The sequence below is a fragment of the Schistocerca americana genome, chromosome 1, assembly GCF_021461395.2.
Source record: "Schistocerca americana isolate TAMUIC-IGC-003095 chromosome 1, iqSchAmer2.1, whole genome shotgun sequence".
Lineage (NCBI taxonomy): Eukaryota > Metazoa > Arthropoda > Insecta > Orthoptera > Acrididae > Schistocerca > Schistocerca americana.
The window spans coordinates 1,065,361,106-1,065,505,284 of NC_060119.1; the positions used below are offsets into that span (position 1 = coordinate 1,065,361,106).

Genomic DNA, 144,179 nt, shown 5'->3' on the forward strand with positions numbered 1-144,179 from the left:
CGCTTGTTGCTATGGGAAGTGACGCGACTTCAGAGAAAAACATCTTATCCCTCCGTGAAAACGTAAAAAGGCCAGTAATTGGCGGCTTCTTTTTTTTTCAGAGATGCAGGTTTCTTAACTCCTGCGCTAGTAAGACATGAGTTTGTGCTGTCGTGTAGGAGAGGAGATTTAGCGCCTCTAAAGGCCTCTGATAGGCTCAAGACGGTGAAGCCGGTGTCGTTCGTGCACTTTGCAGGAAAACGGAATTTTTTACCTGGAGACGTGCGAGGCACTCGGGTTCTGAACTTCGGTCGGAATGAAACTTTTGGTCGAAGCTCTGGCATGTGTGGTTGATACTTGGGACCTATCCTAAGACTGACTTCACTTGCGAGTTGTTTAGACTGGGGAGTTTGTGGTGAAGTTCTTACTGTACCAACAGTGTGACTACAGATGTCTCGGGCTACTCGTTTGCTGGGGCCACACTTATTCGTTTATGGTTTACCAGTCTTGACGTTTGGCATCCTTGTGCGCTCTGTCGTGTAAGTGAGCCAGATTGGTCCTTGGTACGACCAGCGAACGGGTGTGTCACACACTGAAATTTACCATGATTTCAGGGCTCCGGTAGAGAGTAAATTGCGATCCGTCTGCCTAATCTGCAGATCGTGAGACTTTGCATTTCTTTTGTGGCCGCGATCGATTCACAGGTGCCGCCTTACGCCTTGCCTTATCTAGACAGCTGCAAGCTATAGCGCTGCACGAAGCAAACAGTGTAAAGTACCGCAGTTCCGGCCTTGTCAGGATATGCAAATCCCAATCACCACTTGCTCTCATCAGCACCTATCGAAACTTCTATAAATCATTGTCCCAAGTCTGCTCAGCGTCAGAACAATTCAGATTGCGTTATACACATTTTTAGGGCCAGAGTAGTTGACTCACTTTTGCCACCCAGGATCCTTGTCCATTGTGGTCTTAAACCACCTTTTAGTTGTTTACGACATTCTATCAGAATTTGAAACTTCCTGGCAGATTAAAACTGTGTGCCCGACCGAGACTCGAACTCGGGACCTTTGCCTTTAACGGGCAATTGCTCTACCAACTGAGCTACCGAAGCACGACTCACGCCCGCTACTCACAGCTTAACTTCTGCCAGTACCTCGTCTCCTACCTTCCAAGCTTTACAGGAGCTCTCCTGCGAACCTTGCACAACAAGCACTCCTGAAAGAAAGGATATTGCGGAGACATGGGTTAGCCACAGACTGGGGGATGTTTCCAGAATGAGATTTTCACTCTGCAGCGGAGTGTGCGCTGATATGAACCTTCCTGGCAGATTAAAACTGTGTGCCCGACCGAGACTCGAACTCGGGATCTTTGCCTTTCAGGGGCAAGTGCTCTACCAACTGAGCTACCAAAGCACGACTCACGCCCGGTACTCACAGCTTTACTTCTGCCAGTACCTCGTCTCCTACCTTCCAAGCTTCACAGGAGCTCTCCTGCGAACCTTGCACAACAAGCACTCCTGAAGGAAAGGATATTGCGGAGACATGGCTTAGCCACAGCCTGGGGGATGTTTCCAGAATGAGATTTTCACTCTGCAGCGGAGTGTGCGCTGATATGAACCTTCCTGGCAGATTAAAACTGTGTGCCGACCGAGACTCGAACTCGGGATCTTTGCCTTTCAGGGGCAAGTGCTCTACCAACTGAGCTACCAAAGCACGACTCACGCCCGGTACTAACAGCTTTACTTCTGCCAGTACCTCATCTCCTACCTTCCTAACTTTACAGAAGCCCTCCTGTGAACCTTGCAGAACAAGCACTCCTGAAAGAAAGGGTATTGCGGAGACATGGCTTAGCCACAGCCTGGGGGATGTTTCCAGAATGAGATTTTCACTCTGCAGCGGAGTGTGCGCTGATATGAACCTTCCTGGCAAATTAAAAATTGTGTGCCCGACCGAGACTCGAACTCGGGACCTTTGCCTTTCACGGGCAATTGCTCTACCAACTGAGCTACCGAAGCACGACTCACGCCCGCTACTCACAGCTTAACTTCTGCCAGTACCTCGTCTCCTACCTTCCAAGCTTTACAGGAGCTCTCCTGCAAACCTTGCAGAACAAGCACTCCTGAAAGAAAGGATATTGCGGAGACCTGGCTTAGCCACAGCCTGGGGGATGTTTCCAGAATGAGATTTTCACTCTGCAGCGGAGTGTGCGCTGATATGAACCTTCCTGGCAGATTAAAACTGTGTGCCCGACCGAGACTCGAACTCGGGATCTTTGCCTTTCAGGGGCAAGTGCTCTACCAACTGAGCTACCAAAGCACGACTCACGCCCGGTACTCACAGCTTTTCTTCTGCCAGTACCTCATCTCCTACCTTCCTAACTTTACAGAAGCCCTCCTGTGAACCTTGCAGAACAAGCACTCCTGAAAGAAAGGATATTGCGGAGATATGGCTTAGCCACAGCCTGGGGGATGTTTCCAGAATGAGATTTTCACTCTGCAGCGGAGTGTGCGCTGATATGAACCTTCCTGGCAGATTAAAACTGTGTGCCCGACCGAGACTCGAACTCGGGATCTTTGCCTTTCAGGGGCAAGTGCTCTACCAACTGAGCTACCAAAGCACGACTCACGGCCGGTACTCACAGCTTTACTTCTGCAGTACCTCATCTCCTACCTTCCTAACTTTACAGAAGCCCTCCTGTGAACCTTGCAGAACAAGCACTCCTGAAAGAAAGGATATTGCGGAGACATGGCTTAGCCACAGCCTGGGGGATGTTTCCAGAATGAGATTTTCAGTCTGCAGCGGAGTGTGCGCTGATATGAACCTTCCTGGCAGATTAAAACTGTGTGCCCGACCGAGACTCGAACTCGGGACCTTTGTCTTTCACGGGCAATTGCTCTACCAACTGAGCTACCGAAGCACGACTCACGCCCGCTACTCACAGCTTAACTTCTGCCAGTACCTCGTCTCCTACCTTCCAAGCTTTACAGGAGCTCTCCTGCGAACCTTGCACAACAAGCACTCCTGAAAGAAAGGATATTGCGGAGACATGGCTTAGCCACAGCCTGGGGGATGTTTCGAGAATGAGATGTTCACTCTGCAGCGGAGTGTGCGCTGATATGAACCTTCCTGGCAGATTAAAACTGTGTGCCCGACCGAGACTCGAACTCGGGATCTTTGCCTTTCAGGGGCAAGTGCTCTACCAACTGAGCTACCAAAGCACGACTCACGCCCCGTACTCACAGCTTTACTTCTGCCAGTACCTCATCTCCTACCTTCCTAACTTTACAGAAGCCCTCCTGTGAACCTTGCAGAACAAGCACTCCTGAAAGAAAGGATATTGCGGAGACATGGCTTAGCCACAGCCTGGGGGATGTTTCCAGAATGAGATTTTCACTCTGCAGCGGAGTGTGCGCTGATATGAACCTTCCTGGCAGATTAAAACTGTGTGCCCGACCGAGACTCGAACTCGGGACCGTTGCCTTTCACGGGCAATTGCTCTACCAATTGAGCTACCAAAGCACGACTCACGACCGGTACTCACAGCTTTACTTCTGCCAGTACCTCATCTCCTACCTTCCTAACTTTACAGAAGCCCTCCTGTGAACCTTGCAGAACAAGCACTCCTGAAAGAAAGGATATTGCGGAGACATGGCTTAGCCACAGCCTGGGGGATGTTTCCAGAATGAGATTTTCACTCTGCAGCGGAGTGTGCGCTGATATGAACCTTCCTGGCAGATTAAAACTGTGTGCCCGACCGAGACTCGAACTCGGGATCTTTGCCTTTCAGGGGCAAGTGCTCTACCAACTGAGCTACCAAAGCACGACTCACGCCCGGTACTCACAGCTTTACTTGTGCCAGTACCTCATCTCCTACCTTCCTAACTTTACAGAAGCCCTCCTGTGAACCTTGCAGAACAAGCACTCCTGAAAGAAAGGATATTGCGGAGACATGGCTTAGCCACAGCCTGGGGGATGTTTCCAGAATGAGATTTTCACTCTGCAGCGGAGTGTGCGCTGATATGAAACTTCCTGGTAGTTTAAAACTGTGTGCCCGACCGAGACTCGAACTCGGGATCTTTGCCTTTCAGGGGCAAGTGCTCTACCAACTGAGCTACCAAAGCACGACTCACGCCCGGTACTCACAGCTTTACTTCTGCCAGTGCCTCATCTCCTACCTTCCTAACTTTACAGATGCCCTCCTGTGAACCTTGCAGAACAAGCACTCCTGAAAGAAAGGATATTGCGGAGACATGGCTTAGCCACAGCCTGGGGGATGTTTCCAGAATGAGATTTTCACTCTGCAGCGGAGTGTGCGCTGATATGAACCTTCCTGGCAGATTAAAACTGTGTGCCCGACCGAGACTCGAACTCGGGACCTTTGCCTTTCACGGGCAATTGCTCTACCAACTGAGCTACCGAAGCACGACTCACGCCCGCTACTCACAGCTTAACTTCTGCCAGTACCTCGTCTCCTACCTTCCAAGCTTTACAGGAGCTCTCCTGTGAACCTTGCAGAACAAGCACTCCTGAAAGAAAGGATATTGCGGAGACATGGCTTAGCCACAGCCTGGGGGATGTTTCCAGAATGAGATTTTCACTCTGCAGCGGAGTGTGCGCTGATATGAACCTTCCTGGCAGATTAAAACTGTGTGCCCGACCGAGACTCGAACTCGGGATCTTTGCCTTTCAGGGGCAAGTGCTCTACCAACTGAGCTACCAAAGCACGACTCACGCCCGGTACTCACAGCTTTACTTCTGACAGTACCTCATCTCCTACCTTCCTAACTTTACAGAAGCCCTCCTGTGAACCTTGCAGAACAAGCACTCCTGAAAGAAAGGATATTGCGGAGACATGGCTTAGCCACAGCCTGGGGGATGTTTCCAGAATGAGATTTTCACTCTGCAGCGGAGTGTGCGCTGATATGAACCTTCCTGGCAGATTAAAACTGTGTGCCCGACCGAGACTCGAACTCGGGATCTTTGCCTTTCAGGGGCAAGTGCTCTACCAACTGAGCTACCAAAGCACGACTCACGCCCGGTACTCACAGCTTTACTTCTGCCAGTACCTCATCTCCTACCTTCCTAACTTTACAGAAGCCCTCCTGTGAACCTTGCAGAACAAGCACTCCTGAAAGAAAGGATATTGCGGAGATATGGCTTAGCCACAGCCTGGGGGATGTTTCCAGAATGAGATTTTCACTCTGCAGCGGAGTGTGCGCTGATATGAACCTTCCTGGCAGATTAAAACTGTGTGCCCGACCGAGACTCGAACTCGGGATCTTTGCCTTTCAGGGGCAAGTGCTCTACCAACTGAGCTACCAAAGCACGACTCACGCCCGGTACTCACAGCTTTACTTCTGCCAGTACCTCATCTCCTACCTTCCTAACTTTACAGAAGCCCTCCTGTGAACCTTGCAGAACAAGCACTCCTGAAAGAAAGGATATTGCGGAGACATGGCTTAGCCACAGCCTGGGGGATGTTTCCAGAATGAGATTTTCACTCTGCAGCGGAGTGTGCGCTGATATGAAACTTCCTGGCAGATTAAAACTGTGTGCCCGACCGAGACTCGAACTCGGGACCTTTGCCTTTCACGGGCAAGTGCTCTACCAACTGACGCTACTGCATTTGTAGAATACGTTGTTGGTTGGTGTGCGCGTGTTAAAGCGCGTGACCTTGATTCGGACTTAGTCTCTGGCGCTGTACGCGTCTCTCTGCACGTGACCTTCATTCGGACTTGGAAATTTTCAGCGTGCAGTATATTTACTTAACCCGTGTTGCAGAAAAACTCACTTCCGCTCTGTGTTATTCTTATGGAGATTACGGCGCTGATAAGCAATAATTGCAGAAAACTAACTACCGGCTTCTAATGAGTCGTGGTTCGGTAGCTTAGTTGGTACAGCACTTGCCCGTGAAAGGCAAAGGTCCCGAGTTCGAGTCTCGGTCGGGTACACAGTTTTAATCTGCCAGGATGTTTCATATCAGCGCACACTCCGCTGCAGCGTGAAAATCTCATTCTCTATCAGAATTTGTTTAACATTAATTACGTCTGTCTTTGTTTTCTTTATTTTTGGGAAAATAATTGATGTCAGTAAACTAAATTTTGCTTACATTCTCAATCAAATCATCACTTTTATATAGTCACCCAAAGCGTTAACTTCCATTGTAGCGTCACAACCCAGGATAACTTTCATTGTGTGCTATCTTGCCAGGATAACTTTCACTGTGAATGACCCTGCCAAGATAACATTCATTGTTTTGACTCTGCCAGGCTATCAATAAATCATTTTTGTACAACCCACAAACAGGTATACATTCAGTATGATTATCCATTTCTCACTAATGGTTTAACAGGATTTAACAATATTTTCATTTTTTGCGCGCTACACTGCCTCTTTCCCTGATTCCTAGCTCCATATCCTCCGATCTATCTTCCATATATAGAGTGTCCCCAAGTTTATTATGTTGCCTTTCATCAAAATGACACGGCTATACAATAACAAAGGAATTAAAAGCATGGAAACAGAGAAGAGGCGGATAATATGACGAATGGCCTCGTACCAGTTTCTCGGAGTCGCCGAGCGGTTCTACGCGCTACAGTCTGAAACCGTGCGACCGCTCCGGTCGCAGGTTCGAATCCTGCCTCGGGCATGGATGTGTGTGATGTCTTTGGGTTGGTTAGGTTTAAGTAGTTCTAAGTTCTAGGGGACTGATGACCTCAGCAGTTAAGTCCCATAGTGCTCAGAGCCATTTGAACCATTTTGAACCAGTTTCTCTCTGCTCATGACGTCCCTTATGTGTTACAGAGACCTGCGGTCAATTGATCTCGTAGTTGTCACGTCGCAGACGGGCTGTGACACTATGATACGCACAAACAGCAAACCAAACTCAACATTCTGGCCCGACTGAACGACCGCCGTGTCATCCTGCGCCTACGGCGTCATCGGATAAGGTATGGACCGCTCTCGTGGTCGTTGCCGAATTTCTTGACCTTGGAACTGATATTTCTCATCCACGTAGCTAGCTTCTCAATTGGCCTCACCAGGCTGAATGCATCCCGTTCCAGTCTCCTCATCAAAGAAAAATCCCTGACATTCCCTGGAACTGAACCCGAGTCCTCCACATATCAGCCAGACACATATACCATTAACCAGACACGTCTACCATTGAGCGACGGAGGCTGACGAGTAAGTTGGAGGGGGGGGGGGGGGGGAGGTTGATTATTTACACCAATGCGATGTGTTTATTAAATGTCGAAATCGATTACGAAGTAACTTTGTTGTTTATTCTTCTTTGCCTTTACTCATTATTACAATTAAGTAAATTTTAACCATGCGTGCTTAATAATAATCGATGTACCTGACCTGATAGCTAATGAAGTAGATCTAATACTTAATACCTTAATAGCGAACAGAGCTGTAAGTTAGTAAGCGGTGGAGGCAGATGGGAAGTGCGGTTACAGCTTCGTTCATCAGATCGAGCTGTTTACGTCGCGGTTCTCAAAATGGTTCAAATGGCTCTGAGCACTATGGGACTCAACTTTTTAGGTCATCAGTCCCCTAGAACTTAGAACTACTTAAACCTACCTAACCTAAGGACGTAACACACACCCATGCCCGAGGCAGGATTCGAACCTGCGACCGTAGCTGTCTCGCGGTTCCACACTGTAGCGCCTAGAACCGCTCGCCCACCCTGGCCGGCGTCGCGATCCTGCTTAACGACCTATTATTTAACTCGGTTATTACTGAACTCCACAAGTCACAATGCGGAACATGGCTGAAGGTACTTTCTACCACGGCTAGTCGTAACCTTTCTTGTTCCACTTCCAAATGCAGCGACGGAAAAACGGTATCAAATCTTTCAGCACGCCTCTGAAATGTATCTATACCTTCCTTTATTCTGATCTGGTGGTAATCCCAAACACAAGAGCATCATAAAGAATGCGACAAGCAAGTGTTCGGTAGGGGGTCATCTTTGTTTATGAGTTGCAGTTTACTATAATTCTACCACTAAACTGAAGTCGACCATTCCCCTTTCCTACAACCAACCTTACGTGCTCTTTCCAGTTCAAGTCTCTTTGTAAGGTTACGCTCAGATTTTTAATCGACATTACTGTTTCAAACAGCACATCACTGTATTAGACTATTACAGGATTCTTCTTCCTAATTATGTACATCAACTTACATTTTTCCACATTTAGAGCAAGCTGCCATTCATGACACCAAATAGAAATTCTGTCCCAGTCATCTTGTTCCGTCCTACAGTCACGCAACGCTACGGCGTCATGGTTAGACGCATATGTGAATATCTCACAAGGTTTGCACAAGCACCCACATGATCTGAACCCTTTTCGGAACTAGGGTGTAGTGAATTTCACTGCCGAAGGTGAATGTAACCTGTAGGTTCTGCAGGCAAACAAGCGGAAGCATTTTATCGGTTAGTATCTCTTCTGCCGTTGGATGGTTAAAGAAATATCAGGAGCCCCGTACAGACACCAAGTGCTCCTGAATGGTCATTTTAGGCTCAATAGCCCGAAATATCGGGGTTTAATTTGTTCAATGTGAAATGGGGTAAATACCAATTTCTCTCCCTAAGCGAAGAGGCCAATACTAACAACAGATCAAAATTAAATTGCACTAGGACATAGCCGCAGTGTGCAAAATAGCATCAGAATCTCACCACGATCTGCAAAAATAAATGGAAAACTCTTCCGTTTTCGCCTCGAACAGAAACTTATATAAAGGCTTGCAGTTCCTATTGTTGATTACAATGATGACATCCTGCAAGGTGTTTCTCACAAAATTCACGGTAAGTGGATGTGATGATGAACTCCTGGACACGATACGTCTGTGACGTCCGATCTTTCATCATATTTTATCATGTTATGCACAGCTATCTTTCTACGTGCAGATACGCGCAGAGATTTCTATACAATTTTTCACCTCTGCAGCCTTTCAACGTACACTGTCCGTCATAAATCCCTTCAACCTTAACGCTATTTTCTGGACAACTTGGCAGAAAAAGAGTAAAATCCTTTCTGTCCTGCTTCATCACTCAGCCTCTTTCTCGAAGTCCTATCCAGTAGCAAGAACCTCACTTTGGAATGACGTCTCTCGGTCGATGTATCACAGAACTTAAATAACATCCCCTGCTTCAAAAGACGGGTAACGACAATCAAGTCTGATTTGCTCTCGTACGCACTCCTCATTCAATTACGTCCTTCTTTCCAACCAAATCTTCCTCCTGCCATGTTCTCTTAGTTGGTGCAATAAGCCTATTTCAGCACTGCGAATGTTAGAGCCTTCAGTAATCAGCTCGTAATCTGGAAGTAATTGCGTCTTTCGAACGTGAGATTTAAATTTTGTTCCTTTAATACTACAACAGAGATTTTTGCGTGGTTCGACTTCCACTTGTGCACATAGTGAAGGTGTCCTGTGTGAAGTGCCTATTAATGAATGGGATAAATAATTCGAACCTATATGAAGATTTCCAAATATCTCGGAATCTATGAAATTTGGTGGGAAATTTTTTACCTCGACTTAAGCCCCTTTGCTATGGTGTGATTAATAGTAATGGAGGAATCTTCAGTCCTTCCTGTTACTATGTTTCGTATGTCTGTTTTAAAACTTGTGGAGAATTATGCTCCTTTTTTGTGTAGATTCACAACTTTCATGTTCTTACCTTGGAGATCATTCGAGCTGGTGTTTATTTATAGCTTCATTTAAGTGTAATTTCTACGAATGGGGGACAATGCACACACTATTCTTAATTTAACGTTCGTCATATATTCCACAAGGGTTATCAATCGTTCTCATAAATTTACAATCTTTATCAGAGTTGTCTTTCAATTGTCTCTCTTCGCCGTGTATTCCTACATCCTCTAAATGCAACCAGCAAATTTTGAGGCAGTTGCTAATCAGATTTCAGGCGTAATGATTGTCCCTGGGTACTGCATTTCGTTGCCGTACGGTCCAGCCTCTTACCGATGTGTACAGATAGTTCACTTGGCAAACATGGTGGCAGAGTGAAATAAGAGTTACATCAGTTATTTGCTTCTTCATTTCGATGCCCCAAGGTAAGGAACTAAGTCGATAATATACGTCAGCACGCGTTACTAGTTATGCATAATAACAAATAGTCATACAAAATTAATTACTTCATGCGAAGAGAGGTCAAGGTTAAACAGGAGTAATAATAAGCCTCCATTTCATTTCCTCTTGCAACATCACAAACAGAGCAATTACCTACCACTAGAAGGTACCTGCAGTCATATAAGTAACAGGTTTTTAAAGACATAGTAGTAACTCAGCAGCTTTGTGGCTCTTGCCAAGATGAGTGGTAACCACGCAATGTCTGTTTAGTATCATGATAAGAGAAGGGAGAAACCCAGTGCAAGCACATAGTCTACTTCTTTCAAACAGCACCAAAGGGACAGCCGATTTCAGCGTCTCCATCCGATTATCGATGACCACTAACTTCTCCTACCCAGTTATATCAGTTTGCGTGGTCATGTTCCGCAGTAGCTGTTATATTCAGCTGTTTTTCGTCTTAAGCGTACTACAATTTAAGCGTGTGATACAATGATACAACAGATGGGTTTCACTTTTTTTTTTTTTTTAGGAAGCATCATTAGCGGTCGTTTTGTAAATGCAGTATACATAATATTGTCCCATAAGTTGCTATTAGTAGATAAAAAGAGTTTTTCTTCATTTGGTGTACAGTTTGCTTGCAATGTTTACTGCGTGAAGTGCAAAAACAAAAAGCGAGCTCCTATGGACGATAAAATCGCGAAGGATGAATGTACAAGCAGGTTTTCCTCGACTACAACCTATAACGCGGGAAAGATGTGTTGACTTCAGAAAGTGTAAAAAACGAGTAATAAGCACCGTAAGTACACTGTACACTAAATCCATAAAGGAGCATTGTTTTTAATGTACACAAAGTAATTTTAGGAATTTGTTATCTGTACTATTGAAATCTGGATGTTGACACGTTTATTTTCAATTTCTCCGAAGGTCGTTTTGACTTTTCTAAATTCTTAATCAGTCCCATCAACGATGATTTTTTTTTATTTCTATACATTTTTCCTACATTTATTTCCCCTTTGCTTTCCTGCTCTTACTACTTATTTCATTCATGAGTGATTTCTTTTACCATACTGTATTTCTGTGTTTCCATGAACACTTTACTTCTTTCTTTCGTCAGTCGATTTTTTCCTGAGTTTTCTTGCACATACCTTCCCTGCCAAAATATCTGTCTACCATGACTGCTGTTTTTTGAGATGTAAATTCCTCCTCAACTGACTACTGTAGTATTCATTATCGCAGTATCTACAGCTTTAGTTCTTCTCAATGATTCTCTGCAACTTCAGTCTACTCTTTATCGTTACTAAGCTGTTCGTATCAGCACCTGGCTTTTCCTTGCAGTACAATATTTGATATTCTCGCCTGGCCATGATGTAATCCAACTGAAATATTCTCGTATGTCCCTTCCTTTTCCAAGTACACCTCATCCTCCTGCGATTTTGGAACAAAGTGTTACTAGTTGGAATGTATTTCGGTACTCTATTAGCCTTTCTCCTCTCTCAGTTCTCCTATCAAAGCCATATTCTCTTACAGTACTCGTCCCCTGTTTCTTAGGTACCACAACGTTCCAGTCGCTCATGATTATTAAATTATCATCTCCATTTGTCTACTGAACTACCCTCATATACTTCTCTATTTCTTCATCCCCTGTATGTGTCGTCGACATGTATATCTGAACTATTGTTTTAGTGTAGGTTTGCTATCGATTCCGATGAAAGTAACACTATCGCTGAACTGGTCGCAATAAATCATTCTCTTTCCTATCTAATCTTGACGAATGCTAGTCCCGGTATATAATTTTCAGTTATTGTTGAAATTCTTACCTTCTTTCCATTTCACGACAATTACCCCCAGTATACCAGCACTGGATCTTTATTTTTCTCTTCGCTATTTTATTGTTTCCCTACCGCATTTAAGCTTCTTACACTGCACGCTCTGACTTGTAAAATATTACTGTTCTGTTGGTTATTCAATCTCTGTCTCATGCTCACCTCTCCACTGGCAGTCTCCTTCTGGAGATACAAATGAAGGCCTAATGCGGAATCTTCCACCAATGAAGAGATCATCATGACACATTTTCGATTACAGACCACACGTCTTGTGAGTATTCCTTGTGTGTTTTTAATGCAGTGGTTTCCATTGCCTTTTGCAGCCTCATGCCGTTAATTGTTGCTGTTTCTCCGTAGTTTTAGGTAGAGTCTGCAACTTCAGGGTCGAGAGGGTGCTCCGGATCTCTTTCCTCTCCTGAGCCCTCTTTGACAAGACCTTTGGCAGAACGAAGGTGGTTCCTTGCCCTAGAAATCACCGCCGGCAATGCTGATGATTCTTATTAGAAATTTAAACGTGGCTGGGTCCTAACATGGTATCAGTGGCGCCTAGATAACTGGTAAAAGATATTACCGCTATACTACCATGCCCTACATAAAGTAAATTTGCTAGTATCAAACCTTGGAGCTAATCGGAGGAACTGTTCTACGAAAATGAACATCTGGAGCGTGCATTGCGTGGTAATGAATGACAGATTGCGTGAAAAACGGTTAAGAAGCGAATAGAAGCAATGGGACGCGGTGTTAGAGAAGGATGTAGAAAATTAAAATAGGGATTGAGGTTTGCCACAGAGCCAGCGAGGAAAGGAGTATATGGTGGGGTAACTAGAGGAAGAGCCAGCATGATATGATACAGCTTAAGGCCTCAGGGAGTAATTTACATGTTACAACAGGGAACCGCAGACAATAATAATGGTAGAAGAAGAAATTGGAGTATATAGAACAAATAACTTAGAAAGTTGAGTATAAGCGTTAATCTTAGATGAATAGATGAGCTGTTGGAGGGACTGGATATGCCTCTGTATATAATGTAATTTTCAGTCAGAATGGTTCACTATTCTCGTAGAAGACTTTTGGATTCTGTTACAATTTCTGGTGATTTTACGCTGATTAATGCACATGGAATCCCGAAGTATAGAACATCTTTTATAGTAGGACTGCACCACTGCCACAATTTATTTCATGCAACAGTCCAACATTCAGCGGCCCATCCTTTATGTGTGGGACAAAGTAATGAGCTACGCGAACACCTGCAGAAAGCATCAGTCAACAGCACATGCTGAGAGGTGTTATCGTGGCTGCGCCATTTACTGACGTGAAGTCACAAGTTGTAATACCGAAAATGCAAATAAAATACCTTCTCCACCATTAAAAATTTTCGCCGTTTGATATCCGTTGATAACTTTCACCGTACTTTTGATTCTAAAGCTGTAAGCTGTATTACAGAAACTATACTTAATACGTAATCGATGTAGTAGTGTATTTATTTTTGACTGTATAGAGTTGATTGTAACTATAATGAACACATCGTAAATTGCTTGGTAATAGCCAAGGGAGCTTTATTGAAATGTATCGATAGCAGCAGCAAAATGGTAGCAGCTGTTTCTTTGTTTGTCTTTGCGTATGGAGGGTCCGTGGCGTTGCGAGCAGGGAGGAGGCAGAGCAGCTTAGAGTTACGAAAGAATGCGGAAGTGCTGGTTGGGCGCTCCCGCAGACGCGGTTTGCAGCTATGCTCGCGCCAGTGTGGACGCGCGTGATCCGTTCACCTGCGAGTATTGAGAGCACGGCAGGAGAGGCCTGGCGGAGGAGGCTGCAATTCCCGTTATTGCCTGTCTCATAATTATCAGTGGCTCTGGCGACGACTCGGGATTCTCGAACAACAATAGCAGCAGCAGCGACAACGGCAGCTCAGCTTTGTAGTCGGCTACATTCTTCGTCGTCCGCACACCTACAACATCGTACGACGGTCAAATGACAGACATAATAATGCAGAGGCTTTACCCAGTTTATTTCTTTCACAAAGTTTGAATAACTTGAATAATAACTTGCAATAATTCATACTTGTAGGGAGCTTGTGTTGTCATTGTCCTCAGACATTATTACCAAGCAGGTTTCCTTTACCTTTCCATGCAGTCACTAGTGCCGTAAGAATATGAAAGTTGATTGACTATATACCGCGTTGTAGTATCGACCTCCTTTTCTGCCAACGCAGTTATCTGCCATAAGGTAGATGGATGATCTTTCTTTTTATTCAATGACTCACCCATCACGATGTCAACACAACACTCAAAACAGTCACCATCGAGATAAAGATACACTCCCAGTAATAATGGAATCTGACCTCGTTGGTGAACTACAGATTGACTATTACATTTGTTCTTCGTTATAACAAATATAGTGTCAAAGACACCAAGTATCGTAAGAATATGAAAGTTGATTAACTATACACTGCAAGTTTTGTGTGTTTGCTAATGACAAGTTTCAGTCTAAATTCTGTGCCTCAGTAACTGTTCATTCTTGTATTGCATAACAGAGGCTACTTAAAATAAAGTAAAATTTCACTGCCAAAGCTAATAACTAAATATGCTGCACAAATTAGGAGTACGCATTTCATTTATTCTGTACTTAGCTTACCGAGTGACTTCTGCTGTCCTGGTATGTATTTTGTTGTTGCTATTTTAAATGTAAAATCAATTGCCTGTTTGCTTAAAGTAAATTCAGTTCAATCTTTCAATAATCAACAGTAAATTGCGTGCCTTTTTCTAAGTTTTGCATTATGTTACACTGAGGTTATTGAAAGTATTTTCTTTTTTTTTCATAACAGAGTTTAAGTTAAGCTAGTCATTCATTTAACCATATAATTTTACTTTCAAAATTTAGTATTTCAGAATAAGTAACTACAAACTGAGTGCTTTCTTATTCATTTATTCTCTCATTAACTGTTGTGCTGTGGAACAGCACGACAACCTCCTGTTGCCACGCCAGTGATTATTTACTTACATTTCTTTGCCATTACCTTCTGGAGATTCATTGCCCTAACGGGCTGACGACCTTTTAATTACCCCTTTTTTTAGATAACCGGTGTTTCCTTTGTGTTATCAGTGATCTTTTTAGTAATTACTACGTGGTTCTCTTCTCCCTCTCCCCTTCCCCTGTGCGGTTAGTGAGCGATTGCACTATACTCCACCCATTTCCAAGTTTTCACCAGTATTTAGCTTAATTTTTGAATAGATTCTTCGTTCAGAAGAGTCTGTTGTACACTTTCCTCCAACTAAAAGTGGCGTTATTTTCCTTCAGTAAGGATAGCCTTAATCACTGCAAATTTTTATTAGCCATATGCTATCACCGTCAGTTATATCGCAATCCAGTTGACCGATTAGGAAGGGGGAGTTCACAAAGTCAGATCTACACGAAACCGCTTTGTAGTAACAACCTGCTTCTGCAATGCAGTAATCTGCCATAAGGTAGATGGATAATTTTTTGTATTCAATGCTCACCCGTCACAATGTCAAAACACCACTCAAAACAGTCACCGTCGAGATAAAGATACTCAATCTACAGTGCCAGAAGGTCGGAGGAAAGTAATGACAACTAATCTTAACAACAGTAATGTTACAGTCTAACTTCTTTTGGCGAATTACAGACTGACAATTACATTTGTTCTTCGTTATAACAAATATAGTGTCAATGAAGGTTTGACATTCGTAAATGGAAATGGTCCAATTTAGAAAGTGCGACAACTGGCTTGTTCTCCTATGTAGGTGATCGTCCATGTTCAGTTTGTAACATATCCACCATGTGAAGAAAGATATCACTCACATACTAACGTACGCCACAACGATCTTTTGCAAGGAGCATACAGGACGTACATATCAGAAGGTGATTCCTCGCCATGAATGCGACAAGAAAACTATGATTTCTTAAAACGAAATCAAACATAACGTTACATAAGATTTGAGCTATTCCGAATTGGAATATGAAGTACGCTGAAGTTGTAACACCATTATCAAATGGTTCAAATGGCTCTGAGCACTATGGGGCTTAACATCTGAGGTAATCAGTCTCCTAGAACTTAGAACTACTTAAACCTAACTAACCTAAGGACATCACACACATCAATGCCCGAGGCAGGATTCCAACCTCCGACCATAGCGGTCGCGCGGTTGCAGACTGAAGCGGCTAGAACAGCTCGGCTACACCAGCCGGCAACACCATTATAGATTATAAGCAGTTTATACAGTGTAATTATGTGTATGTAACTATGAAGTGATTTTTCTGTACTAGTTAAGATCTTTGAATTGTCAGAGAGAAAGTGGAAGTCTATGATGTATATATCGTAAAGATTTAATAATGTTTAAAAATAATGAAACTTTATAAAATATGTATGCTCGTGAAAGGGAAATTTACCTCAGAATACTGCTTCATACTTAGGGAAGTTGTATTATATAAAGGAAAAGGTGTAGGAAACCCCCTCCGCTGCGGAAAGGGCTTGGAGCGCGGGAAAAGGTGGAATTGGCGATCGATCTAGGTGGCAAGAGAGAGAGAGAGAGAGCACATTACGCAGTCAGTGGAGAGCAGTTGTACAGTCAACACCGTAGGTGCTAAGTGAGGCATTCGGAAGCCGATTTATGTTGAAATTTCCTCGGATGTGGTTTCGGCTTTAATATGGTGCTCTTCTATTATGGCATGGCACGGAAATGATTAATACGTCGCCAAGAAGAAATTGGAAAAGAGCCTTGAACTGCAAGAAATGAGACCAGATTGCTGACACGTGCTTGCCACCACTATTGCACCACTGCTCCGCCAACTTCAGGAAATCAGATATGTATATTAGTGTGGATCAATATGTTTGTGTGTGTGCTTTTTCAATACTAATTCAAGTAATAAAAATGCGTGTGCGAACTTTGAAATCGTCCTGATAATAAAACCGTTTTAGGGTCCTATCCTAGACGTGCAAAAGACCAAGTATCCTGTTTCTGAATGATCTTTGAATTGTTTATAATTTGAATCTGCTAAAGTTTCAGTGTTAAAGCGTATAAATGTTGTTGGTTACACCACCTGCTTCACAAGTAATGGAAAAGGCATATAATCTGACTTACAGGAAATTTAATTTTGACTATTACCATAAACTATTTTCTGATGTTTTATTTGAGAATAACATTTTAGTAAACTGCTGTATAGTATTGAAATATAAACCAATTCAAGTGGGGTTACGAATTCACGTTAGTGTAATGCAATTTGTCTCTGTAATAGTTACAGAATTTGCCTGTAGTTTAAGTATTAGTTTATTGGCCCCACTATATTCTTTTCTATTATGAGGAAGTTAAATTGAAAATTGCTTTGGCTAAAGGAATCTGAAGTATTTCCATAAAAGAGAGAGTACGAAAAATTGTTTGTACAGTGTTACTTTATTGCATTTGTGATGCTTATGGGTTAGTTAAATCAGGACTCCTGTCATGCTTCACTTAGTCTCGTGATGTCTTTGATAACATTCTGGTGCTGAATAATTAATGATTGAGATGATAATTATTATGTATAGAAGTAATATACATTTATCCCTCTGTGATTGCCAATTTATGCAAGTATTAACTACTGCTATATACTGTTCAGTTCGTCTGGTAGTCGTTTGTGTTTATTGCACTTTACAAAGAGAAAAGGAATGAAAGTCTTTTTTGCTAAATTATATTTAAATTCTTTGAACTTAATGTTTCAAATTATTATGCCTTATTAGACTGCCGAGAGTTTATCATTTCATTCACGAGAACTTATTACTTTCTTAGCATCCAAAATTAACGTCTTTCTACTAATTGCCATTTATACGAAATTCAAGTTCGATACCCTCTGTTCATTAGATAAACACACGGTCAAACTTCAAAATTCCTCGCAAAGGGTAACACTTATTGCATGTTAACGTTGTATTTGGCACAATACAACGTACGTCCATAGGTGTTAAGTATCTAGAAATCGAGGTTGTGTATGACTATCAGCCACATTAGACTAGGCTAAATTGGATTCCTACAGAATGCCCACTCCTTCCAACAGTATTTCGTCCATGAAAATAGTGTCGCGACATGGGATGAAAACACAGAAGCATGCCTATAGCTGGTGAGATCAAAACACTGTCGCCTTCTTTAATTCTTATTCTTTTCCATTGCAGCTTTTTTTGAAGGAGATATGCGTGAAACTGACGCGGCAAAATTTGAAAAATTCTGCCTGCTGAGAACAGAATAAACGAAGCAAGTAAATCGCAGATATAAATTATTGCTCAAACACAGCAACTCTTACTTGTGTTGACACCGTGAGACTCACAGTTTTAACACTACGTAATCATTACATTTTACATTAAATTTGGACTGAGCTGCGTAATTCGATGGCTAGTGGACATGTTTCAGAGACATGTATCAGGGATTCAGTCGTCAGTCCGCCCTAAAACTTTTCTTATTAATGTCAAAAATGACGAGTTGTACTGTCATTCGAAATTCACTTTAAATGTAAATCTTCCTATAAATGTGTGGGTAAATCCGCTCAAAGGTTCTCAGAAGGTCCCACACCTCATAAATAGCAAAGCGCTGCGATGTGCAAACCAACCTTCGGGTTGGAGAAAGATTTTCTTTTGCACTGATATATATGGTAAAATAAATGTTACACAAGTTTTCCACTGTTTTAAACAATTCGTGTTCCTACATGTATTCACATTTATCAGTCAAAACCTGAAGAAAGTATAACATTACCACACAACAACAGTCTGTGAAAGTGATACAGTTATGTTGCAAAGATTAAATCTCTATATCTTCTAGAACAACTTTTCTATCGATTAACTGCATTTTCTTAGTTACTCTCTCTACAAACAGCCAAGGTATCAGCTGCAGTACGATAACGCCGGAAGTTCTAAAGTATCTTGACTCATCATGTCAGAAGCATTGCAAGTTCAGTTTACATAAATCACAGGAACCAAGTTGACCTTTTCTTCCTAAAATAAGATGCAACAAAATAGAAAATGTGTAATAAAATTTAAACTTTCATGTGTACACAAACAGTGAAGCAATATAATCCTATGGTACATTTTTGTCGAACATGGCGAATCACTTATTCGGCTGTTTTTATAATTGGAGAACTCGTATGAAGGTCACTGGTGTATTCATATTAGCACTATTTTTTCATGCCCCTTATAAACTTCTTTATGTAGAATTCTAATAAACGAATATGAATTTCAACAATGTTATTGCAAATTCTGTTCAACTACATTCAGTCTACATCGATACCTACATTGAGAATACAAACTGACTTGTATAAGTAGCTATTGTGTCATACTTTTATAAAGTAGAAATGTTGTTTTGTTTGCTTGTAGAACACTTAGTGCTGTTAAGTACAACTGAGAACTGAAACGCATACTTCAAATTATATCTCCAAATCGACTGTACATAATTCAGAGAAGACAGGCGTCGTAGTACCATTATTATCAAAAAATTTTCCACAGCATTCATGGACGGAACATTAAGAGTACAGACTATTTTCTCCTTTTCAAGCTCCCTGTTTGAAGTCTGCAGTCCACAATACTGACAAAATCAAACATTTGTTAAAAACGAATATTTTATGTACAAAACATTAGGCGTACTGATGCAAATTTTAATTGTAATCTAAATTTCATATTTAATGAGTAACTTAGTTTTCCACACGCTTGACCAATTTGCTGTGAAGCAGTGCAGTTACTTGTAGTCCTTCATTAGATGTTAAATATATTATTAGTTCTAGAACTGTTCCTCATACGTTATAGGTCATATTTTCCACGGAAATGCGGGGATAATAAGCCAAATATGTAACTTTCATAAACAAATTTTGTTGCAGTCATACAGGATCTACATTAGCGAAATTGCTAAACTTATTATAAAACCATATACACAGGCGGATACCACATCATCGAAATCTCTGTAATTACGTTTTCGACATAATTTAGATCACTTTAGGTTAAAAGCAGTTTTATTCCATAGGTCCCAGTTTGTGATTTTAAGTTCAACTCTCACTGAGTACAAGGCGAAAAGTGGCTTTCCATATCACTCACGTTTTGCAAGATAATAGTAACATTATAAAGTAACGTAGACAAATAAACATGAAAAACATAATGGCTCAATGAATATAAACTTGATTGTTGATATTTAGCACATGTTTATGTAAGTATGGCACACTATCCGGTAATCTTCCTTATACATCATTAATCGACAGGTAATTTTATGTTTATAATCACTGTGTCAATTAATGAATTCAATTATGTCGCTCACAGTGATAACATAAAATTACTCAACAAATGAAACTTATGAAGAATCACAAGAGAAATATTACTATTCTACAACGCTAGTGAGCTCGAAAATGATCGAAGCTGTAATAGGAACAAACTAAACACTGTAGCTAGTCACAGTCTACTGAAACAACTTCACACGACTTTCTTCGATGCTTAATTCTTTGCCACCAGTAGTAAGTAGTGTGTTGTTTATCACACTGATGTGAAATCTAGGCAGATGAAATGAGCACTTGTTAGGACATACTGACATTTGACCCTTACGGAAGGAAACCGAAGGAGTTACTTGTCCCACAAAGAGAAATAAAAATGAGGTGAGATACAGATGTCTTCGGCATACTGGTAGTGAAATAACGCTCCTGCGGTTCGTAGTAAGCAATGGATAACATGTTTCTTTAAGTAATTTCCATCGTTTTATCTTGCTTCATTACTGATACGAAAGAATTTTCTTAAATTGAATGTTATACTTCACTATCTGAGATTACACTGCATTAGAAGATTTTCTCCGGTAAGTTTCATCACCTAGATTAAGAAGCGTTAGATCGCTATATTTGTCTTTTTCTAATTTCCAGATACAAATTATACATTGTGTTTAAAATGAAAACTGTATTTGCTTCAAAATATCCTTTGATTACAGCATTTAAGAGGTTTACGACGAAATAAAATTCGCTATGATTACTAACCTTCGCCAAAATTGTTGAATGAATATCTCGCAAAATAAAAAATGAAAATGAGAATTATGCCTTACATGACTCACGCTGCACAATGACACAAGCAGGAGTGTCACTATGTACTTCACGCAGAATGTAACTTGGCACTTCCCCTTGTGCATCCTGGGACCGGGAGAAGTTTAACAACTGATATACTTTGTATTGACAATATTTGGCGGTACTTGGTACTTTTTTTGCAACAAGCTTCTCATGTCCCCTGTATAACATTGTTTTACTGATTTTTACCTGTCTGTGTCCCTTCTGCTCTAGCAGTAACATATGTGCAACTTAGTATTATATTACACCCGCTGTACGACGACTGTGTATGTGGGCGGAGGGACTCCATACATCCGCACTAAGTGCCGAGTGGGGGTAAAAACTACATGTTGTCCTTATACGACAGTAATACCACCCACACTCCATGCCGATGGTATGCAAGCTAAATATCTGAAGCGCAACGCATTTATCAGCAGCACGAGGATAGTAACCGCCAACATGACAGGATTCTCTGACACTATGAAAGGGTAGTATACTCCAGATTATTGCTCGTACGGTCGTGTACCTTGTGGTACTTACTCGCACACAGATATTCCGCCTAGCGCTTTGTTGCTATAAATATAGCTTCGTAATTCACTCTACCGCTCCTGATGACGGAGGCTAGCCGACTAAAACATATAGTGCGGTGAATAAAATAAATCACAAAGGCATAGGTAGAACATTCCTCTTATTACCGCTGAATTTCGAGGTGAAAGAGTCGTCAACGTTCCATCTCGTCACGGAGGATACTTCCGTGAAATAGCATAAAGTCAAGAGATGGCAAGTGTGCACCGAAAATACGGATGTTTTGTAAAATTGATATCGATATTCACGCATTAATATTATCCAACTGGTATATCGATCCACCTCCTAGGTATAAAGGGTCCTCGTAATTCTGCATTTGTTTTTCTTTTCCCTAAGTAATTGATGTAATTACTCACTGTTATTCACCCACATTGCCAAATACTGTCTTTTCTGTTGTGCTCTTCAGTTCAAATAAAGGGTGTTGCTGCAGCTACTCGCCTGTCTATTAAGGGAAAATTCCTTCATCTCTGTGAAAGGTACATTTTGCCGCGCGGGATTAGCCGAGCGGTCTGAGGCGCTGCAGTCATGGACTATGCGGCTGGTCCCGGCGGAGGTTCGAGTCCTCCCTCGGGCATGGGTGTGTGTCTTCGTCCTTAGGATAATTTAGGTTAAGTAGTGTGTAAGTTTAGGGTATGATGACCTTAGAAGTTAAGTCCCATAGGATTTCACACACAATTGAACACTCCTTCATCTCTGCATACTTTCTGTTTGTACAAGCTTCGATCTCGCTGTGGAAATTTTGTACCTCGATTTCTCGCTGCTTTGTGATGTTTACCAAGCTATATCTTTCTGCAGCCGTTTTGCTGTTATCTCTCTCGTACTTGTATTAATGTAAGTTCAATGTAATTAATTTGCCTTACAAATTTTCTTTTATTTAAAACAATTAAAGTCTGGACATATTTTTTCATAATAAACAAAACTTGTCAAAGCTTGTGCGAAACTAACGACAGACCTCTTACGGAACAAATTTAGATAAGAACATCTTTCCTTTTTGAAAGTAACAAAAAATTTTCAGATAAAAGTCACTCATTTGGAAACATGTATCAACAATCAAAGGAACGGAAACGTCGATTCATACTTCCTATAAGACTACAGCTGTAATATTACTTAGATGTTCTATGGAGATGTCAGCATACCAATTTTTGAGAAACGTTTTCCTTCTCTAATTAAGCCTCGAAACGCTTTACATGAACATGAGCCAGTAAATAGTGACTTCCTACGGTGTACAATTTTGTGAGGTAGTGCTCATTTACCGTTCCGCCTCAGTTGTAAATTTTTAGTTAGTTTCGGTCACTTTCGTTCATGTTCAGATCTGAGGAGTTGCGTCACAAACCCGTCTTATCTGTCCAGAAGCAAATATCAGAGTACTGATACTACTCTTATATTTGGTTCTGAGTAGAGAAGATAGGCTACTTACACAACTACTTACAAGGGAACTTCCCCATCGCACCCCCCTCAGATTTAGTTATAAGTTGGCACAGTGGATAGGCCTTGAAAAACTGAACACAGACCAATCGGGGTAACACGAAGAACTTGTGTGGAACTAAGAAAAAAATAAGCAAAATGTAGAAACTGAGTAGTCCACGCGCAAGATATGCAACATCAAGGATATTGTAAGCTCAAGAGCGCCGTGGTCCCGTGGTTAGCGTGAGCAGCTACGAAACCATCGGTCCTTAGATCAAGTCTTCCTTCGGGCGAAAAGTTTGATTTTTTTTATTTTCAGTTTATGTCACATCACTTTTTTGGGAGTGATTATCATATCCACAAGAAAACCAAAATCGGGCAAGGTAGAAGAATCTTTTTAGCCATTCGCCAAGTGTAAAAGTTAGGTGGGTCGACAACATATTCCTGTCATGTGACGCACATGCCGTCACCAGTGTCGCATAGAATATATCAGACGTGTTTTCCTGTGGAGTAATCGGTTGACGTATGACCTTGCGATTAAATGTTTTCGGTTGCCATTGGAGAGGCACGTCCTTTCGTCTAATAATCGCACAGTTTTGCGGTGCGGTCGCAAAACACACACACACTAAACTTATTACGGTTAACAGACACGCCAATGAACGAACGGACAGATCATAACTTTGCGAAAGTAAAGAAGTAAAGTTTTCACTCGACGGAAGACTTGAATCAAGGACCTCGCGTTCCGCAGCTGCTCACGCTAACCACGGGACCACGGCGCTCCTGAGCTCACACTACCCTTCATGTTGCCTATCTTGCACATGGACTACTCAGTTTGTATATTTTGTTTATTTTTTCATAGTTCCACACAACTTCTTCCTGTTTTCCCGATTGATCTGTGTTCAGTTTTTCAAGGCCTATCCACAGTGCCAACTTATAACTAAATCTGAAGGGGGTGCGATGGGGAGGTTCCCTTGTTAGATCTGACGATGATCCAGAGTGATCGAAACATGAAGTCTAATTAAAAATGTCCTGCTTGAGACATAACAATAAATGAGAATTGTCTTACATATCTATGCAGTTGCTGAATCTCTCAAGACTATTATGTGGAGTACAGTATAATTATCTTTTTGTACTATTGTCTTATGCAGTCTCAGTGGGCTCTAGCTTCAAATGTCCTTGCCGAGAAGCCGAAAAAAAAAAAAATAAAACAAGAAGAGGTAGTCAGCCTCCTCCAAACTTCAGTCTCTCCTACAGGACGTGCGTAACGCTATCGACAGTAGTGGCGCCGTCGATGTACCGATTCGCCTGCGCGCTCAGTCGACCTCCTCGATGACGGGCCCGTCCTGCTGCTGCTGCCGGCCGCCGTAGCCGCCGCGGCCGCCGCCGCCGCCGGCCTGCTGGTGCAGCCGCGACATGAGCGGCGCGCACAGTGCCTGCACGTCGCGCAGGCGCTGCTCGTAGTCGGCGCGGTCTGCGCCGGGGTGCGCGTCCAGCCAGCGCAGCGCGTCGTCGCAGGCGTCCCTGGCGCGCCGGCGCTCCGCGTCGGGCAGCCTGGAGCCGGCGTCGTCGAGCGCCTGGCGCGCGCCGTACACGTAGCCCTCGAGGCGGTTGCGCGCGGCCACGCGCTCGCGCTGGCGCTCGTCCTCGGCGCGGTAGCGCTCCGCGTCCGCCAGCATGCGCTCGATCTCCGCCTTGGACAGCCGGCCCTTGTCGTTGCGGATGGTGATGTTGCGCGAGTGGCCCGTGCTCTCGTCGCGCGCCGACACGTTCAAGATGCCGTTCGCGTCGATGTCGAACGTCACCTGCAACAGTGCCACAGAGGAGCAAGTTATTTCACGAAGTACTACTCTTATTACATTTATACTCCTCTGTTCACCATAACAGGAGTGACAGTGAGCCGTGTTGGGCTTATGCGTTGATTTAAACCTTGGTTCTGTAGTGTCGCGGAATAGTGAAGAGTTGGAAACGTGGAATATTGTCAAAATTTCGTTGCCTATGCCGACCTCGGGGAAGATCAGTTTGGATTCCGCAGAAATGTTGGAACACGTGAGGCAATACTGACCCTACGACTTATCTTAGAAAATAGATTAAGGAAAGGCAAACCTACGTTTCTAGCATTTGTAGACTTAGAGAAAGTTTTTCACAATGTTGACTGGAATACTCTCTTTCAAATTCTAAAGATGGCAGGGGTAAAATACAGGAAGCGAAATGCTATTTACAATTTGTACAGAAACCAGATGGCAGTTGTATGAGTCGAGGGGCATGAAAGGGAAGCAGCGGCTGGGAAGGGAGTGAGACAGGGTTGTAGCCTCTCCCCGATGTTATTCAATCTGTATATTGAGCAAGCAGTAAAGGAAACAAAAGAAAATTTCGGAGTAGGTATTAAAATCCATGGAGAAGAAATAGAAATGTTGCGGTTCGCCGATGACATTGTAATTCTGTCAGAGACAGCAAAGGACTTCGAAGAGCAGTTGAACGGAATGGACAGTGTCTTGAAAGGAGGATATAAGATGAACATCAACAAAAACAAAACGAGGATAATGGAATGTAGTCAAATTAAATCGGGTGATGCTGAGGGAATTAGATTAGCAAATGAGACATTTACAGTAGTAAAGGAGTTTTGCTATTTGGGGAGCAAAATAACTGATTACGGTCGAAGTAGAGAGGATACAAAATGTAGACTGGCAATGGCAAGGAAAGCGTTTCTGAAGAAGAGAAATTTGTTGACATCGAGTATATATTTAAGTGTCAGGAAATCGTTTCTGAAAGTGTTTTTGTGGAGTGTAGCCACGTATGGAAGTGAAACATGGACGATAAATACTATCGACAAGAAGAGAATAGAAGCTTTTGAAATGGGGTGCTACAGAAGAATGCTGAAGACTAGATGGGTAGATCACGTAACTAATGAGGAGGTATTGAATACAAATGGGGAGAAGAGGAGTTTGTGGCACAACTTGACTAGAAGAAGGGACCGGTTCGTAGGACATGAGGCATCAAGGGATCACAAATTTAGCTTTGGAGGACAGCGTGGTGGGTAAAAATCGTAGAGGGAGACCAAGAGATGAATACACTAAACAGATTCAGAAGGATGTAGGTTGCATTAAGTACTGGATAGGGTAGCATGGAGAGCTGCATCAAACCAGTCTCAGGACTGAAGACAGCCCGCATCTCGTGGTCGTGCGGTAGCGTTCTTGCTTCCCACGCCCGGGTTCCCGGGTTCGATTCCCGGCGGGGTCAGGGATTTTCTCTGCCTCGTGATGGCTGGGTGTTCTGTGCTGTCCTTAGGTTAGTTAGGTTTAAGTAGTTCTAAGTTCTAGGGGACTGATGACCATAGATGTTAAGTCCCATAGTGCTCAGAGCCATTTGAACCATTTTTGACTGAAGACAACAACAACAAACATGCCGAGTGCCAGAGGCAGTAGGTTAGCCAAGAAGTAAGAGAATTGCGCACGTATCGGAAGGCGGAAGGTGTCGTCACGCAGGGGCAATGGCCTGGTTACACACAACAGGCGAGAGAGAATTGCTTAACACGTGCGTTTTGTTAGACGGAGGCTTGCGTACAGTGCAAGACAAAGGTATAGCGTCAGCTGTACTGCATTTCACAACTTCGCGTAAGTCTGCCGTAACAACACGTAACTCTGTCGCAAGAACACCTAAGGGGCGAGTACGAGAGATGAATCAGCAGTATAAGTGGAACGAATGCGTTCATTACAAACGAGCATGTCGTCAGGACGTCGCTCGTGCTTCCTTTAAATACGCCAGCTTTGATAGCAACAAGACACTGGCAGTTAGACTTGCAGTTAGATGTGTACTGGGTCGCTGCAAGGAGCTCAGCTCGGTGATCGACATGTTAATCATTATTAAGGAGATGTTGCAGTAAGGGCAGCCCATCCAGCAGCTGACGTGAGGGGACAGTACCAGCTCTGGTCCTCTCTGCTGCTGCTGTCAATCATCAACACAGGATTAGCAGACATCGCGGCAGACTCGCTCGCAGCCAATGCTGACCACATCAGTGAGCTGTCGTCGAGATCGTGCGGAGCCTAGGCCCTGTGCATCCACCGTCACAACCGGGTGAGCCGACGACACTGGGGGATTGCAGCCCGTTCCACCGGTCCACCTCGGACGAGCCACCAGGAGGAGCAGGGAAGAAGACGGGGTGGGATAGAGTACACTCCGCACTGCGAGAACGCTTCTCGTGCCGACAGCGCCGGGACTCCAACCCGGAGCCTCCTACGCGCAGCGGCTTGCTGTCCGCCGCCGAGCTGGCCGGCCAGCCGGATGCCGCCAGCCATGCGCGGCCGAAGTAAGGGCATTCCAACGCTACGTCACAGCACACGGCGCTGCGCTAGCAAGACTGGTGCGGCCCGGAGCTGGTGTCTCCCGTCCACCGTAGGCGACCGGGACCACTGGACCGCCTACAGTTCCTATTCTGTGTTTGGTTTCCCGCGGTTATTGCGATTATCCTGTTGTTCGCTCTCTCCGTGAGAGGCAGCAGTGGTGTGTATCGATATTCAGACCTTGTACTATCTTTGGTCTGGTATTCATAGATCCGGCTGTGCTGTGTGCGGGCAATCGGTCGGTTGGCTTGTATCGGCAGAAATCTCCGCGGGGCGTAGTTTGGCCGGGCCCAATGGTGGTCAGTACGAGTGCCGGAGTGTGTGGGGCTGTTCCCTTTGCTACGAGGTCCATGGCTCACCTACCCTGGACACGGAGTTTGAGTCTGGATTTAAATTACCAGTAAGTCAAGAGCGTTCAGATAGTGCCGTCTGGTTCTCGTTGTCAGTTGTTGGGACATTCCCGTGAGCCACAACGTCTGTGTTTGAGTTGGTGAAGGTTTAGCCACAGTCCGGTGGAGTCTAACTAGTTATCGGCAATTGAAGTGCACAGCGGAATTTCCTGCCTTGTGGCCATTAACGTTCCAGTTACCTGTCCTGGCCGTGGACCTAAATTCATGCAGTGTCCTTCCACACCATGTTGTCACTGTCCAGCATGGTGTGTACTTTGACAACTTAATGTATGCTTGGTTGTGGGCGTCCATGCCTTGTAGGTTGTGTGAGGTCGAGTGGAGCCCAAATTACCTTGTCGATGGGTCCGTTGACTGTCTGTTGGTTGGATTGTCATCGGATCGACGATGGTTGGGCCGACTGTCTGTCTGACCTGAGTGATGGTTAGTATTTCAAGTGCTGGCCGACCCTCAAAACTTCTGAGTGCCATTAGCTGCACTGCCATCTTATTTTCTGTTCTGTGTATCTGTGTGTATTTGTATGGCTCATAGCCGATGGTTTTGAATTAAAGTTGAATAGTTTTTAGTGGTGTTTTAAGTCATGGGCCTTCAGCCGTTTTAAAATTAAAATTAATTGCTTGTCAAGTGTTAGATTGTTTAGGGTCTTCAGCCTAATTTAAGATAAGGCTTTGTTGTTTAAATTTATTTTACCTTGAGTTTTAAGTCATGGGGCCTTCAGCCGCTTTTAAATTAAGGTTGTTGTTATTCAAGTGCTAGATTTTTGTGCCTTCAGCCAAATCATAGAACTTACTTAACGTGAGGCCTTCTGCTTTCAAACTATTCCCTTTGGCGTCTGAATTTTGAGTTAATGGCTTTTAGCCTTTTTTAAAAATTAAAGTGGTTGTGCCCTTAAGGCATAAGATTTTGTGGCCTATTCAGCCGATAACTAAATTCAAGAATTTGTACTGTAATGTTTGGTCAAATAAATAAAGTTATATGTGTTCGAGTGTTACTGACAGCAGCTCATTTTGGTCCCTTTCCACAATTCCAACTACCTGTCTTGTCTGCGGGTTTAGCAGGGCGTCTCAGACAGAGTTAACGCTTAAACATACGCTTCCATAACTGATGATGACGATGGCGTTTGTGGGGCGCTCAACTCCGAGGTCATCAGCGCCCGTAAAAGAGCCCCAACATTCACACAGTCCAATCTAGCCACTTTCACGAATGATGATGGTGATGGTTAAATGATGAGGACAACACAGTCACCCAGTCTGCGGGCAGAGAAAGTCCCCAACCAGGCCGGGACTCGAACACGGGACCCCGGGATCCAGAGGTAGCAACACTAGCCATTAGACCACGAGCTGCGGATATAACTGAAGACATATGTACACACAACAGCGTGACCGTTTCCTACACATAAAAAAAAAACAAGTACCTCGTAGGGTTTCCCGGTGTAATAAGTCCTGAAAGTCTCTTCGGGTTTGCTGCCGGATCCTAAAATCGGCCCGATTCGATATTTTGGAGATCCAACTGTTCACCATCATTAGGAGAATGCTGCTTCTGCTGATGAGTCCCCCAGCGGGACCGATTAGCAGAAGCAGGATTCTCTTGAAGACGGCGAACAACTGGATCGCCGACATATCAAATCGAGATGATTTTTGGACCCGGCAGCAAACCCGAAGAGACGTTGAAGAAAAACAAACACCGTTTGCAACACATTTTATTTTATTGTATAAGCATGCACTACATCATCCTAGCCGTCTGGCACAGCACTTGCAATACCCAGGTAGTGTAAATAAAAACAGCTTGTCTTTAAAACCGTCTACATCGCTTATTAAAATTTATTTATTTATTATGACGCTTCGTCAACTCTCCGTTCCCATTAGTCGTAGGTTTTACCAGTGACGCAGAAACACTTTAATAAATAAATATATTTTAATAAACGCTCTAGACGATTTTGTGCACAAAACATTGACACTAATGCAGACTCTTCAGGAAACTGTTCCAGTTTTTGGGCGGGTTAAATATTAACAGACCTCGGAGACTTGATTTCCTATCCAAGATCAGAGCGTATAGGGTAACGACAACCTTCCACCAGCAGGGATTCGTGATTTCTTTGAATTCGCAACATTAGGGGTAGCGTCTTTGATTTCTAATCAAAACGTCCTCGGTCGTGATTTCGAACCGTGGCCCACTTAAAATTCGAAAAAAATCATCAACAGTGGTGGCGGAAGACTTCCACCGTAAGAAGTCACCCTCATTCTGCCAACGTCCTTGGCAAAGAAGGCGGAGAATCGGACAGAGGCTCAGCTCATCCTCTTGCCACTGGCGTGCGAAACTGTTCCTAAGGGCGGGAGAATCAGCAATGATCAACGGCAGGAGAATGCAGAAGGCAAAGGAAAACACTGCATTAAAGACACATAACGTCTACTCACGCCATGGGACTTGTAATTGAAAACGTGTCATGATGAAACCTCAGATGTTCAAATGTGTGTGAATTCGTAAGGGACCAAACTGCTGAAGTCATCGGTCCCTAGACTTACACACTACTTAAACTAACTTAACTCTAAGGACAACACGCCCACCCATGCCCTACGGAGATGAATCCTCAAAGGAAAAAGATTCCAGAATAGCCCAATTTCGGATATCCAGGAGGGGATAGCCAAAGCGGAGGTGCCCATAAGAAAAACGAAAGAAAGGACATTGTTCTACGAGACGGGACGTAGAAATTGAACGTGGTTGGGAAACTAGGAAGTCTGAAAAGTGAAATGATACGGCTTAAGCAAGAATTAGTGGTGGGGGGGGGGGGGACGGTTTGGGGAAAGAAGACAAGGATTTGTGGTCGGATAACATAGGGTAATATCAACAACAGCATAATAATGGTACAAAGGGACTAGTATTCGTTATGAATAAGAAGGTAAGGCAGAGGGTGAGTTACTGTCAACACTTCAGTGGTAGTACTGTTCTCAACAGAATGAAAAGCAACACCGACAACAACAATTCATGTATACATGCCGATTTCGTAGTCTCAAGATGAAGAGAAAGAAAAGTATATGAGGATACTGAAAGGGTAATACAGTACGTAAAGGAAGATGAAAATCTCATAATCGTGAGGGTCTGGAATGCAGTTGTAGGGGAAGTAGCAGAAGAAAAGGTTACAGGAAAATATGGGCATGGGACAAGGAATGAGAGAGGAGAAAGACTAATTGAGTTCTATAATAAATTTCTGCCAGTAATAGCGAATACTCTGTCCAAGAATCACAAGAGGAGGAGGTATAATGGGAAAAGACCGGGTGATACGGGAAGGTTTCAGTTGGATTACATCGTGGTCACACAGAGATTCCGAAATCAGATTCTAGACTGTAAGGCGTACCCAGGAGCAGATATAGACTCAGATCACAATTTAGTAGTAATGTAAAGTAGGCTGAAGTTCAAGAGATTACTCAGGAAGAATCAATACGCAAAGAAGTGGGATACAGAAGTACTAGGGGATGACGGGACACGCTTGAACTTGTCTAAGGTGGTAGATTAAACAGTAAGGAATAGCTCATCAGGCAGTACAGTTGAAATGGAATGGTCATCTCTAAAAAGGCAACCACAGAAGTTGGATGGAAAAACATATGTACGGAGAAGTGTAACTGAGAAGAAACCATGGGTAACACAAGAAATATTTCAGATGGTCGATGAAAGGCGGAAGTACAAACAAGTTCAAGGAAATATAGGAATACATAAATGAGTAATAAATAAATAAATAATAGAATAAGTAGCAAGTACAGGGAAGCTAAGCCGAAACGGTTGCATGAAAAACGGAAGAAATCTAAAAGAAATGAATGATTGACGGAAAGACTGACTCAGCACACAGAAAAGTAAAAAACAAAAAAAAAACTTCCTTGAAATTAAGAGCAAGGGCGGTAACATTAAGAGTGCTATGGGAATTCCATTGTTAAATGCAAAGGAGAGAGCAGATAGGTGGAAAGAGTACACTGAGGGCCTCTTTGAAGGGGAATAATTGTCTGTTGGTATTATACGAGAAGAAGCAGTAGTCGATATAGAAAGGATAAGGGATCCAGTATTAGAATAAGAATTTAGAAGAGCTTTGGAATACTTATGATAGAATAAGGCAGAAGGGCTACGTAGCATTCAATCACAATTTCTTAAATCACCCTTTGAAATAACAAACAAAACTACTATTCACACTGATGTCTAAACTGTATGAGTCTGGCGATGTACCATCCGACTTTCGGAAAAACGAGTCAACACAATTTCGAGGATTGCAATAGCCGACAAGAGCGAGAACTATCTCACAATCAGCGTAACAGCTCATCCATCCAAGTTGCTGAGCAGAGAAATATGCAAAACAATGGGAAAGAAATCTGGGGATGTGTTATGATTAGTATTTTGAATTTAGGAAAGGTAAGGCACCAGAGAGGCAATTGTGACATAGCAGTTGATAATGGAAGCAAGACTGAAGAAAAATGAAAGCACCCTCATAGGATTTGTTGACCTGGAAAAGCGTTCGACAATGTAAAATGTTACAATTTGTTCGAAATTTTGAGAAAAATATGGGTAAGCTATGGGGAAAGACTGGTAACGTACAATATGGACAAGGACCATGGAGGAATAAAAAAAGTGGAAGAGGAGGAACAAAATGCTCGGATTAAGAAGAGTGTAAGACAGGGATGTAGTCTTTCGCTCCCACTGTTCAGTCTATACATCGAGAAGCAATGACAGAAATAAAAGAAAGGTCCAAGAATGCAATTAAAATTCAAGGTGAAACGATATCAATGATAAGATTCGCTGTTGATACTGCTATCCTCACTGGAAGTGAAGAAGACTTAAAGGATCCGCCGAATGGAACGAACAGTCTAATGAGTACCGGGTATGGATTGAGAGTAAATCGAAGAAAGACGAAAATAATGAGAATTAGCAGAAATAACAACAGCGGGAAACTTAACATCGTGGCTGATGATCACGAAGCAGACAAAGTTAAGGAATTCTGATACATAGGCAGCAAAATAATCCATGACAGTTGAAGCAAGAAGGACATCAAAAGCACACACTACCACCGGCAAAAAGGGCATTCCTGGCAAATAGAAGTCTACTACTAACAAACGCAGGTCTTAGTTTGAAGAAGAAATTTTCGAGAATGTACATTTGGAGTACAGCACTATATGGTAGTGAAAGATGGACTGTGGGAAAACCGGAACAGAACAGAATCGAAGCATTTGAGATGTGGTGTCACAGGAGAATGTGGAAAATTAAGTAGACTGATAGAGTACGGAGCTAGGAGATGCTGTGCAGAATCGGAGAGGAAAGGAATGTGTGGAAAACATTGACAAGAAGAAGGGACAAGGTGATGGAATATGTATTAAGACATCAGGGAATGACTTTCATGGTACTACAAGGAGCTGTAGAGGAAGACAGAGATTGGAACGCATTCAGCAAGTAATTGAGGACGTAGGTTGCGAGTGCTACTCTGAGATGAATATGTTGGCACGGAAGAGGAATTCGCGGAGGACCGCATCAAACCAGTTAGAAAACCGATGACTCAAAATAAATAAATAAATAAATAATAAAATTCCGGCTTTACACAAACGTAGGTAATGTGATACCTCTGCAATGGAGCGACCTTCGCCAATTCACAGTGCCAGCGGCTCAGGAGAAACCACGACCCCTTGGAGGGAGCACCTGATTTGTGGACACTGGAGCCATTCTACAGCCACACAGGGGGTAGGCGGGAGGAAGCCTCGCCTCGCTTAAGAATGGACACCTCGCGAAGACTCTAGTGGGCAATGAGAATCGTGCCAAAACTGATAGAGCCCTGCAGACACTGGGACGCACAATAGTCACAAAAGCATCAATTCTGCTGGCTTGCAGTGGCCGTTTTTACCTGTCTTAGAAAGCAAGATTATGTCGACCATTCCAGCACCCCACAGGCACTGGGATGGAGCATGAATAAAGCGCCAAGAATTCGCAAAGGAAGTTGCTTGAAAATAAAGAACAGCAAAAGAAGTAAGCCTGCTTAAAAAAACGTTTTATGGTCAGTAAGGACATTCTATGTAAATCCAGACTTGAGCAGATTCTCAGACGGAACACAAACGTGGGATTGGCCAGGCGTGACGCAGAGGCTGTCGTCCACAAGGAAGAGTTTTGTGGCTGCTTTCACAACAGCTCAGGAATACAAAACAACATCGAACAACATGTGTGAGCAACGCTTGGATAGCCTAGGCAGTGAAATCTGGAGAAAGATGCCATTTCCCAAGTCACACACCAGCCCTTGCAATATAGAGCATTTCCTCCCTGCACTGGGAGGCGTGGTCATGAAACAGCGATCAGTTACTGGGCAGCGTTGCAAATATATTCCGCCAATGACAACGTCGAGACGAGAAAAATTTCGAAGAGTCGTTGAGGTATGGATGAGGAGCGAAGGAGAAAGTCGGTGAGACAGCACAGAAGCAAGGTGACATGGCGTCTCTTCCATCCATCGCCAGCATCCGCCTTCATAATCGCGAAAACCCTGTTCGGCTGCGCGAACGTACGGAGACCTTTCAACGTGGAGACCAATCTAGGCTGTCGCTGCACGGGCGCGGCACATCGACGAGAACTCCCGACTCAGCCACACGGCTAAGAATTAAATCAAGACCCTAAGCTGTCGACAGGCGTTGATATACATCAACGGGGACAGTCCAAAATGTGTGCCCCGACCGGGAATCGAACCCGGGATCTCCTGCTTACACGGCAGACGCTCTATCTATCTGACCCACCGAGGGCACAGAAAATAGTGGGACTGCAGGGATTTATCCCATACACGCTCCCCGTGAGACCCATTTTCCCAACTTAATATCTACACACTACATTCGTAGTGCCCCTGCCCATTACACTCATTACTCGCCACACACCGTCAGGTGGCTTGCGGAATATGGATGTAGATGTAGATGTAGATAATCTTACCGAGTCCCGTAAGAGTTTCGGCAATACGTGTGCATCCAGCACAGGAGGAGAAGGTCAATGGCCGGTTAGCCTTAACTATATATGAAGATGGTATATGTTCTGTCGGACATGTCCGAAAGAACAGATGCCATCTTCACACTACTAAGAGGCGACACATCGTCTTGGCACAGCGGCTAGCGCCGTCTTGACGATACGGCAAACGCCTATGAAGAATGGTGAGATGATTAAAAAAATGGCTCTGAGCACTATGGGACTTTAAATTTAAGGTCATCAATCCCCTAGACTTAGAACTACTTAAATCTAACTAACCTAAGGACATCACAGACATCCATGCCCGAGGCTGGAATCGAACCTGCGACCGTAGCAGTCGCGCGGTTCCGGACTGAAGCGCCTAGAACCTCTTGGTCACACCGGCCGGCTGAGATGATTCACTCCCCCCTTCTTCCCCTTAATAATTGAGTCTTGTCCATGCCCAATCAAATCAGCCCTGAGTTTGTAATACTTTTGTTTCTTTTTGTGTAAAAGTTACTAAAATTAATGCAGTCGTGTCATGCTTCATTCATTTAAACAAACTGTTCCACTCGTTTATCAATCTCATAACCGTTTCCCTTTTCGATATCACTTAATTAGTGATGTTATTTATTTGTCGATTCCCAACGTGGGGAAATGTAATTAGTAATCTGTGAGACAGTTTATGCAAGACATCAAATATTACAGATATACTACATTTTTGGCGCACGGGTGGGGCGCTCTCATTAGTAATTACCATGCATGTGATATCATAAAAAAGTTTTCCTCATTTACTACATTTTTGGCGCCCAATGCGGGACGATCTCATTATTCATCTACATGTAATTTGATGTACGATGTGAGAACTTTTCCCGATTCGCTATAATAAAGAGCTGTCAAATGAAACCGAGTCAGGAGGAAAATAAAATAAAGTAAACTGTTCGTTATTTCAAAAGTAATCGCCGTAACTGTTAATACATTTACCCCACTATGAGACAAGATAGTCAGTGCCATCTTGGAAAGACATTTGCGGTTGCCTACTGAGCCGTGTTTGTACAAAGGCGTGCGCATCTTCGTCTCAAGCAAAGTGATTAGCACGAATGTCTATCTTCAGGGCCCCGGCAATATGGAAATTGCATCGGCAGAGATCGGGACTATATGGAGCATGTGTAAGGGCTTCCCAACGAAACATGTGCAGCGTACTCGGAATAACAAGCACCCCAGCTCCGGGATAATCAAGATTACCTTTTTATCCCACTGCAAGGGCCCCCGTTGCTCATTAACTTTCTGGAGCACGACGCTACAACCTAACGCACAGCAGTACGTGGACACATGGAAGGATTTATTAAATGCGTCTTCAAATCCAACCGCCCAGGAATCTTGACGGACGGCATCATTCTGTCGCAGGACAATGCCCGAGCACATGTTCCTGACGTTGTTTCGAGTACGCTGCAGAACTTTCGTTGGGGCGCCCTTACAAATCCTCTTTGCAGTCCGTATCTCTCCCACACGTGATTTCCATATTTTTTTGAGTCCTGGAAAATACATTCGTGGCCGTCGATTTTCGGACGAAGATGTGTCTGGGTACAATCACGCTTCCGTATGCAACCGCTAATGTTATTCTATGTACTCGTTGGTCGTCTTGTCTCACAGGGCGATACAGTATGAACCGTTATGGCATTTACATTTGAAATAATATATATATATATATATATATATATATATATATATATATATATATTTTAATCATAGCTACATACATATAAAAACAAAACAGAGAAGAAATCTGAACCATGAGAACGGGACCAAGGTGACAAAGGGGTGGAGGAGGCATCGGTGATTCTTACCACATGTCTGGCGCCTTCGGTTTGCTCTCGCACCATTAAATAATCGCGAACACCAAGCGAGCGAAAAGCAGTCGATATTGGACGAGATTGTTACGTTCTGCTCGGACTGAACAGTTAATCTATTACTACTGCATGGCGGTGAATGCCTACAGGAAGACACGGTCGCAGATGGTGACCACGCTTTAGCTGCTGGTAGGTTTCTAAGCTGTAACAGATTGGACCGCATGCGACTCTGGGCAGACCTTTTATAGGTTAACTGGTGACACACTCTGCTTAGCCTCCGGCATCAAAAAATTGCACTTTACTTCGTGAGAACATGAATGGCCCGAGTGTACTTCCTGTTACGTAGATACTGTCCACTTGCTTTTTGCCCCAGGGGTTCCCTGCCCTGGTGCAGTCTCAACAACTGGAACTGCGGTTTCTTCTTCATCTGTGTGTATCCCAGGAGCAAAATCATGTTCCTTTAGAACTTCAACCGTCTTTAACTGTTGCCATCATCCAAAGTATATTATTAACTCCTCTGGAAATGAAAGGAGCCGCAATCTGTTGCCAGATTTCGGTTCCTCAGTATGTTTGGAATCATTCATATAAACCTTCTCCTCTCCCTGGGATTTCTGTAATGGTTTGATTCGTCGTAGAATTTTCAAGTACTTCGACATAACATTCATATTTCAATAATGAATACACCGGAGGGCTATTTATCATCAAAGTGTCCTGAATATATGGTCTTATTTTTTATTCATTGCGTTAAAATACTGACCAGTCTTGATCGGAAGCTTTATAATCACTCTTCAAAATGGTAACCGATTTCGATTTTTATCAGAAATCATCTTCAGCCCATGTCCCTTCAGACGGTGAACAGAGAGGCTGGAGCATTGGTAAGTGTCGGAGGACACCACTGGTAACCGCTATGGTGCAATTTCGTATGACAGCAGCAGCACTCTGGTGCTCATTCCACGCACCCTGACTGCAAACTTGTAAGTCAGTCTGGTGATTCGACCAGTTATGCTGCCATTCATGAACAACAGTCCAGGGGGCATTTTCTAACAGGATAACGGTCGTCCACACACCGCTGTTGTAACCCAACGCCCTCCACAGAGTCGACATGTTGCCTTAGCCTGTGCATCACTAGGTCTGTCTCCAATCGAGCACATATGGCACATCATCGGACAGCAACTCCTGCGTCACCTCCAACCAGCATTAACTAGCCCTGCATTGATCAACTAAGTGCAACAGGCATGAAACTCCATCCCACAAACTGATATCCAACACCTATACAACACAATACCTGCACATTTGCATGCATGATTCGATATACTCGTGGCTGTACCAGTTACTTATGATCCAGCGTTTCATTTTTGCAATGGCCTTCCTTGCACTTACATTAACCGGTGATCTTGCAGTGTTAAACATTTAAAATGGTTATCTAGACAAAGGAATTACCGAAATTTCATTACTGTACATTAATTATTAATTAGTGTTGCGATTTTTTCCGCCATTGTAGTTTAGCTAGCGACCAACTTACGTGGAGTAAACGACAGTCTTCATCATATGCATTTGTACTTCTCAAACGATGATATAGGACATATGGTGTACCAGTACTATACGAAACTTTCTTGCATCCTTAAAGATCATTTTAACCGTGCTATCTGTATGTCGCATTCCTAATCACTGATGGTGGTCGTAAGGATGATGTCCAAACTGTAGTGCGAAAATTTCAGTTTAACGACAGCGCCGACGATTTTCTAAACCCCTTTCAAAGGAATCATTGCGGCTTTTGGCGTTACTAGTTTAAGGAAATCACGGAAAACCTTAATTTGAGAAGCTGGATTGGGATTTGAACCACCACATTCCTAAATAAGAGCACAGTTTCTTATCACACTCTCTCTTCACTCCATGATCTCAAACATCGCCCAGTCTATTAACAACGTGCACAGGAGCATCCGGTACTTGTGTGACCCTGGAACAGATAACAGTACAGGCGAAAAGAAAAATATATTTTCAGATTATATGGTAAGTATGAAGTATCTCTTTATCCCTCCACCCCAACATGCATAGACTAGGAGGCACACAATTCAATGACCAATAGGAATGTTAAAAATAAGTTTAGTAAAACTGCCCTTCTGATTGAAACGAAAACTGTTAAACTAAACCTGAAACTAATGGCTACCAGTACACACTCAGAAGTAAATTACCTAAAATGAAATAAATAAATGAACGAAGCATCCATAAACAAATGCGAAAACACACCAACAAACTGCGTCTCGTTCCAAACCAATGACAAATTATGACGCATACACCGCCTGACACAAAAATGAGGAAAGCAGAAGATAGTGTCGGATGTCAATGTAATTTCGCACACGTACGCATCATTGATGGATACATCAACGGCTGGAGTTTGTGTGACAGGAAAAATGGTCGCCAGACTGCATTCATTTTCTTTGTGTTAAGTTTCGTTTCTGGTTCTGGCAGGGTATATAAGGGGTGTGAAGAGCAGGCGGATATTGAGTGATGATTGTGAAGCACACAGAGATGCCACGTACTTCTGGGGGACACCGTTATCAGCAGCTGACAGTTTTTGCAAAGGGCCTCATTGCGATTCGCCATTTGTCCTGTTAGTCGAAACGAGCAATATTCAAATTTTTTGGGCTCTTAGGTGTGATATTCCACTGCATGGGAATGTGAGGGCAGGAATAGTCCCGCGAATGTTCCGATCGACCACGTCTATCCACCAAAATGGAGGATCGCTGCATGGTGCATCATGAACAGTATAACTCCTTCCAATCCGTGCCTGCCATTCGAGAACAAATAATGGACTCCTTGCAACATCGTCCTTCCGCGCCATTGGTCAATAAGAAGTGTAAAACGTCGTGGTCTCCTGACCTTCATTGCTTACATATTCCGCCCTCACAATCATATTACGCACATCAAGACGCTTCATTCGCACCCAAACTCGATAAGATAAAGTCAATGTTGTATGAATTCATGTAAACGATATGCAAATAACAAGTGCGCACCAGGGTTGAAATACTCGAGGCTGGCGTACACACATACAATCCAGACACAACGGTAACAGGAGCTTTTAGTTCGAGAGAGGCAGACCACACACCGGGAGGCCGGTCCCTTCATAGGATGAGTCAACCTCGGCCGCCTGTGGAGCAGACAGCATGTGCCCGAGTGAAAGGGGGAACGACCACGTGTTCGGCTTAAAAGCAAATTCCGCTACATTGTGTGGGAGCGTCCAACCTATGCATTCTTTACACATAGCACGCAGTTTCAGAGATTTTCACAGGGAGACAGCAAACGCCAAACGCCAATACTACAGATTTCCGGAGTGGTCGCCTTAAACGAAACGTCATTCTCCCGTTTTAGAAGAGCAATGCTGATTGGCAGACGATATTTCTGACGCCTTGAGCTGAAGGAGTAATGGAAGAGACCGGAAGATATATCCCTTCACATCTGGCGTGGAGAGGCGCCGTTCCGTTGTCGCTCTTGGAGCGAGGAACAAGTCTCTCCTCAGTACTTCACTGGAAGAGCACCTCTGTCGAGAGCGAATCGAAGCCATAGTGAGCCCTTACGTTCACTGTGTTGGCCGACACACTTATTGTGCGGTGTGAAGGGACAGAGTTATAGTTAAACGCCTGCGAGCGAATTTTTGAGTGGCATCGCGGTGGGCTGGTTATCTGACCAGTGTACCACGCCAACAGTTAGACTAGGGGCGAAAAGGAATCCTTGACTTCATCAAGTCGTAGGGAGAGTTTCATTGGCGAACGTCAATCCAGATAGAACGAGAGTTATCTTATTTGTCAGCAGCGAGCAGCGCAGACAGCAGTCATCGCAGCTTACGGTGTTGTGCACTACAGCTATTGCGAGCCCCATATTTCCTCCACAACAGTACACTTCACTGCGTTTCACACGCGACAGCCTCGACCGTACCTAGCAACAATCTAAAGGATAATTATTCAAGTTGAGTAGGCGCGCCTCTCAGCCATTCTGCCAAGTCAATAACAATCTTAAACTTTGTATAGAAATTTCATTACGGGATCCTATCCTTGAGAGGTAACTTCACATTCCGAAAAGAACCAGGATATAACTTGTTCAATTCATAAGTAAAAGTGCCATTATGATTTCCCAGAATTTTTGCAAAATAAATAATAATTTTCGTTAGTTTCATGTTTTTCTTACACTAACTAGCACTACTCCAGTACCCAAGGATCCCACTAGTTACGTAAGAAATCTTGTGAATTTTTGTGTCATTTCCTTACAGCGGACGACACCAGAAGATATTTATTGCTGAAGGTTTTTCAGGCATTTCTCTTTACAACGTTAGGAGCGTCTGTCTGACTTCTGTAGTAGTGTGGGGGAAATTGCATCTTGCAGGAGCCACAGGGTAAAGGGTACATCTCAGATTAATCCGTTGCGCAGAATAACAGAAAAGCAGATCAACCCCACGCTCACAGAAGCAGCAGCCGGACTCCAATTTGTAGCACAATACAAATGGCTGCGTTTGCAGTGGTGCCGTAATCGTGAAGCATGGACTGCAGATGAATTGGGTCACACTGCTTTCAGTGTCTAATCGTAGTTCTATACTGCCTGGAATGACCATTGTCAATGAGTGTGGCGACGATCTCGATAGAAGTCCCATTCTTCAAATTTATTGGAGACGCACAGTGATGTTATTGAGTGGGGACCCATCGATTGTGACTTCAGGTCAGCAGGTAGTAATTCAAGGAACTGTGGCGGCACAATTATACGTCACGGACATTCTGTGTCTCCGTGTCTTACCTCCCATGCGACCGTGCTGTGGTGCCAATTTTCAGCAGAACAATTTTCATTCACACATGGCACATGTCTCTAAGATCAGTCTGCGTCATACTGAACCATTCCCCCGGCCAGCAATATTCTCACATCGTCTCCTACAGAACCCGCGTCCAACTAGTTCGTACGTACATTAGGTAATCAAAAGTGTCCAGACAGCCCCAAAAACATAGTCTTATACAGAAGGTGCAATGTGCTGCCACTGCCAGGTACTCCATATCAGCATCCTCTAAAGTCAATAGACATCGTGAAAGAGCAGAATGGGCCGCTCCGTGGAACTCACGGACTTCTATCGTGGTCAGATGATTGGGTGTCACTTGTGCCATACGTCCGTACGCGAGATTTCCACACTCCTGATCATCCCTAGGTCCACTGTTTCCGATGTGATAGTGAAGCGGAAATGTGAACGGACACAGCACAAAAGCGTACAGGTCGACCTCTTTTGTTGACGGACAGAGACCGCCGACAGTTGAAGAGGGTCTTAAAGTGTAATACGCAGACATCTTTCCAGACCATCACACAGGAATTCCATACTGCATCAGAATCCACTACAAGTACTTCGACAGTTAGGAGGGAGGTGACAAAACTTGGATTTCATGGTCGAGTGGCTACTCAAAAGCAATACATCACGCCGGTAAATGCCAAACGGCGCCTCGCTTAGTGTAAGGAGCGTAAACATTGGACGATTGAACAGTAGAAAAACTTTGTGCGAAGTGACGGGTCACAGTACATAATGTGGCGATCCGATAGCAGGGAGTGGGTATGCAGAATGCCCGCTGAACGTCATCTGCCAACGTGTGTAGTGCCAACAGTAAAATTAGGAGTCATTGGTGTTATTGTGTGATAGTGTTTTTAATGGAGGGGGATTGCACCCATTGTTTTGCTTGGCACTATCACAGCACAGACCTACAATGATGTTTTAAGCACCTTCTTCTCTCTCACATTGGAGAGCAATTCGGGGATGGCGATTGCATCGTTCAACACGATCGTGCACCTGTTCATAATGCACTGCCTGTGGCGGGGTGGTTACACGACAATAACGTCCCTGTAATGGACTGTCCTGACTTGAATACTACAGAACACCTTTGGGATGTTTTTGGACGCCGACTTCGTGACAGGCCTCGCCGACCAACATCGATACGTCTCCTCGGTGCAGTACTCCGTGAAGAATGGGCTGGCATTCCCCAGGAAACCTTCCAGCACCTGACAGAACGTATGCCTGCAGAAGTGGATGCTGTCATCAAGGCTATGGGTGGGCCAACTGCATACTGAATTTCACCATTACCGATGGAGGGCGCTACGAACTTGTATTTCATTTTCAGTCAGGTGTCCGGATACTTTTGATCACATAGTGTAGCACCGTCCAAGTGCCAGTATCCAGTATCGAGCACTTATTTACTGTGGTCCAACTTGCCTCACGAGAGAATTCAAAGAGCTTATGAGATCACCCTCAACCGAGTCAGTGCCTGAATCGAGGACAGAGATAGTGCACCACGATACTAAAAAGTGGACTCATACTGCATAGTTCTTTGTAAATTTTACACGATTTTGTCATCATTGTAATAATATCACATATCTATAGAAGTAGCTGAGTTTCAACTAATTCTCCTCCTTTTCTTGGGGCTTCAGTTTTTTTGGTGCGCAGTGTGCTACATTAACAATCTATAAAGAAAGTTTTGAAATTATGCGTACCCTGTCTGATCCAAAACGTCCAGCAACATATTAGGGGGCGTTAATGTGAGGTGTGCACCCTTCGCCTTCACGACGGCTTGAACTCAGCTGTGGACACTTTCAGTAATGTACCTGAATGACTGTGGAAGAACGTTAGGCCATCGTTCCTCAAGAGCAAGAGTCGCAACCAGAGGACGTAGTGAGACGGGCACCGATGAAGACGTTGCATCTCATCCCATGTACGTTCTTTTGTGTTCAGGTCGGAACTATTGACACGCCAGTCCATTTCAGGAATGTTACTGTCCACAAACTATTTCCTCACACTTTCTGCTTTATCAGAGCGTGCACTGTCATGTCGATATAACGAATTATCGTCTTTGAACAGTTCCTCTATTCTACGCCGAACACAATGCTGTAAAGTGTGTTCATATTCGTCCGCATTTTGCGTTTTCTTAAGTACGAGGCGTGTTTTTTAAGTAAGTACCGTTCAGAAATTAAAAAAAGACGTGCTAAGATATCTCAATAATTTTATTTTTACATGAAAGCCTGTACCTTAATCTACGCACTGACGCCATTACAGTCTGATTCTTCCTTGATTACGTTATGCACTGAGTGTTGAAGATGCCTCCGATAATTGTGAGTCCCGCCGACTGTGAAGTACGGGCTGTTATAAGATTTCTTAGTGCTAAAGGCCTAAAAGCGATCGATAATCATCGTGGTATCTGTGCAGTTTACGGAGAAAATATTATGAGTGATGGAATGGTAAGAAAGTGGGTGAGAGCATTTAATGATGAACAACGGAGTGGGCGTCCTTCGGTCGTTAATGAAGGTTTGATGCAGGAACTGGACAATAAGGTGAGAGAAAACAGACGCTTTGCTATTTCTTCCTTACGGGATGACTTTCCTAATGTTTCTCGTAGTGTTTTGTGTGGCATTGTGGCAGAGCACTTGAATTACCGAAAACTGTGCGCACGTTGGGTACCGAAAATGCTGACGGATGTGCACAAAACCAAGCGTTTAGACAGTGCATTGGCTTTACTTGAGCGGTACCACAACGACGGTGATGATTTCTTAAGCAAAATTGTTACGGGCGATGAAACATTGGTGGTCTACGTCACACCAGAATGAAAGCAACAGTCCATGGAAGTTGAGCAAGGGCATCGTTTTGCTGCAAGAGAATGCCGGTCCACATGTGGCGAATCAGACCAAAGATCTCATCACATCTTTTCGATGGGAAAGTCTAGATCATCCTCCGTACAGCCCCGATCCTGCACTTGAAGAAACACCTGAGCGGTCAGCGTCTTCAAGACGATGACGAAGTCATAACAGTGGTGATGCAGTGGTTAATAAGTCAGGAGGCAAACTTATATGAGGAGGGTATTCAAAAACTGATACAACGTTGTGACAAGTGCCTCAATAATGACGGAAATTATGTAGAAAAGTAGATTAAGCTACAGGCTTTCATGTAAAAATAAAATTATTGAGATATCTTAGCACGTCTTTTTTTTAATTTCAAAACGGTATTTACTTAAAAAACACTCCTCGTATAATAAAGAGATCATATCGCAACCACGAAAAACATCTCCGTATCGTAATACCACCTATTCTTTTACTCACTGTTGGCGGGTAACGTTCTCTAGTCATTCGCCAAACTCAAACGCCTCCCTCGAACTGCCAAGAATATAGCGTTATTCATCACTACAAATCACCCGTTTCCAGTCATCCACTGTCGCATTTTACACCATCTCAAGCATCACTTAGAACTGACTACAGAAATATGTGGCTTGTGAGACCCTGCTCTTCCATTGTATCATACTCTTCTTCAACTCCCTACGTACAGTCATGCTGTTAGCTTGGCTGTCGGTAGCAGTTTACAAGTCACGAGTGATTCCATTGTTGATTTCGTGCGATGTTTGACAGCCACCTTCCGGAGTGGTCGACGATCCCTATACGTCAGTACATGAGGACTGCCTGGTCTTTGGTTAGCCGAGGTTGTTCCTTCGCGTTTCCACTTAACAATCAAATTACCAACGGTCGACTTGGTTAGCTTTAGAAGCGTTGAAATGTCTTTGATGGATTTGCTACGCAGGTGACAACCAAGGACTATCACGTTCGAAATCGTGAGCTCTCTTGACTGAACCATTCTGCTGTTACTGCTTCTTTACTGACAACAAAATACTCCCCGCCTCCTACTACTATCAGGTTCTCCTGTCATGACAGGTAGCAGTCAGTTCTGCGTTACGTAGTGCTGTCTGGATACCCTTGATCAGCTAGTGACGTAGACCCTCCTTGACACGCTATCATGGTCGGTATGTTGCAGCTCAAACCAATTTTCAACCGCGACCCTATGACCGCGTAATTGTGGATGGTTCATACGATGACGCAATGCAGAACTGCTTCAAGTACGCTCAGTCGAGGTCATGTCAGCAGGTTTCCCATGCCATTAAATTCTGTTGATGGTTGTCTCCTGTTGGAAGGTGTTCGGTAGATGGGTGCGATGTGCCCGTACAATATTGTCTTGAACCCATCGCTCAAATTTTGACTGCAGATCTGGACAACGTGGTGGGGGTAACCGTCTCGATACTGCACAACGCTCAATTCAGCCGCGAGAACGATAAAAGGCGCCCTACGTTCGTATATGATACCTACAGACCCCATAACTCTGTTCTACGACAAGCATCAGATGTCTGACAAGTCATACACTTGTCGGTGAAGAGAATACAACGCCATCGCCTTAACACAACACAGAAAACAGCCATACCCTACCGCTTTACTCGCGGTGCTTTGGAATGGCTTGTACGGTTCTTGCTAATGCGGCTAGATACTTCATGTCGTACATTACGTAACTAAAAGCCGCGGGAGTATTTAATATGCAGCCACGTAAGTTACTAACGTATCATGTACACGTACCACCCAAGTGTCGTGAATCTTGTTAATAATATTTGACAAGATCGATAAGACTGAATATTGGCAGCGCTCTTTATTCGAGTACAATGTTATACAATAAAGCCATATGTATGTACATTATTTTTCCTTTCTGAGTCCATGAAGATAAATAAGTTGAATATGTATACTTGTTCTTGTTTGGGACTAGAATTCTGAGAATATTTCACGTCAGTCCCAACGTACATCACAAATCATTGTCACTAAGTCGGTAACATCTGACATCTATCAACGACGATGTTATTACTGCAGGTATTCTTTCTGAATAGCAGCTAATAAAGAAGCCAGTAATCACCACTAGCACTACACAGCACAGTCGTTGATACCAAGATAATAAAAGTGCTTCACAATCTATACAGAAAGAAACAAAATAATAGCACTTTCTTGCAACAACAGTAGAAACTCATAGACCCTACCTACGTTGATTGCATTTACGTTTTAATCACAGAGAGGAAAAACATGAAGTTGTGACCCGTATGAGGCAAAAGCTCTGCATAGCGCACGTGCGTAGACTCTCACATCAGCAGTCTCATTTTCCCTTCATAGTTGATGGCAGCCTGACAGGATTGCGCTGCCAAATGAGATGGAGAAGAGCCAAAACCGGGTTACGACATTAACTCGACGTCTAGGATATTACGTGCACACGACGGTAGACTGTCGAATGAGAAACTTGCTTATAGAGTCACATGCGTCCAATTCTGTACAGATTCTGATAATTCTGAGCCATTTGTTGCTGTTCCCTTTAATACTCACGAGAAGGTTATATTTCAAGCATTTTTGACAATCTTCAAGAAATTACATCCTCCTATGACGCACAGCAATAGGAACTAAGAAAGATGTATTTTACGGTATATTATTTTCGTTTCAAAATCTAATATTTACTGATGAGCCAGCACATTACTCCTTGTTAATAGTGTGTTGGTGCACCTTTGGAGCGAAATACGTAAGTTAATCTGCGTGGCATGGATTCCACAGTAACTTGGTATGATTTTTTTCTAGATCTCTACTCACGGATCAAGTATTTTGGCTTTTGAGTGTGGAGCTCGCGCCCAACGGCATCCCACATCTGTTCCGTCGGCTTCACATCAGGCGAATTCGGTGGTCAGGGTATCAGTGTGAGTTTACGGTCATGATCGACTAACCACTTTAGCATGAAAAGTGGCTTTTGACATGGGCAGTTAGCCTGCTGGAAGATGACATCGCTGTCGCGGGAAAGCTCAATCATGGAAGAGAGGTAGGTGGTCCGCAAAAATATTTGCGTAATCCACATTCGTCATGGTGCCTCAGATTATTCCCACAGCTCTCACGGAATATCACGTGAATGTGATCTATAATTCATAAATTAAGACTGCCCTCACCAGTGTGTGTCTGTTTCGCCTGGATGACGGCGTGTTCGGACACAATCATCACCTTGACGTAACAAGCAGCGTGGTTCGTCGAAAGAGGCAACACGTTTCCATTGATACACGGTCCAAACTCGATGATTCAGTGCCCACTTCAGACTTAATTAACTATGTAGTTGGGTCAGCGTGGCGACAGTTTGGGACCGTCTGCTGCGGATTCCCATGTTCAGCAATGTCTACTGAACGCCGTGGTAAGAAACACTAGTCCCTGCAAGAGTACCAGTATTGCAACTATGACGTCAGATCTATTACAAATCGCTTTACAGAGAGGGAAAGCCTCCGATCTGCAGTTTCTGTGATTAGGCGCGGATGTCCCACGCCTTGTCCCCCCCCCCCCCCCACCTCTTCCCCTACTCGTGGTTTCACCGCCCATTAACCACTTTATCTAGATGCTCACAACACTAGCACGCGAATAGCCGACCTGCTTTACAATTCACAAGTCGACCTTGCTTCGCTTGTACACCATCCTTATCGGACTAAGAGTGCGCGATGTCAGAAGGTGGCATTCAATACCACGGCGAGCAGTGGCAATCATTTTTTGAGTATTTAACATCAAGTACTAAGATGTGAGAAATGTTAGATTTTGTTAACGAGAGAACGCCTACGCGATTATGAGAGAAACTTGGAGTTCCACGACATAGATTCCACTATATGGGAGACAGGTTTCTACGAACGGGCATGAAGACAGGATACTCGTGAACCTTTAAAGACGAGTTATTTCAAAAATAATCGTTCTGTCAAACGGACATACAGCAACGTTTTATCAGTTTTACGAAAAACAGAGCTGAAACTTCATATTAAGTAAAGACAGAACTCTTACATTTTTATGTCTCTATCAGAGATTTCTGTCGCTGTTAATATAAAACTTACGAAAGTTTCCCAGCTTACGATGAAAGTGGTCATGACGTAAAAGGAGAAGATACTTGCGTTTGATAGAAGTATCATCTATATAGTACCTGTTTATAAGAGCTCTTAGTGCTTTATTAATTTTGTGAATTTCTGTCATAATGCCTGAAAGGTGAATGATACAATAAACTTCACTGAACTCAACACTATACTATATGAAACCATAAAATGTGGAATACATTACATGTATTCGCAGTTGCGAATATGGACAACCATTAGCTAAATGATGGAATGTCGACAGCGAAAATTTGTTCCAGACCGGGATTCGAACCCTGATTTCCCCGCTTATCATGAGCGATAGCTATACCATTAGAATATCCGAGCCATAAGGAGGATATCCTGGCTGGAGCCCGGCTCTGACACAAATTTTAATTGCCATCTTTCCATCATACAGGTACTGGTCATCCATATTAGTAATTGTGAATATATTTAACGTATTCCATAACGCCTGTGGCACAACGCAAGCACTGCAACATCATACAATCTATGGAAGTTATAAAAGACACTACGTTAGATTATTTAGTTTTTATTTTATTTTTTTTTATTTACACGTCAAGTTCCGTAGGACCAAATTGAGGACCAAATCTCCAAGGTAATGGAACGTGTCAGTACATGAAATTACAACATAACAGTAATAACAGATGTTCACGAGCACGAAAAATCAGTCTATAAGTTTAAGCAAACGCTATCAACAACACAATAATATCAGCTTAATTTTTCAAGGAACTCCTCGAGAGAATAGAAGGAGTGACCCGTGAGGAAACTCTCCAGTTTCCTTTTGATAGCTCGTGGATTACTGCTAAGATTTTTGAATTCGAATGGTAGTTATTGAAAATGGATGTAGCAGTACACTGCACACCTTTCTGCACAAGAGTTAAGGAAGTCCGATCCAAATGCAGGTTTGATTTCTGCCGAGTATTAACCTAGTGAAAGCTGCTTATTCTTGGAAATAAGCTAATATTGTTAACAAGAAATGACAGTAAGCAATATATACATACATATATATATATATATATATATATATATATATATATATATATATATATATATATATATTGAGAGGCCAATGTCAAAATACACAGACTCCTGAACAGGGGTCGACAAGAGGTTCGTAAACTTACACCTATTATTCCCCTAACCGCCCGTTTCTGAGCCGAAAATATCCTTTTAGAATGGGGAGAGTTACCCCAAAATATAATACCATATGACATAAGCGAATGAAAATAAGCAAAGTAGACTAATTGTCGTGTCGAACGATCACTCACTTCTGATACAATTCGAATAGTAAAAATGCCAGTATTAAGTCTTTGAACAAGATCCTGAACACCGTGATCCGAATATTGCTCATTAATGTGGTGGATCTAATAACAGATATAGCCGATGGTGCCTGGACTCAGTGTAAATCAATTGCTTTATTCAAAATAGTTAAATAAAGAATTTCTGAATGTAGTGTAAAATGATGTACGTACACTAATAAGTCAGAACATTAGACCACCGACGTACGTCGATATAAACCCGTCCAGGCGATAGCAGTGTCACCTGGCGAAGAGTGATTGCTAATAAGACACACGCACGATGCATGTAGCATCAGTGAGCGAACTGTCCGTGTGTAGAATGGGGAAGGCGCGCGCTCTATCTGAATTTGACCGAGGACAGATTGTGATGGCCTGGAGGCTCGACAAGAGCGCTTCGGAAGCTGCACGACTTGTAGGGTGTTCGAGGAGAGCTGTGGTGAGTATCTCCAAAACGTCGCGAAACCAGGGAGAAACCACGTCCAGACATCGTGAGGTTGGGGTGGCATCCCTCATTAGAGATGTCGTAGGCTTGGCAGACAGGTAAAACAGGACAGCGAACTGTGGCAGATCCAACATGAGATTTTAACGCTGGGCAGAATGCGAGTGTGTCTGAACACACAGCGCACCGAACACTCCTAACGAGAGGCCTCCGCAGTAGACGACCAATGGACGTGGCAGTGTTAACACCACGACATCGGCGACTATGACAGATGTGGGTGTTTGGCCATTGACACTAGACGTTGGCGCAGTGGCAGAGCGTTACAGGGTCTGACGAATCACTATACCTTCTATATCATGCCGATAGGAGGGCGCCAATCCGTCGTTTTCCAGGGAAGCAACTCATTGACTTACTGCAGGGCGGAGACAAGCTGGTGGTGGCTCCATTATGCTGTGGGTTACACTCACGTCGGCATCCATGGGTCCAGCAGAGCTCCTGCAAGGTACCATTACGGCCAAGGAATATCGTACACTGTTTGTAGACCACGTACACCCCATCACGACGACCATGTTTCCCCACGGTAGTGGCAGTTTTCAGCAAGCTAATGCTCCAAGTCACAATGTCAGTAATGTGACCCCCTCCTCGGAATTTACGAGAATTAGGTGACTTGTGTGTGCAGATGTGGTGCCATATCCCTCCAGTGATCTACCAAGGCCCCATTGCTTCCATGACATGACGGGTCTCCGCTGTTATCCGTGCCAATGCTATTAGATAGGTGGCCATATTGAGCTGGCTGATTAGTGCTTTTAGGGAGAGGATGACTAGTCGTGAAAGTACCTAAGTATAGAGCATTGTATGTAGTATATACATACATAATAACAAATACGTTTCTACAAGAAATATTTCGGCTAACTGCATCTCAAACAGTTACTTTCGAAGAGACACAGTAGAGGGGTAACTCCTAGTTCTGGTGTTTCCTCAGTTTATCTTATAGCATGAGCAATAAGTGTCTCTGCCATCCGTACTTCACACAACGTCAGATGAAAACTCTGCCTCTGTTGCTTATAATGAGATAACAAACAGTGTTGAACCATTTTTATTGAAATACTCAAATTTGTATACAGGAAAGGAAGAGCTGGATAGAAGCCACATAACATAGACTTCGCAAGATGAATAATCTTACAACATACGAGACGCCAAATGATGGAGGTCCGTATCTAGATTTTAACATCCCGTTGACTTGTGTTTATTGGAGGCGAAGTAATAGCTTCAAAGTGTGATAACAGTCGGCCGTTGCTCGCTGAAGACTCTTCTAGGCATTCACACAAACTTAAGAGAAACCAGAGAGAACCAAATGTTGCATCACTACTCCAGAGTTTTAAGGAATACCCCTACGTTACTTCAATCTCTGCTTATTTAGCTTCAAGCAAAAGAATTATAAATCGAAAATGGAACAGACCTAAGTATCAACTATTAAAGTGGAAAGAAGGAAGAAAATTAGATAAAAATATTATGAGAAAAGTAACAGTGACAGAAAAGTCTTGGAACCACGCCAGTTGACACACATAATAAAGAAGGTTACCAATACGAGAAAATGAAACGCCCATCATTGACAGAATAACAAAGACACGAAAAGGGTGAAATATGCTGTCCCAGAAGGAACAGGAGATGGAAGAACAGAAAATTAAAATGGGATAAACACACCATAACTTAGATTATTATTTGATTTAACTCATAGCTGATCTTCTCTCTTTAGATATCTCCACCACCTAAAGGTCCTTACCAGCGCGCACAGATTCCAAGTGGTAGGTGTCCCATTGTCTAACACCTTTATGATGTGACACGCCAGCTGGCGCTGAAAAGTTGGCATTGAAATCTACCTGCTGGCGCCAAAGCGAACTTTCGCTTTTCACTGGAAGCATAACCTCACTCAGCTGGATGACTGCTTACAGGGACCCACCGAGCGAGGTGGCGCGGTGGTTAGACACTGGACTCGCATTCGGGAGGACGACGGTTCAATCCCGCGTCCGGCCATCCTGATTTAGGTTTTCCGTATTTCCCTAAATCGCTCCGGGCAAATGCCGGGATGGTTCCTTTCAAAGGGCACGACCGACTTCCTTCCCCGTCCTTCCCTAATCCGATGAGACCGATGACCTCGCTGTCTGGTCTCCTTCCCCAAAACAACCAACCAACCAACAGGGACCCACGTAACCTAATTAAAATACAATGCATTTTCTGTCTGCGTCAAGCGCTCTGGCATGTACCAGGAACATTTTCAATTTCCTTGTATCGTTGATACCAAAACTAATATTTGTTTGTGTTAATGTACGAGCCTCTCTAATAGAAATTATTCTTTCTTGAAACCTTACTCCAGCATTACAAATTTGGTTGTTGATGATTTACGTCCTGTGCTCCGGTGTCCACAAACCATTAGAAGAAAAGGTGATAGCACAGGTGGGCCGCTCATCAGCGAGGAGCCAGCAAAGCATATTATGAAATCTTAAATATCGCTACTGCCTCAGACAACATATTTTCCCCAAAACCTATCCACGACCACAGTGAAATGTTCTTCTGATTTTTATCTCTCGATTTTATCATATTGGAGTGATGTACTGAATCCCATGATCAGGACTAGCTCCATTAAGACATGGTCTTACGTTCAGGAGGCTTAGCTAGTCCACTGTGATGAGCGATTCGGAAGACCTTTCGATGTCAAGGCAATGAGCAATGCGTTGTTAACGCTTGGATGTACAATAGGGGTCCTTCGACCAAGCAATGTTCCATGTTAGCAGTAAAAGTTCTTAAAGAAATTTTATTTTGTTTTGCTCTCTGCAATCCTTGGAAATGCAATTGACTCTCTCTACTAAAAACCTTATTTGGTGCTAATGAAATTAATTACTGCATGTGTAAAATACCGAAAGGGGTATTTTGGACTCCTTAATGAGCAAGTCATCTTTCGAATTGTTCATTTAACTTTGATCTGAATGGCACGCTATGTTGACAGTAATTAATAGTCGGCTCTCCTACGCTCATTGTTAAAATGTCAGAAGTACTAGGAAAACTAATCATTTCTTTACTCCGAAACTGTTCCAGTTGAGCGTAAGTTTTAGTTTCACGAACAGAATAATTATGCAAGACATTCTTAGTCTTTACCTACGGAAAAGGATAAAAAATAACATATTCTGAAATCAAAATTTCTTGAATGACCTGAAAACGAAGTTCCCTTTATCAGGAATATGCCGGTGATTCAAAGCTTGACTGGCCCAGGGTAATGAACTCGCGTCTTCTAGCATTCCAAGTGAAGACGGATGACAGAAATTCTGATATCTTTATTGGCCTTCACGGGACTCAGTCGAGTAAACGATTGCCACAATGCAGCAGAACTCGAGCACACAATATTGTAAAAGTTCCATCAGAACCAGTAACATTTAATACAACTTTCACACTAAGAAAGCATGCGAGCGCTTTAATTCGCAAAGAAAGATAGAGGGGACCGTGTATTGTACTAATCTAGAGCCTCTCGTTGTAGCCGCGCGGTCTTGGGCACCTTGTCACGGTCCGCGCGGCTCCCCCCGTCGGAGGTTCGAGTCCTCCCTCGGGCATGGGTGTGTGTGTTCTCCTTAGCGTACGTTAGTTTAAGTTAGGTTTGGTCCAATAGGACATTACCACCACCACTAATCTAGAAGGTAGGCACATTGCTAATATCACTAAACAATTATCAGAACGTAACGTCTGAGGAAATGAATGCTTTTTTTGGAACACGATTGGACAAAAAAAATCAGGGTTATTTCAGCCACAGTAGAGACACTAACGAAGACGTGGAAGGAACCTCAACGAACATTACAATGGATAATTTTTTCAAAATTTGTCATTATTCTAAGAATTATTGCAGGAAATTTACAACAATGCAAACCTTGAGACAAAATAACGTCGCAAGTCCACACAGAAAGAAGGTTCCCAAGTGAAGAGAAAATTTATCCTCATTGTCTTCTAGACTATTTGACAGTTGTAGGTTAAGTTCCCAAAAAAACAAAAGTGTCACAGTGCTCTGTTATTTACACAACAGTATCACGTATATGAAGGGCGCAAAAAGAAGACGGAAATAGTTTTACTGAAGAATAAAAGTTAATCAGGAGTGGACCTTCTTAGTCAGAAGTTACGTACATAAAAATGCAAGGAACAGTCGCGAAGGTAACATTTTGACATATGGAGAAATGTAATGGGTGTCGCGTCCATAAATGCTCTATGTTTATTTTCGTAGCAGCATCCCAATAACAAGGCAGCTGATCTGATAAAGAGACAGTTTTCCTGAAGGCAATCAGGAAATAAGCGATATAATGTTAGGAGAGAAGAGTCCAACATCAAACACCTCGAAAAGAATGTTTACAAGCCATAGCACCCACCAGCAGGTGAAGATAGTCCGAACTCAAAGCTCACCAAAAATGATGTTACGTGTGCTCACATAGATCAGACAGAAGAAGTGATCAAAAACGAAGAAACGAAAAAAAAAAATACTGGCAAAAACAAAGTGTTATTGTTTGTGAGATTCAAGGGCATAGCTTCTGATGTAAGCCCAATAACACTGAAAGTTTGTTATTTTATCCATGTTGGGTCTCGCGAACTACGCGCCCGTTAATGATAGTTGATGTTGTGGCTGGTTGAGTCATTCACAAAATAAAAGTCTGTGGCTTAATTTCAGAAAAATTATAACGTAATTTATGATATTGTATTTCATGTACTAAAATGAAGGTCAGAATATCATTATAATTGCTTTCTAACTAATTCTTTGCCACTAAACCCAACATTATTTGATAACATTGTTTTAACAAATCGGTTTTTGCATTTTTTCTAATGAAGGGGGTCTTATAGACAACTCTCATGCATTTCCGAGAGTCCAGCCACTCATGCATCCAAGGTTTAAAACTTGCTAGAACATGACAGTTTTTAGCAATAGACATTTATCACTTATAATACTAGCACGCCACATATCTACAGTCTGGTCACTACATGGAAGAATATTGCATCGTGATGATGGACGTTATCAACCACTTTCAACAACGTCACCTTGAGGCATCAGACCTTCCTACTACTGCGAATTTATAAACTTCTGTTGTTCGGTCTGCCTACTCTGCGGAACTCTCTGTGTTAATACTTAGCACTTATCGTAGTAAGAGTTCATTGATCATTGCGAAATGTCAGCGCTGAACCCCTTTTTGTTTTGTTTATTCAAGGTTACATTATTGTACCGCATTTCTGTTAAAATTCTCAATTTTGTGTTTTGACGACGTTCCTGAATTGACAACTGGGTGCTCAGCGTAGGCAGTACGGGTGTTTCTGAATGAACAGTGCAGTCTTAGCTTTTACACCATTAGATAACTTCTTTGCAAGGATGTCTAAACAAGACATTATTGTACACGAGGGTAAACTGTAAGAGGTTGCGCTTCTTTGAACAGACTGGCCTTCTATTCCGGAAAATTGAGACTTTAATAAGCATTTGGCGATCCTGATTTAGGATTCCCGTGCTTTCCTTAAATTACTTCAACCAAATTCTGGGATGGTTCCTTCTAGAAGCCTACAGCTAACTACCTGTCCCGACCATGTTAAAGTAAACCAATAAATATATAAATACCTGTAGGTATGAATTACTATTAAACGAAAATTAAAAGCAAGGTCACTATGTTAAGTTTGTTATCCTGTTTAATTGGTTTATGACCAACTACCTTTCAACGGGTTGGCTATTGACTAAAAATGGTTATGAGCTTGTCGCTATCCCATAACTTTCAAAGTTATACTTCATTGTGAATTTCAGGAACTGAAAGAGAGATCGCTGTTTCCAGAGCTTGAATCTACTACGTGATCATTTCCAAATAACAGCATCACATGAAAGTATTGTAAAAATTTTATCTGTGTACAAATACAATAAAACTGTTGTACACGTTCTTGTTGTGATACGGTTTTCTTTGGATTACTCTTGAGCCAATCTCGATTTTTATTGTAGTGATTTGTCAATATCTTTATAAAATTTTTGTACACTTCTCTTCTATCCTCTATCTCCCAGAGCATGTTCTCAGTATTGCGTCAAAGGCTGTAAAACACTCAACAGAGACAAAGTTTTTGTGCACTTCTCTTCTACCCTTTACTTCCCAAAGCTTGCTTCTCAGTACTGTGGCAAAGGCTTTAACATACACAACAGCGTAGGGGCTACCGCTCGAATCTCTTTGCTTTTTAGTAGTGTTCTTCAATATAAAAGCTTTTTCACTACACAACGTACGCCTTCACAAGACGGAGAGATGTGTTGGACATTCCCATCGCGCGGTCTACCATTACATTACTTTCATGAGTAACAGTATTTGTCTTCACAGATTAATCCACGCTACTGAAACAATAGAAATTTATAGCATATCTACTGGAGCAGAACCCAGTGTAGCATGTGACATGTTCTCGGAACACATATTGTTCATAAAACGCTACCACCTCAGATCCATCGGAATGTAATATTAGTTAACAATGTATCTAGTGAATTTAATAATAGTCCAACGCAGAGTGCCTCAAACGGAAGCACTTAGTTCATGACTGAGCACTGTGGGCAAAGCTCTCACTGTTACGTAGCCAGTACTATATTGTATTTCTGTCACGGTATAAGGCCACAAGGAGTGTACTTATTTTCTAAAATTTCACGCAGTCTTTTAATGTCCAGGTAATATTGATAACAAAACAAGAATACAGAAACGCTGCACTCGTTACATTAACATCTGTACTATCAAAGAAGTCCACATTGACATTAACAGATAGAGAAGAACTAATTTTCACGTCTAAAAATCACTGATGAAAGTGATCTCCACAAGCATAAAAAGAAGACATATATATCATTAATGTAACATGTTCCCACTTGGTCTGATATGCCAGTTGTTACTTCATTTGCTTTACAACCAATTCGTCTCAAACAAATAATTGAGCTCGAGGACGTATTCGCTTTGCTAAGTAAGAAGTATTTTTGCGGGAACACTTTCAGTTTTATTTCGCGGCACAGTTAAATTTGATACGATTTCTGCTTTGAATTGCTCCCGCATACGAAATTGGATTTCAGGAACAATACCTTTTCCATTTTCTGTAGTTTAAGATTTGTGGCGAGAAATTTTAAATACAACATAGGTTCCCTTTTTTTTTAATTTTAAGCTTCTGCAGGTAATACGGTCTTCTGTATAATCTGTACACAGTGACAGCTCAGTAATTTCCTGCTGTCACTCTTCCACTCAATTTATTTGTTGACTTGATCGTGTTAAGACCGAGAGTGGGATTTATAATTCAGAATTTAAAGCGATTCCTCACGTCCACGTTTGCTCGGAAAAATTCCATCAAACACCCGTTAGACCGACTCTTTTACGGTACGCAAACGGAATACGAAGAGCCAAATTAATCGCATGTGACATTCTGGGTGGGTTGTGTAATTAGCCTGTTTCACTGGAAACTGAAACATCACTTGGCTTCACATTCACAGGGCGTTGCATTCTGTGTGTCACAAGTTTACCACACACTCCAGTTTGTTAGTTAAAATACGTCAAAAATTTCAAATTTAGAATATTATTTTTATGGGATGCTCAAAGGAGGACCTTAAACTGCCCCTGACTTTCCTCCTTTATTACACTGGAACCATTAATGTTCATCACTAAGGAACTTATTGAGGGCACAATAGTTAAACACTCCAGTTAAATTATGGGGCTACGCAGCACCTACAACGGCTTCTGTTTTCATTGTTTCTCTAAATCACTAAAGACGGTTACCGGAGCGATTACTTCACCATGAGATGAATAATGCCTACATCGAATTAGATGTAATGTTCCGTATCAAACGGCACAAATTTAATCCAAACTGTCTTTTTTATGCCCCAGAGAATACTGTGAAACATTTTGTTATTCAACACAATGTGATTCATTTTGTTATGCATATAGCATCGAAGACTCCGGAACTAACACGTATGAATTTGACACAAACTTCCCTATTCCTATCTTTAATACATTACGACAACCACTGTAAGAAATGAATATGTCACAGTACTCTCCCTGTGTCCCCCAATCCAAAGCTTGTTGTTGACTCTGCCCTTTAGCTGAAATTCCATAAATGGCCGACAAGGAAGTGATTTGCAGATTGTACAAGGAAGACGAGATCGTAAGATAATTACAAAAGGAACATTATGTTCACTAAAGGGTACCACCAAGCCGAGTTTCTTTGCGCAAGAGGATGTTGCACAATTCGGCTTCACCAAAATTAATAAATTAAATAGACCAACTACGAACATGTAGAAGAATCACTCGAATATTTCCTGATAGGCTGTGTTCGGTAAATCTCTTTTTCTACCGAAGTTACAGTGTCTGGAAAACATGTGCAACAGTTTTCATGATGTCTCGATATCGGCTTACGTACCACGTACTACAAAAGTTCTTTTTATTATGATTTCGTTTGAATATTACGTATACATACTGTTGAGGCGTTAGTGATGAGAACTCGAATAATTAATTTATAGGGTTGATGTATAATAAGCAGTGAGTGCTGTTAAGGAAACACTTGGTTACAACACAAAAATTAACAACATTTTTTCGGACGAAATGCAACTGAATAGAGTAAGTAATCTGTAAAAATATTCATTTATTGAAGATATAATTGACAGTGTATTATATGACTCCGTTTATGAGTATCACAACAAATGTCTAAATTTTTGTATAACGTTACATGGTTATAAATTACAGCTTTACACGGTTTTAAAAACCTTAACTAAAGCTTACATAACCGTTAGATTCCTTCACGTCTGTAGATGTGAATATAGACTGAATTGTTGGTAGCAGCAACTGCTTATGCGTTCAGCTTGCCTGTAAACATCAGTATTGAAACAATATGTACGCAGGTACTGGAACACTATTTAAGTAGAAAACGTACACTGTTTTCATTTGGCAAAACAGACTGCAAACCGTCCCTCCTACACATACACTCACAAATTTGAAGGAGGAAGATCATGTGCGCTCAGCACATTTATTGTAGATTCGAAGCTCTTTTACGCACGGTTCATATAAAGTGAAAATAAATTTTCGAAACTACCGCTGTTGTAACTGATGTGCTAGGCACTCTACAAAAATATTAACAAACAAAAATACTTGCATAAACTGCACGCAGTGGCAAAGTATGTGAATTTTATTATGACTGATATTGCTTCGTCACATACTTGACAGTATCCATATTTTGCTGATTATTGCAGACTGATGTTCGTGAAATAACAAAAAACACACGCACATAAAAAATCTATGCTCGAAGATGGTCGTCCATTATGCAAAATGCATTGACTATAATAATAACATGCGTGCGGTTTGTGACTGAGGTTAGCTTCGTATGTAATAGTTCCTCGTTTTAATCGCCTCTGGGCTTACAATTTATGAGATGAGTAAAAAGAAGAATGAGTAAATACTAAAAAAAATTCTTTTTACACATTTAAACAGACTGTGACAACACGTGAAATCGGTAGACGCGAATTTGGAGCACGACCGCCGCAAATTTTGTAATTCTTAGAAATACTCGCTGGCAAGTGCACTACTAAGTTACTTTTTTTTGCATTTTATTATTTGTATTTGGTCGTAACGGACGTCACAAGAGATCCATTGAATTTCTTTGTTGATCCTTTCACTCAGTTTTTTATTAAAGAGGCCAGCCAACTCTCTGACCGAACACGCACAGCCGGCCTCTGTGGTCAAGCGGTTCTAGGCGCTTCAGTCCGGAACTACGCGGCTGCTGCGGTTGCCGGTTCGAATCCAGCCTCGTGTATGGATGTGTGTGATGTCCTTAGGTTAGTTAGGTTTAAGTAGTTCTACGTCTAGGGGACTGATGACCTCAGATGTTAAGTCCCATAGTGCTTAGAGCCATTTTTTCGAACACGCAGATTTACCGTGTGGGCTGCTAACTGAGCTGCCCAAGCACGACTCACAACGCATCCTCGCAGCTTCACTTCCGCCCACATCTCAATTCCTACCATCCGTACTGCGATGAATGGTGGTGAGTTGGGTAACTCAGTTGGAAAAGCTCTTTCGCACGAAAGGGCAAGGTCTCAGGTTTGAGTCCAGGTCCGACACGCAGTTTTAATCTTCCAGGAAGTTCCATACCAGCGCACACTCCGCTGCAGAGTGAAAAATACGTCCGAATACCACATTAATCGATAAACGTACATTTTGAAAGAAATTTCCGACATTTGACAAGTTACTGTTCATTTATTTCACACAACCGTGATTGCGGCTTTGTGGATGTTCTCAAGTGCATGTCGAAATGTTGCGATTTATCTGTTCTAAGTGACATGTCATCGTCGAAAAAACGTACCTCCTATCTTTTAACAGCGATGACATGCCAGTTAGACAGGTGAGACACATCGTAACATTTCCACATGCAATTGAGATTGCCCATAAAAAAGTCAACATGCAATTTAGAATTACCATTAAGCCAAATCTTGATTTTGTGGATAAATGAATAGTAATTTACGGTCATATAGTGGAAATTTCTTTCACAAAGTCATAGATGAATGAGATCCTCCACGATAAAAGTATTGATTTACTATCTGTACAGGCAGGCCTACCTGAATCTTAGGAACGCCTCTGGGAGCAGGTGGGATGCCACACAAGTCGAACGTTCCCAGCAGGTTGTTATCCCTTGTAAGAGCGCGCTCACCCTCGAAGACCTGGACGGTAACAGCGGGCTGGTTGTCGGAATACGTCGTGAACGTCTGCGTCTGCTTGCAGGGAATGCGCGTGTTCCGTTCGACGATGTTGGTCATGACGCCGCCGGCAGTTTCGATGCCTAGCGACAGCGGCGTCACGTCCACCAACAGCACGTCTTGGATCTGGGAGCTAGAATCACCGCTGAGGATGGCGGCCTGCACCGCCGCCCCGTAGGCCACCGCTTCGTCCGGGTTGATCGACAGGTTGAGGGCTTTGCCGTTGAAGAAGTTCTGGAGCAGGCTCTGGATCTTCGGAATGCGCGTCGACCCGCCGACCATCACGACGTCGTGTATCGCCGACTTGTCCAGCTTGGCGTCGGCGAGCGCCTTCTCGACCGGCTGGAGCGTCGACCGGAAGAGATCGGAGCACAGCTCTTCGAAGCGGGCGCGCGACACTTTGGTGTAGAAGTCGACACCCTCGAAGAGCGCGTCGATCTCGATGCTCGCTTCGGTGCTTGAGGAGAGCGTCCTCTTGGCGCGCTCGGCCGCAGTCCGCAGGCGACGCAGAGCGCGAGGATTGCTGCGCAGGTCCTTCCGGAACTTCCTCTTGAACTCCTCGGCGAAGTGGTTCACCAGGCGGCTGTCGAAGTCTTCGCCGCCCAGGTGCGTGTCTCCCGCAGTCGCCTTGACCTCGAACAGTGAGCCTTCGTCGATTGTGAGCACCGAAACGTCGAAAGTCCCGCCGCCCAGATCGAAGATGAGCACGTTCTTCTCGCCGCGCAGATTTTTATCCAGGCCGTATGCCAGCGCCGCGGCTGTCGGCTCGTTGATGATCCTCAGCACGTTGAGACCCGCGATGGCGCCGGCGTCTTTCGTCGCTTGCCGCTGCGAGTCGTTGAAGTACGCCGGCACGGTGACGACCGCGTCGGTCACTTTGCCACCGAGGTACGCCTCGGCTGTCTCCTTCATCTTGGTCAGCACCATGGAACTTATCTCCTCTGGGGAGAACCTTTTCACCTCTCCTTTGTACTCCACGACGATCTTCGGCTTCCCTCCGTCGTTGACCACTTTGAACGGCCACTGCTTCAAGTCGCCCTGGATCTTGGGGTCGTCGTACTTGCGGCCGATGAGCCGCTTCGCGTCGAACACTGTGTTCTGCGGATTCATCGCCACTTGGTTCTTGGCGGCATCTCCGATCAGGCGCTCGCTGTCGCCGAAAGCGACGTAGCTGGGTGTCGTCCTGTTGCCCTGGTCATTGGCAATGATCTCTACCTTGCCGTGCTGCCAGACCCCTACACAGGAATACGTAGTGCCGAGGTCGATACCGACCGCTGGCATCTTTGGTGCCATGGCGTACTGGGTTCGCGAAATGTGCTATACCTGAGGATTGGATTGCTTCGCGCGACAGTCTGAAAGTACACGTGAGGGCTTCTTCGATGCCGGCTTTTATACGGCAGCTATGCAGGCGCAGTGCCACTGGAAGTTTCTGGATGCACCGCTCACGTCAGCGCGCTCCCATTGGCTGGCTGGGTGGAGTGCGGGCTATTTTCTGTCGCAAATGCAGGTGGGGGTCACAGAGAGGAAGGGGAAGAGGGAGAACGCGCGCACGAGAGTGCGACAGAGGCATGTGTTGTTTGGGAGAGCGCGGTAACTATGACAACGGTGTGAGTCAGAGCCGTGTACCGACGAGAATAGCAGAGGACGGGCCGCCAGGCGGTTACGTCACGCCAGACCGCGGCGCGCTCGCGAACAGACGGGGCCGCGAGGCGCGGTAAGCAGACTGCCCTTCCCTCTCCCCCAACCCTTCCCACCCCGCCCCCGCGCTTCCGGCATCAGCATTCGGCTGTAAAGTTGGCCGCGCCCTTGACCAAGGACGGTATCCACACTGCCGCTTCGGCTGGCGTGCGGCGCTGGGCAATCGATGAACCCGTTTCTGCAAATACAGCACTCCCAAGCAGAGTAGCTTGTAATCATATATTTGAGGTGCAGAAGTAAAGCGACGTTAGTGTAAATGAGTATATCGTTCATTTAATTTTGATCTAAACTCACCACATTCAGTAACAAATTATCTACGTACTAATTACCACATCGTGCTAGTTTGACTAAGAGTTCACCCAAGGCACCACAGTGCTTCATAATACGCCGCAACTTCAGTAGAAGCCCACATACAGTTACAGACTATGGCCATACCTTGTATACATATCTGTGAGCTCTTCTTCTTCTGAAAAGAACTTTCAGGTGAGAAAAATGGTTCAAATGGCTCTGAACAACATGGGACATAACATCTGAGGTCATCAGTTCTCTAGAACTTAGAACTAATTAAACCTTACTAACATATGAAAATCACACACATCCATGCCCGAGGCAGGATTCAAACCTGTGACCGTAGCAGTCTCGCGATTCCAGACTGAAGCGCCAGGAACAGCTCGGCCACACCGGAAGTCAACTTGGAGGTGATTCTACATTATCGTTTAGATTGAACTGAACACACAACTGCTGCCTATGAGAACGTGTCAGCGTCACTTCATTCACTATAGAAATATCAGAAGATATTCCTTCTCGAGCTTAAAAAGGATCTCCCCATACCCGATTCAGGAGATCCTATTCTCCAAGGACTTTCGTTACCAGAATTCACGCACTGCAACTGGCGATGAATGCTTATGTTCGATACATTTGTGACGTACTTTGTTCATTCTTGTCTACAAGCAATTATCATCGCTTTTTGCAGAAATGCGTAGAGTCTATCACACCTTACGATTGCTCTCTCTTCTTCTCGTTCACTGCACTCGCTCTTACCTGCAAATATTACACTGCTATCTGAACTGCACAGCAGAAATAATCCTCTCTGTACCACTATGTAACACCACCATTTCCTCTGTACCGTCTTGTGTATGAGGAACCCGACTTTCGAATGTTGTTGTTGTTGTGGTCTTCAGTCCTGAGACTGGTTTGATGCAGCTCTCCATGCTACTCTATCCTGTGCAAGCTTCTTCATCTCCCAGTACCCACTGCAACCTACATCCTTCTGAATCTGCTTATTGTATTCATCTCTTGGTCTCCCTCTACGATTTTTACCCTCCACGCTGCCCTCCAATACTAAATTGGTGATCCCTTGATGCCTCAGAACATGTCCTACTAACCAATCCCTTCTTCTGGTCAACTTGAGCCACAAACTTCTCTTCTCCCCAATCCTATTCAACACCTCCTCATTAGTTACGTAATCTACCTATCTAATCTTCAGCATTCTTCTGTAGCACCACATTAGCCTTGTTACGACCTAGGTCTTTCAGTGCTCTGTCAAACTCTTCACGCAGTATCGTATCTCCCATTTCATCTTCATCTACATCCTCTTCCATTTCCATAATATTGTCCTCAAGTACATGGCTCTTGTATAGACCCTCTATATACTCTTTCCACCTTTCTGCTTTCCCTTCTTTGCTTAGAACTGGGTTTCCATCTGAGCTCTTGATGTTCATACAAGTGGTTCTCTTACCTCCAAAGGTCTCTTTAATTTTCCTGTAAGCAGTATCTATCTTACCCCTAGTGAGATAAGCCTCTACATCCTTAAATTTGTCCTCTAGCCATCCCTGCTTAGCCATTTTGCACTTCCTGTCGATCTCATTTTTGAGACGTTTGTATTCCTTTTTGCCTGCTTCATTTACAGCATTTTTATATTTTCTCCTTTCCTCAATTAAATTCAATATTTCTTCTGTTACCCAAGGATTTCTACTAGCCCTCGTATTTTTAGCTACTTGATCCTCTCCTGCCTTCACTACTTCATCCCTCAAAGCTACCCATTCTTCTTCTACTGTTTTTCTTCCCCCATTCCTGTCAATTGTTCCCTTATGCTCTCCCTGAAACTCTGTACAACCTCTGGTTCTTTCAGTTTATCCAGGTCCCATCTCCTTAAGTTCCCACCTTTTTGCAGTTTCTTCAGTTTTAATCTACAGATCATAACCAATAGATTGTGGCCAGAGTCCACATCTGCCCCTGGAAATGTCTTACAATTTAAAACCTGGTTCCTAAATCTCTGTCTTACCATTATATAATCTATCTGATACCTTTTAGTATCTCCAGGGTTCTTCCATGTATACAACCTTCTTTCATGATTCTTAAACCAAGTGTTAGCTATGATTAATTTATGCTCCGTGCAAAATTCTACCAGACGGCTTCTTCTTTCATTTCTCTCCCCCAATCCATATTCACCCACTACGTTTCCTTCTCTCCCTTTTACTACTCTCGAATTCCAGTCACCCGTGACTATTAAATTTTCGTCACCCTTCACTATCTGAATAATTTCTTTTATCTCATCATACATTCTTCAATTTCTTCGTCATCTGCAGAGCTAGTTGGCATATAAACTTGCACTACTGTAGTAAGTGTGGGCTTCGTATCTATCTTGGCCACAATAATGCGTTCACTATGCTGTTTGTAGCAGCTTACCCGCATTCCTATTCATTATTAAACCTACTTCTGCATTACCCCTATTTGATTTTGTGTTTATAACCCTGTACTCACCTGGCCAGAAGTCTTGTTCCTCCTGCCACCGAACTTCACTAATTCCCACTATACCTAATTTTAACCTATCCATTTCCCATTTTACATTTTCTAACCTACCTGCACGATTAAGTGATCTGACATTCCACGCTCCGATCCGAAGAACGCCAGTTTTCTTTTTCGTGATAACGAAATCCTCTTGAGTAGTCCCCACCCGGAGATCCGAATGGGGGACTATTTTACCTCCGAATTATTTTACCCAAGAGGACGCCATCATCATTTAATCATACAGTAAAGTTGCATACCCTCGGTAAAAATTACGGCCGTAGTTTCCCCTTGCTTTCAGCCGTTCGCAGTACCAGCACAGCAAGGCCGTTTTGGTTAATATTACAAGGCCACATCAGTCAATCATCCAGACTGTTGCCCTTGCAACTACTGAAAAGGCTGCTGCCCCTCTTCAGGAACCACACGTTTGTCTGGCCTCTCAACAGATACCGCTCCGTTGTGGTTGCACCTACGGTACGGCTATCTGTATCGCTGAGGCACGCAAGCCTCCCCACCAACGACAAGGTCCATGGTTCATGGGGAATAATCTTCAGATTATCAGGCAAATAAAATTCCTCCCAAATTTCAAAAGACAGGTAATGGTCCACCTGCTACCGCAATAGCTATCAAATCCATACACTTGTCTGCAGCTTACATTTGCCAGCCCTTTCTCCGACACACTTCTTTCCTCCCTTTTGTTTACGGAGTTCTCTGTTTTAACCGTTCATTTCTAGCAGCCATTCTCACTATCATTTCAGTCAGTCTTTTCTTTCATTATCCCTTCCGCATTAGATAACTTTTAAAATGGCTTCAAACATGCTAAACAGTATCATTCTAAATGCCAATTAAGATTATTATTATTATTATTATATTATTATTGTTACTGATATTCTTGTGAATTTTTTTTAACCTATTTAGTATGTTCTGTTCGTGGAGAGATTTAGGAGAGGGCTGAGAGATCCTAATATTATCGGACTAAATAAGCGGTGAAAAATAAAAAAGTTAATAAATTAAGTTCTAAACCAGAGTTATTTCGATTACTTGGTAAAATTTGTCAAACCGTATGCTAAACCCAAGAAATCCAGTCGAAGACATACATTTTTCTGGAACAGGAGCCACATCTGAGATCGTTCCAGTCTAGTTCGTACAATATTCGGAATGGACACTAACACAGTCTTTTATACAGAGAGAAAGTTTATTTCCATCTGACTGACGCTAAAGCTTAGCTCTCCATAATTGTTTCCGAGAGGCAATTACGGGAAACAGACCATTCCGCAATACAGTGACGAAAATGGGACTGTACTAACCTCTGTAGCCGTTAATTTGTTTTTTTTTTTCTTTTATCTCTTCCTCCTGTTTTAGACCAGTCTTATAATATGAATTCTTCATTTGCGTGGCCATACTGTCCGTAGTTGCCTGACAATTCTTGAGGGTATTTTCGTTCTGTCGCTGAATCTACAAAAGCTGCGTGTTTTCTTCACCATATGCGTTTCTCTTTATTGATGTAAAGCATCATCAGTGGTGGTGATTCCCGCTGATTTCAGCCTACATCGGGAAATGCCGCCCGCTAGCGCGTCGTTGATGTTTTTCTTCTTTAGACACTGGTAACTGTAGTCTGGTTTTTAGTTTCTCTGCAGCACTATGCATTTTTTATGTTTTACACTGCACACATTTTCTCACAGCACTGGAAAAGAAACAGAGAGAAGCATGTTTAATCTAATATTTGCAAAGAATATTTTAACCCATCATTAATTATAGAATATTGCTATTTATCTTGTGATGCATGTACCGTCAGACCGATGTTCACCAATTATGGATTAAAGTTAAGTATTCCAGAAGCTACGTACTATTTTTGCTACTATAAAGACCTTGTCATTTTCCAGACCTCACGCCATCCTGTGTGAGCTTAAACGCGTGCCTTTCGCCTACCTCCTAGTGGCTTGGCTGTCTTGCCAAGTCACAACACGTAGTATGTAATTGGTCATCCAACAGCATCTCTTAAAAATGTTGTAAATCTGTGACATACTCACTTTATACTAAGTTTGCAGGTATGCAAAAAGTGAATAAGTTATTGGTCGCGCGCGTTACTCCACTGTCAGTTGCAACAGTTTTCTATGAAACTGAATGGAGGGTTCGGAGACTTTACATATTACTGCAAAGTGCGCTGGTTAATTAAGGGCCATGCCTGGAAAGATTTTTCGATATAAAATCTGCTAATGTTGAATTTATCAAGGAAAAAGAAGACGAGGAACGAAAATTAGAACATCCTGAACGGATTGCAGACCTTACATTTTAAATGGACGTGATTGCACGTTGCGCACAGTAAGAAATTACGAGATGAGAAACAACTTCTTTATGACTTGATGGGGATTCATTTAGAAAAAAAATCGTACTGTGGTAGGGACAAGTTCTGATAAAAATCACTGTCTATTTCCCTACGTTTTCCGATGTTAAAGAAAACGCGAAGTTTGAATAATTCATTGTGCCCTTTATAAATTTTTTGAGTACACTGCCCATCTTACATCTGTTTCCGAACTGTTTTCGTGACCTTTTGCATTTTAGCTGCAAATGCCACTGTGTAGATGCGTATGGAACTGACTCATCTGCATTGTAAAACCACTATATAAGATAAACTATTTTTGGTTAAAACTGTCCAGGAGTCCTACGTTGTTCTCCGCGGGAACAGTTTCACATTTTCATAATGAGGTTCCAGACATGATAAAATACACATTTCGATCAAATTATTTGTGTAAGGCTTTTTATTTATGAAACTAAATAAATCACCTGATTGCGAAAATCTGCGAAATTGTCTGCCTCTGTCCGCTTGCCAATAGTTTGCACAAGATAAAAATTGTTGTCTTCAGCATCATACATAATTAAAGAATACTGAAAATAGGTTTTATTTATAATCTATGTTGTTGAGAATTATGAAATGAAGTCGTGTGCCTTACGAATGCATTAACATCAAAATGTGGCACTTTCATACTTTTACCCTCTCTCCCTTCTCATGCTCAGACATCATGGTGTGGTGACGCGGGAAGTGTGCAGCCAGGTGAGAGAGCTACGGTACATGAGTAAGAACACTGCTGGCATCGCAATTAATGTCGGTCCCTGGTTTTTACAGCTTATAATGACACAAACTAGCCTCTAATGTAATATATTATGGTCCTTCTCTCTGCTGCTAGAATCTGCAGTACTCTAAGGCAACCACTTTCATCCACACTTTGCTGTCTACACCAGGTGAATTCGGTGGCAGGTTTCCCAGGTCTCACATTAATCCCTTGATACAGTAGCAAGCGTAAAGCGCCGTGCACGTGCAGTGCCTTGAATGGTTCAATGACTACGTGATTTAAGCCTGTTGTGGTGTTAACGTTGTAGAACAGGTAAGCTAACTGTCAATGCGACTATACGGTTTACGTTGCATGTGTATCCTTTGTGTTAATCCCTGAACAACAGTGCGCTTGTTCTGTCTTCCTCTTTTCTAACAATGAACTGTCAGTAGTGCGTCAGTTCCGTACAGTTGTATATCTCATCAGTAGCAACCATCAGTCAGCTGTCTCAGTGGCATACACCAGACATTGGCCACTGCTTGTTTTCCCTGAGTAACTGTCTGCTATCAGTAGAACGGTGGTGCCCGGTTTAAAACACATCTACTGCTATTCAGCTGCTCCCCAGCCACACTGTGTGGATAAATGCCCACCCACATCTACAGCCAAATCTACCATCCACTTCGCAGTGTCTGGCGGAGAGTACTTCTGACACCACTGCTGTCTTTCTGACCTCCCCTCTCCCCCCACTCCCCCGCCCCTCGCCTCTTGGCTGTTATTTTCACAAGCGGATTGTAGAAAGCGTACGTTTTCTGAAGCTTCGCCTCAGGTCTAATTTTATTGATTTTCTCGCTGTGGTCATTTCACGAGATGTGTTAATGAGGAAGCATTATGTTGCTCGTTTGTTCGTAGAACGCACGCTCTCCAAATTTCAGCAATAAACCTCTCCCTGATGCACAATGCCTCTCTTGTACCGTATGCCACTGTAAACTATTCAGCAACTTCGTAACGCTCTCGCAGTGACTCAACGACCTCTTGACAAAACGCGCCACTCCTCGTCGGATTTTTTTTTTCACTCTGATGTTTTAATCTAAGCTGGCAATTGTGTCTCTTGTGCAGTAGCCAAAAATCGGCCATAAAAATGTTTTGAAGACACTGGTTTTGTGGAACTGCATTAATTTAAAATATTTCCAGCGGGTTGCAGCCTACAATTTGTTTTACGTGGCCATTTCTCTGTAATTGTTCCATAATTTTCGGATGACTTTCGGCTCACTCTGCAGGTAACGATACATAGCCGAAATATTAGAAGAAACTAAATTTATGCTACCGCACACCCGAAATTTAAGGGAGCAGTCACCGCGCCTAGTAAAAAGAGATGTATTCCACTAGAATGACAACTGCTCGTCCTTGAACTACACATCCTTTTCCAGTGATCACATTGAAAGCATCCAAATACTTATTTGCATGAAATAAGCCTCAGTCAATTAATTTATGAACTGATTCTTCAGTTTCTCCCGGCGTATTTGTAGCTCCAACAATCCACGGGTATACTGCCGGTTCATAGTCTCCAACGGGCACTAGGCTTGAATGTAATTAAGAAGCATCTCAGCAAGAAGCACGAACTGGCGACCAGGGCGGACGTAGCAAGCACATCGACGCTACGACAGATTCCGACGCCCACGTCTTCGAGACCGCCGGCGCGCCGGCGCGGACGGCGAAGAGAGCGGTCCGCGGGGGGAGGGGATTTAAATCGGCCGCCCGCCGTCAGGAGCTCAGTTCATCAGAGCACCTGACGATGGCGACGTGTCTGATCGCCGAAATTTTGTGCTCGGCAGTATACCCGTGGACTGTTCGAGCAATTTATGAACTGATTAATAGTTAAATCGACTGTTATTGCAGTGAATCACCGGAATGTTATCCGCTGTCTGGCATTGGATTAAATTAAATCCAAAAAACTTAAATGGAATATCAAAAACCATTTAATTAAGTCAGATGACTCTGAGGGAGCCAGACTAATAGTTGGACGGGCTGCACAAGAAACGTTACAAACACAATTCACTAGAGAGTTTACACTTATTTCACGAATTAAATCATACGAAAATATCGAATCCGAGCAATAAACATCACTACAGAAATGTGACATTATATGCATAACACAGTAACTATTTCAGTAACTATTTCTCAACAAGTGAGAAAAACCTCAGTTTGGTATTAAAATTAGTTCGTCTTACCTACATGCACACTCACATTCATCCCACAGTAGACGCACAATATGAAAAGAACCTTAAGATACATTACATACCAGATAGGAACACGATGGAGCAGAAGAATTTGTGTTTTACTGGTCAGTCGCGGGGTAGGTAGCCTGCGAAGACATTCTAACCTCGCAGATACAAAACACAGATATATATAGGATGAAAGCAAACCTTCATTCGATTCGAAATTCAATTTAAACAGCAAGCTTTAATGAACAGGAACGGTACGCTGAAGGTTATGCACGTGGCGGAAAGGCACGTGAGCTAGTTTATGTAGTCAACAGCCGGCCGTGGTGGCAAAGCGGTTCTAGGCGCTACAGTCTGGAACCGCGCGACCGCTACGGTAGTTCTAAGTTCTAGGGGACTGATGACCTTAGGAGTTAAGTCCCATAGCGCTCAGAGTCATTTGAACCATTTTTTGTAGTCAACATAAACAAACATCGAACTCACGAACTGAATTTAAAATTTAAAAAAAAAACGGGAAGAATTCTACACGGTAAACATATTCACGCTTCGAGAACCACGCTAACTGAAACAAGACAGGGCTTTAAAAAGGCGCTCTCACGCAACTAAGTGGCAGTAGGACACAGAATAGCGTTAAATGTCTGAAATATTAATAAGTATCGCCGCACTCCCTAATTAAAATGGATACTTTTACCATTATTATACTGCTAAGAAATGCATTCGTGTCCCAACCTCAACAAAATCCTCACACGTTACAAATATTTAAATTTACGGACCGCGGGAGACAACCTCACTTGCGGAAGAACCTGTGCTGTTCCGCACTATCGGATGTAGGTTCCCAGGTAGAGGCGAGGATGGGTAGAAAAAATACGTTCCGGCTACATCTATCAATTTCTATAGTACCTGCTGACCAGCCTCCCACGGAAAAACACGTGTATAAGAGTAGCTGCAAGCCGTTCATCGTACTTGAGTACACAAGAATCTAAGTAACAACCTAGTATACACCATAACTGCATCCACAACACTACAGAAACCCCATCTGTGGAACGCTGACATACGTAAGTCCACGTTATTGTATTTGTTTACTAACGGCCGTTTACACAGTTACAGATGACATGATGTACGTCGAGAAAGATGGCAACAGAAAAATATAGAAAATAATCCGCAAACAGAGACAGCAACCTTAAAACCACGCTTTAATGTGGAATTATGACAGTATTCACAGAAAGCAATATTTAAAAAACACACAATGCACATGTGATAACGTTTTACAGTGTTTTATAAGTAAGCTATTTTTTGCATGTTTTAGATTTAAAGACGCCACTGATAGTGGCGATATTTATCGCTGAAACCAGTTTGGGGAATAAATAAATAAACAACAAGATTGTTTTACATCAAGGGGCACTCACAATTCCCACATCGTTGCTTTTGTATGCAAACACGGACCAAACGGAAGAGTTCCAAGGTAAGATTATTACTACATATCCTTCATTGCTTTAGTGACTTACGGTAAATTATACCTGGAAGAGGAGTAATGTCTTTTGCTTAATGCCTGCAGAATCCCACACGTACTACGTGGATCTTATATGGTCCAGATACCAGTTTATTTTCTATTTTTCGAACACATTCCGGCCACTTCTGTGCCACTTTTAGTTTCGGAGCCCTTACGTTTACTGATCGCCTAAGTAGATGTTTTCCACCCGCTAATAACTGCCTTTCCTCTAACGTTATGCTTGGCGGAAGATGCTTTAATATTAATCGATAAGAGAAATACCGTGCAGTGACAAGCACCAACTGCTTGCCTTGGCTACAATTTATCAAAGCTCTAGACATGAAACGAGGTTTTAGCAAAAGCCTAAATCAGGATTATGATTTGCTTTATTCGACTTTGACAAGCTGTGGCAGATTTTATGAAACCGCGTGTTTCTAAGCAATAGCTGTCCTTCGTGACTCGTAAGTGCGTGATGACGACAGCGCACGTCTGGAAAGTTCCACACAGAATATGCAAATCTCTGAGTGCTCCCCCTGCGCCTGGGGCCACCCACGGCCACAAACAACCCAACTAACGGGAAATGTCAGTTCTAAGGTATTCACTTGTTCTCTGTACTAGCAGCCTCCGTTCCAGATGCCCGTCACAAGTACATCGTCAGTTTTGGCATAACATACATCTGAAAATAGGAATCCAAATCTAACATTACCTGGGATGTGATTAGTAACGAACCTGAAGAGCATCTCTGACTGCGTCTGTTTATAATCTCAAATTCCAAAATGTGGAAAATATTAAGGTGTAACTGTATTAAATTAGCATTCTGCTGTTTTAGATCTGTACCTTTCTAAACAACTGCAACCTCCTCTAGTAGGCCTATACTGTTTTAACTGTATACGTACTCAGATAACATGTTTATTCGTATTTAAACTGATTCTTATGCATCTATTCATAACTTCATCCAATGTTAACGAAATATCACTACTCTTCCACACACAGGAAATGACGAAATCCGCTATGGCCGAGCGGGATGGCTCAGTAATTAGCTCACTGGATTCGCATTCTGAAGTTCTACGATCCAAACCCGCGTCTAGCCATCCGTTTTTAAGTTTTCCGTGATTTCCCTAAATCGCTTTAGGCAAATGCCGGGGTTGTTCCTTTGAAAGGGCACGGCCGATTTCCTTCCCCATCCTTGACACAATCCGTCTCTAATGGGCTCGACATGGACGGGGCGTTAAACCCAATCTTCCTTCTTCCCTTTTTGAAATTCTGTATGTATAACATAACCAACTCTCTGTTTAAAGCACTACCTCTTTTTTCAACGAGTAGAATTTATACACGCATGCACACACTCATGCATTCAAACATAACCTAAATGCATTAGCCAAGTCCGACGAAGAGATCAAAACTAAATATGAGATACATACGCAGTCCACATAAGCAGAGGTAGGTTGGAATTATGATCTGTGGCGGTTGTTAACTGTAAGGGAAGAATCCTGAAAACATTTCAGTCTGCTTAATACTCTGGTTTACGTGGTAAACAGCTTTGATTTACTATGGTACACTCTGAATGACAAAGTTAAGCCACAAAAAAATTTTGCCATTAACTTCTAGTAATCCAATACGAGTCCGTTAATGAAGTAAAATTACTGTCAAGATTCTTCTGACCAAATCTGTTTTTAACTGAACTTGTATACTGTTGATGCTCGGTGTGGTTATATTAAACTTGCGCTACGTGGGAGGGGCCTATGAAAGACGAGTAAGCTTCGTGGAAACATTTATAAGACCATGCGGAAGAGACGTAACGAATAAACCATTGAAAGAAACGCATTTATATTTCTACGTGAGAGGGTAGCAATTGTTAATTGCGTACCATGTTTACGTTCCAGGCCAGAATTGTAGCTCAGTGTGACGACCATTTGCATCAACAACAGCCTGGAAATGCACAAGAGATTGTTCTACTACTTCCAGAAACGAAGGTGAACCATGGAATGCCTAGTCGTCGTGACAAAGCTTGTACACTGCTTGAAGATCGCATATTGCGTCCAGCATTTGCAAGTTATTACATCATTTGTGGCACTGTTCGCAGTAGGTCTCATCCGTAAACAGTTCCCAAATCGGCAGTAAATTCGAACATCCCAATCATGTTCTTCAATCCCAGTGGGGAAAGAGGGGCTTACTGTATTCTTTCATTGCGTCGATACTCGCGAAGAGCAACAGCGCTGTTGCGGTTGTTTTGATAAAACAGCTTTACGAGTAAAGCCCTGATTACCTTACCCAGATTCATGTTGATTGTTTACTACTGTAATACAGACTGGTGCTTCTGTTTGAATTCTACGCCGTCGTGAGCAGTACCGGCGCCTAATATATATACTTAAGCACCACCACACACAATATGTGTGTGTGTGTGTGTGTGTGTGTTGTGGTGCTGAAGTCTGATCAACTTCGTTGATTTTTACTTCTATAGGGAACGGAAAGGGTAAAGAGTTTCGCTTTATTTGTTTATTCTTCTATCAGCTTTAGTTTGGTCACACAGAGGGGTCCTTTAACGCGCTGCTTTTGGTGTGGTTTGTTTGAAAACAGTGTGTAGAAGCGCTAAGCGACTTTATGTCCGTAAATTATGTAGAATTACGTAGGGATAATATTTACGGGGACTCAAATACTATCACCTTCGGTACTTTATATTTATGGTTGCGTGAGGGTTCTACCGTACCTACTGTGGTGAGTTGTGGTGTACGGTCGCGTATCATGTCCAACTTCCGAAATAAGGTTCGTGCCTTCTGCTTGACCTTGTCTGAGAGGTAAGGTTCGCTTAAGGCTCGATGAATATCATGATTCCGGATCCACCATTGGACTTCAGTGATCAATCGTAGGCATCTGCTTTGTATAAACTGTAACTTCTTGTAGTTAGTGGCACACGTAGTACCCCAGGAGGTCAATCCATACAAAATAGATGGTTTGACTGTGGCGTGGTTCAGCTGGAGTTTCGTGGGTTGTCTGAGGTACGAGCTCTTAAGAAATGGGAGGAGAGCTCCCAGCATTTTGAGGCCAGACGTCTTCTTCCCCATAATGTGATGACTATACAGCAGTTTGGCGTCCAGATGAACTTCGAAGTATTTTACAGTTGTTGCCCACGGCAGTGGCTGGTCTGATATCCGTAGGCGGTCACTGACAATGGGTCTCCGACGTGTGAAGACAATAACTTTGGTTTTCTCTGCATTGACCGTTATTTTGTTCCTGCGGGTCCAGTGGTCCACTAAATCTAGTTGGCGCTGCATCCGTGTGACGAGGTGGTCCATTCTGGGGCCTGCAGTCAGGAGCGCTGTGTCGTCGGCATAGAAACTCGCAGTAACATGTGGCACCGTCGGGAGGTCGTTAATGCATAAATTAAACAGCACTGGAGATACGACCGATCTTTGTGGAAGTCCTTCAAGGACAGGCCGTGTTGTTGAACTCTTGTCATCAGTGCGTACATATAATCTCGGATCCTGGAGAAAATTGTCGAGAAGTTTTAAATAGCAGTCCGGCAGGGGAGTGGTACGTCGGAGCTTGACGATCAAGTTGCGTCACCATACTTTATCGTAAGCCTTCTCTGTATAGAGAAAGAATCCAATGGTATGAAACTTCCTGGCAGATTAAAACTGTGTGCCCGACCGAGACTCGAACTCGGGACCTTTGCCTTTCGCGGGAAAGTGCTCTACCAACTGAGCTACCGAAGCACGACTCACGCCCGGTACCCACAGCTTTACTTCTGCCAGTACCTCGTCTCCTACCTTCCAAACTTTACAGAAGCTCTCCTGCGAACCTTGCAGAACTAGCACTCCTGAAAGAAAGGATATTGCGGAGACATGGCTTAGCCACAGCCTGGGGGATGTTTCCAGAATGAGATTTTCACTCTGCAGCGGAGTGTGCGCTGATATGAAACTTCCTGGCAGATTAAAACTGTGTGCCCGACCGAGACGGGCACACAGTTTTAATCTGCCAGGAAGTTTCATATCAGCGCACACTCCGCTGCAGAGTGAAAATCTCATTCTGAATCCAATGGTATATTTTTTTCTTGTTGAAATTGTCTTGGATAGATTCCTTGATGCGTAGTAGTTGTAACTCAGCCGATAGCTTTGCCTGGAAGCCAAACTGCTCCGGTTGGATGATATTGTGTGCCACAAGGATGTCCAGAATGCGTTTCGGTAGGACATGTTCCAGTATCTTTCCCAGCGTCGGCAGTAAGGTTATGGGTCTGTAGCTGTCAGGATGTGGAAGATCCTTGCCCGGTTTTGGTATTGGCACTATTCCGGCAATCTTACATGCCTGAGGCAGCTGTTCACTATCCGAGTGAGAAGCACGATAGGCTTTCTCGATAGGTGCTTCAATTCCGTATTGCCGATTCCATCTGTTCAGGGTGAGGCGTGTTTGATATACTTGATAATCCTCTGAATTTCCTACAGCGTTGTCAGCTGGGGCATAGTATTAGTCGAGGTGTCCCATTCCGCCGCTGTGTCCTCCTCTGCACAGTGCAGTGCATCATCTCAATCATATGTTGTTAGTATGTATCCGCATACACCTCCGCATAGGCCATGAGGTCCTCGAATTGCCCTTTTGGGTGCTGTTGCTGTCTGAGACTTTTAACTATTCGCCATTCATCTTTGGTGCGCAATAGAAAGTTCTCCTTTCGGAGTTCCCACGTGTCTTGCTTCCAGTCCTGAACTTTCCGCCGGAGTTCTAGGGTTAGTCTCTGAGTCTCCCGTTTGCCATCCGGATGACGGTAACGGACCAATCATTTCCGCCATCGATTGCGCCTTGTTTTAAGGTCCTGGAGTGGTGGTGGGAACTCGTCATAATTGACATCTGGTTGCAGGTCCTATGTCAGTGTTCGTTGTTTCGCACTGTTAATCTTCTTCGTGAGTACTGCGACTGCCACATCATCGCTTCTCTGTTATTAACAACCTGGGTTGGTCGAACATTGTTGTTGAGGTACTGCCTGTCGTAAGTTCTTGTCGTCGGCGGTGGGAGTTGCAATGTGGCCCTCTCGAAGAGTCCTAAAACCGGTCTGTGGTTCGACGAAAGATCATCCAGTGTCCGCAGATGGAGATTCAGGTTGATGCTCTTGATTATGGCGATGTCTAGAGCATGGGGGTCTTGTGTTTAGACGTAAGGTATCCTCGTCGGTTCCCGCGGGCCGTGGACGGAAACATGTAAATCCTCAACCAGTGCAAACAACAAATGTCCTTTTGGGTTAGTCTTACGGGAATTCCAGGCAACATGTTTACTATTAAGATCTCCTCCAAGGAGGATCTTGTCGTAATCCTCTGTAACTGCGTAAAGATCTTCTGGGTGGAGAGGCTTCTTTGCGCTAAGGTAAGCTGCATTACAGGTAATGTTTCCAGGTGTCATGTGGATTGTTTCTGCCGTGGCCTCTAATGTCTGGAGTTGGGGTAAATGTTCTTGGTGGTGACGAAAGCATTTTTTGACGAGAACTGCGGTCCCTCCACCCCGCTGGTCCCGCCTGCCCTCCCGGTAGATGTGCATGTTCCTCAAGCGGAGGTCGGTTGACTCGCGGAGATGTGTTTTGGAGAAAAATGCTACGTCTATCCTGTGGCGATGTAAGAAGTCCGTGAATTCTGTTTTCTTCAGTTTCAGGCCGTTGGCATTTCAGATGCAGAAGTTGAGATTCCTCGTGTGATGCCGTCAATCCATTTAGGGTGTTTGAAAAGCTGTGAGTACGCTTTCTTCAGCTTCTGATAGAGGGCGGTGAGTATTTGAACAATATCTGTTAACGCTGGTGTAAAGGTGGTCTACCAGGCAGGTGATGTCTCCGCTAGTGTTGGCATCAGTGGATGGGCATATATTGCTTCGGAGTTAGAGCGCTGTTGTCTTGTCTGTCGTAGAGTCACTCTGGGTGCCGGTTGTGGTCGAGAGGCGATTGTTTCCGCAGGGAGAGGTGCCGCTTGTTGTTAGATGGCCTGAATCACCGCCATGGCCGAGTTCTTGACAATTATAGGCCGTTGTGAGGTCGACTTCTTTGGTGTACTTCTACTATAATTCCGTAGGAGTTCTTGAAATTTGGAGCATCCACGGAAGGTAGCTGCATGTTCTTCTTCACAACTGGCGTACTTTGGGGGCGCCGTTTTTGTATTGGCACAATTCGATGATTTGTGGGAGCCCCAGCAGCGGACACAGCGGGCTGGCATGCTGCAGTAGATCGCCGTATGCTCGAAACGTTGACAATGTCGGCACTGAACTGGTCCTTCATTACTATTATAGGTTTCTATTATCACTCGTGTGTAGAGCACGTACTTGACATCATACATCTTGTCACTGTCTTTTCCGGATGGAAGGGTGACTCGGTACACAGGTTGCGGTATCAGTCGTTTCGTCTTCTCGTCGTGTTCCTTACGTTGGTAGACTTTTAGCACTTTAAAGCCTTTTTTCCTTGAGGGCATAGTAAAGTTGTTCTTCGGTAACTTCCGTCGGAAGGCGTTTGACAACTACTGTCAATTTTCTGTCGCCTGGTGCTTGGTGCGTAAAATATGAGAAGCTGTGGGTCGTGAAGAATTTTATTGCACGTCTTTGGTCTTCGAAGGACTCAAAGTGGTATTTGATGCCGTCGTTTTGGAATATAGCTTTAAGGTTACCCTCTAGACGTCCGTTCAGCGTTTCACTGAGGTGAATGTTATCCTTCGTGTAATAAATAGTGACTGGGGGCATTTTGCGAAGCACATTCTTGTCTCTGTCCACGGCTTCTGCGGCACTAGAAGTTGATAGGTGTGGCTTGTTGGGGGGTGCTGGAGGCGCAGCTTGAGGTGTCACTGGTGGTTGTGGGGATGGCCTCTGTTCGTCTCTTAGCCGGGTTGGCCAAGTCCTTGGCTACTGTGTTGCTTCTGCGCCGTTTGTTGTGTACGAGCGTAAAATCCCCCTCTGCATGTGGGGAGTCGTTGTCGTTTTCTGCTGGAAATGTCGCTGCCATCTCCGCGTCGTCCTCGGTTTAGTGGGAGTGCTGTGATTCGATGACGTAATCAGCAACACGCTGTAATTCTGTAGGCGTGATGTTAATATCCTAGTAATGTTCCATTTAAGATTGTCTGTTGTGCGAGGATTGTCAGCATACACTTTGTTTTTTAGTTTGCTCCATAAATAAAAATCACGCTATGAGAATCCGGCCGGGGACCTCTACTGACAATTTTGTCTTCAGGGAAGACTTTGGTGGTGTGCACCTTACTTTGGTTGGGTGTGTGAGTGTTTGCTCCATGTTGTTGGAATACTGAAGTTAGCTTCTCTTCATCTGTTAATTGTGCATAGAAAAACTCAAAAATCTATAGATATCTGGCACTGTTTAATGTGTAATTAAAAAGTATGGGGCCAATAATGTTCATGCCGGACAATGCACATCAAATACCTGTCTTCTTTGAGTGGAGAGGTTCTTTTTACAGAATATGTGGGTCGTCCTGCGACCAGTATCTGAAATTCTGGGGGAGTACATAAACTGACAAATGAAACCAGGTTTCATCTGATACGAAGTAAAGTAAGGGGTCCAAGTAACCGTTAGCAATAATGAACTCTTTTTTCCTGATAATCACATTTCAGTTCTTGCACCACAGTCACAAGATAGGCTTTTCATTTCATATATTTTAGTACACGATGTCACGATGTACAAGATACGTCAGCCGGCTGCGATAACCTCCTTGCCGACTTGTGGTAATGTTCGCGAGAATTCTGTCTACAGTATCAGGGGTCCTCACTGTCGGTTGCTTATTCCTCTGCACATTCAGAACGGATCCTACAGCATTCCATTTCTTGTACGGATCTTGAATAGTGTTGGTCGTGCGGAGTTTTCTACCACTGATGGTCGTCGGGAATTTCCTACCAGGATACTTCGCTTGAAACATTTCTTTACATTCTTTGATGCAGCCTGTCTTTATGTAACACTCCACAATATCAATTACAATTCGCTGTTCCAATGCAAACTGACGTATTTCTGTAACAACGCAGTAAAACGAGTTTCTCAGAACAACCGACGACGAACGCACAGCTGTACTCACCTTTCCCTTCTCATCAATTCTGTTGAGAACCTCATTCCCTAACTTCCAACACATATCCATAATATCACATGTCAAACGCCTCGACACTCTTCCTGTTTTTACCCAGTCTATGATTCACATACATGCAGTGTTGTAGACGTACATCCTCAGAAATCTCTTCCTGACACTAAGGCCTATGTCTGATACTAAATACTTCTTTCAGTGGGAATACTCTCTTTCTTGCGATGTTCAGCTTCTATATACTAATTACTTGGTCCCTCACACGTTATTTCGCTTTCTAGGTAACAGAATTGCTTCAATTCTCTATCAAGTGCTCCGTAATTTTGATGTTTAAGTTTATTGCCAATCGCATCTTTTACTTTTGTCTTTCCTTGGTTCACTGTCAGTCCATGTTTTATGTTCGCTAGACTGTTCATTGACTTCAAGAGTATCGTAATTTTTCGACACTTCCGCTACGGATACCGGAGATATTAAAAAATCTGGTCATAGCTCTCCTGTCACCCTGTATTTCATTTCTACCCGCGAAACTTTTATTTGTATACGCCATTGCATCCCAGCGTTACCGCTTTCCTCATCCTCACTTCTCTCTTGGTGCTCCGTTTTTGTAGCTCCATCTTGATTCTTGTATGTACTGAATGTCACTCGACTTTCTGAGGCGCCATTTTACCATCTAATGTTTCCTATAAGTCAATAAATTCTATGAAATGGTCTTATATCTCAAAGACAACTATTAAATCACCGCTTTCAACTCTCAGTTTTTACTTTTTTTAATATTTTCATTACTTCGCGAAATATATATCAAAATGGCAGGAGCGTCAGTCGTGGGGAGTGAAACTTGCTGGGTGATTTCACTGCACATAGTTGCAAGTTATCTTTTATTAATAAACATGCTATCAGCATATTAAACTTGGTGGCAAGAGTGATTTTACAAACATAAATCACGACGCAGTTTCACATGCATTTGCGTTTGGTTACATTAGCCAATACGTTAAAACGTCCTTGGTCTTGCTAATCACGTTATTACTTACTCCTCTGGGTCTTTAATAAAAACTCTTCGAACCACACATTAAAAAATATATAAAAGCATTTATTTTAATTAATTCACAGGTCTTAAAAACTTCACGCAGCCCTAATGCAACCAATACTCTAAAACGTAACACAGTCTAACCTTAGAAAAACGATAACCTGTTGTTTGTTGTGGTCTTCAGTCCTGAGACTGGTTTGATGCAGCTCTCCATGCTACCCTATCCTGTGCACGTTTCTTCATCTCCCAGTACCCACTGCAACCTACATCCTTCTGAATCTGCTTACTGTATTCATCTCTTGGTCTCCCTCTACGATTTGTACCCACCACGGTGCCTCCGATGCTAAATTTGTGATCCCTTGATGCCTCAGAACATGTCCTACAAACCGGTTCCTTCTTCTCGTCAAGTTGTGCCACAAACTCCTCTTCTCCCCAATTCTATTCAATACCTCCTCATTAGTTATGTGATGTACCCATCTAATCTTCAGCATTCTTCTGTAGCACCATATTTCGAAAGCTTCTATTCTCTTCTTGTCCAAACTATTTATTGTCCATGTTTCACTTCCATACATGGCTACACTCCATATAAATACTTTCAGAAACGACTTCCTGACACTTAAATCTATACTCGATGTTAACAAATTTCTCTTCTTCAGAAACCCTTTCCTTGCCATTGCCAATTTACATTTTATATCTTCTCTACTTCGACCATCATCAGTTATTTTGCTCCCCAAATAGCAAAACTCCTTTACTACTTTAAGTGTCTCATTTCCTAATCTAATTCCCTCAGCATCACCCGACTTAATTCCGCTACATTCCATTATCCTCGTTTTGCTTTTGTTGATGTTCATCTTATATCCTCCTTTCAAGACACTGTCCATTCCGTTCAACTGCTCTTCCAAGTCCTTTGCTGTCTCTGACAGAATTACAATGTCATCGGCGAACCTCAAAGTTTTTTTTCTTCTCAATGGATTTTAATACCTACTCCGAATTTGTCTTTTGTTTCCTTTACTGCTTGTTCAATATACAGATTGAATGACGTTGGGGAGAGGCTACAACCCTGTCTTACTCCCTTCCCAACCACCGCTTCCCTTTCATGCCCCTCGACTCTTATAACTGCCATCTGGTTTCTGTACAAATTGTAAATAGCCTTTCGCTCCCTGTATTTTACCCCCGCCACCTTCAGAATTTGAAAGAGAGTATTCCAGTTAAAATTGTGAAAAGCTTTCTCTAAGTCTACAAATGCTAGAAACGTAGGTTTGCCTTTCCTTACTCTTTCTTCTAAGATAAGTAGTAAGGTCAGTATTGCCCCACGTGTTCCAGTATTTTTACGGAATCCAAACCGACCTTCCCCGAGGTCGGCTTCTACCAGTTATTCCATTAGTCTCCAAAGAATTCGAGTTAGTATTTTGCAGCTGTGACTTATTAAACTGTTAGTTCGGTAATTTTCACATCTGTCAACACCTGCTTTCTTTGGGTTTGGAATTATTATATTCTTCTTGAAGTCTGAGGGTATTTCGCCTGTCTCATACATCTTGCTCACTAGATGGTAGAGTTTTGTCAGGACTGGCTCTCCCAAGGCCGTCAGTAGTTCTAATGGAATGTTGTCTACTCCCGGGGCCTTGTTTCGTCTCAGGTCTTTCAGTACTCTGTCAAACTCTTCACGCAGTATCATATCTCCCATTTCATCTTCATCTACATTCTCTTCCATTTCCATAATATTGTCCTCAAGTACATCGCCCTTGTATAGACCCTCTATATACTCCTTCCACCTTTCTGCTTTCCCTTCTCTGGTTAGGACTGGGTTTCCATCGGAGCCGTTGATATTCGTACAAGTGGTTCTCTTTTCTCCAAAGGTCTCTTTAATTTTCCTGTAGCCAGTATCTATCTTACCCCTAGTGAGATAAGCCTCTACATCCTTACATTTGTCCTCTAGCCATCCCTGCTTAGCCATTTTGCGCTTCCTGTCGATCTCATTTTTGAGACGTTTGTATTCCTTTTTACCTGCTTCATTTACTGCGTTTTTATGTTTCCTCCTTTCATCAATTAAATTCAATATTTCTTCTGTTGCCCAAGGATTTCTACTAGCCCTCGTCTTTTTACCTACTTGATCCTCTACTGCCTTCACTACTTCATCCCTCAGAGGGACCCATTCTTCTTCTACTGTACTTCTTTCCCCCTCTGATGTCAATTGTTCCCTTATGCTCTCCCTGAAACTCTGCACAACCTCTGGTTTAGTCAGTTTATCCAGGTCCCATCTTCTTAAATTCCCACCTTTTTGCAGTTTCTTCAATTTTAATCTGCAGTTCATAACCAATAGATTGTGGTCAGAGTCCACATCTGCCCCTGGAAATCTCTTACAATTTAAAACCTGGTTCCTAAATCTCTGTCTTACCATTACATAATCTATCTGATACCTTTTAGTATCTCCGGGATTCTTCCATGTATATAACCTTCTTTTATGATACTTGAACCAAGTGTTACCTATGATTAAGTTATGCTCTGTGCAAAATTCTACCAGACGGCTTCCTCTTTCATTTCTTACCCCCAATCCATATTCAACTACTATATTTCCTTCTCTCCCTTCTCCTACACTCGAATTCCAGTCACCCATGACTATTAAATTTTCGTCTCCATTCACTATCTGAATAATTTCTTTTATCTCATCATACATTTCATCAATTTCTTCAACATCTGCAGAGCTAGTTGGCATATTAACTTGTACCACTGTAGTAGGCGTGAGCTTCGTGTCTATCTTGGCCACAATAATGCGTTCACTATGCTGTTTGTAGTAGTTTACCCGCACTCCAATTTTTTTATTCATTATTAAACCTACTCCTGCATTACCCCTATTTCATTTTGTATTTATAACCCTGTATTCATCTGACCAAAAGTCTTGTTCCTTCTGCCACGGAACGTCACTAATTCTCACTATATCTAACTTTAACCTATCCATTTCCCTTTTTAAATTTTCTAACCTACCTGCCCGATTAATGGATCTAACACTCCACGCTCCTATCCGTAGAACGTCAGTTTTCTCTCTCCTGATAACAACGTCCTCTTGAGTAGTCCCCGCCCGGAGATCCGAATGGGGGACTATTTTACCTCCGGAATATTTTACCCAAGAGGACGCCATCATCATTTAACCATACGGTAAAGCTGCATGCCCTCGTGGAAATTTACGGCTGTAGTTTCCCCTTGCTTTCAGCCGTTCACAGTACCAGCACAGCAAGGCCGTTTTGGTTATTGTTACAAGGCCAGATAAGTCAATCATCCAGACTGTGGCCCCGCAACTACTGAAAAGGCTGCTGCCGCTCTTCAGAAACCACACGTTTGTCTGGCCTCTCAACGGATACCCCTCCGTTGTGGTTGCACCTACGGTACGGCCATCTGTATCGCTGAGGCATGCAAGCCTCCCCACCAGCGGCAAGGTCCATGGTTCATGGGGGCCATCGAACTAAACTGTGGGTCACGGTAGTTCCATCATATACATGGTAGCGTCGGTACAATCTCTTGGTACTAGCAGCGCACAAAACATTAAAAAAAGCGAATACGGACTCCTTCCATAACTCAAGAAACATCTGCTTACATCAGTTAAAGGCACCCGTATGGGCAGAAGAGAAACCAAACCTAATATTGATTAAAATAGGAGACGGATGAGAAATAATCTTGTCACTGTAAACAAACCTAACACTTGAGCTAGCTACCATTACGCTAACGTATATAGTTCAGAAAGGCACAAATTCGCAGTAGAATGGAACACGCAATACTGAACATGAACATGAGTTTAAGAACACCACTGACAAAGACAGCGCCCTAACAGACGACAAGAGAACTTGAAACAATGTCGCAAGTTCATCGACGAAGCCAAATGCTCCGAGCAAAGTTACTGAAAAGTAAACCACACAATGACAGACAGACAACGTCGCTTAAACATTGTTTACCCACGCCCTAAGTATGCATGACACTGCTGCACCAGTACACCGTAGAGTGGAAGAAAACAAGACAGACATCTTTTATCAAAAGAGACGCTCGGTGGACCACAACAAACAGTGCTTGAGTTGACCCCAGTGAACATTGGTGGGGTGGCTTTTTGTCCTCTTGCAACTCCAGCTGCAAACCGTGCTAATATGCTCCTATCAGTTACTCATCCATCCAAACGAGACAACTATAGCGTGACCTGGTGCGCTGTACTTCCCAACGAGTATCGAGAAGACGGCAGGCATGCGCCCTGCACTTGTTGCCTGTGATTCCACAGAATCTGCCTGGGCATCTTACTCCGAGCACTGCAGTGAACAAAAGCAGGTACATGGCCTGCGTTTGTTGAAGGTATCCGCGCACCATCCATCCGGACTCCATTCTAATGTACGGCAGTGATCAAAAGACAGGCAGAAGGCCTGTACCCATTCCAAGAGGCTCGACACTGCTGACGAAGCCCACCGGTCTCACCTCGGTGATTCCATATATAGGCTGGTTGCCTATACCGACCTTTGAATATCTTGTGTAGACCAAAATAAGATGCACACATATATTTGTACGTGCCAATACGGCCGTTAACGATATGAAACACCCTCCCGAAAAAAACTGATTTTAATATATCTGAATGAATACTGTTGAAACGCTAACACATATAAAATATTTCAAATAACCCTTTGGCGGGCGCATTTTTTGTAGCAACTCAGTGAAAATAATGTTCTTGCTCTTCTGTTAGAATTGTAATCAACTGACTACATTTATCTTTTGATAATTTTATTTTTCTGATTTAGGACCAAAAACTATGATGGTACATGTATCACCACGGAACTTTAGTGAGGTATTAAAACTACGGTGGTAATTGAAGATTTCCCACTTCCCTTCGTGAACTATTATGTGTTGCCATTACATGTAAAAAATGCCAGCCAGTGTGGCCGAGCGGTGCTAGGCGCTTTAGTCTGGAACCGCGCGACCGCTACAGTTGCAGGTTCTAATCCTGTCTCGGGCATGGATGTGTGTGATGTCCTTAGGTTAGTTAGGTTTAAGTAGTTGTAAGTTCTAGGGGACTGATGACCTTAGACGTTAAGTCCCATAGTGCTCAGAGCCATTTGATCTTTTTTTTTTTTTTGTAAAAAATAATATATTTGTAATTTTTTGTACATTGCCGTTGTAACATTGTTGTAAATCTATACAATAATGATAAATGACAGAATTGTTTGGATAAAAAAGAACTGCTGAACGAGCTTTGATTTTGGGCACCAAACACAAGGGATTTTGAAAAAAGTGCCTTTTTCGATAAATGTGGGTGCACCATTGTAAAGTGCATTAAAAACGATATAACTTTTATCTGAAGTTCTTTTTTGTGTGCGTTACCGTTTCAATTGTATTCATTCAGAAATATTAAACTCAGTTTTTCTAAAGGAGGTGTTTCATCCCCTTTAGGGCCATAGGGACACACGTACAAAAATATATGGCTCTTATTTTGGTCTGCACTACAACATATTCAGAGCCGACCACATCGAAGTGTATCCCTTGGGTAGGCTTACTCGTGCGACCACTATCCGATGCTGCTCCACTTGCGCCCCGGCCTCAGATAACAGACGCCATATAGCAGTGCAGCAAGCACCTCCGATATCGATGGCATAGACGTTCCCAGAATGGCTTAGTATTACTGCAAGGATTTTTCTGCATCCAGCATCGTCTACAGACACAGATATTTTAGGAGGTTTAGTCTACGGCGGTTGAAGGAGGAATACATTTGGGCACTTACGGAAGTGCATACTAGGGAGAGTGCTGATCGCTTTGAGAATATGCCTCGTCTTGCTTTCAATACGTTCTCTTCCGTGCTCAGATGTTGGTTTGTCTGGTGTGGAGCGGAACGAAGCGAAGAGATTTGGAGTTGAAGGCGGCTTGTCACAGCGTTCCTACTTGGTAAGATGGTTTATGCCATTTGGGTTGCCTATCTGCAAAGTTATTTCGTTAATCATTCGTGAGATGCTTGCATTCCAAAATTCAGTGTTCACTGATTCAGTTTGTGAAATTACAATGAATACCGCCAGGGTATATGCATTCCATGTGACTTTGCAAATCAGTTTTGTTTTTGTGAGGTCAGAAACTGTGAGCCTTGTTACAGAATCCTACTTAAGTCTTAACGCAAAGAATTTTACAGACACTGCACTCACACTTTCAGTTTATTTCATCACGTGTGGAAACATTATTCGTTGATGAGTACGCACCTGCATTTAAGAAACACGTGATGTTTGTAGTCTCTGAGGGCTTTGATTATTTTGTTTATTTAGTTTGACAGTTCAGTTATATAGTTAGGTTAGGTTGTTTGGGGGAAGAGACCAAACAGCGAGGTCATCGGTGTCATAGGTTTAGGGAAGGACGGGGCAGGAAGTCGGCAGGGCCCTTGCAAAGGAACAATCCCGGCATCTGCCTGGAGCGATTTGGGAAAATCACGGAAAACCTAAATCTGGATTTCTGGACGCGGGATTGTACCGTCGCCCTTCCGAATGCGAGTCCAGTGTGCTAACCACTGCCCCACCTCGCTCGGTTTCAGTTATATGCAGTCGTACAGAAACATTCTCCCTTTATTTTGCCTTCTCTGTTCATTGATTTATTGAACTTTCTCATTATAAGAGTTTTGAAGGGCGATCTGTTTTGATTGTTAAAAACCAATCAAAAGTCAAGATCGCACAAAATATTTATTATTAAAGACATCCGTTCTCAACAGTCTTTGCTGTCGTCTTCAGGTCTTAAACATTTTTCTGTAGTAAAGTATGTTCATTTTACGCTGACCTCATGTACAAGACATTAAGTGGATAAATCTCAGCACATCATAAACGTTTGTCATCGCTAAAATATTTAAAAACGCACAGGACCTTGTCCAAAAGGCCATGTCCATTTACATATGGTAACAGATGCTGGTTACACGATACAAATACTCTATTGTGTATCTGTGAGCAATGTGTATATGGACATGGCCTTTTAGACAAGGTGCTGTGGGTTTTTAAATATTTTAGCGATGACCAAACGTTCATAATGTGCTGAGTTTTATCCACTTGACTTCTTATCTATGAGGTTCAGCGTAAAATGAACATTTTTTTTTATTACAGAAAAATGTTTAATACCTAAAGATGACAGCAGAGACTGTTGAAACCGAGTGTCTCGAAGAAAAAATATTTGGTGTGATCTTGACTTTTGAATAGTTTTTAACACAGATATATTGCTTAACCGCATTCACCCCACTGGTACAATCCAGCCAGCATATGATCGCACAGTGGAACACATAATCCTGGCTATACTGGCTGATTCATTCTATGATTATTACGAGGTACTTTCACAACAAAGATAGCACCCCCCCTCCCCCCCACCCTCACCCCAATCTGATCATCAAGTACGTTTGAATTTACAGAAAAAAAGGAGTGAGGCTGACAGGAATTGCAGAGACGCTGAACGTTCTTGTACTATATATGTATTTATTCAGTGTATAATACTGGAGTGTTAAAATCGCAAATCGGGCTACATCGCCACCACAGAGTGACCAACTACAAGTCGAGCTGCGAAAACACATTCACCATTGCTGTTCGTTTGTGTTCAGTTTTCCGTTGCTATGACTGCTAATTACGTTGCTCTATTAATGTAAGTATGAACTCTTCAGACAAATTTGATTTGTCATTTTTCAGTCAGATTACATTCGTTAGTTTCATAGCTTTATCTATTACAACGCATAGCTTTCACACATCAGTGCTGTTAGGAGTTACGAGGGCGTACTGAAAAGTAGTCCTTCCGAAGTTCTTACGTGAAAACTCTTAAATTCTTTTAAAATGAAACAAACATTAGTAACAATGTACATCTTATTATTCATGTCTACATATTTATTTTTCATCATAGTCACCCTGGCGACTAACACATTTCTTCCAAGGAGACACCAGTTTGCTGTTTTATGACGGAGCCACAACCTCACGTGCCCTTGCACCACTTCGTCACTATCAAAGTGAAGGCCTCGAAGGCGTTCAAAAATGGCTCAAATGGGTCTGAGCTTTAAGGGACTTAACATCTGAGGTCATCAGTCCCCTAAAACGCAGAACTAGTTAAACCTAACTAACCTAAGGACATCCAACACATCCATGCCCGAGACAGGATTGGAACCAGCGACAGTAGCGGTCCCGTGGTTCCAGAGTGAATCGCCTAGAGCCGCTCTGAATCGCTTAGAGCCGCTCGGCCTCCGTGGCCGGCCCGCGAAGGTGTTTCTAAGCTTTGGGAACATATGAAAATCTGATGGTCCTAGTCGAGACTGTCTGGTCGATGATCGATGACAGTGAACCAAAGCCGTCGGCTTATTACAGAGTCGCAGCCGTCGTGTGTGTTCTGACATTGCCATGCTAAAGGAGAGTATGCTCCATGTGTTGACAAACGCTTCAAATTCGAAAATCTGCTATAGCACGCCGTTTGTTACACACCCACATGGTTACGTTACACACCACCGTGTTACTCGTTACAATTCGGAGCCCTCTAGCCTCAGAGGGCTGCAAATGTACAGACATGAAGAACAGAGTGGTGTAATGTAAATAACTTTTGTCTTATTTAGAAAGCTTTAAGAGTTTCAGTTAAAAATTCGTTGACACTACTTTTAGCAGACCTTCGTACTTAACATAGCAATCGAGTTTTAAACAGTCACCTTACACTCTTTTACAGGGACTTCCTTGCCCTTATTTATAATATTTTTACTTACTTTAACATCGCACCTGATGTAGATCTGTCTCTGTACTTTAGACCGAATCTTGTAAGGGTTGTAAAAATTACTTTTCCTCTTATGTTGGCGACAGTTTTCACTTGCTCCAAAACTGCTGGGAATGTAAAATTGCATATTTAAAAAAAAAAATTTCTTATTTTCCAGTACCTGTGCTAAGCCCAACTAATAAAAGCAAGAACTTCAGCCTTAGAAGACAGAAAAAATCTACATCTACAACTATACACCTCAAGCGTCCTGATGATTGTAACACGCCCGGGGGTACAAATGGGTAGGGTACTTTAAACTGGTTGTCGTTTCGACCGTGCGCCCTGTCCACACCACGTACCTGATAATCCCGCGGCGGTCGTATTGTTCTGCTCCACACTGCTGCTGGGTTGCCTGAAATTATGTATGTAATATGCAAGCAAGTTTGGGGAGCCACTCAACGTCAAAGCACAACACTGTTCTACGTCTGGTATGAACAACTGTATTCTGAGACGGTAAGGAATCACAGGTTGCATTGTTTACACTCTAAGTCATAAATGTTTATCCCAATTAACAATCTTGATGATTATCTGTCCACAATATCACTTGGACGAGCGTAAGCGTAACCGACACGACGCGGGTGATTGTTGATGTTGCGGAAGCCGAATGATCGAACGAAAGTTGTTACGCTCGTCACGCATACACAGATATTTGGTACCAGACCTCCTTGACATTAGTAATAAATTTTAACACTGTTCACAAAGTTAAATTTACAGTTCACTGTTCTCAGTTGTACGAGCGTGCGCGTAACCGTCGCGGCGCGGTTCATTGTTGATAATGCGGAAACGCGATGATCGAACGGACGTCCTCACGCTCGCTACAAGAAACTGGTACTTGTTTGCACTCTTTTATGGTAACTAATTTTTGCTGATTCACATTAGTTCATTCTGAGAGACCGAACACGGCGCGGATGATTGATACTGTACGGTACGACACGCCACGAGAGGATAAACAAATACGTTATCGGCCGCACTGCCCATTTTTAATTACATATTGACGCACTTTCCTCTGACTCACTTCCATATTTCATCACTTTACCGAATTGTAGCAACACTTCATCCTCCATACTAACAATGCTTCTTACATGCAGAACTACGCGCAACACAACAGATCCGTGTCCCGTGCTCGACTCGACAGATGCCGCTGCTCGCAAAGATACTCCAGCGATATGACAGTACGCTTACATGATGTGTGGCCAAGGATACTTTTTGAAACACTGTCACAGACGGGAATGGCGCGCGGGAAGAATGGTTGTTCCTAAGCCTCCTTGTCAGTTGGAAACTCTCAGATTTCACCTTCACGATCTTTTAGTGAGGGACACATAAGAGGGCGCAGTATATTGGGTGAACCTACTTGTTACGTCTGACACTGGAGTGTATGAGCATTTCCGAGGGGAGTCGCGCTTGATAAAAGAAACTACGACAAAATCCGCTGTTCTGCTTCAGGTATGGGTCCCAGACGGAGATCAGTACTCCGGTGTCAGTCGAACGACGGTCTTGCAAGCTAATTCCTTCATGGGTGCGTTGTGCCACACTACCAATGTAATTACCGAGTTATGTTTGGTTGTAACAGATAAAAGGTACAAGCGAGAGTTGTGGAAGTAAGGAAGGAAGATTAGGTTTAACGTCCCGTCGACATCGAGGTCATCAGAGGCGGAGCACAAGTTGTCATTGTGTCAAGGATGGAGAAAGAAATCGGTCGTGCAGTTCAAAGGGACCATCCCAGCATTTTTCTGGGGCAATTTAGGGAAATCACGGAAAACCAAGATCTGGATGGCTGGACGTGGGTTTGAGCCGTCGCCCTCCCGAACGAAGTTTGTGGTTGGAGATGAGCAAAGCCATCACTCTTAGGTTCTCTAAACGACGCCTACCTGGTATCTTCCAAATACGTTCTTCTCGCAACAGACGATAGCATCAGGTCATGGCCTTTTTGAAATGTTGTAGTGCTGTTACGTTAACAATTTAGAGAAGTGAGGAACTATTCTGCAGTAAAGAGTACTTTAAGGAATGACATGTTATATTTCACTCTGTAAGTCTCGACACAGCAACGTGTTTAAACAAACTTACTTTTTCTGCACTTTTCAATACAGTCAATAATACCAGTCGCTGATATATCAATCCAATAACGCCAAACCACACTGTATGGCGCTACCCAGCTATTTATTCATGCCTGTGCATCCATGACCGTCCCATACTGCGTCTGGCTATGTGCTTAAATGTTTACAGCAACATACCTTCTCAACTTTCGGACATACAATGATATGGTTTTGTAGGTACATTCAGCTACATATGAGGATACTGTCTGCGAAATTTGTTTCGAATAGTATTAGTAACAAAGAAGTAATAAATTTAAAAGTCACGCATGATGTGGTTTTTTCAAGCATAACGTTGCTTATGACGACATATCTCCTCAACTATACGTCGTACAATGATATAATTTTGCAGCTACACTCTGTCGTTTATATGTGCTTACTGTCTTCAACATGTTTCGTGAATAGAGTTAGAAGCAACCCAATGCCCTTGCCGCAGTGGTAACACCGGTTCCCGTCAGATCATCCCTAGGCGCTGTAGGGATGGACCAGGACTTGGATGGGCAACCTTCCGGTCTGCTGAACGCTCTGTATATATATACAAATCAGTTTCTTTGGTGCTTCGATTTATATATATATATATATATATATATATATATATATATATATATACCGAAGCACCAAAGAAACTGGTATAGGCATGCGTATTCAAATACAGATATACGTAAACAGGCAGAATACGGCGCTGTGGTCGGGAACGCCTATATAAGACAACAAGTTGTAAGCAGTTTTTAGATCGGTTATTGCTGCTACAAAGGTTTGCGTGGGTTTCAACGTGTTGTAACAGTCAGGGCACGAGCGCTGGAACACGGCATCTCCGAGGTAGCGATGAAGTGGAGATTTTCCCGTTTGACTATTTCACGAGTGTATCGTGAATATCAGGAATCCGATAAAATATCAAATCTCCGACATCGCTGCGGCTGGAAAAAGATCCTACAAGTACGGGACCAACCACGACTGGAGACAATTGTTCAACGTGACAGGAGTGCAACCTTTCCGCAAATTGCTGAAGATTTCAATGCAGGGCCAACAAAAAGTGTCAGCGTGCGAACCATAGCGAAACATCATCGATATGGGCTTTCGGAGCCGAAGGCCCACTCGTGTACCCTCGATGATGAATCCATGGATCCTGCTTGTCACCAGGGGACTGTTCAAGGTGGCGGAGGTTCTGTAATGGTGTGGAGAGTGTGCATTGGAGTGACATGGGACCCCTGATACGTCTAGATACGACTCTGACAGGTGACATGTATGTAAGCACCATGTCCATTGTGCATTCCACAATGCGACAACCCATACGTCCAAATTGCTATAGAGTGGCTCCAGTAACGCTCTTCTGAGTTTAAACACTGCCGCTGGCCATCAAACACCCCAGACATGAACATTATTGAGCGTATCTGGGATGCCTTGCACAAGAGATCTCCACCCCCTCCTACTCTTACGGATTTGTTGACAGCCCTGCTAGATTCATGGTGTCAATTTCCAGACATTAAGACAGTCAATGCCACGTCGTGTTGCGGCACTTCTGCGTGGTAGCGGGAGCCCTGCACGATATAAGGCAGGTGTACGAGTTTCTTTGGATATAAAGTATGGACGATCGTCCTTGGCCATACTGTAGTCAAAGTTTATTCTGTGTGGCGGCGATTAGTTTTGGGCATCCATTCTTCCGAGGAACAACGACATAGAACTCCGTGCGCATTTTCTCAGTTATTCAACTGATGTGACTGCTTCCACTGATTGTTTGAGTAGTCAGTCGTCTAGAATTGCCACTTCCTTATACACAGTATAAAAGCATCGTCCGCAAACTGCCCCGTGGAATTTCCACTTGATAAAAACACAAATAAGCTGGATACGGTTCAGAACAATACGCGCTGTAGTGTGTATGTGCTCAGACTCATAATGTTGCTCACTAGCGGTTACTGCTATAGCTCGAACACAACACCTGACGAGCACGCCAGAGTAATCTCACTACGCAGCCGCCGGAGACCGTTAACGTAAAAAAGAAACATCACGTGCACCGCCGACGTAACCATCAACATTGGTTTGTGGACTATAATTAAAATGTTTGTCGAGATTTTTTAGAGCCGAGAGCAAATGAAATGCGGAACACCGCGGTAGGCGCCGAGGAGATTATGGCACGAGAGCGCGGCAGTAATTTGGTAAGCCCGGGTGGCAGAGACGCGCCCTAGCGGTCGTGCGGTGAGAATTACCTTCCGCGTTCTGCAGCACTCTGAATGGAACGAATAAAAGCGTGAGCACGGTAAACAACGAGTTTCCACTTTGGCGGCAGCCGGCGCGGCTAGCTGCGAGACGTGACTACGCCGGCATGGCGGCAGTCCAGCCAGCGATTCCGCAGCTCTCGGCGAGCGTCAGCCCACGTGTGCCAGCCGCGAGGCAGCGCATCCGCTGTCTGAGTAACGCACTGACGTGGCGGTTGCACTTACGAGGACAGTAGCGGAAAGTTACTGGCTTTACTCGTCCCACTATAAACAGCGCCAGTGCCGGTTTGCCTCTCCTGAATCACAGCAAAAGCGCCTGATTTCCAGTTTACTTCTGCATTGCGTCCACTCACTACAGATGTATCAGTGGGCGAAATTTACTCCGCTGATACTTCTGCAGTCTTCTTCGCGGCGCTGAACTAAAAGAATTAACTGATGACTCCTTCCGCATCGTTTCCTTCGCTGCGCTTTAGATATTGAGAGAAATACTGTAAAGCGCTTACTCGAATGTGAGCAAAGTAACTCTGTTGTTGGTATCGATAGGTAAGTGACCGCTGTGTAGAGCTTCATCGGTCACCAGGGAGACCGCAACTGGAACACGCCCCAATATGGTTATGCAACTTGACCACTAAAGAGCAAACGCTTCTCATCAATGGTTCTTACATAATTCTACGCATCTGACAACAATCGGCATACTGTCCAACACTTACCTTTTAGCGCGTACTGCAGAAACTGAACATCTGCTACCGTGTTCGTCCTGAATACTTGTATTAAAGCCGAGAAAGCGAAGTGAGAAGTCGATATCAAGCGACAGTCGCTGGTCGCTGACGGTAAGAGGGTGATGGCCATGAGCGTCACCGCCGGTGGTGGCGGTGAGGGGGGGAGGGAGGGGGGGTGATGTAATCCGGTTGCTTATCCCTCCCTCCAAAATTCTCTGAGAAGCAATTTCAATTTTTTTGAGTCTTAGTTAACAAAAAATGACGCCGTCGAACGAACATATCTAACCTTAACTCTTTACACGTACTAAAAGCTCTTGTGCAGGAAGAATTAACGGTTTGCAGGGTCTACTGACGTGCCAGTAAATGAAATCCACTTATGCTATTCGCTAAAGAGTCAACTGTATTGGCACGACTATTAGTGATGAAGGAGAAGGGTAGATAAACACATATCTGCTCGGTTTTGCTTTAAGATTGTAGGAGGGGTGCCAGGCGGCGGACGGCTAACAGCCGAACGCCACGCGACAACACTTTGAAATCCAGTGTTGGTGTTACAATAAAGCTACAGTCGATGAGAATGTCTAGACTAATTGCTTTGATGAGACTTTAAGGCTATCCGTCTATATTGTCATTTTCAAAGGCATAGGAATGATGGTAAGTAGATATTTATACAAAATTATTGCAGTTAACTCAACTTTACCGCTACAATGCAGCAGAACACATAGGTTATAGGGACTTCTCAACAGATCTTTTAGTCTGATCCAAACAGCATATAGCCTAGTATGTTCTATAAATATTATTTTTCGTCCAGTTTAGAACCCCTTATGATGTAACCTTACCTATTCAGCCCCCCCCCCCCCACCCTACGAAATAATTTAGTGCTGTTGGCATCCATGATCGACGCTGCACAGCAAATAGTGAAAAAACATTCCAATATTCACGATTTAACTCCCACTTGGTCCTCGAATCTATATTGCAGCAAATTCACCTCTCAGAACGCTGCATCGGATTTCAAACTAAACTGCAAGGCCAGTTGTTACACAAGCTGGTTCTCAGGAAGGAAGAAATCACTGACACATCACCTCCGAGAAGCCAGTGATGAATGAAGAGCTACTAGGTTCTAGCTAATCATTCAACTGATGACTGCTTATGTAACTTGTACAAAATGTAGCATTGTTTCTTTTGTAAACTCCAGCAGACATAATTTGTGTGTGGTGATCAACGGAAGAAGCTTCTTCTGCTAGTATTCCATTTCGTACCATGAAAAATCACGGGTGGGTCTGTTACCGTGTGAGTGTGTGTGTGTGTGTGTGTGTGTGTGTGTGTGTGTGCGCGCGCGCTCGCGTCTGTACGTGTCTGTGCTGCAAAGGGGGAATAGGGGGGAGGAGGGGGAGAAGGAGGCAGCATCACGCTGTTCCAGTAGCTGGCAAAATGGGACATACCTTGTTTACTTGTGCAAATTTAACGCAAAGGAAAATGATACTGTTTGTGAGGACACAGTGCACCGGCGACATCATTTTTTAACTGTGAAGCCTGTAGCGGAAGTCATACAAATCAGCCGCGCAGAGGAGCCGCGTGGTCAAGGCGTCTTGTCACGGTCCGCGCGGCTCCCCCCGTCGGGGGTTCGAGTCCTCCCTCGGGCTTGGGTGTGTGTGTCGTCCTTAGCGTAAGTTAGTTTCAGTTAGGTTAAATAGTTTTTAAGCTTAGGGGCCGACGACCTCGGCAGTTTGGTCCCATAATACATTACCACAAATTTTTTTCATACAAACCAGTCCTTATAAGAATTAACCATAACTGTAGAGTAGCGAATGGCCATAGAAAATGTCATTAACATATTTTTACTATAGAAAAGTGACAACTGCTCCAGACAGTGAAATATCTTTCGAGCACACCCACGGAAGTAGTGCAAGTTAGACAGGTAGTACAAACGTAAATGTGAATAAAAGAGAACAAGCCCAGGCAGTTAGTATTGCGGAAGACGTCGACTGCACGGTATAAATACGAATGTTAAGTACGAGAACGTAAATGTGCGACCAACATTACAGCGACACGCGGCAAGTAGGGTCCACATTTTCCTACCACAACATCACTGGCATTATAATCAGCTCGTTAGATACTGCAGCAGCCGAGGCACGGAAGTGGAATAACATGACAGTACGTATAAACCTCCCTGTGTACAGGTTTACGAAATACTACATCATCGGTCTAGGGTGACGTGAATGACAGACTGATGCGCAGTAAGTACTGGAAGTCTCATCTGAGACATATCCAAGACACCACTGCCACAGTGTTCAGCATACTAGTAGTAAGCGATTCATAATGCTGTTACTGTCATATAGACGATGATGGAGTGAAGGACAGGTGCAATGCAGCATATGAATCAGAGTATACACTACATATAAAAAGTGGTTGCTTCATTATCCACCGCCTCTTTAGCTAACGACGGTCAGTAAAAGATACGGAAATTAATACACACATCAAAAAAAAGTTTTGCATCACCACGGTTCCCAGAACTCCTGAAGATAGACGTTGACTGTGGATACTGTATGGCAAACACACTTGGTTTGTCTGTTCAGAGATGTCACTAAACCCGCCCAAAGATGTACACAACCATGCATGAGCAGCGCCTATTAGACGGAGGGGTCCGACAGCCGATTAGTTCCAGTCATTCCACCAGGAAGGAGGTACACGGTTCGTGTTGTCTGTAGGTCAACCATGCCTAGACGGTCAATACCGCGGTTCGATGGCGTCCGCATTACTACTTTGTGCCAGGAAGGGCTCTCAACAAGGGAAGTGTCCAGACGTCTCGGAATGAACCAAAGCTATGTTGTTCGGCCATGGTGGAGATACAGAAAGATAGAAATCGTCGATGACATGCCTCGCTCAGGCCGCCCAAGGGCTACTACTGAAGTGGATGACCGCTAGCTACAGATTATGGTTTGGAGGAACCCTGACAGCAACGCCACCATGTTGAATAATGCTTTTCGTGAAGCCACAGGACGTCATGCTACAACTCAAACTGTGTACAATAGGCTGCATTATGCGCAGCTTCACTCCAGACGTCAATGGCGATGTCCATTTTTGCAACCACGACACCATGTAGGGCGGTACAGATGGACGTAACAATATGCCAAATGGACCGCTCAGGATTAGCCTCACGTTCTCTACACCGATGAGTGTCCCATATGCCTTCAACCAGACAATCGTCGGAGACGTGTTCGGAGGCAACCCGGTCAGGCTGAACGCCTTAGACACACTGTCCAGCGAGTGCAACAAGGTGGAGGTTCCCTGCTGGTTTTCGGGTGGCATTATGCGGGGCTGACGTATGCCGCTGGTCGTCATGGAAGTCGCCGTAACGGCTGTACGATACGTGAATGCCGTCCTCCGTCTGATAGTGCAACCATATCGGCAGCATATTGTCGAGGCATTTGTCTTCATGGACGACAATTCGCGCCCCCATCGTGCACATCTTATGTATAACTTCCTTCAGCATATCGACATCGCTCGACTAGAGTGGCCAGCATGTTCTCCGGACATGAACCCTGTCGAACATGCCTCTGATAGATTGGAAAGTGCTGTTTATTGGCGACGTGACCCACCAACCACTCTGAAGGATCTACGTCGAATAGCCGTTGAGGAGTGGGGCAATCTGGACCAAAAGTGCCTTGATCAAATTATGGATAGTATGCCGCGACGAATACAGGCATCCATCAATGCAAGAGGACGTGCTACTGAGTATTAGAGATACCAGTGCGTACAGAAATCTGGACCACCACCTCTGAAGGTCTCGCTGTGTGGTGATACAACATGAAATTTGTGGTTTTCATGAGCAATAAAAAGGGTGGAAATGATGTTTACGTTGATCTCTATTCCAATTTTCTGCACAGGTTCCGAAACTCTCGGAACCGAGGTGAAGCAAATTTTTTTCATGTGTGTATAACAAATTATCTGACGTATTCATTTCTTCTTATTTTTTCCTCCTCATATTTCTCTTGTATGTTGAACATCTTTTCTATTGTTGTCGTTATTCATATTTACACATTATTTTGAGAGATGATCAAATGCAGACACATACAGGGTGATCAGTAAAACCTGCAAAGTGCACGGACAGATTCCTGACTGGAAATGCAGGAAAAATGGTCCTATGAACAAGTGTCCGGAAATTCATTGTTGCCATGGTAGACGGCGCTGACGAGTGTAAGTTTCCCTCACTACCTGCCGTGTGTTCCTTGTGTGTTGCAGGCTGTGTGATTGACGCAGCGTACTGTAAGCAGGTGAATGGTCCGGTATTCATGTCGGAAACAAACCGAGATGGTGTTTCTGTACAGCCAAGCAGATGGAAACCGTTTAGAGGCTGCACGGGTACAACAAAACAAGTACCCTCACAGATACCAACCACTTCACACAATTTTTCAAGCCCTTTTCGATTGTTTGTGTGATCATGGGTCCTTCCAAACATTTATTCATTTCATTAACAGTAAAGAGTAACCCACCGCCTTGAAATGTTCTGAATCTAACAGGAAAGACTTCTCATTGTTACAATCTTACTGGTATACAGTTGTTAATGCTCTTTTTACATAAATAATATAAAGAACATAATATATAAAGATATCTCTGAGGTTACAGCGAATTGAATGTTTAACAACTGTTAAAATGTTTCCATATAATTTGTTACTACGTAGATAATGAGAATATAATTTATATAATGGAAATGTCGAAGAAAAATAAAAAGAAAGGAAATGTAATACAATATTAGTGGTGGAAATGATTTGCAGTATGTAGAGGGAAGTGATATACTGTATTTGAATGTGTAATACAGTTTAAGTGGCATGATGGTTGATAATGGCCTACTTCTACCTATTTAAGATGAGAAGGTCTCGATTGAACCTCGACCTACTCTCATCTGAAATGGTTTTTGCTCATGTATTTTTAGACAGATTATACAGTTTAAATACTGACTGAGCACTTCATACATGGAATACATGAATTTTAGCTTTACATGAGAAATACATTTATGTTTGTAATTTGTAAGTAGAAATAGAATATAGTTCATTACTACTCGACTGCATTTTTCCTTAAATAAATTAATGCATTACATTTTTAGTGTTATAAATACTTTATACAGAAAATACATTTGATATATAAAATTCATTTATTGTAGGTTTGAATAGTGAAGAGAAAATACTTCTATCTGCACACATTAAGACGAGAAATAGATTACTTCTTGTGTGCAGTATACTTTAAAAACTATACAGTATGTCATTGGGGAGGAGGAGCTTCGGAATAAAGGTTCTTCAAACCTTCTCCTCCCAAGCGACATTATATTATTAGTACAGTCTTAGAATGTGGTGTCGGTGTTTGTTTGTTTTATGCTTGTTATATTGTTTGTGACTGTGTTGTGGCATGCAGTGTCATGCATTGTTGGGTTTGGTCCCTATAATGTTGATCCCTTCTGAGTCATGTTCACTTAGTGTTCCTTCCTCTGTTTCGGAATCTGTGGTCGTGCTTGTGTCCTTCCATGTGGTTTGTTGTGTTGTTTGTGCTTGTCTACGTCTCCTTCCATATGGGTTTTGGCGCTTGTATTCTTCGTGCAGAGTGTTAGATACAATGTCGGCTTCGCTATTTATTGTATTCCAGTCATCAAGATTACGTATCATCCTGGCGATGTCATTGTCGTTCTGCATAGGTCTCACTTGTGCTAGCGTGTTGCATAGCGGTGTGACATGTTCTTGTGTCCCAGTTTCTCCGCAAACGCATAATTCATGGTTAGTTAGTCCCATGCTGTTTAAGTGTAACGGATACGGCCCGTTCCTTGTCTGGAAATAGACCAGCCCACGGCTTGGGTCGACATGTTTCAGTTGTAGTCTTTCGCGTACTTCAGGAAAGAAAGAGTGTACTCGGCGACCCTTGCAGGATGCATCCCCCTCTCTCTGCCGTGTTTGAATCCGCCATTGTTTCATTTGCGTTTTGTTAATAATATTGGTTACCGTAATTTCGGTGACTTTATCGAGCCTGTGCCTCTCAAGTCAGTAAAGTGTAGCTCTATGACGTATTGTTATGTCTATAGGGCAGGTTCCCATCACAACGCGAAATGCCTCTAATGACGCGATGTTGAAGGCTCCGCTCAGACAGGTGGACGTGCAGAGAGACGGCGGACTGTGCTTACTCCAGATTTGGAGGACCAGATTCTGCCTCTCGACCGTTTCCATCTGCTTGGCCGTACACAAACACCATCTGGCTTTTCCCGGAACGAATACCGGACCATTATGCTGCTTACAGTATGCTGTGTCTATTACAGCCTGCAACACGCAAGGAACACACGCCACGTGGTCTGAGGAACTGTCATTCGTCAGCGCCATCTACCGTGGCAACGATGCATTTCCGGGCCTATGCTCATAGGTCCTTTCCTCCTCCATCTCTAGTCCCGAACCCGTCTGTGGTGTTTGTCGGTTTTTTTAACGTTCACCCTGTAAATATTTTGATCTTTCTAGCACGTGGACGTGTCCAAGAGTTCACTGAGTATTTTCATAACAATTATTACGTCTTACCCAGATCATATTCTGCACAACTTCTCCAAAGCAGTAATTTTGGCTACGAATACACTGATCCCCGTTTCTGCCAGTTCTCAAAGGCATCCCGCAAATGTTCCGTTTTTAGAGTGTTCTGATAGAATCTCCTCCACTTTATCAAATCGTCGCCCCTTCAGCTTGATTTTCAATCTTGGGAAAGATGAAGACGTCACAAGAGCTAAATCTGGTGACTACAGCAGGTTGGGGACATCTGTCATGTTCTTTCTAAGGAAAGAAGTCTTGAATAATGTAAGCCGTACTTAGTTGTACATCATCATGTGGAAATTGTTTGTACGCCATGTCTGCAGTTGTGTTCCCATGCCATCCCTCAAATGTCTTGGAGTATCTTTGTTGATAGGCTGACCATGAGAGATAAATTATTTACGAACAATCCCGGCGATTAGAAATAAATAAGCAAATAAAAACTGATTGCCAAATATTAAATATTATTTTGGTCGGGCTTATTTTGGCCAAGGTAAAGGACTGCAGTACTATGAAGATTGCTGCTTAGTTTCAGTGTCATAGTGATAACCACAACTTTCGTGACTAGTGACAATCATTCAGGGTTTGGATCGTCGTCATGTGATTTTTTAAGTTCGCTGCAGTCTCCCACATGATGTTGTTTCTGATCGTCTTTAAGCCGCCGTAACAAAGTCCTTACCGCAAACTTTCTTGTGTTTCACTCAGCCTACAGGATGCGCTTGACGTTGATCTCCGATCGAAACGGTATCATTGGTTGTTCGCTCTGTCAGTTCCATGTTTACGTTATGTGAAAGTTATGGAAAATGTGACCAAGAACTGTCACTGCCTAAGAAGTGGTGACAACAACATATAAATACAATCAAATATTGTAAGATAAACGTGCAACTGAACAGCACAGAGAATTTATAAATGACACGTTTATTATTAATATAGAGACACATAATATGCTACCAGTATTAGAATCGGAATTTAAAAGAGCTTTGGAGGACGTACGGTCAAATAAGGCAGAAGGAATAGATCACATTCCATCAGAATTTCTAAAATCATTGGGGGAACTGGCAACAAAACGACTATTCACGTTGGTGTGTAGAATATATGAGTCTGGCGATATACCATCTGACTTTAGGAAAAGCATCATCCACACAATTCCGAAGACGGCAAGAGCTGACAAGTGCGAGAATCATCGCACAATCAGCTTAACAGCTCATGCATCGAAGCTGCTTACAAGAATAATATACAGAAGAATGGAAAAGAAAATTGAGAATGCGCTAGGTGACGATCAGTTTGGCTTTAGGAAAAGTAAAGGGACGAGAGAGGCAATTCTGACGTTACGGCTAATAATAGAAGCAAGGCTAAGGAAAAATCAAGACACTTTCATAGGATTTGTCGACCTGGAAAAAGCGTTCGACAATATAAAATGGTGCAAGCTGTTCGAGATTCTGAAAAAAGTAGGGGTAAGCTATAGGGAGAGACGGGTCACATACAATATGTACAACAACCAAGAGGGAATAATAAGAGTGGACGATCAAGAACGAAGTGCTCGTATTAAGAAGGGTGTAAGACAAGGCTGGAGCCTTTCGCCCCTACTCTTCAATCTGTACATCGAGGAAGCAATGATGGAAATAAAAGAAAGGTTCAGGAGTGGAATTAAAGTACAAGGTGAAAGGATATCAATGATACGATTCGCTGATGACATTGCTATCCTGAGTTAAAGTGAAGAAGAATTAAATGATCTGCTGAACGGAATGAACAGTCTAATGAGTACACAGTACGGTTTGAGAGTAAATCGGAGAAAGACGAAGGTAATGAGAAGTAGTAGAAATGAGAACAGCGAGAAGCTTAACATCAGTATTGATGGTCACGAAGTCAATGAAGTTAAGGAATTCTGCTACCCAGGCAGTAAAATAACCAAAGACGAACGGAGCAAGGAGGACATCAAAAGCAGACTCGCTATGGCAAAAAAGGCATGTCTGGCCGAGAGAAGTCTACTAATATCAAACACCGGGCTTAATTTGAGGAAGGGTGTACGTCTGGAGTACAGCATTGTATGGTAGTGAAACATGGACTGTGGGAAATCGAAGCATTTGAGATGTGGTGCTATAGACAAATGTTGAAAATTAGGTGGACTGATAAGGTAAGGAATGAGGAGGTTCTACGCAGAATCGGAGAGGAAAGGAATGTGTGGAAAACACTGATAAGGAGAAGGGACAGGATGATAGGACATCTGCTAAGACATGAGAGAATGACTTCCATAGTACTAGAGGGACCTGTAGAGGGCAAAAACTGTAGAAGAAGACAGAGATTGGAATACGTCAAGCAAATAATTGAGGACGTACGTTGCAAGTGCTACTCTGAGGTGAAGAGGCTAGCACAGGAAAGGAATTCGTGGCGGGCCGCATCAAACCAGTCAGTAGACTGATGACAAAAAAAAAAAAAAAAAAAAAAAAGAAAAGAATATGCTACTGGCGATGGGTTATATATTGGATAGGCTACTAAACATATTACGTGCAGCTCATGCTATTCAGAAGATGTCCTTTAACGAATCATAGTCAAGTAATGTACAACTGGTTTGTAGTTTATGCTGACTGACTCTAGTCAAAGCTCTGTATGAAATTCCGTATGTCCCTGCAATGAGTCATGTCCTCACCCCTTTGATGATGATCCGTCCGTTGTAAGAGGAAGTTAAGTTTAGCAGTTCCCTTACTGTTACTCGAGACTGAGTTTCCTCATCTTTCTTCTCTCACCATCGTCAACAACAGCAAATATGATACGACGCTGTACAGGCGCTGTCATTACAGTCAGTTACACGTGACAATGCTCAGACGCTTCTGACACATACCGTCCGCATGGTGATAAGTAGAAAGTGACTTCAAATTTATACTGCTCTTCCAAACAGTTTAAATTGGTGAAAGGAATAATATATTTTACACGCATATTCCTTTAACATATAAAGAGCATATTTCTTGGCAAAAAAACCTAGATCCGAGTTATTGCCCTGATGGACTATTCAATAGTAATCGGCCGCCGTGTCATCCATACTCTGCAAATGGCATCATTCGTATGTAGTATAGAGGAGATCTTTGGAGAAAAGAGAGCCACTTGTATGAATATCAAGAGCTCAGATGGAAACCCAGTTCTAAGCAAAGAAGGGAAAGCAGAAAGGTGGAAGGAGTATATAGAGGGTCTATACAAGGGCGATGTACTTGAGGACAATATTATGGAAATGGAAGAGGATGTAGATGAAGATGAAATGGGAGATACGATACTGCGTGAAGAGTTTGACAGAGCACTGAAAGACCTAAGTCGAAACAAGGCCCCGGGAGTAGATAACATTCCATTGGAACTACTGACGGCCTTGGGACAGCCAGTCCTGACAAAACTCTACCATCTGGTGAGCAAGATGTATGAGACAGGCGAAATACCCTCAGACTTCAAGAAGAATTTAATAATTCCATTCCCAAAGAAAGCAGGTGTTGACAGATGTGAAAATTAGCGAACTATCAGTTTAATAAGTCACAGCTGCAAAATACTAACGCGAATTCTTTACAGACGAATGGAAAAACTGGTAGAAGCCGACTTGGGCGAAGATCAGTTTGGATTCCGCAGAAATGTTGGAAAACGTGAGGCAATACTGACCCTACGACTTATATTAGAAAATAGATTAAGGAAAGGCAAACCTACATTTCTAGCATTTGTAGACTTAGATAAAGCTTTTGACAATGTTGACTGGAATACTCTCTTTCAAATTCTAAAGGTGGCAGGGGTAAAATACAGGGAGCGAAAGGCTATTTACAATTTGTGCAGAAACCAGATGGCAGTTATGAGAGTCGAGGGTCATGAAATGGAAGCAGCGGTTGGGAAGGGAGTGAGACAGGGTTGTAGCTATCCACGATGTTATTCAATCTGTATATTGAGTAAGCAGTAAAGGAAACAAAAGAAAAATTCGGAGTAGGTATTAAAGTCCATGGAGAAGAAATAAAAACTTTGAGGTTCGCCGATGACATTGTAATTCTGTCAGAGACAGCGAAGGACTTGGAAGAGCAGTTGAACGGAATGGACAGTGTCTTGAAAGGAGGATACAAGATGAACATCAACAAAAGCAAAACGAGAATCATGGAATGTAGTCGAATTAAGTCGGGTGATGCTGAGGGAATTAGATTAGGAAATGAGACACTTAAAGTAGTAAGGGAGTTTTGCTATTTGGGGAGCAAAATAACTGATGATGGTCGAACTAGAGAGGATATAAAATGTAGACTGGCAATGGCAAGGAAAGCGTTTCTGAAGAAGAGAAATTTGTTAACATCGAGTATAGATTTAAGTGTCAGGAAGTCGTTTCTGAAAGTATTTGTATGGATTGTAGCCATGTATGGAAGTGAAACATGGACAATAAATAGTTTGGACAAGAAGAGAATAGGAGCTTTCGAAATGTAGTGCTGAAGATTAGATGGGTAGATCACATAACTAATGAGGAGGTATTGAATAGAATTGGGGAGGAGTTTGTGGCACAACTTGACAAGAAGAAGGGACCGGTTGGCAGGACATGTTCTGAGGCATCAAGGGATCACAAATTTAGCACTGGAGGGCAGCGTGGAGGGTAAAAATCGTAGGGGGAGACCAAGAGATGAATACACTAAGCAGATTCAGAAGGATGTAGGTTGCAGTAAGTAGTGGGAGAGGATGAAGCTTGCACAGGATAGAGTAGCATGGAGAGCTGCATCAAACCAGTCTCAGGACTGAAGACAACAACAACAACATCGAGGAGCACGGAGTTGGCACACTGCTCTTCCAGCTTTTGTTCCACGCAGCTGCTACGGTCGGAGGTTCGAATCCTGCATCGGGCATGGATATGTGTGATGTCCTTAGGTTAGTTAGGTTTAAGTAGTTCTAAGTCTAGGGGACTGATGACCTCAGATGTTAAGTTCCATAGTGCTGAGAGCCATTTGAACCATTTTTTTGCTTAGAGCCATTTGAAGAATTTTTGAACCAGCTTTCGTTGACTTCCCGGACATTGAAGCAGCTACTTTTCATTAAAGCATCTCTTCAGTTCCCATGTCGAACTAAGGGGACCCCGTTCCAGTCCTCACACCTGGATCAGCCGCATAGGAGGCAGACTTATCACTCAACTATTGATCGCGACATTTATCAACATGGGTTTTTATTAAGCCCAACTACAAGCATTCATAGTATTTCACTAGATTTTAAAGATGAAATGAAATGTGTGACGAGGGCCTCCCGTCGGGTAGACCGCTCGCCTGGTGCAAGTCTTTCGATTTGACGCCACTTCGGCGACTTGCGCGTCGATGGGGATGAAACGATGATGATTAGGACAACACAACACCTAGTCGCTGAGTGGAGAAAATCTCCGACTCAGCCGGGAATCGAACCCAGGCCCTTAGGATTGACAGTCTGTCGCACTGACCACTCAGCTACCGGGGGCGGACATTTTGAAGATACTTCTTATACAGGTGGAGTCAGGATGAAAAGCACACACTTTCAGATGGCTCTAAGCACTATGGGACGTAACATCTGACGTCATCAGTCCTCTAGACTTATAACTACTTAAACCAGACTAACCTAAGGAAATCACACACATCCATGCCTCAGGCAGGATGTGAACTTGCGACCGTAGCAGCAGCGCGGTTTCGGACGCCGGCGCACACGCTTTGACGGGTGATTGTATCACTGATCCAGAACAAAAGAAAAGTCATATGAACATATCCTGTTCTTAACAGTTTCCGAGGCAGTTTATTGAACCAATGGTGAAGAGCACGTGATAGTAAACGAAACATTGTGATCTAATGTTTTGTTTAACTGTGTACATTTCCTCACCGAAGATGTCGAAAAAGTCCACCGTCAACTGCAATGCGTTTTGCTCTTTCACACTGCTGCTGTATTGCTGATCTGAATTCATTCGTACACTTCTTTACTCGAGCAAACTCATGTAAAATAGAAGCGAGATGTTCCTTCTCTGTGCCCACTCTGCGCTTGTCTACTACGCTCTCAAGCCAGCCCCATAAACATTAATCTAGTAGAGTAAGTTGGAGTGGCCTCGGTGGCCAAGAAATGACTCGACGGCTACCAATCCAACGCCAGGATACGTTTCAATGAGGTATCGTTTTACTGGCCGTACTGGAGCTCTCTCGTACTGAAAGTACGAGGTATATTCAAAGAATTTCGGAACATTCGTAATTTCGAGCCAATGGTGTATTGGAGGGAAATGTGGTTGGCGTCACTGCACACCTCTCTATTTAATGTGTAACTGCCGTAAGTTTTAGTGTTGTTGTGTAAGTTTTAGTGTTGTTGGTTATTGTTCAAAGCTCTATTGAGTAGACCGTTGTGTCGCACAGTTTGCGAATTTCGAGATGAAATGGCAGAGTTAGAGGAGCAACGCGTCTACATTTAATTTTGCTTGAAACTCAAGAAAACATTTACAGAGACAGATAAAATGGTGCAGGAACCCTACAGTGATGAGTGCTTAAGTTGTAGTTGTTGTTGTGAATGGTTCACACCGTTTAAAAATGGTCGGACACAAGTTAAAGATGACCCTCGTTCAGGATGCCCTTCGACGCTACCGATGCCCTGTCAGGAACGTCAACGAAATTGTGCGTGCCAATCGAAGACTGTCTGTTCGGGGGAATGCAAAAGAATTTAACATTTCAGCTGGATCACGTCATGAAGTCCTGACACAGCGTCCTGGAACTCATCGTGTTGCCTACAAGTTGGTCCCACGGCTCATGAGTCTAGACCAGAAAGGCCTTCACCACGCAATCTGTAAAGAACTTTTGGATCGCGCAAATGAGAACGAAATCTTCCTTAAGAGAATCATAACAGGTGATGAAACGTGGGTCTATGGTTATGATGATGAGACATTGAAAGGATGAAGGTTTGCAACGAAAGAAATTTCGCAGATGGTACTTCGCGCAATCCAGCAAAAGGCGTACCAGACTGTTTCCGGAAGCGGAAATGGCGTTCGGAGCGTTGTATCAATTGTGGAGAAGATGTTTCGAAGGAGACCGAGCAAAATAAGCGAAAGGTAAGGGTAGAAAAATTTTGTAGACAAAAAAAAGTTCCGGAATTTTCTGAACAGACGACGTCGCGTTGCTAGAGGCGTACCCTTCTAGTATGCTGGTGACACATTTTGAAGCAACGCACGATACCGTACTCCATTATGACGGTTAACTGGAACAACTGTACCAATGAGTTTGTAATCAATAATACTGCATCACACGTAGCCAGTAAAGACAACGCTTTGGTTGTATTCGCATGTGAGTGCTGACGAAAGACATGCGACTGATACTCGTGATTTTCAGACAGCTATATATCTGATACGGTTAAGAATAGGGCGCCTGTTCTTTTGAAGTTTTTCGTTCGGAATCATCAATACTAGCACCTGTCAAATTATGTTTTTCTCCAGTCTCACCCTGTACACAGGGTGTCCCAGGAGGCATTGTCAATATTCGAGGATATGAAAGGAACGATCGTTCGAAGCATTGAAATCCAGTGAACATGTTCTCTAGCACGCCTTTAGAGCTATGAACACTTGTTGAGTAGCGACGATGAACAAGTGCTCATCGCTCTCAACGTATGCACGTTTTTCTTATTTTGGTCTACACTACCATCTCTCAAAATATGGAAATCAAAGAGCTTGCTGTAAAAGAGACCTTTTCCACAATACTGAAAAATGAAGAAACTCTCGTAGCTCTTAAGGTATGAATTTTATCCGTAGTGGATGCTGTTGAACTGCGTGACTGCTCCTTTGTAGGGTGTAGAAAAATTTGCGCTACCAGACACAATAAAAGGTTGTTTATTGTTCACAATACCTTCCGTATATACAGAAAACCCACCACTAGTGACGTTGTCATTAACAACTCCTCATGTCATCCAGTACAACACAGAATAGCATTCTTCAGATCCACACTAAATCGTATACATAAAATACCACTCATCCCCAATAACGAACAAAAAGAAATTAACGTTATCAAAGAAATTGCACGTAGAAATGGATACAACCCAGATTTATTTGATAAACGTAACAACAAAATCAAAATGAAACAATGCATACCTCATAAATCAGATTCACAAGAAGGAAAAATCACATTCGCCCGCATACCCTTTATAGGTAAAATTTCGTATTAAATTGTCAACCTCTTTCGGAAAATTGGTATTAAAATTTCTTTCGGTACTAACAACAAGCTACAATAGCACATCATTCACAACAGTAAGACAAATAACAAATGCCACCACAAATTAGGTATTTACAAACTTTGATGAGACAATTGCCCACAGTTCTACTTAGCCCAAACTGGAAGGAGTTTCACTATAAGGTACCGTGAGCGTATGGATGGCTTCCGACAAAATAAAATGGTTCAAATGGCTCTAAACACTATGGGACTTAACATCTGAGGTCATCAGTCCCCTAGAACTTAGAACTACTTAAATCTAACTAACGTAAGGACTTCACACACATCCACGACCGAGGCAAGATTCGAACCTGCGACCGTAGCAGTCGCGCGGTTCTGGACTGAAGCGCCTAGAACCGTTCGGCCAACGGGGGCCGGCTAAATAACTTCGATAAATCCACCATTGCAATGCATCTAAAAGACCATGGTCACACAGCCACAGTCATTACAGACAGCCTACAAATATTACACACTGTCAACAAAGCAAAGAAAATGATTCTGCTCGAAGAGTTAGAAATTTATATCCACAGCTCTAACTCACCAGACCTTTTTGAAGGACATCATCTTTACGCCAGTGACTGTTATAAGTTATTACACACTATTGCAATTTCGGCCTTAGGCCATTATCAAGTGCTGATATTACGGCTTTACGCACTTGATAATGGCCTAAGGCCGAAATTGCAATAGTGTGTATTAATAACTTATAACAGTCTCTGGAATAAAGATGATGTCTTTCAAAAAGTTTTTTATGACTGTGAATCCCAACTACAAGTGTCACCAAACCTTATCGTCAACGAACAAGTGGAGCCTGCGAACAAATCTTATCTCCACATATTTCATGAAGTATTCAAAAACAAAAACTGATTATTTTCTGATGTAATAACAAAGTAATATTCTATGGAAGTTCGATGTAGTAGTCATAGAACAGTTCAAGTGTTATTATCGTAATTTGTAAAAGTCATATTGTTAACACAAGCTGTAACTGTCATTTTCATAATTTGTAATAGCTTTCAAAATTTAATGTGTGCAACGTCATTGTACTTCCTAGATGTAAGTTCTCTAACAAAAATGTGGATCAAAAAATTTCGTAACGTCTACCAAAAAGCTTCGCAGTCTATATAGCTTTTTAAGTTTCTATATGTGCAACATCCTTGCACTTCCTATGGCTAAGTTCTCTGACCATAACCTACATGTTTCAGTATGAGCAACATCTTAACACTTGCTATGTCTAAGTTCTTTGACCATAGCTCACAAGTTTGCATGTAAACACAGTGTATTTCACGAGTGCACGTCGTAATAGTGAAAAATGCAGCTAAAGTTTATAAAACTGAGACATGGACGTGAAAATGATAATAAGTGTGCAACTAAGTGAAAATCTGTCACCACAGCGCAACTATAATAATGATGCATCATCTTTGTGTAAGTACAGATGTATTTTCGACAAATGCTGCCTTGCCACTTACAATTGTCCCATTTGTATCTGTTTAGTCAGCAGTAATTTTTTTTTTTTTGGTATTTATATTTCTTCAGCAATATAAACATGTACATGAATGTATAAACACCTGAGGAAGGGCACAAGCCCGAAACCAATGGTGTAACAAACAAATAACCTTTTATTGTGACTAGTAGCGGAAGTTTTTCTACACCCTCTTAAGGCATGAATTTTGGAGACCATGTTTACTAGACTTTTTTGCTTCGAACTATCGCTCCTCTCAATCCCTGAATACTGTTCATTCCTCCTGGGACAGCCCGTATAGATCTATCTGTGCTACGTGTAGAGCTGCAGTTCTGTTCCAAATGTTGGAAATAAAACGAGGAAAGGTGTTAATAATTTATTTTCTATTGCATAACAGTCTACAGCCGTCTGTTTTCTATGGCACAAGAGAGTCGTAGTATCTCTTGCTTTATCGCCACTCACTCGAGTTTTTCGCACATAAAACATTTTGCCCAATGGCGCATGCTGCGCCCACAAAGAGGTTATTTAAACGCAGTGGCAGCAGTGCTGGCAGTATGTCTTCATAACACTCAGCCGAACTGGAGCCCTTCGCATGGTGACTGGGCGGGCCCCTAAATCGGCGGTGCCAGGTTGTGTGTGTGTGTGTGTGTATGTGTGTGCGTGCCCCGAATAGCGCTGACGCCGCACCGGCTGCCCGGAGCAGGTGGCTGGCGCCACGCCAGAAGCCTAGACTGCAAGGTCGCTGTTCCGCGACCAACGACACCGCGCTGTGTAGTCGCCTAAACATGACGTCACGGAGGCTGGTAGCCTGGAGGCGAGGGGAATGACGCGGCAGCATTGGAAACGGCTTTCTCATGGTCGTCATTACCAAGCATTTGGCATCCACTGCTTGGTAGTGATCGGAAAAAGCCGGCCGGCGAAACCGGTCCTGTATTTGTTTGGGCCCAGCTATTACAGGTTTTTTTTAATTTTTTGCTAATAACTGGGAAAGAAGCGGTATATTAATTTGCTACAGCAGTGGTCTTAAAAGTTTTTGTTTTCAACTAAAACATTTTTTAGGTATCGAGTAACGTTTATACGTAAGATTTCCATTGCTCTGAAATACACAGAAGAGCCACAGGAACTGGTACACCTGCCTAATATCGTGTATAGCTTCCGGGAGCACGCAGAAGCGCCGCTACACGACTAATGTCTGAAATGTTCAAATGTGTGTGAAATCTTATGGGACTTAACTGCTAAGGTCATCAGCCCATAAGCTTAAACACTACTTAAACTAAATTATCCTAAGGACAAACACACACACCCACGCCCGAGGGAGGACTCGAACCTCCGCCGGGACCAGCCGCACAGTCCATGACTACAGCGCTTTAGACTCTAATATCTGAAGTGGTGCTAGAGGGAACTGACACCATGAATCCTGCAGGGCTGTCCATAAATCCGTAAGAGTACGTGGGTGTGGAGATCTCTTCTGAACAGCATGTTGCAAGGGATCCCAAATATGCTCGATAATTTTAAACGTAGGCTTCCGCGGCCGTTGTCACAGTCTATAAAATTCTTCTGGGTTTGAGGCCGCATTGTTCAACTATAAAATTCCGTCGTTTCAGCAACTGTTGCAAAGCGCCTTCCTCAGGGTGAATTGCTAACTGATGAAACAGCACTACTTAGGTTCCTTATATACTACGAAGAAGTGCTGTCACTAGATAGGAGGGTGAGGAGGAAGGGTATTAGGAGTTCACCGTCCGTCTGCTATGGGTTCCCCTCTTTCGCCTGCCGCAGCAGACATTTTTATGCAGGCGTTCATAATAACAGCACTCCAGTACGCATCATTACGCCCAGAATGCTGGCTACGATACGATTATGACAACTTTGTTATTTGGCCACACGGGGAAGAAGAGCTTCAGAACTTCCACCAACATCTCAACCAGCAGCATGGCAAAATTCACTTTACCATGGAGATAGAAAAGAACGTGATATTGCCTTTTCTCGACGTGAAAGTTTACCGTAAGCATGAAGGGAAGTTTGGACACAAAGTTTATAAGAAACCCACCAACACGGACAGGTACCTGCATGCATCCTCCCACCACCATCCTACGCAAAGGAATTCGGCCCTGCAAACCAAGAGATCGTACAGGATCAGCGATGAACACAATCTGTAAGCTGAACTGCAGAACCTCAGGTCCAATTTTGGATCTTACGGCTACGACATGAGGATGATACACAAAACCATGGCGCCGAAGGAGGAGGGCAACAGGGAAAGGCAGACCGAAGCACAGAACACCGTCCTACTGCCATACGTACAAGGGTTACTGAACGTCTGGGGAAAGTTCTCCATCGGGCACGTATTAAGCCGATTTTTCATAGCAACAACAAAACAGAAGACGTTCTGGGCTCGACGAAAGGTACAATCGACAAGTTTCATGCCGCCGGAGTTTATGTAATCGGGTGCGAATGTGGACTGGGGTATGTAGGTGAGACTGGGCGTCTAATAAGCACAAGGTTAACTGAACACGAGAGTTATATCCGCCTCAAACAATACAACAAATCAGCGGTGGATGAACATCAGGAACAGTGCAGGATGACGACCGAATTTCGAGAGGCCCGCGTACTGGCGAAACAGCCGTTTACTTTGAGGAAGAAGATTAGAGAGGCTATAGAAATAGCCAAGCGAGCCGACGGTATGAATAGAGAACAAGGGTGCCGACTTCCAGCGTCTTGGCTGCCAGCAGTGACAGCTTTGCGGAAGGACAGCTCTCGCAAAGCAAACAGTCGCGCGGTAGAGCACAGCGGCGGACGGTACACAGAGTACTGACGCGCCGTAGTCGATGCTAGGCAGTTAGTAAACAACGCTACGCTGCAGACGCCGCTCAAATTGCCGATTTCCACTAATGGCAATCAATAAAGGAAACGTCAATGGAAAACACCTATTTCCGCCAATGACAACACGAAATGCAAATACCAATAAAATGAACTCCTAATACGCTTCCTCCTGACCCTCATAAGCAATGACAGCACAGTAACCAAACTAGTGCTCATTCAGCAGTTAGCAATACACCCTGAGAAAGGCGCCTTGCAACAGTCACCGAAACGTCGGAATTTTGTAGCTGACTACGCGGTATCAAACCCAGAAGAATTTTATTGACCATACTCAATAATGTTCATTTCTGTGGAGTTTGATGACCAGCGAAAATGTTAAAAGCCAGAAGAGTGTTCCTGGAGCCACTATGTAGCAATTTTGGGCGTATGGGGTATCACATTGTCTACTGGAATTGCCCAAGTCCGTTGGAATGCACAATGGACATCAACGGATGCAGGTGATCAGACAGGAAGCTTAAGTAAGTGTCACTTGTCAGAGTCGTATCTAGACGTATCAGAGGTCACATATCATTCCAACTGCACACGCGCCACACCATTACAGAGTCTCCACCTGCTTGAACCGTCCCCTGCTGATATGCAGTGACCATGGATTCATGAGGTTGTCTCCATACCCGTACACTTCCATCCGCTCCCTACGATTTGAAACGAGACTCGTCTGACCTGGCAACATGCTTCCAACAGTCCAGTGTCGTTGTTGACGGGCACAGGCAAGGCGTAAAGGTTTGTGTTCAGTCAACAAGGGTACATGAGAGGGCCTTCGTCTTCGAAAGCCATAGCGATGATGTTACGCTGAATGGTTCGCTCGCTGGCACATGTTGACGGCCCATCGTTGAAATCTGCAACAATTTGCGGAAGTGTTGCAGTTCTGTCAGGTTGAACAATTCTCTTCAGTCGTCGTTGGTCTTGTTCTTGCAGGACCTTTTCCCGCCGCAGCGATGTCGGATATTTGATGTTTTACCGGATTCCTGACATTCACGGTACACACGTTAAATGGTCGTACGGGAAAATCCCCACTTCATCGCTACCTCGGAGTCGCTGTGTTCTATCGCTCGTGCGCCGACTGTAATATCATGTTCAACCTCACTTAAATCTTGAAACCTGCCATCGTAGCAGCAGTAACTGATCGTAACAACTGCGCCAAATACTCGTTGTCTTGTATTGGCGCTGCTGGCCGCAGCGCCGTATTCTGCCTCGTTACATATCACTGTATTTGAATACGCTTGCCTATACCAGTTTCTTGGCACTTCAGTGTATCTCGGCCATTACAGAAAATGGGAAAAGTGATCAGTGTTATTTTAATAGAGACGCAGATACTTAGGAAAGAGCAACAAATACACGGAATAAGAATTCGTACAGCATCACCGAGATAGTGGTGCACCTGTTGCCACGTGGGGTGGCTTGTCGGACGGTATGTGTGTACAAGTAATGTGCATGACATGCCCCATATGGTCAATATGGTAGTTTCTCGTTGTCGTCGCTGGACATCGGTTGTATTACAGAATGTCACCAACCATTGTCAGTAATTATTTTACGAAGTGCAGTGGCAATATTACATAATGCTTCATTTTGTTTAAAAATTGAGGGTGGCACATCAAACTTGTGATACCATATAAGGAGAAAACTTAAAACGTAGCAATTCATCCATAGTCCATAATAAAAATAGACAACAGCTGATCTGATGCCTGTGTCTACACAATATGTCTATCCGCTTTTAGTCCTTGGAAACGGAGAAGATAGTTCTTCAAACTAAGTTTTCACCCTATAAGCATTGATTATTCGTAATGCCCAAACAGCACATAACTCCTGAGCCGAGTTTAAAAAAGTTAGAATCAGTAGGAGGAATACTGGTGTTTTTTTTTTGTGTGTTATTCAACCCAGTATCTCTTTTCGAGAAAATCATCGAAAGGTGGACAGACTAAGATTTCTTTTATTTGCTTGTTTTCTTTTCATATTTTATTCTACAAATGAAACTTACAACGTAAACGTCTGAAGGATCCTCAGAATCTTTCAATCTCTGTTCCATGTCTACGTTTATTTCCGGAAGTAACAGCAATAAAAATCGAAAATCATTTATTTCGAAACCAGTTATTTTGAGTGGTTTTAACAGTCAGGTTAAACTGGAGATGAAAAAAAACGGTATATCCCAAAACCAGTTGTTTCACCGATACCGCCATCCGTACTGCTCGGTAACCAAACGCTATTGGATGACAGATAAAACCATTTTTGTTTACTTGTAACAGATTTTTCGCTTTGCCGTCTGAAATACATTTAGCATTTGTAACTTTCTTGTTTATTGTGAAGCCTACACTGAAATTTGCACCCAGGTCTGTTGAACTCTAGCATTTTAATTCTATCTGGCATTTGATCAGTCGCTACATCCCAATTTCCCCATAATTTCCCATTCAACTACACCAACCTCTTTTCTGATCATAAATTCATTCTATCTTTCCACTGATAATAAGTTTCGTTTACACTTTGAGTCAGCACGTTATGTGCAGCGTAGGTTGATGATCATGTTCTTCATAAATTGAACTCCCCTTAATGTTATTTTAGCGGTCTGGCAGCTGCACCATGTGAACATAAGGAGTTGACATTGATATCTTTCTTGGTTTGTTGCCCCAATTGTCACAAAGATGTAGTTTAGTTCTTCCTGTAAATAGTCGCACGACAAATATCGAAATTAGCGACCATGGGTTAGAATAGAAACTGAAACCATCCAACAGAAGAAAGCCCGCTAGACCTAATGAGATAACAATACGTTTCTACATACAGTGTGCAAAATAACTTGCTTCGCTTTTAGCAGCAGCGCAGTATAGGTCGTTGCAAGAGCGGAGAGTTCCTAATCACTTAAAAGAAAAGGATATTATTCTCGTCCTCAAGAAGGGTCATCGAACAGACGCAAAGAAAGATAGACCTATTGTGGTGTCACCGCCAGACACCACACTTGCTAGGCGGTAGCTTTAAATCGGCCGCGGTCCATTAGTACATGTCGGACCCGCGTGTCGCCACTGTGTGATCGCAGACCGAGCGCCACCACAAGGCAGGTCTCGAGATACGGACTAGCACTCGCCCCAGTTGTACGGACGACTTTGCTAGCGACTACACTGACGAAGCCTCGCTCATTTGCAGAGCAGATAGTTAGAATAGCCTTCAGCTAAGTCAATGGCTACGACCTAGCAAGGCGCCATTAGTAACATTGCATGTATCTAAAGAGTCTCACTTGTATCGCCACAATCTCCAGATGTACCAAAAGGATGGATTAAAGTTAAGTATTCCAGAAGCTACGTACTTTTCTTTATAGCATTCATTACGTATCCTGTTTCAGACCTCACGCCATCCTGCTTTAGCTTAGCGCGTGCCTTTCGGCTTCCTCTCATTGTGTCTAGGCTGTCTTGTCTAGACACAACACCTATGTTTCAAAATGCGAGCATTCTGGATGTCAGACCAAATATGCCGTTCGACTCCACAGTTTCTAAGAAACAGGACACAGCATGTCATTCTGAGCGGAGAGAAATCTGCAGAAGTAAAAGTAATTTAAGAAGTATCGCAAGGGACTGTAGGAGTCTATTTCATTTGACGGTATTCACAAGTGACCTAATGGATAATGTCGGAAGTTCCATAAGGCTTTTCACGGATGGTGCTTTTGTATACGGAGGAGTCACAATGCCAGAAAATTTTAACGAAATACAGGAAGACCAGCACACGATCGAAACCTTCAGCAGCGTCTGGTAATTGATCCTGAACATAAACAAAATGTAACGTATTCCACGTGCGAGTAAATAGGCAGAAAGACGCATTGTTGAATGATTACACTATTGTAGAACAGTCTCTGCGATCACTGGCATCCATGGAATCTACCTGTACACCAGTTAGGTTCCTTTCGGAATATGGTGATACCATAGCTCCATACTTATCGATCATATACAACCGCTCATGCGTCGAAAGTTCCGTACCCAAAGACTGTAAAGTTGCACAGATCACACCAATATTCTAGAAAGGCAGTAGGAGTAATCCACTAAATTACAGTCTCATATTATTAAAATCATTCTGCAGCAAGATTTTGGAACGTGTATTGTGTTCGAACATTACTACCTTGAAGATAACGGTCTTTTGACACATAGTCAATACGGATTTAGAATATATTCTTCTTGTGAAAGACAACAAGCTCTTAACTCAGGCGAGGTGTAGAGTGTTCTCGACAAGGGATTTCAAATTAAATCCATATTTCTAGACTTCCATACCGCTTTTGACTATGTGCCTCACAAGAGGCTAGTAATCACATTGCGTGCTAATGGAATTTCGGTTATGCGACTAGATTCGTCATTTCCAGTCAGAGTGCTCACAATTCGTAGTAACCGACGGAATGTCATCGAATAAACCAGAAGTGACCTGTCGCTTTCCCCAAGGTAGTGCTAGAGGCCTTCTGCTGTTTCTTATCTACATAGTGTCGAAGACACTCTGAGCATCCGTGGTATGTCGTTTGCAGATGACGTTGTCCTTTACTATCTGGTAAAGTCAGCAGAAGATCAAAACTGCAAAACGAGTGAGAAAAGATGTGTGTATGGTGCGAAAATTGGTAAATGACTTTAAAAAATGAAAAGCATGAGGTCATGCACTTGAGTGCTAAAATGAATCTGTTAAATTCGGGTCCACGATAAATCAGTCAAATTTAAAGGCTGTACATTCAACTAAATACTTCAGAACTACAATTACGAACAACTCAAATTGGGAAGAACACATATAAAATGTTGTGGGGAAGGTGAACCAGAGATTGCGTTTTATTATGAGAACACTTAGAAGATGCAACAGATCTACTAAGGAGACTGGCTACACTACGCTTGTCTGTCCTCTTTCGGAATACTGCTGCGCACTGTGGGATCCTTACGGATTACAACAAATGGCTCTAAGCCCTGTGGGACTTAACATCTGAGGTCATCAGTCCCCTAGACTTAGAACTACTTAAACCTAACTAACCTAAGGTTCAAAAAAATGGTTCAAATGGCTCTGAGCACTATGGGACTTAACATCTGTGGTCATCAGTCCCCTAGAACTTAGAACTACTTAAACCAAACTAACCTAAGGTCATCACAAACATCCATGCCCGAGGCAGGATTCGAACCTGCGACCGTAGCGGTCTTGCGGTTCCAGACTGCAGCGCCTTTAACCGCACGGCCACTTCGGCCGGCAGAACCGCTCGTCCACAGCGGCCGGTGTTCCTCAGCAGTTCCTTAGCAGGACTGACGGAGTACATCGAAAATGTTCAAAGACGGGCAGCACGTTTTGTATTATCGAGAAGCAGTGGAGAGAGTGACACGAATATGATACAGGGCCTGGGATGGTCGTCATTAAAACAAAGGCGTTCCTCGTTGCGGCGGGATCTTTTCGCGAAATTTGAACCACCCACTTTCTCTTCTGAATGCTAAAATATTTTGTTAACGTCGACCTACGTAGGGAGAAACGATCATCGTGATAAAATACAGGAAATCAGAGCTCGCACGGAAAGATACAGGTATTCGTTTTATCTTGCGTGCTGTTCGAGAGTGGAATAATATACACTACGTGATCGAAAGCAACCGGACACCCCCAAAAGCATATGTTTTTCATATTAGGTGCACTGTTCTGTCACCTACTGCCCGATTCTCCATATCATGCATATATTGCAAAAAATTGTTCAAATGGCTCTGAGCACTATGCGACATAACTTCTGAGGTCATCAGGCGCCTAGAACTTAGAACTAATTAAACCTAACTAACCTAAGGACATCACACACATCCATGCCCGAGGCAGGATTCGAACCTGCAACCGTAGCGGTCGCCCGGTTCCAGACTGTAGCGCCTAGAACCGCAAGGCCACCTCGGCCGGCGCATATATTGCACCTTTCAACACGATCTAGCACCAGTTCTCAATGCACGGTATGTGGCGGAGCGGTTGCACGACAATAACATCCCTGTAATGGACTGGCTTGCACAGTCCTGGCCGGAATCCTACAGAACAGCTTTGGGACGTATAGGAACGCTGACTTCCTGCCAGGCCTCACCGATCGACACTAATACCTCTCCTCAGTGCAGCACTCCGTGAAGAATGGGCTGCCATTCCGCAAGAAACCTTCCAGCACCTGATTGAACGTATGCCTGCGAGAGTGGAAGCTGTCATCAAGGCTAAGGGTTGGCCAACGCTATATTGAATACCAGCATTACCGATGTACGGCGCCACTAACTTGTAAGTCATTTTCAACCAGGTTTCAGGATACTTTTGATCACATAGTATAGTATTACTGTGAAGGTGATTCGATGAACCGTCTACCATTCACTTAAGTGTGATTTGCAGAGCAGCCACCCACTTATGGCTCTAGGTATAGATCTACGAGAACCGATTTAAAGTGAAACGTCCACATAAACAAATCGTTGGTGAGGCAGATACCAGACGGAGTTACACTGGACGAATCATTAGGATATGTAGTCCACTTACAAAGAAGGTGGGTCACAGAACTCTAGTTCCCCCAATACTTCAATTTTGCTTACCAATATGGAATCTGACCAGACAACATTGATACAGGAAACGGAGGTAATCCAAAGATGAGAAGCCCATTTTGTTACAGGTTCACTTGTTGTTGCTGTTGTTGTTGTTGTGGTCTTCATTTCAGAGACTGGTTTGATGCAGCTCTTCTTGCTACTCTATTTCTGTGCAAGTTGCTTCATCTCCTAGTACCTACAACAATCCACATCCTTCTGTATATTTTAGTGTATTCATCTCTTGGTCTCCCTCTACGATTTTTACCCTTCAAGCTACCCTCCAATACATAAATGGTGATCCTTTGATGCCTCAGAACATGTCCTACCAACCTATCCCTTCTTCCGGTGAAGTTGTGATTCAAATTTCTCTTCTCCTCATTTCTATTCGGTACCTCACTAGTTATGTGATCTACCCATCAAATCTTCAGCATTATTCTGTAGCACCACATTCTGAAAGCTTCTATTCTCTTCTTGTCTAAACAATTTGTAGTCATTTTTAACATCAATACATGGCTACACTCCATGCAAATACTGTCAGAAACGACTTCCTGTCGCTTAAATCTATACCTGATGTTAACAAATTTCTCTTCTTCAGAAACGCTTTCCTTGCCGTTGCCAGGCTACATTTTATGTCCCCCTACTTGGGCCATTATCAGTTATTTTGCTTCACAAATAGCAAAACTCATTTACTACTTTAAGTGTCTCATTTCCGTATCTAATTCCTTAAGCATCACCTGATTTAGTTAGACTACATTCCATTATCCTCGTTTTGCTTTTGTTGATGTTCATCTTGTATCCTTTCAAGACACTGTCCATTCCGTTCAACTGCTCTTCCTGGTCCTTTGCTGTGTCTGACAGAATTACAATGTCATTGGAAAACCTCGAAGTTTTTATTTCTTCTCCATGGATTTTAATTCCTACTCCGAATGTTTCATTTATTTCCTGTACTGTTTGCTCAATATACAGATTGAATAACATCGGGGATAGGCTACAACCCTGTCTCACTCCCTTCGCAACCACTGGTTCCCTTTCACGCCCCTCGTCTCTTATAACTGCCATCTGGTTTCTGTACAAACTGTAAATAGCCTTTCGCTTCCTGTATTTCATTCCTGCCATCTTCAGAATTTGAAAGAGAGTATTCCAGTCAACATTGTCAAAAGCTTTCTCTAAGTCTACAAATGCTAGAAACGTAGGTTTGCCTTTCCTTAATCGATTTTCTAAGATAAGTCGTAGGGTCAGTACTGTCTCACGTGTTCCAACGTTTCTACGGAATCCAAACTGACTTCCGCGAGGTAGCCTTCTACCAGTTTTTCCATTCGTCTGTAAAGAACTAGTGTTAGAATTTTGCAGCCATGTCTTATTAAATTGATAGTTCGGTAGTTTTCACATCTACCAATCGCGAAAGCCTCACCGAAATGGTCAGCCAACTCCAGTCACAGATGCTGTAAGAGAGGCGTTCTGCATCACGATGTGGTTCACTGTTCACTTTTTCAGAGAGTGTGTTCTTAGAAGAGTCAATTAATATTTGCCCTCACCCTATGTACGTGTTGCGGAAAGACCATAAGGGAAAATCAGAGGTGTGAGATCACGTGGATGCTTAGCAGCAATCAGTCTTTTTCCCACGAGCTATAGTGAGTGTAACAGGAAAGTGGGAAGTGAGACTAGTACACAAAGTACACAAACTTTTTCATGTCTGGGAGGTGTGGTGGCCAGCGGAAGTGTTTATACGTAGAATAGTGTTTCTAGACCCCTCTGTGGCAATTCTGGCGTGTGGAGTGTCGGATTGTCTGCTGGAGTTGCCCAAGTCTGCCGGAGTGCACAATGGACATGAAAGGATGCAGGTGATCAGAGAGGATGCTTAAGTACCTGTCACCAGTCAGAGTCGCATCTAGACGTATCAGGGGTCCCGTATCACACCCACTGCACACGCCCCATTCTATTACGCAGCCTCCACCAGCCTTAACTGACCTTTGCCGAAAAGCAGGGTCCATGGATTCATGAGGTTGTCTCCATACCCGTACACGTACATACGCACCAAACAATTTGAAACGAGACTCGGCCGACCAGGCAATACGTTACCAGTCATAAATAGTCCAATGTCGGAGTTGACACGCCAAGGCGTGTCGCAAAGCTTCGTGCCGTACAGTCATGAAGTGTACTCTGGTGGGCCTTCAGCTCCGGAAGCCCTTATCGATGATGTTTCGTTGAATGGTTCGCACGTTGACACTAGCTGACTCCCAGCACTCAAATCTACAGCAGTTTGCGGAAGTGTGGCACTTCTGTCCCGTTGAACGATCTCTTCTAACGTTGTTGGTCCCGTTCTTGCAGGAAGCTTTTCCGGCTGCAGCGATGTCGGAGATTTTATGTTTTACTGGATTCCTGATATTCACGGTACACACGTGAAATAGTCGTGCAGGAAAATCCCCTCTACATCGCTAGATGCAGTGTCTCACAGTTAGTGCGCCAACCGTAACACCACGTTCAAACTCACTTAAATGTAGATAACTTGCCACTCTAGCAGCAGTAACCGATCTAGCAACTGCGCCAGACACTTGTTTTCTTATATACACTCCTGGAAATTGAAATAAGAACACCGTGAATTCATTGTCCCAGGAAGGGGAAACTTTATTGACACATTCCTGGGGTCAGATGCATCACATGATCACACTGACAGAACCACAGGCACATAGACACAGGCAACAGAGCATGCACAATGTCGGCACTAGTACAGTGTATATCCACCTTTCGCAGCAATGCAGGCTGCTATTCTCCCATGGAGACGATCGTAGAGATGCTGGATGTAGTCCTGTGGAACGGCTTGCCATGCCATTTCCACCTGGCGCCTCAGTTGGACCAGCGTTCGTGCTGGACGTGCAGACCGCGTGAGACGACGCTTCATCCAGTCCCAAACATGCTCAATGGGGGACAGATCCGGAGATCTTGCTGGCCAGGGTAGTTGACTTACACCTTCTAGAGCACGTTGGGTGGCACGGGATACATGCGGACGTGCATTGTCCTGTTGGAACAGCAAGTTCCCTTGCCGGTCTAGGAATGGTAGAACGATGGGTTCGATGACGGTTTGGATGTACCGTGCACTATTCGGTGTCCCCTCGACGATCACCAGTGGCGTACGGCCAGTGTAGGAGATCGCTCCCCACACCATGATGCCGGGTGTTGGCCCTGTGTGCCTCGGTCGTATGCAGTCCTGATTGTGGCGCTCACCTGCACGGCGCCAAACACGCATACGACCATCATTGGCACCAAGGCAGAAGCGATTCTCATCGCTGAAGACGACACGTCTTCATTCGTCCCTCAATTCACGCCTGTCGCGACACCACTGGAGGCGGGCTGCACGATGTTGGGGCGTGAGCGGAAGACGGCCTAACGGTGTGCGGGACCGTAGCCCAGCTTCATGGAGACGGTTGCGAATGGTCCTCGCCGACACCCCAGGAGCAACAGTGTCCCTAATTTGCTGGGAAGTGGCGGTGCGGTCCCCTACGGCACTGCGTAGGATCCTACGGTCTTGGCGTGCATCCGTGCGTCGCTGCGGTCCGGTCCCAGGTCGACGGGCACGTGCACCTTCCGCCGACCACTGGCGACAACATCGATGTACTGTGGAGACCTCACGCCCCACGTGTTGAGCAATTCGGCGGTACGTCCACCCGGGGTCCCGCATGCCCACTATACGCCCTCGCTCAAAGTCCGTCAACTGCACATACGGTTCACGTCCACGCTGTCGCGGCATGCTAGCAGTGTTAAAGACTGCGATGGAGCTCCGTATGCCACGGCAAACTGGCTGACACTGACGGCGGCGGTGCACAAATGCTGCGCAGCTAGCGCCATTCGACGGCCAACACCGCGGTTCCTGGTGTGTCCGCTGTGCCGTGCGTGTGATCATTGCTTGTACAGCCCTCTCGCAGTGTCCGGAGCAAGTATGGTGGGTCTGACACACCGGTGTCAATGTGTTCTTTTTTCCATTTCCAGGAGTGTAGGCGTTGCCGACCGCAGCGCCGCATTCTGCCAGTTTCCATATCTCTGTATTTGAATACGCATGCCTACACCAGTTTCTTTGGCGCTTCAGAGTATGTAGATGTTTTATTCACTTTATTGTCGATGTATATCATTTTACTTAATGTATGCATATAGTTTCAAAAGTAATGTTCTGTCAAAGTAGTCAAATCTTTTAACCGTATCAGGCAGAACTGGTTCATGCACAGTGAAAAGAGATTTGTACTGATGTAAAATATAGAGGGAAGTCGCTCGACTTCGAAACTCCCATGACGGGGATGGACCAGGTGGATTTGGTGGTAGAAGCACAAGCAACCTCTGTGTGGCACTGACATTACGAGTCGGTGGCTAGCGTGCAAACTGTTCACATAGAGTGAGCTGAATAAGGCAACAAGAGCTGCTTTATTGATTAGTAATGCCTCGGAGGTGGAAGATTACTGGCTACTTATTCATGGCATCAATAAGACAATTTTCAGAACTTCTTATACATCAAGAGCCATGACTACATCTGTCCCTTTATCTTAGCCACAGAGCATAGCCACAGGCACCACTCTGATCTCCAATCGTAATTCGGGAGGACGACGGTTCAATCCCGCGTCCGGCCATCCTGATTTAGGTTTTCCGTGATTTCCCTAAATCGCTCCAGGCAAATGCCAGGATGGTTCCTCTGAAAGGGCACGGCCGACTTCCTTCCCCATCCTCCCCTAATTCGATGAGACCGATGACCTTGCTGTCTGGTCTCTTTCCCCAACCAACCAACAAAACCAATCGTAAGTTGAGTACTGTAAGCTTGCACGGACTAGTTGACTCCTTTATCTGCAAATAACAACCGCTTTTGGTTCAATTTTGTGTGGGAGCCTTATATTAATCCTTTGTCACTGTACCAGCAAAGGATAGTAACGAAGTGCAAATATTTTAATAAGATTCGCGTGCTCAAAAGTTAACAGACTACAACTGTACAGACTTTAACAGATTCAGTGCCCACATGTTTCATTTGCAGTGAATGTTCCATAAGAAACCAAATAGAAATCAGATAAGCTGATATAACTATCTGAAGATCTTTTCTATGAAGTATTTTCTAATAATTAAACTGACAAAAGCTCCACTTGTCCAAATTAGTAGTGCACCCCCATTAGTAATGTAATGAACATTAGCTTTCTTATCCTGAGTGGCAGTGAGAGCCATTTCGTTGCCAGAATATTTTTAAGGTCATGGCACATTTGTGTTCCGAGGCTTGCTATATCGTGCTACTATTTCGTGTCTTATTTGTAAAACAGGCCTTTGATACCGAAAAGAGTCTTACATAATAGTTAATTTTCTTGATGAACAGTAACTCACTTCGTATCACTTTGTCTGTTTCGGTTGGCGACCCTTCCCTTTACGTAATTGCAGCTTACTTTATAACTACCAGAACTTTGGTTCCATTCCTCCTAGTTCAGCTGCTGCTCCCTGTTGACATTATACTTCGGTTACGAATAATGGTCAGATACGTCATCCATTCACACACTGTCACGGCCAAACGAAATTCCTTTCATAGCAGTAACATTATCAGCGAATTGCAAGGCTGTCTCCCAAGCTGTATGTAGATACACTTAGTCCACCCAGCAGAATTGCAGAGTTTCTAAATGGATGGCTAAAAGTTACCGCACATCCCAAATACTCAATTTTGCAATTAAATAGGTCAACCTTTTTCCATCAGAATGTGGCTATCAACAATAGAAGCACAAATTTGCAAAAGGATGCTGTTCCGCGAAGTGCTCTCTGCGTTCCCAAACAATGAAGACGAATCACGGTCTACCGAATATATATTTTACTGTGAAAACGCTACGGAAATAAGCACTTCCCTGGCTCATATTTACCGAGAATCTTTCGCTTAGCGAATAAAAATGGTTCAAATGGCTCTGAGCACTATGGGACTTAACATCTGTGGTCATCAGTCCCCTAGAACTTAGAACTACTTAAACCTAACTAACCTAAGGACATCACACACATCCATGCCCGAGGCAGGATTCGAACCTGCGACCGTAGCGGTAGCGCGGTTCCAGACTGAAGCGCCTGGAACCGCGAGACCACGCTTAGCGAATAGTTCGCGTTACTGGAAAAGAGTAAAGGAATGGACGCACATAACTGCACAGAACTTTATCGTTAATGTTCGTCCTTTTCTAGATTCTGAGAAATATCTTAAGTTCGAATATTGTGAGCTCCTTGGAGAAACAGCAGATTTTTTCCAGAGAATCGGAACAGCATCATGAAAAGTCTCCTTTTAGTATCCGTTTGTAATATCAATGATGAACTTCTACAACCGATCACAGTGTTTAAATATCTAGGAAAAAACTACAGATGTCAAATGAAGTCATGGAAATTCAATAGTATGAAACGGAAATAGGAGACCTAAATTTTTCAGGAGGACACAAGGGTAATATTACGAATTTGTATGGTTAACAGAATCATTATGAACATTGAGGTATATGCCGAATTGCATTGGAACTTTATTTTTTGAGAATTCTAGCGGCAGGAGCGAACGAAACGTAATAAGATCATATCTTCGACGAAAGTTTAGGAGACCGGAGTACAAGCACAAATTGTGCAAGGATGCGAAATTAGCGGTATTTTTTCAAAGAACTGATGCTGGCATTTTTGGTAAATGAGTTAGGAAAACCGTTATCAAAATCTGTATATTCTGAAGGAGATTTGAAATGTCGTCCTCTGGAAATTTTAGACGTATGTGCAAACAACTGCACTGCCTCCACGTGCAATATAGACAATTTATTAAGTTTGCTTAGCCCCAGCAGTATTACATATTCCAATGAGGGTAACGTGCATTATTAACTTGGTTCATCATCTTACAACGACGTGTTCTATAACCGATGAGTATTTATCGGAAGCAAATGGCATTTGTGCTTACGAACGGGATGATCAACCACGTAACATTAGTATGACTAGACAACCATGCCTAGTAAACCATTAACACCAAATCAGCATTTATTTGCAAATAAAACAAAAGTTTGAAAAGAAACCCTTAATCATGAAATGACGATTAACGAGACATACCGCATGAAAACAACTAAAAGCTAGAGATAGGTTCTTGTACAATATAGTATATCACTCGTAATGCTGCGTCTTTTATGTATCCCAGAGTAGTTCTTGTGTTTTTTGTGGGTTTACTAATCACCGGCCGCGCACTGTAGTCTCCGATTCCACTACACTTTCCGGAATCATTACTCAGAAAGACGTAATGTATGAAAACTTCGATATTGTATGTGACTCTGTAACGGCTGTGAAGAAAATTATTCAGTAGTGTGACGAGATTAAGCCATAACAAGCTGTGTTACCTAGTTCTGTCACGAACTGAGCCGTATGTGACGAATACTGTTCTCTCGCATCTACTTCGAGTAATTTTGACCGTTAATTACTTAGACTCAAAAATCCAGTTTTATTTCCATACGTTGTAAGACGTATGCATTGCCAGCGATGGGCGAGGCATGACAGAATCTCTGACCAGAGAGTAGTATGTAGTTAGTTGTTGCTTGTCGCGAGTCGGTGTCAGTCGGGCCTAGTCTTCAGTCCGTGCTAGTAAGCTGTAGTATTCAGTGGTCGGCACGTGCCCGCGCGTGTCGGCAGTCTGCTCTGGTCGGGACTCTGGAGGATGAGTATAATTGTAGAAGGTAAAGAAGCAGCCTTGCGCATATCTAGTAATGTATAGTAATTGTCATTTAATTTCTTTCAAAAAAATGCCCCCAATAATAACTTTTATAATATAAAGTAACTTTTTTAAAGAAGAGCATTCATTTCAATTTAAAGAATATTTCCAATGCATGATCATTCCTTCCAAGAATCAGAAAAAAATATACGCCAGCATTGCACGAGGCTGTGCCAAAAAATTTCTACATAAGACCAGATATATTCGCAGTTTTTATTGAGGTAAGAAGTTTTGCTTTTTTTATTCAGAATACAGGGCCGAAAGCAGTGCTGCTGTCCTCATAAAATTTACCAGGTTACTGAATTTTTTTCATTATTTTGGGGTATAGGGATTTTTCTGTTTCGAACTTAACATTAAATGAGAAAAGAATTTTGTGGGAACATTAAATGTGAATGCATTTCTGTACACAGATTATAAATGGGAGCCAATTTTGTTCAGAGGTTACATTAAAATCAATTTTGTTCAGAGGTTTCAATATATTTAAAATTCATTTAATTTTTATCATTTTTTGTGGGGAGTTTACACTTGGCGACATCCGGCCAGGATCGTATTTCTTTGTGAATCTTCTGAGAAGTAGTCATATATCTGCTCTTATTTACTTAAACGTAGTTTGCATCTGGCACAACGCATTTACTAATTTGTCACTCTTTCTTTGACAGATCATCGGCAATTTGTTGCTCTTTCTTGTATTTGTGTTTGTTGCATTTTGCATTGTCCTTGTTTCGTTTGTGCTTAATTCTGATTTGTGAAAAATGCCGCGAAAAACTGTTAACAGTACATCGCGATGTACAATGAGTGAAATAGCCGACTCGAATAATTTGAACGATAGCACTTGCGACACTCAGTGTAATGAGGTTTATAATTTATATAAAAAACAGCTACCAGCCACATGTATGGTTTAAAAAGGTTTATTATCTTCAGACCATGACCGGTTTCGGATTTTTCATTACAAATCCATCTTCAGATGGCAGGTTACAAGCATTCTTAGTTGGACCTAGTTTTGTTTATGTTATTCGCTTGCTGCACTGGGAAAGAAAAGAAATATTTTTGTTGTCATATCGGTAATGGTAATTTTACGAAGGATTTACTTCTTTTACAAAATCTAATTGCTCATGAGATGGTTTTTATAAACATTAGTAAACTTGCAGGTTAGTGTACTTACGAGCTGTGTAGTTCTGACTGACGAAATATTCGTGCGTTTATGTTTTTCAACGCAAGCTTAATACACTTTTCAATATGCACTATGTGAGTGCTATTCCAGTCAATGGACGTAACTTTCAACCTCATCATTTTAGTTTCACACGCAGTACACACGAATAACGTTTACAAAATGATGCCCAGCTTCACATTACAAACGAAAACAATATTTGCAAAGAGCTTACAGTCATAACGAAGTTAACTTACAGATGCAGTATAGTCGATATGGGTACAGTAAAATATCTCTTTGCTATTGTATGAAATTAATCTAAAACGGAATAAGTAAAATTACATACAAATAAGATTACAAACATTATATGCAGTACAGAAATACTGTGTGTTACTAATTATTTGTTACAATAGTAGGAGATAAATTCTAATATATGACATAGTATGCAATGCACATGTTTTCATTATGCAATTTTTCAATGACATATAAACAGTTTTTGGGGCCTGTATACTGAATGTTTTTGATGGAATATTGGGCTTAAGTTATTTTAAAAAAGTAAAAGCTTCTTCAAAGTTATTTAAGACAGGGGTGTTAACTGACTCTGTCTGTTCATTCAAAATGAGATCAGGGAACCTGTTTTTATGTGTATGAATCTCAATCTCCTCTAGGAGATTGAATGTGAAACCTTTGTCTTTGAGGTGTAATATCGGCAGGTTGTTTTCTATATTCTCAACTGTATGATTGTTTTCTGCTAGATGGGTGGCAAAAGCAGATTTGCTTAGGTTTTTCAGACGTAAGGCATCAAGGTGTTCCTTGAATCTTGTTTCAAAAGCTCTACCTGTTTAGCCTATTTAGAATTTAGGACAGTTGTTACCTTAAGTTTATAAATTCCAGATCTTTTATGGAGTATGCTGTTGTGTGGGAGTGAGTGTATGACTCTTTGTTGGAGTTTGTTATTGGTAGAGAAACTAATTTTGACATTCTTCTTCTTGAATAATGACAATTCTCCATTTTCAGACAATCATTGCGTACTGACCATTAGTAATGATTTTGATCCTAATGATGAGCAAACGAATTCAATTGTGTCCTCTGTTAATTTATCGACAGTTGATGACGCGGCACGTTCTGTCATTATGAACGCTACCCAGCTTGACACACCCGGTTTGCAAAATTTACGTAATGAACAGGCAAATTTTTCTAACGAAAATGAACGATGTACTCAAAGTACGTCAAATTTATTTGATTATGATTTAGTGATTAACAGTGGACATCCGATTGGCAAAACTTTTTGTGAATCACAGAATAACCAAATGGTTACAGAAAACGTGACAATTGCAGATATGCCATCAAACAGCACAGAGCAGGTAATATTGGCTTGGATCAAATTATGGCAATATTGCTACAACATAGTGAAATTACAAACAACAGAATGAAAGACAAGACTACAATCACAAATAACTTATTCATGAAATTAATGAAAAAATTTACAACCATTTCAAACGACTTAATGAAAGTTTCGACAACCATTTCAAACAACTTACTGAATCGCGCAAACAACTTACTGAAAGTTTCAAACTGATGAACGAAAAACACGACAACCTTAACGAACAGAACAAACAAGTTAGTGAACAGATTACAGCTGTTACCGTGCAACGTCACGGCACAAAAGAACAATTATGTGAGGAAATTAAGGCTCATGCTAAGAACAGTAATGAAGAAATTACATCTGTTGTACAAAAATTAAGTAATACACATGTAGCCGCAACAGAATCACTTAGAGATGAAATTAATGCAGTCGTTGAACAATGTTCTGAAAATGCGGTACAGTTACACGACGAGTTTAATTTGAAGTCACCAAAACTTTCACACACTCTGGATACGGAAGTCGATAAGAAATGTGAACAGCAGATCAGCCAAATTGACGAACGTATTAAAGTAACAGAAATAAAAAATGTTTTTGCCTCTAACACGGCACAGCATACGCCATATTCCGAACATTTGACACACTCACACAGCCAGTTTAATTTAGGTAATTTACAGAGACTACGCGACTTAGAATCCGAACAGACACAGACAAATAGATTCTTATGCAATCCTGAACCTGTTCACACATTCAGAGACGATAACGTTAATTATGAGCAATTTTTGTCCGTAAGAAAATCTAAGGTATTTGAAAATGACAGAGCACAGGTACACGCTTTGAACTGTATACGAAAATTTATTTTTGTACTTTCACCAGCTTGGCCTGTAATGCAGAAACTACAATTAGCATGGATACTGCAATTTGCTTTTGAATTTTCACCGGCATTGCCTGTAACACAAAAACTGAAATTTATTTGCAGCACGTAATCAACCTCAGGGGATTCATTACGCTTAAATGAATATGTTCCATAGCGTGCACAGGGCCCCGAGCCGTAGTAGTGCTATTTCATCTTTAGTTTTCTGCACTGCTGCCTTCTCTTCTACTATCCTTTATATCTATTAAAAAAGATCTTTAACTATGGCCCTTTCTAGGATTAAGAATGTATAAAGAAAACCCGATAAGACAAGTTATACAGAAAGTGACAATTTATCACTAGACGCTCCAGAAACGACAACCACGAGAACTTTAATACCAGACAAAATTTAATCATCAGTATGTGTAAAATTATCAGCAACAGCGAACGCATTATTGTAACAATAGAGGTTTTTCACCGCAATAGCAACAAAACCAGCCGGTTAGCATACCTAACCAACAATGCAGTCTGCAAGGTCAGCCAAGCTTTAATGTTTCGCCGTCTACGCGTATAGCGTCGGCCCCCACAAATAGTAATGCACAGCAACAAGGAAATAACTACGTACAGAAAACACATCATTTCAATTCCTAGCGCAATGCACCATATAGAAATGACTATCATGACAGACGTAAAAATAATGAGCACAATTTTCAGCGTACATTTAATAACAGTTGGTGTTATCAGTAGCAAAATCATCCGCAACAGCATATTATCATGAATGAGCCAGACAGTAGCTATCATCCCGAACGTAATACGTCAGGAAGAAGTAACAGAACCGTACAAATAGTTGAAATGCCACAGCATCCTCCTGAAAATAACAGAGCGTCAGATAGAATTTGACTAGATACAGTAGAGGTTGCATCTTCCAGCAACGCAAGCAATACTTTTGACACAGAGAATCTTGTACACGAAAATGTTATTATTGTGTTGGCAGAAGAGCCAACACCGTGTTGCTAGAGGAGGCCGAAATGCACGCGTTCAAACTCACGCAGACTAGCGTGAGGTCTGGAACAAGGTAAAGTAATTATCCTATGAAGAAAAGAACGTAGTTGATTGAATACTTAACTTTAATCCATAATTGGAGAACATCGCTCTTGATGATACATAATTATAATCTCAATATAAACTGGCAATGGCGCCTTGCTAGGTCGTATCAAATGACGTATCTGAAGGCTATGCTAACTATCGTCTCGGCGAATGAGAGTGTATTTGTCAGTGTAGCATCGCTAGCAAAGTCGGCTGTACAACTGGGGCGAGTGCTAGGACGTCTCTCTAGACCTGCCGTGTGGCGGCGCTCGGTGTGCAATCACTGACAGTGGCGACACGCGGGTCCGACGTATACTAACGGACCGCGGCCGATTTAAAGGCTACCACCTAGCAAGTGTGGTGTCTGGCGGTGACACCACAGTTATTACTTTTGACGACATCTGAGACATACTTTTACATGAAAAACCAATAGTCTGAATTAGTCACTCTGAAACATGCTTTGTTGAATGCACCACTTTTATCGCACCCAGATCTTACTAGAAATTTTTCCATTGCCACCGACAGTTCTAACACCGCTTATGCGTACACATTTTTCAGGAGATTGAAGAAGATGGCACTAGAGTAATTAAAAACATAGCCTTTGCGAGTCGCATTCTGTCACCTGCTGAATGTAATTATTCTGTTACAGAACTTGAAACATTATGTGTTGTATGGGCATTTACGAGATTTCGGCATTTTCTTTACGGAAGACATACCACCGTTTACACAGACCATAGAACTATACAGTTTTTACTTTCAGCGAAATTTACACACGACAGATAAAGTAGATGGAATCTTTAATTACAAGAATTTAATTTTACAATTGTTCATATTCTCGGCACACAAAATATTGTAGCAGACGCACTATCCCGTTCTCTCAGCAACAATCAGCAAGACATCGCAACCAACTTATGCAAAGCAAATTTCAGCGTCATGTACATTCAACAAGTTGCATTTGAAAATTTTATTTCGTCGTCATTACAAGATATAGCACAAGAGCAGAACAAAGACAACGTGTGGAAAGAGATTAAACACCTTTGGCAACTTAGGAACAATGTTACAATTACAAACCATTACACTGTACGCAATAATATTCTGTTTCGCCGCTCTCACCCTGACAGCAACAATTGGTTATTATGCATTCCTGACGAACTTGTTAACAAATTAATCTGGTTTACTCATTTAAGTTACGCACATTATGGAGCCAGAAAATATTTTCTTATAGTGAGACAGAACTGTTATTTTACCAACATGGAGAAACGTATTCGACGAGTTTTAGCGTCATGTAAAAACTGCCAGAAAGCTAAGTCAGTTACGACTTCACATATTCCTCCGTTACATCCCATTGTACCTGTTAAATTGAGACACATGGCCGCTGTAGTCATTTTTGGTCCGATTCCCAGAACTAATAGAGGTTTTTGCTACATCTTTGTCGCTGTTGAACTCACTTCAAAATTTGTTACCTTCACTCTGTTACGCAAAGCTACTGCTAAAACTGTTTCGAAAGCAATTGTAAAACATTTTCTCTTTCATGTAGGGCATGCATTAAAAGTAATTTCCGACAATGGACCACAGTTTCGATCTGCCATATGGACACATATGTTACGAGCTAGAAATATTTCTCTGATCTATATATCCAGGTACCATGCTTCTTCGAACCCTTGTGAACGATTAATGAAAGAAATTGGTAAACTGTGCAGAATATACTGCCATAAAAAACGTATTTATTGGGACACACACATACTCTCATTCCAAGATGTAATTAATTCCATACCAAATGAATCTACTACGCTATCTCCGTCTGTTATATTGAAAAATGTTGAACCACCTAACAAAATTAAAGAATTAGTAACCTTTCCTGCATCTTGTCGACTACGACACCATGAAATAATTGACATTGCGCTGAACAACATCAAACGTGCCGCAGAGCGCCGGAGAAGACAGTAAAAACAGGTTTGTACACGCCGTGACTTTCACATTGGGCAGAAGATATTAGTACGTACACACTATTTATCCAACAGAGGAAAAAGTATATGCAGTACATTTGAGCTTCTATACGCAGGTCCATATCGGATTCGCAGCATTCCTCACCCCAATGTAGTACACGTGGAAACTTTGAGAAACAGAAAAACAAAAGGCAATCACCATATCTCCAACATCAAACCTTTTATTGAATGAACATATTTTATGATTTATCACACTGTAATGCCATTTGCTGATTTTTTTATGACCACTTATGCAATTATATTCACATGAACACTTACTGATGATTATCATATTTTTTCTTGGCAAGTGCCCGGCAAGGTAAGGTTAGCAGGTCGCTTTTCTTGTCGTTACACATCAGACGGTGCATATTTTTCCAGATGAACTTACACATTTTATGACCACTTATGCAATTATATTTATGTGATTACTTATTGATGATTATCATATTTTTTCTTGGCAAGTGCCCGGGAAGGTAAGGTTAGCAGGTCGCTTTTCTTGTCGTTACACATCAGACTGTGCACATTTTCCATTCTTCATGTATGTATGATTGTTTTCCTATTTTGTTGGTATACACTATGAAATATTTAAGATATAACAAACACCAGTTGACTTTGACATTTTGCCTTATGATATCTTAACATCGTGACTACTTTACATCTTTTTTTTTTTTTTTTTTTGCTGCTACATTGTGATACACTGTGTATATTTTTGCCTATGAACACTGTCTATGTTTTTGACATATTAAGTTTTCTGTCATGCTATGCTGTATGCTCAATTATATTACTATAAACCATTTTATATTTAATGGGTATATGATTTAAATGCAAGACATTAATCTTTGTTCATCATTTTCAGAAAGAAATAACGTGTAAAAGAAATAAATTAAACAGAAATGGGAATTTCACCTTCGGAATGAACGAAAGAAGATGCGATACCTCGCCACGAAGAGTAAATGGATCAGAATTAACAAAGATTAACAAGAATATACTATACACATCGTAGAATAGCAGTCTTAACTAATTTTTTCTTTCAGAATACGAGGCGATTGATGCAGACTGTCAGACAGAACTACTCATCTTAGCTTTAGTGATGGAATACGCTAGAAATAAGGAATAGTTGTATAACGAATAATGAAGTGACTTTTTTGCAGATGATAATGAATGATGATGAATGGTGATGAAGAATATGCTACTATGGATAATGAAGTTTTTCTTTACAGGTGTTGATAATAATGGAGCTATGATGATATGGATAATGAAGTTTTTCTTTGCAGGTGATGAGAATAATGATAATGAAGTTTTACTTTGCAGATGAAAATAATGATGAAGTTTATATATTTACTGTTAGTTAAGAAATGCTATATAGTTATTTAGGTATTTGTTGCAGTTCGTTTTGACAGTATGTCTTATGTCACATGGTATGATGACTGAAGGTTTTGGAAAGGACAGCTAGAGAACATATATATTTAATACACATTTCATTACCTGTTAATTCGAAGTTCACTACTTTTCAGCATAATATGCGTTTCTTCTATCAGCTTAATAATCCATTTTGTATTTTTTGCAGGAGAAATTATTCACGAAATTAATGCGCTATAAGCAGTTAATCATTAAACCTGTTCTAGTACTTGCATTTTTTTACCCATTTGTGTGTGACATTCATGAATGTGATCACATATACTCCACTTGTTTCATAATCTTGCTACAGCTGACTCATGACGAATGATGTTACACATCTTCATTTGTAGCAATAACTCAAAAGCAAATATTGTTATGCCCCAGTAATTAATTATCGATCCCAACGCAATGCATTGCTAGCACAAAAAAAATGTATTAGAGTCCCAAATAGTGCTACCAGTTAAAGAGTGTTCTGAGTAATACTGAATAATGTTTTCTAATCACAGACCTTGAATAATAGTTACAGTAGGTTATATTTTCAATATGTCCTGCGTCACTGGAATGATTAGTTGTGAGTAATAGTGAATGATATTTTGTAATAATGCATAAATAGTATGCCCACAATTTCTGTAAATAATATTTGGTTATACTCTATAAATGCTATGCCAATAATTGACTCTCATTTTGAATGATAACTTCTGAATAATACTGAAAAGGTTTTGTAAAACTATGTGAATACTTTAAGTAACTGACCAATGAGTGCCAATAATTATTTTTAAGTAACTGGCCAATGAGTGCCAATAATTATTTTTAAATATGTCAAATGTCACTTGTAGGATGAAAAATGTTTTGTAATAATCAATACTTGCCGACCAACGAATGCCACTGTTTCTTATACTTTACATTTCTATTATGTCACTTTCATGCTATATATACATGAATTAGCTCCTGTTTTGAATGATGACTTCTGATGATTTGTATCTGGCCAATGAGTGCCAATGTTCTCTGTAAACAGACAACTTATGAACATTATTCTGTAATACTTCAGAAATGTTCAGTAACTAGGCGATGAGTGCCTCGAATTACTTAAAAATCAGTTAATCGATTAGTGTAACTATCAATGATGACTGGCATAAGATTTAATGTCCTTCACCTTCTGACCTAATTACCAGAAATTACTGCAATATCCGTTTGTCCTGTCTACCCTAATGCTCATGGAGCACTATATTTGGTTTTTGCACTAATTCTACGTTGGTGTTTCTTACAAGAACGTGGTGTTGACACGACATGCTGTCAACCACCTTGAGCGATGGAGATGTTATTATGGTCCCACTGTTTGGTGTACCTAATGTACTACCAAAATGATAACATGAAATATTAATACGACATTTTAGTGTCTTGGCTACACTGATTATGATATCAGGGAAAAGACCTTCAGATAGTCTCACTTGGTGTTGTGCTTCTGTAGAAAGATATGGACTTTCAGTGCAGCTGCGTGCAACCTAATGTGCTACAACCATGACGCAATCCTTCCCATTCCTTTCCTAGTTCTTGTAAAATGATAAAGACATATACAGTGCGTGTGCACTTCATTTCATTTGTTAACAAGATCAGGTGTCCTAAAAATGCTAAAGACTTTTACAGTGCATGTGCACTTTTGTCATTTAGTTAACATGATTTGTGTTCATTGTATATACATTTTGTGATTTGCTAATATGTTCTGAACTACAGTGCGTGTGCACATTATGCCATTTGTTAATACGATTTGTACTCATTCCATATACTTTGTGATTTCCTGATATATTTTGATCTACAGTGCATGTGCACTTTTATCATTTGTTAATATGATTTGTATTCATTACGTATGTAATACAGTGTGTGTTCACTTTTGTCATTTGTTAATATGATTTGTATTCATTACGTATGTACTACAGTGCGTGTGCGCTTTTGCCATTTGTTAGTATGATTTGTACTCATTGTGTACACATTTTGTCTTTGCTTGATATGTTCTGTACTCAGTGCATGTGCACTATATTTTATTTCATGTTCTGCACTTTTATTCTGTGATTGTAAACTTAGTTAATTAAGAAAAAATTTGTTGCTCATGGCAAGTCCAATTGACTCACCATCACTGCCAAATTTTTGCCTCCCCAGTGGAGGGTTATGTAAGACGTATGCATTGCCAGCGATGGGCGAGGCATGACAGAATCTCTGTCCAGAGTGTAGTATGTAGTTAGTTGTTGCTTGTCGCGAGTCGGTGTCAGTCGGCTCTAGTCTTCAGTCCGTGCTAGTAAGCTGTAGTATTCAGTGGTCGGCACGTGCCCGCGCGTGTCGGCAGTCTGCTCTGGTCGGGACTCTGGAGGATGAGTATTATTGTAGAAGGTAAAGAAGCAGCCTTGCGCATAACTAGTAATGTATATTAATTGTCATTTAATTTCTTTCAAAAAAATGCCCCCAATAATAACTTTTATAATAGAAAGTAACTTTTTTAAAGAAGAGCATTCATTTCAATTTAAAGAATATTTCCAATGCATGATCATTCCTTCCAAGAATCAGAAAAAAATATACGCCAGCATTGCACGAGGCTGTGCCAAAAAATTTCTACATAAGACCAGATATATTCACAGTTTTTATTGAGGTAAGAAGTTTTGCTTTTTTTATTCAGAATACAGGGCCGAAGGGCAGTGCTGCTGTCCTCATAAAATTTACCAGGTTACTGAATTTTTTTATTATTTTGGGGTATAGGGATTTTTCTGTTTCGAACTTAACATTAAATGAGAAAAGAATTTTGTGGGAACATTAAATGTGAATGCATTTCTGTACACAGATTATAAATGGGAGCCAATTTAGTTCAGAGGTTACATTAAACTCAATTTTGTTCAGAGGTTTCAATATATTTAAAATTCATTTAATTTTTATTATTTTTTGTGGGGAGTTTACACTTGGCGACATCCGGCCAGGATCGTATTTCTTTGTGAATCTTCTGAGAAGTGGTCATATATCTGCTCTTATTTACTTAAACGTAGTTTGCATCTGGCACAACGCATTTACTAATTTGTCACTCTTTCTTTCACAGATCATCGGCAATTTGTTGCTCTTTCTTGTATTTGTGTTTGTTGCATTTTGCATTGTCCTTGTTTCGTTTGTGCTTAATTCTGATTTGTGAAAAATGCCGCGAAAAACTGTTAACAGTACATCGCGATGTACAATGAGTGAAATAGCCGACTCGAATAATTTGACCGATAGCACTTGCGACACTCAGTGTAATGAGGTTTATAATTTATATAAAAAACAGCTACCAGCCACATGTATGGTTTAAAAAGGTTTATTATCTTCAGACCATGACCGGTTTCGGATTTTTCATTACAAATCCATCTTCAGATGGCAGGTTACAAGCATTCTTTGTTGGACCTAGTTTTGTTTATGTTATTCGCTTGCTGCACTGGGAAAGAAAAGAAATATTTTTGTTGTCATATCGGTAATGGTAATTTTACGAAAGATTTACTTCTTTTACAAAATCTAATTGCTCATGAGATGGTTTTTATAAACATTAGTAAACTTGCAGGTTAGTGTACTTACGAGCTGTGTAGTTCTGACTGACGAAATATTCGTGCGTTTATGTTTTTCAACGCAAGCTTAATACACTTTTCAATATGCACTATGTGAGTGCTATTCCAGTCAATGGACGTAACTTTCAACCTCATCATTTTAGTTTCACACGCAGTACACACGAATAACGTTTACAAAATGATGCCCAGCTTCACATTACAAACGAAAACAATATTTGCAAAGAGCTACAGTCATAACGAAGTTAACTTACAGATGCAGTATAGTCGATATGGGTACAGTAAAATATCTCTTTGCTATTGTATGAAATTAATCTAAAACGGAATAAGTAAAATTACATACAAATAAGATTACAAACATTATATGCAGTACAGAAATACTGTGTGTTACTAATTATTTGTTACAATAGTAGGAGATAAATTCTAATATATGACATAGTATGCAATGCACATGTTTTCATTATGCAATTTTTCAATGACATATAAACAGTTTTTGGGGACTGTATACTGAATGTTTTTGATGGAATATTGGGCTTAAGTTATTTTAAAAAAGTAAAAGCTTCTTCAAAGTTATTTAAGAAGGGGGTGTTAACTGACTCTGTCTGTTCATTCAAAATGAGATCAGGGAACCTGTTTTTATGTCTATGAATCTCAATCTCCTCTAGGAGATTCAATGTGAAACCTTTGTCTTTGAGGTGTAATATCGGCAGGTTGTTTTCTATATTCTCAACTGTATGATTGTTTTCTGCAAGATGGGTGGCAAAAGCAGATTTGCTTAGGTTTTTCAGACGTAAGGCATCAAGGTGTTCCTTGAATCTTGTTTCAAAAGCTCTACCTGTTTAGCCTATTTAGAATTTAGGACAGTTGTTACCTTAAGTTTATAAATTGCAGATCTTTTATGGAGTATGCTATTGTGTGGGAGTGAGTGTATGACTCTTTGTTGGAGTTTGTTATTGGTAGAGAAACTAATTTTGACATTCTTCTTCTTGATTAATGACAATTCTCCATTTTCAGACAATCATTGCGTACTGACCATTAGTAATGATTTTGATCCTAATGATGAGCAAACGAATTCAATTGTGTCCTCTGTTAATTTATCGACAGTTGATGACGCGGCACGTTCTGTCATTATGAACGCTACCCAGCTTGACACACCCGGTTTGCAAAATTTACGTAATGAACAGGCAAATTTTTCTAACGAAAATGAACGATGTACTCAAAGTACGTCAAATTTATTTGATTATGATTTAGTGATTAACAGTGGACATCCGATTGGCAAAACTTTTTGTGAATCACAGAATAACCAAATGGTTACAGAAAACGTGACAATTGCAGATATGCCATCAAACAGCACAGAGCAGGTAATATTGGCTTGGATCAAATTATGGCAATATTGCTACAACATAGTGAAAATTTCAAACAACAGAATGAAAGACAAGACTACAATCACAAATAACTTATTCATGAAATTAATGAAAAAATTTACAACCATTTCAAACGACTTAATGAAAGTTTCGACAACCATTTCAAACAACTTACTGAATCGCGCAAACAACTTACTGAAAGTTTCAAACTGATGAACGAAAAACACGACAACCTTAACGAACAGAACAAACAAGTTAGTGAACAGATTACAGCTGTTACCGTGCAACGTCACGACACGAAAGAACAATTATGTGAGGAAATTAAGGCTCATGCTAAGAACTGTAATGAAGAAATTACATCTGTTGTACAAAAATTAAGTAATACACATGTAGCCGCAACAGAATCACTTAGAGATGAAATTAATGCAGTCGCTGAACAATTTTCTGAAAATGCGGTACAGTTACACGACGAGTTTAATTTGAAGTCACCAAAACTTTCACACACTCTGGATACGGAAGTGGATAAGAAATGTGGACAGCAGATCTGCCAAATTGACGAACGTATTAAAGTAACAGAAATAAAAAATGTTTTTGCCTCTAACACGGCACAGCATACGCCACATTCCGAACATTTGACACACTCACACAGCCAGTTTAATTTAGGTAATTTACAGAGACTACGCGACTTAGAATCCGAACAGACACAGACAAATAGATTCTTATGCAATCCTGAACCTGTTCACACATTCAGAGACGATAACGTTAATTATGAGCAATTTTTGTCCGTAAGAAAATCTAAGGTATTTGAAAATGACAGAGCACAGGTACACGCTTTGAACTGTATACGAAAATTTATTTTTGTACTTTCACCAGCTTGGCCTGTAATGCAGAAACTACAATTAGCATGGATACTGCAATTTGCTTTTGAATTTTCACCGGCATTGCCTGTAACACAGAAACTGAAATTTATTTGCAGCACGTAATCAACCTCAGGGGATTCATTACGCTTAAATGAATATGTTCCATAGCGTGCACAGGGCCCCGAGCTGTAGTAGTGCTATTTCATCTTTAGTTTTCTGCACTGCTGCCTTCTCTTCTACTATCCTTTATATCTATTAAAAAAGATCTTTAACTATCGCCCTATCTAGGATTAAGAATGTATAAAGAAAACCCAATAAGACAAGTTATACAGAAAGTGACAATTTATCATTAGACGCTCCAGAAATGACAACCACGAGAACTTTAATACCAGACAAAATTTAATCATCAGTATGTGTAAAATTATCAGCAACAGCGAACGCATTATTGTAACAATAGAGGTTTTTCACCGCAATAGCAACAAAACCAGCCGGTTAGCATACCTAACCAACAATGCAGTCTGCAAGGTCAGCCAAGCTTTAATGTTTCGCCGTCTACGTGTATAGCGTCGGCCCCAACAAATAGTAATGCACAGCAACAAGGAAATAACTACGTACAGAAAACACATCATTTCAATTCCTAGCGCAATGCACCGTATAGAAATGACTATCATGACAGACGTAAAAATAATGAGCACAATTTTCAGCGTACATTTAATAACAGTTGGTGTTATCAGTAGCAAAATCATCCGCAACAGCATATTATCATGAATGAGCCAGACCGTAGATATCATCCCGAACGTAATACGTCAGGAAGAAGTAACAGAACCGTACAAATAGTTGAAATGCCACAGCATCCTCCTGAAAATAACAGAGCGTCAGATAGAATTTGACTAGATACAGTAGAGGTTGCATCTTCCAGCAACGCAAGCAATACTTTTGACACAGAGAATCTTGTACACGAATCTGTTATTGTTGTGTTGGCAGAAGAGCCAACACCGTGTTGCTAGAGGAGGCCGAAATGCACGCGTTCAAACTCACGCAGACTAGCGTGAGGTCTGGAACAAGGTAAAGTAATTATCCTATGAAGAAAAGAACGTAGTTGATTGAATACTTAACTTTAATCCATAATTGGAGAACATCGCTCTTGATGATACATAATTATAATCTCAATATAAACTGGCAATGGCGCCTTGCTAGGTCGTATCAAATGACGTATCTGAAGGCTATGCTAACTATCGTCTCGGCGAATGAGAGTGTATTTGTCAGTGTAGCATCGCTAGCAAAGTCGGCTGTACAACTGGGGCGAGTGCTAGGACGTCTCTCTAGACCTGCCGTGTGGCGGCGCTCGGTGTTCAATCACTGAAAGTGGCGACACGAGGGTCCGACGTATACTAACGGACCGCGGCCGATTTAAAGGTTACCACCTAGCAAGTGTGGTGTCTGGCGGTGACACCACAGTTATTACTTTTGACGACATCTGAGACATACTTTTACATGAAAAACCAATAGTCTGAATTAGTCAATCTGAAACATGCTTTGTTGAATGCACCACTTTTATCGCACCCAAATCTTACTACAAATTTTCCATTGCCACCGACAGTTCTAACACCGCTTATGCGTACACATTTTTCAGGAGATTGAAGAAGATGGCACTAGAGTAATTAAAAACATAGCCTTTGCGAGTCGCATTCTGTCACCTGCTGAATGTAATTATTCTGTTACAGAACTTGAAACATTATGTGTTGTACGGGCATTTACGAGATTTCGGCATTTTCTTTACGGAAGACATACCACCGTTTACACAGACCATAGAGCTATACAGTTTTTACTTTCAGCGAAATTTACACGCGACAGATAAAGTAGATGGAATCTTTAATTACAAGAATTTAATTTTACAATTGTTCATATTCTCGGCACACAAAATATTGTAGCAGACGCACTATCCCGTTCTCTCAGCAACAATCAGCAAGACATCGCAACCAACTTATGCAAAGCAAATTTCAGCGTCATGTACATTCAACAAGTTGCATTTGAAAATTTTATTTCGTCGTCATTACAAGACATAGCACAAGAGCAGAATAAAGACAACGTGTGGAAAGAGATTAAACACCTTTGGCAAGTTAGGAATAATGTTACAATTAGAAACCATTACACTGTACGCAATAATATTCTGTTTCGCCGCTCTCACCCTGACAGCAACAATTGGATATTATGCATTCCTGACGAACTTGTTAACAAATTAATCTGGTTTACTCATTTAAGTTACGCACATTATGGAGCCAGAAAATGTTTTCTTATAGTGAGACAGAACTGCTATTTTACCAACACGGAGAAACGTATTCGACGAGTTTTAGCGTCATGTAAAACCTGCCAGAAAGCTAAGTCAGTTACGACTTCACATATTCCTCCGTTACATCCCATTGTACCTGTTAAATTGAGACACATGGCTGCTGTAGTCATTTTTGGTCCGATTCCCAGTACTAATAGAGGTTTTTGCTACATCTTTGTCGCTGTTGAACTCACTTCAAAATTTGTTACC

General features: G+C 42.5%; 1 protein-coding gene and 3 non-coding genes across 4 annotated transcripts; all 4 read right to left on the minus strand.

Moving 5' to 3' along the window:
* Window positions 1-1,617: 1,617 nt before the first annotated feature.
* Trnas-uga lies at window positions 1,618-1,693 on the minus strand. Its single transcript has one exon. It is a non-coding gene; the product is annotated as a tRNA-Ser (tRNA).
* A 226-nt stretch (window positions 1,694-1,919) lies between these two features.
* Window positions 1,920-1,994, minus strand: Trnas-uga. The gene has a single exon. It is a non-coding gene; the product is annotated as a tRNA-Ser (tRNA).
* Window positions 1,995-4,326: 2,332 nt separating this feature from the next.
* Window positions 4,327-4,401, minus strand: Trnas-uga. The gene has a single exon. It is a non-coding gene; the product is annotated as a tRNA-Ser (tRNA).
* A 19,472-nt stretch (window positions 4,402-23,873) lies between these two features.
* LOC124617304 (heat shock protein 68-like) lies at window positions 23,874-62,012 on the minus strand. The gene is made up of 2 exons (XM_047145254.1): window positions 60,527-62,012; window positions 23,874-24,717 (listed from the first exon to the last, which is right to left on the minus strand). The coding sequence occupies exons 1-2, from the start codon at window positions 61,955-61,957 to the stop codon at window positions 24,229-24,231; spliced, it is 1,920 nt and encodes a 639-aa protein (XP_047001210.1). The 5' UTR covers window positions 61,958-62,012; the 3' UTR covers window positions 23,874-24,228.
* Window positions 62,013-144,179: the final 82,167 nt, after the last annotated feature.

Bases quoted from the DNA above. Each gene is read 5' to 3' on its own strand.
- LOC124617304 (XM_047145254.1), bottom strand. From the start codon at position 61,957: ATGGCACCAAAGATGCCAGCGGTCGGTATCGACCTCGGCACTACGTAT. The intron at 24,718-60,526 runs GTAGGCCTGCCT...GCACTGTTGCAG, and splicing joins GAGGCGTTCCTAAGATTCAG to GTGACGTTCGACATCGACGC.